We start from the raw sequence: 144,179 nt of genomic DNA, 5'->3' as shown, positions 1-144,179 counted from the left end.
GAGTAGAGTTTGAGAATTTCAAAAAGTTATGGTGAAATTTGATACTTGAGGAACAGAGCTTATGCTTCATTGCAAAGCTGAAGACAAAAACAGAGGTTAGAGTTTTTATTTGTTTGTTTTGTTTATGTTAAGGTTTACATGTCTTTATATTTGACTAACTTTTTGATCTATCGTTTTTAACTATGTCTTTATGTTAAGGTTTCTCTTTTGCAGAAGCAACAACATCTCCATGCTTCTCAAGTTCTTGTGCTAGTCTCAACTCTCAAAGCTCATTTCATTGTGTTTTTACTACTTGGTGTTTACATGTTAAATTAATTTTAGGTTGATGTTGTGTTGTAATTATTTTGACTTAATCCTTTAATTTCTGTAATTTATTTCTGTTGGAAATGTTACAATTTTTATTTTTATTGTTGTGAAGTGTTAAATTGAATCTATACTTACCAAAATTTTGTATGTAACTAAGCATCAGGAGAAGAATAAACAAGCTATTGAATTTAAAAGTAAAGAAAAAATAAATTTAAATTGCTTCTTCTTTAATACAAATTCTTTATTTTGTTTTTTTCTCAAAAAAAAAAAAATCATTTTATGTTCAAGCCCATTAAAAAATGACACAATGGCCCAAAAGAAAGTGACGATAAAGTTTTCTTAAAGATGTTTTCTCTCCCCACCCCCGTGAATCTTTTATCTCCCCTGAGTTTTCAATTTTGCTCTTGAAAAAACTTCGGTTCATAGAAACCGAAGTTTTTTTTGCCTTGAAAACAAATTTCGGTTTCTAAAAACCGAAATTTACTCTGAATTTGCACTAGAAAAAATTCGGTTTTTGTGAACCGAATTTTTTTACAAGGGCAAAATTGTAATATTGGGGGGTATAAAAGATTCATGGGAGGGGGGAAGAGAAAACATCTTTCTTAAAATAATGCATTAGCAAAAAAAAAGAAAAGAAATAGTGCAAAAAAAAGTTATTGGGCCTGAAAATGGACAGTCCAGTAACCCGAGTAACCCATTCAAAATAACCCGTGACCCATGTAAATCCGACCCGCCCAAACCGCACTTCAGTTTTGGGTCAATATGGGCCAAATAAATCAAACCATGGATTGGGTCGGCTTAAGGTTTTGGGCCCATACCGACCCAAACCGGCCCGTTGTCCACCCCTACCCACAAGAATACCATTTTTTTATCATAATACTAGTATATTATTTTTAAATGTAAATAAAATACTAATATTATTATTATTGTTATATAATTTAAGGGTAAAGAAAATGGTTCAGATTGAACAAGTTTTGTATGAGTCCTAACTAGAAGGACTAAGTACTAGTTCCAATCCAACGTACCACAAGTAAAACCAACTGAGGACAATTCTTGAATCACCTTTACAAAGACATATACAATTTTTTCCATTTCAATGAAATAAAAACCCTTGTCTCAATCAAATATACATTTCAACGTACAAATCTTAAAATGCTTAATTAGTAAAATGGTCCCTTAAAGATATTTTTGGTTTCAGATTGGTCCCTTAAAGAAAAAAGGTCCAAATAGGTCCCTTAAAGAAAAAAAAGTCCGAATAGGTCCCTTAAAGACATCTTCGTTAATTAGTTTGGTCCCTAAAAAGAGGTCTAAATAGGACCATTTTACTAATTAAGCCATCTTAAAATGTGAATCGGATGAATCGGTTTCTAATAATTTATGAAGGAAATTGGAATATTTTTAGAATTCAATTAGATAGAAAATAGATAAATATAAATTTTTTTGTTGTCGAAGATCATTTTTGTTAGAACCCTCTCTTTATTTCATTTTAAAGAATTCATTAGTCGTGCAGTAACACGGAAAAATAATAGCAGTAATAAATACTAAAAACACAAATTCTTTCTTAAAGGACACAAAAAAGCTACAACTCTTTATTGGTTTGAAATCAAATAATTTTTTTTTTCCGTATGCAAGAGAAATGGCAATGCAAGCTCAAAGGACAAGAAATGGCAAGAGAAAATTCCAAGGTGAGTTCATCTTTTTTTTTTAGTACGTTGTTATGTTTAAAGTATGTTGTTGTGTTTTTATTGTTGATCTATTGTTGATTAAAAAAAGGGAACTGGTGATAAAAAACATTACATTGCATGAGTTCAATGATGTGGCAAGTGCCAGATTGGAAAGGTTGACAAGTCAACAGAATGACAAAAAATTGGTGAAAAGACAAAAAAATACATAGGGATCAAAATCAAAGTTAAAATTGCAATTTTTTTTCTTCTTCCTCCAAACATGAAGAACACAACAACTTTGTTCTTCCATTGCAGCAAGCACATATGTAATAGTCTAGGGTCCCATCTACTAGCTCAATTGGTAGTGAGAATGAGTTGAACATGTACTTGAACCCTAGGGTACATGGTTCGATTCATACGGAAGATAAAAACTCCACTATTGAGGGGGTGGAGAAGATCGTGAGATGACAGTGTCGGGACCGCCTAAGATGGGGCCTTACAAGCATTTGTTCAGCAAATTTTTCATCTTCTTCTCATCTTAGCAGCAACAACACGAAAATGGGAGGAAGCAAATGCTCTCAAGTCATCACATCAAGCCAAATGAACTTACCAATTTGTGGGTGTCGTGAAATCATGCGTATGTATGTAGCAGGAACGGGTAATAACCTATGTCGAAAATTCTGGAGATGCAAGCATAAGGAGTTAAGTTAAAATCATCTTATTAAATCACAATTTTTGAAATTTTTTTATAACTTTAGTATAACCTAAATTGTGTTGTGTGCTGTGTTCAAAGTGACAAAGAGAGACGTGTAACGAGGACATGTTGTGTGTTGTCGTTGAAAGAAGTTGTAGAGAGAGAGGATGTGTTGTGTGATGTTGTCGAATAAAGTTTGTGATCCTATATGATGGTTTCTAGGTTTCTCGCGCTCCGTTTCTATGTTTTGTGAAGTTGCTAGGGTTTTGTTTAGTTCACAATGATGAAAGATGGAAGGTTGATGAAATTTGTCCCCCTGTTTGATTTTGGTCCTTACTACTTTTGTTTTTTTTTTTTTGTTTTTTTTTTTTATATTTTAAAACAGTCACTTAAATGTTGTTGCCCAAGTGGTAAGAATCTTAAACCCTTTAAAAAAATAATTAGGAGTTCGATTTCTCACTCTTGCAATAAAAATAATTTGGTTGGATCAATGTATAACTTCTTAATTACTCAAATCAGAGAGTAAAAGCTGTGGTGCAAATAGCAATCTCTTTTAAATTGTGCTTGAAAACTAAGCCCAAGAGGTGCGAGCCCGTAAACTCTGAAACCACGATTCTTGACGTGGAAGTGTTTGCTGCTAACTGTTCTCATTTCATCACAGTTATTACGAAGTTGCAGTTCAGTTTCTCCTCTTCAAATCTCAAATTCAAAATTCCATCAAATTTCAAACAAGCAATGGAAGAATGCATTAAAATCCGAAGATACGAAGAATTTCTCACAGATAAGGATTTCGAGTCTCTTATTGAAGCTAAAAACGTTCCCGCTGTAAACAAACAACACTCTTCGCTTATTCTATTAATTAATTTTAATTATCATTATTTGCATTGCTAATTACTAATTATTAATATTTGGATTTCTTAATCTGAAAAGGTTTTGTGCGGATGCATCAAGAATTGGAGAGCTTTCTCTCTATGGAACCCGCGGAACGATGGTCTTAACTACTTGCAGGAACGGGTTGGATCGTGTGTGGTGGAGGCTATGGTATCTTCATCTGCACCTGTCTTTTATGGTGATCTTGGAAGTCATCAGAGGGTAATTAGTAATTACAACACTATTTGCTTTTTCCTACATGGATTATGGATATTTTGGATAAACAACTTAATTAAGTGCGTTTGTATAAGTGTTTATGTATAAGTTATTTTATGTATAAGTTATTTTTATAACAAAAGACAAAATAAAGTCAATGTTAGGTCCAAGTTTTCAAAAAAAAAAAAAGTCAATGTTAGGAGTCAATTTTTTTTCATAAGCTATAAGCTATACTGGAGAGCTTATGGAAATACGCCTAAATGAGCCTATGTACATGTCATAAGCTGTTTTCGTAGGAGCGATCAATATAATACCCTTTTGGTTTTGGATAAATCACGAGAATTAAGAAAATTGATTGTGATATTAAATTTGTTGACAATTAATGTTGTTTTTACAAGTTTATCCTTCATGAGAGAGAATTACAGATTGAAGAAAAATATGTAACATAATTAGGGGTATGATGGTAAAGAAATAATGAATAAAATTGAAAATTTGAAAGCGCTCTTGTAAAAAGGGGAAAGTAAAAAACTCGAGGGTTTTATATTTAGGGACAAAGGTAGTACTATATTAAATGAGATATGAGATTATGCGGTGGTGTTAAGTTAATCTTTTCGTTTTTCATTTCCTTGCATTGCAGGTTCCTTTGCCATTTTCTACCTTCATTGACTTGTGTAAGAAACGGATGCATATGCAAACTGAGCAACAACAACATCTAGATGGTGATCATTGTGTTGCCTCGCAAACGGATCACACACAACATGATTTTTCGTCCTTGGAAGATGTTCCTGATCAAATTTATTTAGCGCAGGTTCAAACTCCAATATGAAATAACCAATGCCAATTGATTTATATTGTTTTTGGCAATATTCCCAATTTCATTTTTTTGATTGTTATTTTGTTAATGTTGTTGAAGTTAACTCTATGCTGGCCCTACTCCATATGTGCTGCTAATTTGATAGTTTGGTGGTGTTATAGTTTTGAAACGATGTTAGTTGTTAACATGTTGAAATGGATTTTTGTTATTGTACTTTAGGTTTCAATCATGAACAATGACCGTCAGGAGAAGGTTCAGTTGGGAACCTTAATGGAAGACATCCAGACGGTTAGTCTATTTGTTCATGCTATTTTGTTTTGTAGTCTATAATAGTTCTTCACAGTATGTTGTTCTTCATAGTAGAGACTTTTATTTAATAAAATTTCTAATTTAATCATAGTGCTCTCTGCAGCCTCCAATTTTGGGAGCAAAAGAACTATCTTCTATAAATTTGTGGATGAACAATGCACAATCTAGATCAAGTACTCACTATGATCCACACCAAAATCTTTTGTGCATAGTTTCTGGCCGCAAACAAGGTAACGTATATGTCTTCCTCTTCTTGTCAGCAGTATGCTATCAGTTATGTAAATGCTTCTTGTCAGCAGTGTGCTATCAGTTATGTACGAAATTTCAGTAATTGAGTTGGTGAATTGATACTTTAATATATTTAATGTCTAAAGTAATGTGCTAGCAAATAGTATATGGTGGAGTTTTGGAACTCTATTGGCTTTATCCTGTTCATTTATTTTTTATGATTTTTGTAAAACTCTTTCCAGGTTTTCAGCTACTTTACACCCCTATTTTCCTTTTCTTTTTCTTTCTCAATCCTCGATCCCATTCTGTCCTTTAACTAAACCAAATTTTTTACAGTTGTTTTGTGGCCTCCTTCTGCTAGTCCCTCACTCTACCCGATGCCTATCTATGGGGAGGCTTCCAATCACAGGTATACTAAAAAAACAAAATTTTAGACAAAATGATGGGATGCACTAACTCAATGATTGTTAGGAGCCCTGTATATGCATTGTTGTAGGAAACATGGTGTATTACTAGCATGAGAACAATGCAGCTCTTACATGTCCAGCCCTCAACTCATGGCTCACCAGCATATATTTTTATATTCTAATGGCCACTTTTGTCTTTTTCCAATAAAATTCATTTGGCAGTTCGGTTGCTTTAGAAAACCCTGATTACTCAATTTATCCAAGGGCAGAATGCTCAATGGAGTTTGGACAAAAGGTTGTTCTCGAGGCAGGCGATGCACTTTTCATTCCTGAAGGCTGGTAAGGTCTAAAATTCATCACCGTCTGTGATAAGCCTTTCTCATTTTCTGGGTAGATTATTTTTTTCCATATTTGGTAGACATGGACAGGCTGGTAGGCACGGACAACTTGGGTGTCATACAAAAATAGCTTTACTTGTCTGATTATTGTCTGTTTATTCTGTGCGGCACACACACACACACACACACACACACATATATATATATATATATATATATATATATATATATATATATATATATATATATATATATATATATATATATATATATATATATTATGCGAATGATAAAGATATATGAGAATATGAGACTGAATAATAGCCATTAGATTAAAATGAATGGTTGAGATTAAAACACTTTTTAATGTGTCTTTTCCACTCAATCACAAACCCTTCAACTTCTCTCTTCATTGTTCATTCCTTCGAAGAATCTTTCTCTCTCACGCCTTACCCCCGCAGCCGCCGATGGATACAGCAATACACCAATGAATTCACCATCTTAGTTCTGGCCAACCTCCACTGACCCATAAACTTCCGACCGCCGTCTCAGTTCCGACCGCTGTCTTGCACACAAGTAAATCTTACGACATTGTTGCTGCAACCATTCAATTACATCAGTTAATATAAATCAATCACAAGGTTATTATAACATAAGACAATGTCAAGGTCTCGTTGCTGCCAAATCAAAAGAAGAACAATATTAAATTCAATTTGTATTAGCTATATATAAGCAATTCAACCATTTGAAAGTATCCCTTCACAAATTTCTTGTTGGTAACTAAAGAACAAAAGGGACGAGACACAGATCCACCATCATCATGTCCACCGTTAACGTAATCCTTCACAAACCATTTAATAAATTCCTCTTCTAAAGTTGTTTCAATTTATCAATTCATAGTTTTCTCAACTGGCTGCTGAAAGTTTCACATCGGAAGAAGGCAATCATGCTCAACAATCACATCTTCTAAGGTGGTGTGAATTAGATCTAATTTTTTACAATCCCTCAACAATCAGAAACGGCAACCAGGCTCTCAAGCCGACAACCGACGATGATGGAAGAAGGCGACTGGCCGGAACTACTAGTGGTGGAAGGAAAGGGAAGAACCGGTCGGGAATGGTAAGAGAGAAGTAAGATACGGAAGAAGGAAATGTTTGGTTGAATGTGACATCACTCACAATAATTACTTTAATCTCAACCATCCATTTTAATCTAATGGCTATTATTTCATTCTCATATTCTCATATATCTTTAGCATTCTCATAATATACATCCCCATATATATATATATATATATATATATATATAAGGAACTTTCATTGTTCACACCAAGTTTTGTTTTCTTCCATTGCTGACACACAAAATGTCATAAACAAACAACAGAAATGCATCTGAGAAAGAATTCATACATATTTGTTTGATGCTTTTGATGAAGGTGATCAATATATGCATTGGTTCATGCCCGTCAAATTGGAAACATAGGCGTGCTTTGACTCTGCATTTGTTAACCACCTTAGCCATTTTCTTAAAAGTACAAGCTTACAAGCCTAAGGGTTCACTTTCGACAATTGCCAACGACTCTCACTTTGTTAGAGTATATAGTGTTAGAGCCAAGGTTGTTAGAACCGGACCGGTCATCGAACCGGCGAGCTCACCAGTTCAAGGTTCAATTGGTCGGACCGGGTTCAATCGGGGTCGAACCGTTTTTAATTAAATATATAAATAAAAATATATGAATAATTGCTCAATATTTCATAATTTCACACATTAAAAAGATAAAATATCACAAGTCAAAATAAAATAAAATTTATAATTCAAACCAAATGAAAAACAGATGAAAAACAAAAATCTTTCCTATTCCTACGACATCGTTGTTTTGTTTCAGATTTTTTTTTTTTAAAAAAGTTAAAACGACGTCATCTTGCCATGTTTTTTTTTTAAAAAAAAAAAAAACTGCAAAACCGCTTGAACCGCCCGGCTGGTTCGCCGGTTCGACCCCGATTCACGCATTTTTTTGCCGGTCGGTTTCCTATCCGATTTTTGCTCAAAACCGAACCGTTTTCATGACCGGTTCACGGTCCGACCGATCCGGTCCGGTTTTGATAACCTTGGTTAGCGCTAAGAAGCTTCTAGTTAGTTATTGTAATAAGTAGTTAGCTTTCTGTTTAGCCTAACTGAGTTAGTTACATCTGTAACAAACTCTAGATTCTTTCTACACTAGTCTGAGTCAGTTACATCTGTAACAAACTCTAGATTCTATCTACACTAGTTTGAGTTAGTTACATCTGTAACAAACTCTAGATTCTATCTACACTAGTATATAAAGTTAGAATCACATCATTGTAAAAACACATTTTCAATCAATGAATATTTTCTCTACATTCTCTGAATTCACCAGTTTCTATCATGGTATCTAAGAGCTTCTCTAACTGATCCATGGATTCCAATCTCTTCAACAATGGAGGGAGCTTTACGTCTGCGCAAAACAAGATCACAAACCTAATTTCTGTTAAGCTTGAAGACAAAAACTTCAAGCAATGGCGACAACAAGTTTCCGGAGTGATTCGCGCCTTCGATTTGCAGAAATACATCACCGATCCTTCAATTCCAGAGAAATTTCTTACTGATGAGGATCGCACTGCTGGAATCGTGAATCCTCTCCATCAAGATTGGGAAAAACACGATGCGTCGGTATGTACCTGGCTTTTATCCACCATTTCTGAATCACTTCTTGCGAAACTCGTTGATTACACGCACTCTTGGCAAGTTTAGGACGAGATTCAGCGTCATTTTCACACTCTTCTCATCACCAAAGCCAGACAACTCAGATCTGAATTGCGAACCCTAAGCAAAGGTGATCGCACGATTGAGGAATTCATCCAATGCGTTCGCGTAATCAACGAATCGCTGATTTCAATTGATGATCCTATTCCGCAGCGCAATCTCATCGAAATCGTTCTTGATGCTCTTCCAGAAGATTACGATCCTGTTGTAGCTGCAATCAACAGTAAGTCCTTCGTTATATCCATTGATGAACTTGAATCGTTCTTACTGGCTCATGAGACGCGTCTTGTAAAGAACAAGAAAGCAAATCTTTAAGATGCAGCAACAATGAATCTCACTCAAACTGCATCACCACAACCTTCATCTCAAAATTCCTCCACAGAAAACAGTACACAACACTCTGCTTCCTATCCTAACTTTCCATCTGGATCTAGTCATGTCAATGCACAGGAAAATCAAGGAAGTTTTGAGTATAATCGTGGTGGTGGAAGGTCTGGTAGGGGTGGAGGACGCTCTGGACGTGGTGGACGTGGAGGCAAGAGTGGTGTTACTTGTCAAATCTGTCACAAACCAAATCATGACGCTTCAATTTGCCACTATCGTCATTCTGGAGCTATGAATGGTTATCAATACAGAGCACCACAACCTCAATTTTATCCTCCTCTCTTCAATCCCTATGGCTATGGTGGAAACCCTAGATCTCAGCGTCCTCCTCAAGCTCTCCTTACTGGTGGAAACTCAACCTTTAACAACCAATGGTGGTATCCAGACTCAGGAGCATCTCATCATGTCACATCAGATCCTTCCAATCTTTCAGATGTTGTGTCTCTTCATGGATCTGATCAAGTCCTCATGGGCAACGGGCAAGGTTTGGCTATTAACTCTATAGGTTCAATGTGTTTTACTTCTAAAACCAACCCTAATACCTCCCTTAACCTTACCAATCTCCTTTTAGTTCTCCATAACTAAGAATCTAATGAGTGTATCAAAATTTGCTCAAGATAATAATGTGTACTTTGAATTTCACCCTACTTTTTGTGTTGTCAAATCTCAGGCTTCTTCTGAAGTCCTTATGCATGGCACTCTTGGAGCTGATGGACTCTACAAGTTTGACTCACCTTTAGACATTTCTGCTTTCAATAAATCACTTTTGTTCTGATTGTTGTTTAGGGAAAAGCCACAGAATTCATGCTCCAGCATCTAACACTACTTATAGTTCACCCCTTGAACTTGTTGTCTGTGACTTGCGGGGCCCAACCCCTGTCAAATCCTCTAGTGGTTTCACTTACTTTCTTACTTGTGTTGATGCCTTTTCTAGATTTGTTTGGGTCTATCATTTGAAACTAAAATCTGACACTCTTAGCAGATTTATCCAGTTTAAATCTATGGTTGAATTACAATTTAATTGCAAGATTAAACAAGTTCAAACCAATGGTGGTGGTGAATTCAGACCCCTTACCCAACACCATGCTAATCTTGGCATCATCCACAGATTAACCTGCCCTCACACTCACCATCAAAATAGTTTAGTTGAGAGAAAACATAGGCATCTTGTTGAGACTGGCCTTACACTGTTATCCAAAGCCATACCTATGAAATATTGGGACATGCCTTCATCACAGCTGCCTTTCTTATCAATAGACTCCCCATCCCTGTGCTTCAAAATAAATCACCATATTATGTCTTACTCAACAAACAACCTGATTACAAAGCCCTTAAAATATTTGGCTGTGCATGCTTTCCGTTTCTTAGACCTTATCACACAACTAAATTAGCCTTCAGGTCTCAAGAATGTGTTTTTCTAGGATATTCCTCCACATACAAAGGTTATAAGTGTCTTAGTTCTGATGGTCGCATTTATGTGTCCAAAGATGTCTTGTTTAATGAGCAGAGATTCCCTTATCCACATCTCTTTTCTTCTACCAAACCTATTACTACAACTGCCTCATCTACACCTTCTACCTCATCATCACAAGTACCAATTCCTATACCTATCCAGACCCATATACCTGCTCCAGCCCACACACCTACCCCAACCCAAGTTCTGAATCCTACACCTCTCACAACCATCCCTGCAACATCTACTATACCTGATTCTTCACCATCTACACCACCATCAGAACATCAATCTTATAATGATGTTTCACTGCAAACATCACCATTCACACCCTTATCTTCTTATAACTCTAACAACAGTCCCCCCATTTAAAGGTCCAATGCTTCTCAACACATTTTTTCACCCACTTCAGTGTCACCATCCATATCTCCTCCTCCTCCTCCTCCTCCTTTACCTACCAAACAGAAATTAAACAGTCATTCTATGCTAACAAAATCCAAAACCAAGGCCAACCCCACCCATCTGCTAACACATATTGAACCTACTACTGTTAAACAGGCATTCCAGTCCACCCATTGGATTTCAGCCATGAAAGAAGAGTATGAAGCACTCTTGAGAAACAACACTTGGCAACTAGTTCCCTCTCCTTCTCACAAACAACCTATCGGGTGCAAATGGGTGTTTAGAGTCAAGGAAAATCCAGATGGTACTATACAAAAATACAAGGCACGGCTAGTTGCCAAAGGTTTTCATCAAAGAGCAGGGACAGATTTTACTGAAACTTTCTCTCCAGTGGTTAAGCCTGTAACTGTCAGAACTGTTTAGACTATAGCAGTAACAAACAAGTGGCCTATTCAACAAATAAATGTTAATAATGCTTTTCTAAATGGAGTTTTGGGAGAGGAAGTATATATGCGTCAGCCACCAGGCTTTGAAGTTCAAGAGAAAGGTTTAGTATGCAAACTCAACAAGGCCCTGTATGGTTTAAAACAGGCACCAAGGGCCTGGTTTGACAGACTTAAAGCTGCACTGGTTGCTTATGGATTTAAGGCAAGCAAATGTGACCCCAGTTTGTTCATCATGACCTCTGCTACTTTGCAAATGTTGGTTCTGGTGTATGTTGATGATATAATCATCACTGGCAACTCCCTCTCTCATATACAGCAGCTTATCTCTAAACTTAATGCAGAATTTGCTCTCAAGCAGTTGGGCTCTCTTGACTATTTTCTAGGCATTGAGGTGTTTCACTTACCACATGGTGGTCTTCTTCTCTCTCAAGCCAAATACATTAGAGATTTGTTAGCACGAGCAAATATGGAAACTGCAAATGGGATGACAACTCCTATGGCATCAAGTTTAAAACTGTCTAAGGTTGGTTCAGCACCAGTTGAAGATCCTACATTATTCAGATCCATAGTTGGAGCACTACAGTATGCTACATTAACTAGGCCTGAAATTTCATACTCTGTCAACAAAGTATGTCAATTTCTTGCTAACCCGCTTGAAGACCATTGGAAAGCTGTAAAGAGGATACTTAGATATCTTAGTGGCACTACTAATCATGGTCTTTTTTCCTACAAGCTGCTCCTACAAATCAACCCTTATCTCTGATTGGCTTTTGTGATGCTGACTGGGCTTCTGACCCAGATGATAGGAGATCTACTTCAGGAGCTTGCATATATGTTGGACCTAATCTTGTTTCATGGTGGTCAAACAAACAAACTTTGGTGGTACATTCCAGTGCAGAAGCAGAATATAGAAGCCTTGCTAATCTGTACGCTGAAATACTGTGGCTTCAATCTCTCTTGACTGAATTGAGTTGCAGATTCTATACTCCCAAGATCCTATGTGACAACTTGAGCACTGTCTCTCTAGCTCACAACCCTACTCTGCATCACAGAACTAAGCACATGGAGCTTGATATATTCTTTGTTCGAGAAAAAGTTCTCAACAAAAGTCTGGTTGTGTCTCATGTGCCAGCCCAGGATTGGGCAGACATTCTTACTAAGCCATTGTCTGCTGCAAAGTTCAGTCCCCTTCGTGCCAAACTTAGAGTGTTCGACAAGGAAAGCTTGGCAAAGACACCATCAGATTCAGCAAGGGAATGTTAGAATATATAGTGTTAGAGCTGAGAAGCTTCTAGTTAGTTATTGTAATAAGTAGTTAGCTTTCTGTTTAGCCTAACTGAGTTAGTTACATCTGTAACAAACTCTAGATTCTATCTACACTAGTTTGAGTTAGTTACATCTGTAACAAACTCTAGATTCTATCTACACTAGTATATAAAGTTAGAATCACATCATTGTAAAAACACATTTTCAATCAATGAATATTTTCTCTACATTCTCTGAATTCATCAGTTTCTATCACACTTGTTCAATTTCACTTCTATATCTTTGCATTACGTCATCTTTTCCTTGACTCCAGGATCAAGATCCTTATCATTTATTAATTGGTTATTCATTTGAAAATGCATTGTTCAAGCACTTAGCTAAAAGTAATTGTGCCATGAGAGTAAAACCTTTTTTTCAATAGGCAAATGTTAGTTGTTAATTTGTTAGGGGATGGGGAATTTGCTAGCAGAAAATATCAAACCATGGACCTCCTTCTTAATACTCTTTCAGCATCCCAACTCATACCACTGGGCTATGCCTTTGAGGACCATGATAGTGTAAATTTTTCTTGAAGGATGAATTTTTATAACACATCCTAAATACAATATGATTGTTTTTTGTAACTTTTGTTGCTTGAACCTATATGTTTAGTGCATTAGGCTTATTGTATGTTTGGGTTGGGTCTAACTCGACCTTACTAGCCGGTTTCTAAGGTAAGATGCCTCCCACTTATAAACACATTTTTAGGCAATATGATAGCGCACAGACTAAAGAGAAGGGTAAACCCGTCATTTGGAGGGTTTATCAAAGGAGAAACAAAAAATTAAAATAAATAAATAAATAATATAATATTAGTGTGTTAGTTTGAATTTTAAAAAGTTAGTTATTGGTTGTGGATTGTATTTAAGTTTGATGTTTGTTATTTTTTATTTTATGTTGGAAGTTATTAGGAAGTTATTTGGCCAGAAGAAGTTATCTTCTGAGAGAGCAAACTGCTCTGATACATTTGCAGATTGTATTTTCCTTTGTACATTAATGAAAATCGCAAGTTTACTTGCAAAAACCTTTTCTCTATAATTCTGGTTGTTATCAATTTGGTCCGACCTGCCGGATGCCATCGAAAAAGATGGAGGCCAAAGTGGCTGCACTTGAAGAGAAAATCACTACTTTGGAGGTTTCTTTACATGAAATGCAGAATCAAAATAAGGAGAACCAGGAGAAGATCATCTCTTTATTGAATTCGAATAAGGAGAAGAATGGGGAAGAATCATCGCACAATTATGAGTCAGTTGGTACCAAAAAGAAAAATCCTGAATTACACGATGAAGCCTGGGATGAATTTCGCCTATCTGTTAAAAAGGTTGAATTACCGATGTTTAATGGTGATGATCCCGCTGGTTGGATTGCAAGGGCGGAAGTTTATTTCAATGTGCAGAATACTAGACCAGAAATCAAAGTGAATTTAGCACAATTATGTATGGACGGTCCTACAATTCATTTTTTTAAAGGACTGTTGGAGGAGAATGAAACATTGACATGGGAAAATTTGAAAGATGCACTTCTTGAAAGATATGGTGGTGTTAGTGATGGGAATGTATTCGAACAACTTTCTGCGCTTCAACAGGAAGGAACGATCGAAGAATACATTGAAGATTTTGAGAGGTTAGTAGCACAACTGCCCAAACTACCCAATGATCAATATTTGGGTTATTTCGTTCATGGTTTGAAGGACAAAATCCGAGGAAAGGTTCGCAGCATGATCGCTATGGGGCCCATGTCAAGAGCGAAGTTAATGAACGTGGCAAGAGCAGTAGAACGTGAATTGGAGGAGGGACGAAGAGATTGGACATCGCGAAGGTCACATGGTTCACTGTCCAGACACGTTTTTGGTAACAAGGTTGTCACACAGAATGAAGGTAGACATGGTGATTGGGGTATGGCTCGTAATAACAAAGATAATCGCGATCTTCCTGGAGGAAACGTTGGAGGAAAATCCATAGGTGGTCCGCGTGGAATGTTTAGTGTTGGACAAAATAAAACACACACTACCAACACTGGAAATTGGCGTGACAGAAATGTGAGGAATATGTCTTCACAGGAAATTGCCGATCGTCGTCAAAAAGGACTCTGTTTCAAATGCGGAGGTCCGTATCATCCTCGCCATCAATGTCCGGATAAAAATCTGCGTGTTATGGTACTTGAGAATGATTCCGAAGATGAAAATGAAGTAAGAGTGTTGAATGATGAGGATGTGGAAACAGGGGCAGAAGAATTGCAATTGAATGTGCTGACTTTTGAACATGTGTTGACTTTTGATAAACAAACTGAATATTATCAAGATATGCTTCAGTGCATCAGGTTGCAAGGGACAGTGGGGACAATACCGGTGCTGATGTTGGTTGACAGTGGAGCAAACAAAAATTTCATGTCAAGGCATCTAGCTTTGGCTTTGGGTTTGCGAATTACCGAAACTCCTGCGAGGGATATCAGATTGGGTGACGGACATGTGGCTCCGACTTTAGGAGAGTGCCACGGTGTTATTATTTTTGTTCAAGGGGTTAAGTGGGAGATAGATGTTGTGCTTTTTGATTTGGGCGGTTATGATCTAGTACTGGGGATGGCATGGCTGACACAAATTGGATGCACGTACATCGATTGGACCTAGAAAAAAATGCGTTTCGACTACCAGGGTGAATGGATTGAGATCAGAGGGATTCGTACTAGGGAGTGCACTCCATTACAGAACTATGTTGATGAAAATCACTTTGATCAGTTGCATTGTGATGTTCAATAGGGTATGGTGACACCAAATCAACAGTCTGAAATGAAGTCAGTACTGGACAATTTTGATACTATTTTCAAAGAACCACAGGGATTGCCTCCTGGTTGACAGCAAGAGCATGCTATACACTTGCTGAACGGTCAGGGACCAGTTAATGTTCGACCATATCGTTATCCTCATCACCACAAAACAGAAATCGAAAAACAAGTGAAAGAAATGTTGCTGTCCGGTGTGATCAGACCTAGCCAGAGTGCGTTTTCAAGTCCGGTTATTCTTGTCAAGAAGAAGGATGACTCTTGGCGGATGTGTGTAGATTACCGTGCTTTGAATAAGGTAACTATTCCAGATAAATTCCCTATTCCAGTCATTGATGAGTTATTGGATGAGTTACATGGTGCGCAATATTTTTCCAAAATTGATCTAAAGTCTGGTTACCATCAAGTACGAATGCGAGAAGAAGATATTCATAAAACAGCTTTTCGTACTCACGAGGGACATTATGAATTTTTGGTGATGCCTTTTGGATTAACGAATGCTCCATCCACCTTTCAAGCATTAATGAATAAAGTCTTCAAACCAATGTTGCGGAGGTATGTTTTAGTATTTTTTGACGACATTTTGGTGTATAGTATGACTTGGCAAGACCATATTCTACATTTGAATTCAGTTTTAAGTGTGTTGGCTGAGCAACAGTTGGTGGCTAATAAAAAGAAATGTTCATTTGGCAAATTGTCGGTTGAGTATTTGGGTCACGTGATCTCTCATGAAGGGGTCTCAATGGATCCATCTAAAATCAGCAGTGTGTTAGAATGGCCTGTGCCAAAGAATGTCAAGGGTGTCCGCGGATTTTTGGGTTTGACTGGGTATTACAGAAAGTTCATTCGTGACTATGGTAAGATTGCAAGACCGTTGACCGATTTGACGTGAAGATTCTATATGGGAACCAGAGACAGCTTTAGAACAACGGACAGTGATCCGACATGGCATATCTATTTCTCAAGTTCTTATCCATTGGAAGAACAAGCCTATTGAGGAAGCTACCTGGGAAGATAAAGACTTCATCATTGGTCAATTTCCTTCCTTCAGCCTTGAGGACAAGGCTGTTTCTCTTGGCGGCGGCAATGATAGCGCACAGACTAAAGAGAAGGGTAAACCCGTCATTTGGAGGGTTTATCAAAGGAGAAACAAAAAATTAAAATAAATAAATAATATAATATTAGTGTGTTAGTTTGAATTTTAAAAAGTTAGTTATTGGTTGTGGATTGTATTTAAGTTTGATGTTTGTTATTTTTTATTTTATGTTGGAAGTTATTAGGATTTAGGAAGTTATTTGGCCAGAAGAAGTTATCTTCTGAGAGAGCAAACTGCTCTGATACATTTGCAGATTGTATTTTCCTTTGTACATTAATGAAAATCGCAAGTTTACTTGCAAAAGCCTTTTCTCTATAATTCTGGTTGTTATCACAATATTACATCCAATGTGGGATTCTCATCACACCTTCTTAGGCTCAGACCTGGGCATCTGCGTCTTACCTGAGTAGATCGATAATGTGTGACCCAATGAATCTTGGATAGGCACTTATACCATCTTATAATTTGGGTTAGATCTTACTCAACGCTACAAAATGTGTGAGATGCCTCTTACTTATAAACACTTTTTCCGGCCATATTACATCCAGCGTGGGACTCTCAACAACTTCATTTTTCATTGTATGCCACCCAACCGTGTTTTGTAGTAATGTCTATATTTGGTGTTTGAAATGCATTGGGCATATTTCCCTTAGTTTGTATATCCATTAGAAAATCTATGTTTCTTTTACACGGTATAAACTTCTCAGTTGTCTTGGTCTTGTTCTCTACATGTCATTACTTCATTAATGTTTTATGTTGTAGGTTCCATCAAGTAGATAGTAATGATTTGACTATTGCTATTAACTTTTGGTGGCGATCCAACACTATGTCTTGCATGTTGGAACATATGGATGCTTATTATTTACGCAGAATATTGAGAAGGTATTGGTGATGATGTAGTTCTCTGTTTAATTTTGTCATCGAGTATTATGTGATGAACCGACTTTTGAATGTTATTGTTTTTCTTTTCAATTATCATTTACCTGTTGATCCAATGGACGCATTTGAAGATTGATTGACAAAGAGATGGTATGTGCTTATTTTGTAGTTATCCTTTACTGAAGAAAAGATTATTGAAACCTACAATATTATTTTTTCATTTGTCTTTTTGATGGGGTTGGAGAATGGATGCAGCCGAAAACTGATATTTTACTCTTTTTTTTTTGGGTACAAACTGATATTTTACTTTTAGTCCTGCCCTTGTATTGTATCAGCTTACTTGTGAATGCATCTACACATATATGTGTGTGCGGCTGTTCGCCTGAATCTATGCCTATATATAATGGGGATACTAACTTTTGGTTACTTTTTTTCTTTTGATTTTATCCTTTATTTGAACTATTTTATTTATAATTTTATCATTTTTTATCCAATCAAATAATTGAGTTTTCTATACATCTATATAAAGGGAATACTAATTTTTTGGCGTAACCCTGTTTTATTCCAATTTTACTCTTCATTGAAACTATTTTATTTGCATTTGCCTTTCTTTATCCAATCGAAGAAAAAAAAGAAAATGAAAAATTGAAAAAAACGGATAGACGGTGCACGCTAGTATAAACAATTTCCCTTTTCAAAATTCTTCAGATGTATATCTTCTTTAAGTGGTATTCTTTTCCATTATTTTTTCGTGTGGAGTTTCACTTGGCAGTATAAATTATAAAGTTTACAGATTAATTGTTAGAATTTCGGTTTTCAGAAAATTTTCATTGCTAATGGTTGATGAAGTAGGAAGTGTAGAATTCGTAGTTCTGTGTGTCTAAATTATAGACCAAACCACCTGTATTTTGAGCATAAGTCTTTTGAGCATCTGTTTATTTATCTCTTAAATTTTGTTCCTGAGTGTGGAGAGCGAATTAGTTTTCTGTCTATATTCTTGTAGCCTATCAAAGATCGTCGAGTTAAATTGATTTCTTTTTTCCTTTCTTTTCATAAATTAGTGGTTTTTGTAATGGGTTTGTGACATATTTTTTCAATATAGGACAGGACCAGCAACTGCTCAAGTTGGGGACGGGAAGAAATAAAATGTGTGCAATCAAGCTACCTAATCATAAACAAACAAGTAAGTTAATTAGAAGATGGCTTTGATATAGTTATGTTCTATGATTTTCTCCATACAAGAAAACTAGAATTCCAGCTTATCGTTTTCCCAGTGACGGTCTAACCGATCTTGATAATCTGGTTACCAGATCATGCTGATGAAAATTGCAGTCAGATGTTGAAAGGAATAGATTTAAAGGAGAAAAGACTTAACGAGGGGAACACCTTGATTGAATTAGAATCTGATGCAGTCCAGGTGCTTCATGAACTTATGTCCTTGGTTCACAACAGTGTCAGCGCCAGCCAGGATCAGCAATCACCGTCGACTTCTATAAATGATTATGAGCTTATACACAATGGTAAATGTGAGAAAATAGTGAATGCTTACTTGAAAGATGATCCCGTTGCTAAAATTCTCTGGGACGTTGAACCACAAACTCTCCAAAATGTTTTTCTTGCTATGGCGGTGAGTTTGCATTACCTACTTTCTTTTAATGTCTGAAAAGTTCGGTCTACTTTACGCACTTTCGTACTTTGAATTGTAGTGTGGGTGTTTTAGTTATCAATTATGATTAGACAAAGTTAATTTTGACACAAGGCAGTTGTACTTGATTTTATCAATCGAATTCTTCCTTGCAAGTAGACAAATACATCTTGTTTTATTTTTCTCATTCTCTCAGGAATCATTTCACGTGATTCTCTTTCGGTGATAATATCATTCCTACTTCAAAGAGAACTACTTGGAAAAGCCTCCATAAAGTGAGTAGATCATATGTAGGATAGTCTAATTATTCGAGGCAGAGGGAGACCAATGAAAATTATTGGTTCAACCATCGAGAAGGATTTAGATTTAAATGGTTTGTCATTAGACATGATTTGTAATAGGACATTGCGAAATTATTTGATACATTAGAGTATGGCTGAATCCAACCAGTGGGAAAATGTGTTCGCTAGAAGGGAACTGCTTTTATTTCACGTGTCCTTTATTCTTCGGTGGAAGTGATTGGGATTTTTGTTTGTCGTATAAAGATGATGTTTGAGAGGGGGGGTCACTGTGGCACTTCTTTCAATTTTATATATCAATCTATGCTCTATAAATTTTCTGAATATCAATGAGACATAGGCTACTACTACTTCTTTAACTCAAAATAACATACTAATCTTCCTTGTATTTAATCATAAACCCTAGCTATTTGTTTTATATTTCAAGTTTCAAACATGTTGGACTATTTACTGTTTTCAGAACAACTTCCCAAGAACTTTAGAGGCTCTTGTTCTGCATGTACTATCACCAGTTGGGGCTGAAGTTCTTACTCGGAAATTTGATGAGATGGATGAACAAACTCTCGAGGAAGATCGGTACTTTCTAATATGTACTATCTTCATAAGTATTTCATGTGATTGGTTGTCAAGATGATAACATCCTATTATTTTTTCCGCCTTTTTAATCACAGGAATAGATTCTACGAGGTTTTCTACAGTGTGTTTGATGACCAATCTGCAGCAATGAATTCTATTCTAAAAGGGAAGGAGCTATTCACACAACAGGTAATTGAGTAGCTGTGTTCTAGCTTTATCTTTTGGAATTCATTGTTCCCAATTTACCCTTCCGTTATCTGTAATTAGAGTCACATGAAGGGAGTTAAGTTTTGACCCTTGAATCTCCAACCTATTAATCCAAAACCTTTCTGACTTTCACTCAAGTAATACAAGCACTCAAAGTTAGTCAGTCCAAAAGACAAGTATTCTAATGATGCAACATACTAAAGCAACAAGAATTTTTTGATGGAATGACAGATCCTTAGAAACAAAGTTTTCTAATATACACCGAAACAGTTTACCGATGTATGATAAGACAGTAAAAATCAATTCAGTATTATGCATATTTAAAACTAGTTCACTGAAATTAATACCATGTCAAAATGTGTTTGCTTAATTTCTAAAACAAGGTTTGAGCTAAACCATAGTAGTTAATCCCGGACCGCGGAGCGGCCAGCCCCAAAACTGGGATAGCGGCATCCCGGGGCCAGGATGCCGGCATGCCGCTATTTATTTATTTATTTATAAATTACATAAATAATACTATAAACATAAACATACAATTAATGTAAAATTAAACAAAAATCTCAAAATCCATAAAACATTCATAAATTAAAAATTCAAAACACAAATCTCAGGTCTACGACACCTTCTTCAACATAAAGTAACTAAAAATTACTCACAAAAGTCAAGCAAAATAAATAAGCAAAAGTCAAGTCTCCAACACCTAGGGTCCGTTTGGCCCAACTTTTTTTAGAGCTTATGCAATATAAACTAGGCTTTATGCTATTTTTTAAGTTCACACTAGTGAAAATTGTAATTTTATAAGCTATTTTATCATAAAATACCTTGACAAACTTAAAATAAGATATAAAAATTGCATAAGCTGTTTGCATAAGCTCTAAAAAAAGCTGTGCCAAACGAGCCCTTAGATTAATAAAGTAACTAAAAATTAAAACTCAAGTTCATCATCAAAGTTTGGATCGTGAGAGTGATAGAAGAGAGTACGATGGCGTGAGAGAAAGAATGAATTGCGGATAGGGTTTAGTTAGGAGTAAGTAACAATTTTAAAGGTAAAAAACCAATTCTACCCTTACTAAAATGAGTGAGATTTCAAAAATGCCCTTTAAAACCCATGAAAACAAAATCTCAGTCCTAACCCGGGATGGCAACCCGGGACCCACTCCGCTCCGGTCCACTGGGAACCTGCTGAGATCGCGCCGAGAAGCTTAGCTGCGCCGCTCCATCCCGTTCCGGCAGAGCTCCGCTCCGCGCCGCTCCACCAGGATTGACTACCATGAGCTAAACTGAGCTTTCTGGATTAGTAGCAATAAATATTCTTGAGAAGACCAGTTTCCAATTTGTGATGAAATGACAATTTGTACTAACAAAAGGGCAAATTTACTAAACTAACCTTAAAGTAGAGCAAGGAAGAGAGAAATGCACGCAAAATTTATATTGGTTTCACCCACAAGTTTTGAACTATGTCGAAATCCCGCACACAGTTGGATTTTCCACTATGTAACTAACAAGCTTATTGACAGACTTCCCAAGCTTCACCTTGAAGCATTCTTTGTTCTGGACAACCTATCCATGAAATACCTTACAATGTTCTTTATTCTAGATAGTAGCCTCTCTAGGCTACACAGTAACACCTCTCAGGCAACACTAACCAACCTAACAGCTTGGGGTAAAACTAAAATATTGTACAAAGACGGGATTCTCGTGTTTTACAGCTGACGCGCAACACTTGGAGGGGATACTGACGGATCTGGATCCTCTGCTACCCTTTTATGTGTCTATCTTTCTCTCTTTTTTTTTTCTTGTCATCATCACCTCTTCATTTTTAATTTTTTGTTTCTCCCTCCTTACACACACAAAATCACACAGCTGCAGTGCTGTGGCAGCAGGTTATCCAAGTCCGGTACACATTGCGTCAAGAGCTAATGGACAAGTCATATTTTTTAGAAACACCTCAAGAAGCAGTGTACAACAACATAGTGAAGAGATCAAAATAACATTAAAACAATATGATAGCATTTGACCAGTAGTTGATTGTTGGAGCCGCAGTGGAAATTTGGCTTATAATAATGATATGAAACATAACTCTCACTAAAGTTGAACAAGAAAATAATGTAGTCTGAACAATAAATTGTATGAAGTAACGAAGAAATATAAATGTCTAAAGAAGAAAGATTAATTTATTATAAGATAAAATTGATCACTTTGTTACACTCTGTATTTCTGCTGTTATTACTGACAAACCTAGACTTAGATTTATATAGTAAACTACATACTCTAAACTGAGTGAACCACATTACACACAAATATAAACCTTTGTTCTTTCTATTATTACTCTTCATTTTTACCGAAGTAATTTCAAGCTTTCCATATTTAGCTTTTACTAAATATTCTCACAATTCTCCACCTCGTTCATAATTTGAAATATTCAAAGTTTGGAAGAATATGGAATAATACTTAGCAAGTTCAAGCAATGTTGGAACTTGCTACCTGACACAACCTTGGTTAATATGTCTGCAGAATTCTAATTAGTGTGTACCTTCGTAAGAGAAATACGACCTTCCTCTACGATATTCCATACAAAATGATACCTTATGTCGATATGCTTGGTGCGAGCATGATGAACCTGATTCTTAGCCAAGTGAATCGCACTTTGACTTTCGCAACTCAGATCCACATATTCTTGCTTAATCCCCAAATCATCTAGAAGACCCCTCAGCCACAATGCTTCCTTCGTTCCTTTTGTTATGGCCATGTACTCAGCCTTCGTAGTAGATAATGTCACGACTCACCGTAGCTTGTAACATCGATCGCCAACTAATTGGAGCACCATTTATTTTAAATACATAACCAGTAGTTGATCGTCATCTATCTAGATCACCAGCATAATCAGAATCAACAAAGTTGTTTAACTGATATGTATCTCCACCAAAGCACAAACATGTGTCAGTGGTACCCTTTAAGTACGTTAAAACCCATTTCACTGCTTCCCAACATTCCTTTGCTCTTTGCTGGATTCGCCATGAATCTACCGACAACACTAATCGCTTGTGAAATATTTGGACGTATACACACCATGGCGTACATTAAACTGCCAACTACACTAGCGTAAGGAACACATACCATGTATGTATTATTTTTTGCTGTAGTGGCATATTGTTTACTAGAGAGCTTAAAATGTGGAGCCAATGGAGTCACCACTGACTTAGCATGTTTCATCCCAAACCTTTCAATAACATTCAATTTAGCCCTTTTGACTCAAGAACAATTTTCAGTTTGATCTTTCTCTTCTAATATCCATACCCGGTATTTTCTTGGCAACTCCCAAGTGTTTTGTCTCAAACTCCTTACCAAGTTGAGTATTTAACCTATCTATCTCCACTTTTCTCTTCGATGCAATAAGCATGTCATCCACATACAATAGAAGATAAATATAATCAGCTACATGAAGCTTACGAATGTATATACAACAATTATAATCACTTCTAGAGAAACCTTGCTTTAACATTAATGAGTAAAATTGCATGTACCATTGACGAGGAGATTTCTTCAATCCATAAAGTGATTTTGTCAAGCGACATACCTGACTCTTTTTACTCTCAATCTTGTATCCCTCAGATTGATACATATAGATTTCCTCATCCAAATCACAGTGTAAGAAGGTTGTCTTCACATCAAGATGTTTTAGCTCAAGATCACCTTGAGCAACAAGACTTAATAGCACCTGAATAGAAGTATGTTTTACCATGGGAGAAAATATCTCGTTGTAATCAACCCTTTCTTTCTGTGCAAATCCCTTGGCAACTAGTCTAGCCTTATACTCTCGGACTTGTTAGGATCCTCCTTTCTTTTGTACACCCACATACAACCAATAACAGTCTTTCCCACTAGCAACGAGACCGCCTCCCATGTCTTGTTCTTATGAAGAGATTACATCTCTTCCACCATAGCAACCAACCAACTCTTTCTATCTTTGTCTTTGATAGTTTTTTTTTTTTCCAATTAAAACTCCTATTACAAGGTCGGCGGATAATTATCTCAGGATAGTACTTTTTCCAAACTATAATAATAATAATAATAATAATAATAATAATAATAATGGAACAACAGGAATACCTTCTTTGTAAATGAATGAGAATACAAAAATGATTATTACAATCTCACCAACACAATCATGGTTAAACTCTTCTGATTTTTCTCTCAAAAGGATTTTACTCTGATGATTGTAGAAATGAAACAAAGGAAGATTTTATGCATGCAATAAATAGGTGGTTGTAATATAAGAAATTTTTCTTTTTCTCATTTTGCTAAAAGTTCTCCCGTACATTAATTTCATTTACTATTTGTTATTGATGAACTTTTTGCAAGTATACAAAAGTCGACAAGTAGTATTTTAAGATTATCGTTTCCTCAGGGATTGTATTAAACTCGGATCGCGGTAATTGTATTAAGAACACTATTTTTAAACATTTTGATTGGGGAAAGTTTCGGAAAGTCTTTCGATTCTTGTTTCAAAAAGGTTTTCAAGCGATTGAGAGTTTGTCGGATCAAAGTATTTCGCATGCAACGCGTGAACTTATGCACAATTGAATTAGTTAACTCACTCAATGATGAATCGATAGCAATTGGATTCAATCTCTTGCAATCCAATACTCTCAATCAATCACAAATCCCTAATCTCTTAGGTGATTTGTGATTCATTGAGGCTTTTAACACAAAATTCATAAGTCATAATCAATTAGTGTTTAATCTCTTGAACAACAATCAATTACTCAAACTTCTTAAATCCATAACCAAATCCTATTCTCATAGAAATTCAATTACTAACAACATTTATGTGATAAGCTACAAAACATAAAAGCCTTACAAGCAAAGAAGTTTGAATTGAGTTAATTACACCGATTACAAAGGTTCAAAGATCACTCGAACGCATGCTCCATACTCTTCACCTCGAACTCTCAACCAAGAAGCTTAATGTGCCATCATCTTCTTGCGCATCATCATGCTCCTGCGTCGTTCTTGCATGATCTTCATGATTCTCAGCTAAGAAAAGTGGAAAGAATTGCGAGATTGAGTGAAAATATCAATTTTAGATCCAAAAAGTCGAACCCCTGCACTGGAAACTCTGTTTCTATTTATAATTTTACAAACCTGCGCCATGCGCATGCCCTTGCGCCCTGGCGCAAAGAGGCAGTTACAGCTGCGCAGTGGCGCAGCTTCCAGTTCTGGGTTCATTTTCCAGATGTTCATCTTGCGCCATGCGCAGCTCCTCTGCGCCATGGCGCAGCTTACAGGGTTTAACAACTTCTTTAACAAGCTTAAATTGCGCCATGCACAGATCTTCTGCGCCATGGCACTGAACCCAATGAAGTTCTCCAACAAATGCATCCTTAAATGCGCCACGCGCAGCCCTGTGGCGCCATGGTGCAGCTTACAGAGAACTTGAGCTTCCAATTGTGCTCAATTGCGCCATGCGCAACACTCAACCTTCGATTCGGCTCCTTTTTCACTCATTATGATCAACTTCTTGACATTATTACCTAAAAATTGCCTTAAATATGCTCAGATAACATGTCATGATGAATCATGATGAGGATTCATCAGTTATAATGTTTACTCCTTTACTATTTGTTATAGTGGTTACTCCTTTTCCTCTTTAGAGGAGAGAATGAGTAAACACTATAACAAATAGTAAATGAAATTAAAGTACGGGAGAACTTTTTGTAAATTGGTGGAAAGAAAAAGAGAAAAATTCTCCTTATATTGTAGCCACCTATTTGTTGCATGCATTGACTATAAAATCTTCCTTTATTTCATTTCTATAATCATCAGAGTGTTAGTGAAAATGTAATAATCATTTTTGTAATCTCATTCATTTATAAAGAAGATATTCTTGTTGTTCTATTGGTATTATAGTGTGGGAAAAGTACGATCCTGGGATAATCAACCGTTGACCTTGTATTAGGAATTTGAATTGATATTTTTTCCAATAAGAGGTTCTTCATGCTTGCACTAAGAATATCGACGTAATGTATGTTGTAGAGGAAGGTCATACTTCTCTTACGAAGGTACACACCGATGATGTTGGCAAAAGTAAATTGAATTGCCTTAATGCAGTTAAAATAATAATTAATACTTTTTGTAACTCATAAGCTCGCTAGAGCTTTCTCTTTATAATTTTTTTTTTAAATTTTCTGATGAGTATCATTACAAGTAATAATAACTATTTATACTAATGAGTAATTGCATATTTTTAGCCTTGGTAATTAAAGTCCATCCAATATTCAAGGCTTCCCTTGAAACTAGTTTAAGATTTAATTTACATCTCTTCCTTGCTCCATTAGCTCAAACTGACGTTTTAATCATTGTAACCTCGTTCGTTTAACTGGGTCAGCACCTTCATATGTTTTAAGTAAAATTTCCCAAACCTCCTTAGCTGTTTTGGCACGGAAAATTTTCTCAAAAACAGATAGCTCCACAAATTGACATATAAAAAACAAAGCTTTTTCGTTGAGTTGACGATCTTTCTCAACCTGTTTTTCATCAGCTTTTCCTTCATAATTTATCCATACCCATTGGTTGCTAACCGAATAAGATAAAGGAAAAGCCGATGAGAAACAAATTGAGAAAGATCGTAAACTCAACGAAAAAGCTTTGTTTTTGATATGTCAATTTGTGTAGTTATCTGTTTTCGAGAAAATTTTCCATGCCAAAACAGCTAAGGAGGCTTGAGAAGTTTTACTTAAAACATAGGAAGGTGCTGACCTAGTTAAACGAACAAGGTTGCAAGGATTAAAACGTCAGTTTGAACTAATGGAGCAAGGAAGAGATGTGAATTAAATCTTAAACTAGTTTCGAGGGAAGCCTTGAATATTGGATGAATTTTAACTACCAATGATAAAAATATGCAATTACTCATTAGTATAAATAGTTGTTATTACTTGTAATGATACTCATCAGAAAAAAAAATTTATAAAGAGAAAGCTCCAACGAGCTTGTGACTTACAAAAAGTATTAATTGTTATTTTAACTTCATTAAGGCAAATCAATTTATTTTTGCCTACGATGAGAATTTTGCGGACATGTTAACCAAAGTTGTGTCATGTAGCAAGTTCTAAGTTCTAACATTGCTTGAACTTGTTATTATTCCATATTCGTCCAAAATTTGAATATTTCAAATTATGAACTAGGTTGAGAATTGTGGGAATATTTAGTAAAAGCTAAATATGGAAAGATTGAAAGTGAAATGCAACATTACTTCGGTAAAAATAAGGAGTAATAATAGGAAGAGTAGAAGCTTATATTTGTGCGTAATGTAGTTCACTTAATTTATAGCAGCATGCAACTTACTATATAAATCTTGTGTCAAAAAAAAAAAAAAACTTACTATATAAATCTAAGGATAGATTTGTCAGTAATAACAACAATAATACAGAGTGTAACAAAGTGATTAGTTTTATCCTTCAAAAAAACAAAGTGATTAGTTTTATCTTATAATAAATTAATATTGTTTTTTAGACATTTATATTTCTTCATACAATTTATTATTATTTTCTTGTTCAACTTTAGTGAGAGTTGTGTTTCATATCATTATTAGAAGTCAAATTTCCGCTGCAGCCCCAACAAGTTGGGCAAGGTCTTTTTATCAGAAGTAATGTGCAAGACTCATTTTATAGTGTTTAACAGCTTCAGACAGCTCCTCTTATTCATTAAAAGACAATTGTGGGTCATGCTAGTACTCTTTTGTTTTTCTTTTTGCCTGGTTTTGTATTCAAACTTTGTTTCAGCATTCTGATATTGTCTTCTGATTTGGTTTTTTGAATTTTCTGAACTCTAATTCTTGTCAGATTTGAAGTTCTCATTATGATTTCCATCTTTAAGACAATCAGTCTTCCGATGCTATGTTTTCTGATAATTAATGGTGAAAATTAGTATTTCGATGCATCCTTCACTTTAAGATTTCATCCACCGAGTTTCAGATGTATTTGCTCTGATATACTATATCTTCTGACTGTTGAAGATTTTCTGATGAAATATTTTCAATTTTCTCTGATGCTATGTTTTCTAATGATGTATTTGCTCTTTACTTAGTAAAATGAACTCCCTTTGTTTGTTTTAAATGCTAAAAACCCATAATAAAATGCTCAACCAAAAACAAGTAAGCTGAACCAAGGTTGAAATAGAGAGGATAGATTGTATTGAATTTGCTTGCAATGGAGCAAAGCTCCTCACAAGAAAATAGAGTCGACATGGAAGAAAATGTAAAACAACTGGACTGCTCTCCCTGTGGAGAAAACAACCTTTTTCAAGGCAAAGCCTTTCCGTTACTATCCAATTCTTTTCCTCTCCCCCCACAGACCCCTACCTTTCCACCATCTGGAAATGATGTCCATCCCATTCTCTTGTTACTGTTGTTATGCCTTCATTCTCTGCATATTCTTGTAGGCCCACTCTTTGTGGCCTATTGCTCTCCTCGTTCTGAGCTTATACGATAATCCCAACCTTGCTCCCCCTTAGTTTCCTTCTATGATAAACTTTGTTATAATGGGTCTATCATGAAATGCGATTTAAGAGATCAAATTTTCCATATGCTTTGGAATACTAGACCATACCATTTGTGATGTCTTTTTAATAATTTATTTTAGACCCGTTCTTTTGTATAAACATTATATTATATTAATGTATTATGTATTATTTGTTAGTTTATTATATGATAGAACTATTAGATCGTTGCAATCGGGGGATAGAATTATGGCATACTCCCTCCGGACTCGATTATAAGTAAAAACACAGACATTTATTAAGGATAGTAGTTAAGTGCATATGATTTTCTTGATTTCATGTAAAAATAATGAATACATATTTACTATCTTAACCCTAATTATAATGGTGATCTCCTCACAATATTAAGTAATTAATTGAAGAGTATTTTTGGAATAGTAACATTAAATATGGATAGATTAGTCGACTTTGAGTCCAATGAACAATTTTTTTTTTGTTGCATATAATTGAGTCCAGACTAATATCATGGAATGGATGAACTAGTGCTCTGAAAAACACTAGTTGGCCATATTCTCATCCCCTGGGAAGCTATTCTCATTTCATTTTCGACTACTGCCCCTTATTTATAGTCATGAAAAATAAATGGTCATCAGAATTCAGAAAGAGGTTGAAATCACTTTTGCCATCTGTGCTATAACTATTTGGAAATAATTGCATTATTTGAACCTTAATGTGTTTCATGTACTATTTACAATCCTCCAGTATTCTTGCTTCTTTAACTTATTTTCTAGCATTTGGCACATTTTCACATCCATCAATATATATTTTTTGGTAATAATCCATCAATATTATTTTATGCATGGCCTTAACATTGGTGGCATTCTATGTATTGTGTGTCTGTCATTTTCAATTAGGATTCAAATTCATTATGATTTTCTGACCAAACTGTTTTTTATTTCTCAGTATCAATTGATGTAGACAATTTTGACTGACTTGTTTCATTTTATTTTTTTTGCATTTATTTTCGATTTGCTAAATATATGATGGCATCTTTTCTTTTTTATTGTCTCTATCCTCATCATTGTTTCAGTGCATGAGTCTCTCTGGCATTGGTTGCCCTGCATGTGCATTGAGACTTTAGTTTCACTTTCATATGAAAGAGAATATGCAGTTGGGTTATTAGATTCTCGTAGTTTAGACAAAAAGATAGTCATTTAAATGTTAAGCATGTTAATTAAACTAATCAAAGCTAATTTTATTAGATGTTAAACTACTTGAGGAAATGTGCACACTTTTGAAGTGCAATGAAAATATTTATTCTCTATTAATTTCTTACATTTTCATGTATGTTTCAGGCATTTAAGAATGTATTGGACAAATTTGTGGGAGTGAATCTAGAAAGCTCAAAGTCAGGGGTCAGATGAGATGCTTATGGATGAATTGACCTACCAAGGTACCTATGAAGAATAAATTGATGCATATTTGAAACTAACGTTTTTCTTCGTTGGATCTGTACTTTTATTTGTCAGTTTACAGTTCAATAGATAATTATTGCACATTTGAACAGTGTTCAATGTTGTATAGATGGTATCAGTTGTACGTGCCCTAGTACCTATATGATTAATACACTGAATCAAATTGTACTGTGTTGATTCTTTAACCCCACCATTTAATATTCCTTAAATAAAGGAATTCCAAATCAGAAATAGCTAAACTAGTTCACAATACCAAAACAATGTTTCTGTGTTTAATTTTACGTTTAACATTGAGCGGTGAACGATTATATGCATGAAAGAATGCGTTCTTGAATTGAAACAAGGACCGCATCAGAGAATCGCTCAAGATTATATGCACGTCTTGTGCCTTGATTAGTTGGTGTTAATTTTACTTGTTAAAAAAAAAACCAGTCTCCACTCTCCCCCATTGCGTGCAAATCTGATGGTACTGTAGATACTTTTATCTTGTTATCATGTCATTAATATCTGCATCCTGCTGCTTGTTTTCTCATTGTATATATCGAAATGTTGTACTCGAAATTCTGGTTGACTTTTGTTGCATTTGTCTTGAATTTTAGATGTGAAAGAAATTTGGCCAGCTTGTGAAACAGAATATTGGTGCCTAAATTAAGACTCCCAAGATTCTACTAGTACTTTGTTTATCACAATCATGCCAGGAATTTAACTTAGGATACCTTATAAAGATTAATTTTCACAAGTGGGTAGCAAAGAATATCAAAGTAGTATAACTGTCCTATTCAAGGAGTGGACGGTGTTGTGAGGATTTGCAGCTGAAGGAAAAAGTGTAGCAATAGGTAGGAAAAGAAAGTTTAGGCAATTATTAGCATTGGAGATGAGATTCCCTGGTGGAAGATGACATACAAGTATGTTGACAGGGGGAGAGAGAGAGACAGAAAGAGAGAGATTGAGAGAGAGAGAGAGAGAGAGAGAGAGAGAGAGAGAGAATAGAAGAGGCTTTTAGTTTGTCTCCTTTTGCATCAGAGGGATATTTAAAAGAGGCAGTCTCTTTGAGTGGAGGCAAATGGGATGTATTGTACCTTAACACTGCTGCAATTTGTAAATATACTTTTCAAAAGCTTGGATATACCATAACACCCAAAACCTGACACTACCTCATTTGGTTAATCCCCATGCTCTTTTCCTTCTACCGAGTTGCGAGTTTAGTGACAAAAAACTTTTCTTCATTCCTTTTGTTAGCTTGTGCTGAGTTTGGAAGCACAGTTTTTAATGAAAACCTTGTTAATTTTCAACAGTTAAATATATTTCTTTGGCTTTTATAAGCCACTTTCTATTGACTTCGCATAGCATTCCATTTTGAGGTGATTTTCAATGGCTATAGAAATGGTTTACCAGTGCGCGTGCATATATATACACTTTGAATTTCGCTTCATGTTATGTGGTGAACAATGACTAAATTATTAGTTATATGTATCAATTGATTAGCAAATCTCCAATATATGAATGATTGAGCAAGATTAACTAAGGCGTAGACAACAAAAGTGCAAATAGCATATAAGATCTGGATTGGATGCAATCAACATGCAGTTAGCAAGATTGATCGAGATTAGATGGTTCAAATTTTAGATTGAAAATATATATATTTTAACAAATTTAAATTGTATTAAAATCTTAGCCGTCCACTCAAAATTAGACGACTACAATTTGTTGACTGCAACTTGGCTGCACAATAGTGACTGCACTGAATCAATTTTCCATATGACAGGGATTCTTTCAAAAATTATGAACTATTAGAGTATGTTCTTTCTTAAAAGTTGTCAAACTGTGCTATTTATGCAAAACGTTATGTACTACTGTAATATACATTGACTTCAACTAGTATAATGTTGATGTTGATTGCATTTTTGGGACGCAAACCAAATGCTAAAATTTGTGAGGAAGGACCAGGGCGTGGGGTGTGGCAGTGGCACAAAATTTGATAAAGGATTTACATAAAAGAAGGCTCAGAATTATAATTCACACTTTCAAAGCTACATTAAACATTTTTTTCCCTAACCGTTGACATGTTTTTATTTTTATTTTTCAATTTATTTATTTAACATTATCTTTTTTATTTCTTCTCTTCTTTACTCTTTTACCTTTTAATTATGTGTATCGGACCACAATTACACTCTGCACAAATATACATACTTAAGCTTATTTTACCTTTGCACTCACGCTTATAAGAATGTGGGTTTTGGAGCGTACCCTTTGCTTATCTTTAGAAAAGGTTTCATTTCTTTAACACTATCTATTTTTTCCTTAATAATCCTTCAAAAGAAAAAGTGATGAGGAAAAGAATTTCTTGGAATTAGGCAATAAATGCGGCCAACTCCAGCATTCCCAAAGTTTACTCAATAGTAGGTGGTTTAGAAGTTTTTGACCATATTTAATTTTTACTTTTTTTTTTCTCCTTAAAAGTAGTAAAGAAGTAAAAAATTGCGTTTGGTATAGAAATGAACACAAAAGAAGAACTATGTATTAATTGAAAAAATCTTCAATTAGTCCCACATTGGTTGGAACACACTTGGTGTGCGTCCCAAGGGGTACCCAGTTTTGTAAATGGGGTATACCGCACATCATGTTGAATATCACACACACGCGCGCGCTGATGATTCGCTACAAAAGTGATCACATTTTGCTTAGCTGGCCTATTTTGGCTCACACGAAATCCTCGACTTTCTGTTCCTCCTTTGCTCTATAAATGTGCGTCAGCTTAGAAAACGGTATATTATTGAATTAGTTGTTTTATCCTGGGGACTTCACGGTTGATAGTCTACCTTGCACAAATTTGGGTAGTGCCATGAAACGTCTTAAAGAGAGCGTATCGAACCGCGACTCGGCCAATAATTTCTTCTTGCCTATTTTCAAAAATCGATTTTCACTAAACTGAGAGATAAAATAAATAGAATGAATTAATTAAATAAAAGTTTTAGTTTTTAAATTACCCTCGAAAAATTTATGATATTTATTCAACAATCAATAAAAATAACCATATAAATAGATATAAATTTGCATGTGTGGTACTCAAATTAATTTTTATAGTTTGTAGATAACACATGTAAATTTACTTTTATATATATATATATATATATATATATATATATATATATATATATATATATATATATATATATATATATATATATATATATATTTGACAGAAATAATATAAAATAGTTGAAAGACTTAATTATAATTTATTATTAGTATACTAAGTTTTCTTTTTATTCAAAAAGTTTTTTTTTTAATAGTTCATGATCTATAAATTTATTAAATTAAACCTTTTAGAAATTGTCTAGGCATTTAAATTAGGAAGGAAAAACCAAATTTTGGTAGTATGGGATAGCACGAGATAAAAAGCTGTGAAGACAAAGATAGGACATAGATAGTCATGATAAACAGAAGGCCATGTCATCATAATTTGCATGTGACATTTTCTCTGTTTGCACGGTGGTGACAACACCATCCAATCCATCCTCACTCTTCTCAACTTCATCTCTTCATTACATATGGAATCTAGTCTCTGCTTCATATATACTTCTTCAGTTTTAATTTTAAAACGTGTATCGTTTATTTTTCGACACATATATAATTATATTGTACAAAAAAACATTTTTATTAAACTAAATATCCTATAAATTATTGGTTTATTTTCTTAGGGTAATATATATGGTGGTGGAATTAGAAAAAAAAAGTCGATGAGCAAATGGTTTAACTATATATTTAGTTCCTTACATTTATTTTAGATTTTAATTTGGTCTCTTACGTTTAAAAAATATCAATTTGGTCTCTTAATTATGTTTTTATTAGGTTTCAATTTAGTCATTTCCGTCAGTTTTGTCACATGTGGCAGTCAGTTTGCATATGTGGACAAACACGTGGTTTACCTGTATATAATCAACAAATTATATCTTAATCTAAATATATTACTTTTCATTTTTTTTAACGACAAATATGATTAACCAGGTCTCTGGACAAGACAAACAAGACCGGTAAAAAAGAACACCAACCCGGCCTAAAAAGTTGTCATTAGACACTAACTTCCGATCTCGAAGCAAAAGTGATCGGCCAATGAGAATCCAAATAACAGCTCCGTGAGGCAAAAAGCTGATGGACAATGGTAGAATCAGAACGTAGTGAGACAAGTCTTAGCTCGATGGATATGTTCTTGCATTGATTACATTACATCTAATAAACACCAAACATTCATCTATATATTTTCAAAAACTATTCATCTATATCATATAATTAAAGTGGTGATTGGCGCTGAACTTGTAATATAATTAAAGTGATGATTGACGCTGAACTTGATACGGAGGACCACAGTTTGATCCCTCGGGAGGCTGAAATTACTTGATGCTAGAACTCACCCCCGAACCAGATTAAACTGGTGGTGAAAGCCAAAAAAAAAAAATAATAATAAAGTGGATGTCACAATGATTTGACGGAATACATGGTTGCTATTAAATGACAATGTCAAATAATTTTACATTGATTGTGTATATTCTATTTTCTAATATATTTAATTGTTTTCTTAAGAAACGTACACAGCCATTGGAATGAAAAACTCTTGGAAGAACTAGTAACAAAAGTAATAACGAATAAAGTAAACAATAAACACACAAGAAATTTGATAACGAAGTTCCCCAACTGGTGGATATATGTCTCTGACTATAGAAGTCACTACAATTCGTTTATATTATATGAATGAATGAATTAAAGTTTTAGTGTTACAAAATATATATATATAATAATAATTCGGTTCAGATAACAAAATAATACCCCTGAACCATAACGCCCCCAATCCTGGCCTCCCCAGCCTCTTACTAATGCATATATAAGCCATACTCAACAAAAACCTAGCTATGCTCATTCCCAAGGACAATTCACAAACAATTTATATTGCAATTTGATTTATTTATTTTTTTACACAACTAGTTCAAAATGCTTAAAAATTCAAAAGTTTGAACCCATAAACTAGATCATCTGGAGAGAGTAATGGACCGATCAGAAAGCAAAAATAGTAAACAACGACAACATATAAGGAAGGAACAGTAATATAGTACGTGTGAAAACTAAAGATTCATTCATGAAACTGAAATCAAACATATAGTTTAAATTGAAAAGAACAAAATAAACAAATTTAAAATATGAGTACACTTGATAACAATGGGAAGAGAAATAAGGCAAAAGTATCCAAAAACGATAGGATGAGATGTCGCGAGTCTCTTCTAATGTCCTGGGTTCCATCTTGACTTAAAGCATGCAGCAACTTTAAAACTCAAGTTTGCTCCTCATTTAAATCCGGGGGATTAGTGTCAATGATACCCTTGGTTGTGTCTAACAATTCCCCCATGACTCGGGAACAGTTGCTGTTGTCCCAAGAAAACCAAAACCTTGTTGTTGTGACTGCCTGAACATCGTCATGTTTTCATGAGGTTGGTGGCCGTGATACTCTAAACCTCCAGTGAATGTTAGCATATCCTTCATGTCGATGGTAACGTCAACAGCACCACCATTTCCTCCGCCGTTAGTAAGGCCAAGAAAGTCCCTAGTAAGATCTTCATTCTTAAGATTCCGGTCTCTCATGTTGTTAATGTAGTGATCAACCGAGTCAATCTGAGTCACCGATCCAAACTCGCTCATGCTGAGCTGACGTGGCAGATGAACCGGTTGGCCGCCTGTGATGGCGGTGGCTCCGACAGTGGCTGCTTGCTGGAGAAGTGCCGTTGCTGAGAGGTGTGGTGACATGGCAGAAGTGGAGGAAGGTTGTTGTGTGCTGACGTGGAAGGGTGATGATGTCATCATGATATTGGTCTTATAATTAGGGTTGTTAGGGTGATCATGAAGAAATGAGGGAAGAGGAGAAGAAGAGAGGTTGATGTTGTGAAAGTTTTGATGTGATTCATGCTTGATCATGTTATGGTGTGGTAGGGATGATGTGTGAGTATTAGGGTTAGGGTTTTGTTGAGGTGGGTCCCATGTGATTTGGCTTTGTTGATTTGGGAAGAGAAAGAGAGATTGGGATAGTGGGTTTGTGGTGGATAATTGGATATTTGCTGACATTCTTGCACTTTCTTCAGCCAATGCATCACAAAATGCTCTGTGGGTTATGAAGCTGTCCTTCCTGCACATTTCAAACAAATGAAACAAATTAATCTCAAGAGAAACCTCTTAGAATGTGACTTAACCCTAACTCAATCCTATAAAATCGACCTATATATGCAACCCTTTTTAGAATCCGACATAAGAAGAAAAAAAAAGAAGAAATTACAATTTGAGGATCATCCGAAGTCGAGATTACCCTAACATGTACATGTAATCATACAATTTTAGCCGTTTGTTCTTTATTGAATTTTTTTAATGAATTTTTTTGGACCATTTCTTGATTTGTGTGTTATCCTTGTGCAGGAGCCATATTAATCTTCTCAGTATTGTTCTAATTTTAGCGTATGTCCTCGAAGAGACGTTTGTTCTTTATTGAATTTGTGAATCATACATGTACATGCACGACCCGAATTCTTTGAGTACATATTGTAGAATGCATACCATATAATTAAAATCAAAGGAATAAATTTAATACTAATAAATATGTGAAAAATTATTGATTAAAATCAGATGATTGAGATTCCTCTACGGTCACTATTTGACTATAATCCATTTTAGCATGTTACATAATCTGAATGTGAGTTTTACTATTAAAAAAATATATGGAAAGGAGACTTATGATTGTGAAATACTTGTAGAATGTGCAAAAAGGCAATGGAAATCATGCATGGGATGGGATAGAGGGGACTAATGTCTACACGGATTAATGTGTCAATGGGTTTGGACCAAAAGCAACATGAATTATGTTAATAGGGACAGGGTCAAATGTTAAGTAGGAGAGAGAGATAGAGGATATGATGCAATTGATGTGGATAGCCTTTTGCTTTATGCATGCAAAAAGTTATAATTAAATTACATTATGTAGAAAGATTATTAGTAGCATTATTGTTGTTAATTATGGTAGAAGTCTTGGGAAACTAGAACTCATGCAAGACACAAAGATAATTAGCTATTGAGATTGAATATCCACTAATGAAACTATAGAAGAAAGCAACTTAGCATATCAGATTTCTTGCAGATTTATCAGATTTCACAATGATGAAAAAAGTTCACAGAAAAATACTATATGTAGTTTTCAATAAAATTGAAAATTGAGAAAAAAAGTAAGAAATCATCACAAATTTTATAACTATAATATTGATTATACTTCTTTTCACTTTTTCAGTAGACAAATATAGATATCCATCATTTTCTTAGAGACTGCACCCACTCAATATATGAACATATATATGTGTAGAGAAAAAAAGTACATTTAAGTCTAGAAAACAATTGAGCACACACTGACACATTTGAAAATGGTAAATTTTTTTTATTTTTTTTATTACATAATGTTGTAAAAATAGTATACATCATGCTGTTCATGCTGACATGCATGTGCATGCATCATGATGTTAAAAAAATTGCTATTGAGTCACAGATAATAGAGTACTGTAATAGATAAAAACAAAATGTGTGTGTGGATTGTGTTTTTTGTTGTTGCTAATTGCAACACATTCATTTGGCCTTTTTTAGGATTCAGAAAACAGCTAAAGTTAAATCTAGTCTCTTTAGTAATTGGACACTTATAATATATTAGCTGTATCCATTTTCATGCAGCCTATCATGAGACAAATTTCAAGGCAAAAAATCTAGCATACCATTCTTATGTAAGAACATATAATAAAAAAAATTAAGACCCTTTTAGGTGTATATATAAAATGCGGCCATATATGCCTGAATAATCAGATGTGAATAATTCGTACTTATAACATAATTCTTTTTAAGATGATTTGTTTTTTTTGTTTATAGTAAAGCTGAAGATCAAACCTATGATTTCTAACGAACTATCTAAATTTCTTACCATCAGACTAAATTTATTTGGTCTAAAAATTAACATAAATACGTCAATAGTAAAGGCCAAGAAGGGGTAAATAGGTTAATTTAGTAAAACGTTGATATGAAATTAACAAAAAATATGTGTACTATAAAAACTACCCGATCGGTAAATAGGAGACTTGATATATAGTGTACGTTTGGAAAACAATGAATTTGACAGAATTACAGTAGCAATATAATTTTCCGAAACTCTAAAGTGTAGCTTCTATCAAAACCACAGGAATTCACTACAATTTCCCTATACTAATCCAATCATGAAAATATATAAGAGTAGTAGTATAGTACTATACCTGGAAAAAAGGGTACCACAATCACATTTATATTCTCTAGTACCACAGGTTTTAGAATGAGCTTTCCAATCAGAGTGAACAGCATAAATCTTTGAGCACTTATCACATTTCCATTTCTTCTCACCATGTTTTCTAGAAAAATGTTTCTTAATTCCTGTAAGATCTCCAAGAGCCCTTGAAGGGTTATGATGAACACATGAAGGTTCTGGACAAACATAAGCTCTCTTTTTAATAACATCTTTGTTGTTCCTTTGTTTCAACTTCCATGGTAGGTTATGTCCTCTCCTATGTAGTTGAAGGTTTTGATCTCTCTGAAAACCCTTGCTGCAGATCTCACACACAAATCTATTTGTTGCTAATAATGTCCTTGGTGATAAAGCTATCACTTCAGCATCAGGATCTGAATTAACAAAATCAATCACAAAATTAATTAACATGGCAATCATATAGTAATTAATAATCCAATATTATCAGAATTCAGCCGCGAGGTAAGTAAAGTCTGATAAATAATTACTAAACAATTGAACTAAGGTGCATATATCCTATATATTAAATTGCGGTCTGCAACTGCAATTATAGTTACAATTTAAAGAATTTTGAAGTCTCTGCAACAGAATCAAAACCACAACTTTGTTTGTGCAATATAAAGGTTCGCAACGTAACAAGAATTACCTGGATTACCAGGGAGGTTTCTTTTTTTCTTGGTCTTTTGAGGTTGTTGTGAAGAATTTATGGTTGAAACTACGTGGTTTAATCTAGGAAGAGTATTAGAAGAGAGAGTGGTTTCTTGAGAGAAAGAAGTGGAATTGGACATAAGTGCAGGGAACATATTTAGCTTTGAAGAAAAACCAAGACTACAAGTTGAAGAGGAGAGGGAAAAAGAGAAGAGAGAAAAGCAAAGATACGAGATTCTAATGTCTTTGTTTGTTTGTGTGATTCAAATTATGGCTATGTGTGTATTTATCACTCCTGAGAGAGCTACTTTTTGAGAGACATGAAATGAAAAATCTTGGCCATTGGACTTGGATATACACATAACTAAGAATAATAATTACATTTATTTCCTCAAAGAAAAATAAAGAATAATTGAATTTACACAGAACCTTGCTATATGGTGAATAGGTGGTAGTGACATGTGTAGATAGAGAAAGACATCATTCACTAAGGTAAAGACAAATATAATGAAATTTAAATGGATTAATCTCATAATTTTTTTGGGTTACATATAGGCATGGCAACGGAACCCGTACCCGCGGGTACCCGCTCGAACCCACCACGAGTTTGACGGGGAAAAATCGATTTGACTGGGTTTGGGTTCGGGTTTGGGTTTTCCCCGATTTCAAAACATGGGGATGGGGCGGGTAACGGGGATATTGGTACCCACCCCGAACCCGTCCCCGAACCCGCCCGTTTATATAAAATTACTATATTACCCCTATTTATTTATATTGTAACCCGTCCCAATTCCCACTTCACGTCTTTGCCACTTCCCACTTCCACCTAATTCTCTTTCTCAATTCCAATAATTTCACTTCCCAACAAGCAGTAATGATTCATTCTCTTTCAATTCCATTCCAAACTTTTCAAGTTCTACACATCTTATATTGCTATGTTTCATTTTCTTATATATATTACCCCTTCAAGGCTTCGATTCCTTCATCTCCTTCAACGGAAAGTTCAGAACGAATTACAATCTTCAAGGCTTCAACTCCTCATCAGTATTCTTCTTATAGTAAGTTTTACTCTTCAATTTTTATTGTTTTTGCTTTAAAACCATAAATCCCTAAAGAAAAAATTGAACTTTAATCTTTCCATTCATCGTATGAACTCTAAAATTAACCATTGTAACATAGATTGATATATTTGATTTTGTTTAATTTAGATTAAGTTCAATTTATTGAAACAAAAAGCCTCAATTTTTGTGGTTGTTAGTTGATTTTCTATCTTTGTGCGTGAAACAAAATAGCCCCAATTTTTGTTGTTGTTAGTTTCTTTTTTTTTATAAGCTTTGTTGTTGTTGTTAGATGATCTTGGCCCTATATTTTATCAAGGCACGGTCATGATTTCACGCAACTGATATTTTTTAGTTTGTTTAAAGCAGAGCACCTAGCCATTCTTGTTTTTCTTGCGTATCTTCTTTCCTAATATATAGCAATTCCCTTGATTTATATATGTATGTGAAAACAAAAACACAATTTTTGTTGTAATTAATTTTTGTTGATTTATATATATAACAATGGTTCTTAGTTATTTGTTTTTTTAGCAATTTCAGTGAACAATGATGTAGAACATTTTTGGTTATGTGGTTGTTTTGATGGTATTTTGGAATATTGGTTTGTACCGGTACTATTTTATGGTTTTGATAATTTTGGTTTGATATTTTGGAATATCATTTCATTTATATGTTTAATGCATTGAAATTTTGGTTTGTACTTTATTATTTGAAATTTTTTGTATTGTATGTATGTCAGCATTCGGGAAAATTTTGGGTTCGGGTAAGGTTCAGCAGGACAGGGCAAGGTTCGGGGATACCCGAACCCATTTGGGTATACCCGAACCCATTTGGGACGGGGTTTGGGTTCAATTTTTCATCCCCGTCGGGTAATGGGTGGGGAACGAGTATTTATCAATGATTCGGGTATGGGGAACGAGGAAGGTAAAAACCGTACCCGCGAGTACCCATTGCCATGCCTAAATTATAACTAAGCAAATGCTAACCGGTGTATTAAATGTACTAATTAAGAGTATAAATTTATAAAAAAAAAATTTAAAAATTGTATAGTCCAACATTTTAAAAGTCTATATTTTAATTTTATTTCAATGTATATATTTTCTTTTATTTCTGTTTTTAGTTTTTTAATTTTTTTAACTCGTACATGTGCACTAGTTAATAAAGACTCTTATAAGTTATAACTATCAAATTTTTACTCCCGTTTTATAATAATTTTTTTTTGAACAAAAAATATTTAAAAATAAATGCCCACCGTGGGGCTCGAACCCACGACCACAAGGTTAAGAGCCTTGTGCTCTACCAACCGTTTTATAATAATTAATTTCTATTGAAAACTTTATGGGACATACATGATAGACTTGTGAAAATTAAATTTCTATTAACATGTTTTATATATGGGAAGTTGAAAATTAAATTTCTATTAACATGTTTTGCATGCAAATTGCACTTGTGAACGCGGATGCAGTAACAATTACTACAATTGCAATCATTGTGATTACTCACTATAGTAGAGGCTCAGTTTGTTTCATGCATATTTATTAAAAGATATTTGAAAAACACACTTGACGTAAATGTTAGGTAAAATGGTGTTCTCTATTATTCACACAAGGCAATGTGCCTTATATAGACAAGTTACAAGGGAGTTTCGCAACTAGCTTAAGCTCCAAGCAATCTCTTGGCTTAAGCCTCGTGCGCGCGCACGCCTATAGGCTTGGCAAGGCCAGACCTGTTTTGTTTACATCTAACAAACCCTCCCTTAAACTATACTTCTATTACAAGACACCTTTTACATACTACAAGTAAGAATTACAGAATACTAAAAAATAGTAGTAGCATCACATATGCTCAGTTTGTCTCTCAATTTGCAAAAGCTCTCAAGATTTAATGCCTTGGTCATGATATCTGCAACTTGATCTTGAGTGTTGCAGTGCTCCAATTCAACAGTCTTTTCCTTGGTGAGATCTCTCAGAAAATGGTATTTAATATCTATATGCTTGCACCTACCATGTAACACTGGATTCTTTGACAATTTGATAGAGGAATTGTCACATAGTATCACAGTTTCTCCCACCTGTGTCTGACCAAGTTGATCAAGTATCCTTCTAAGCCAAACTGCTTGACATGCACTAGATGCTGCAGCTACAAACTCAGCTTCAGTGGTGGAAAGAGTCACTATAGCTTGCTTCTTTGAGGACCAGGAGATTGGTCCATTGCCATACATGAACACATATCCAGATGTGGATTTTCTGTCATCTAGATCCCCTGCATAATCAGAATCTGTCCAGCCTTGCAATTTCAATTCACCTTGATTTCTCTGGTACAATATGCCTAAATTGATTGTACCCTTTAGATACCTCAAAATTCTTTTCACAGCAGCCAAATGTAGTTCAGTAGGTCTATCCATATACATTGCTACTAAACATACAAAGAAGGCAAGATCAGGCCTTGTAGCCAAGAGATACATCAGACAACCTATCATTTGCCTGTATTCAGTAGCATCAACCAGCTTTCCTCCTTCATTCTTTGTCAATTTGCAGCCAGTGACAATTGGACTACACACCTTGTTACAATCTTCCATACCAAACCTTGACAGTATATCTTGAGCATACTTTTGTTGATATATGAATATGCCTTTGCCTGCTTGTTTGATTTCAACACCTAAGAAGTATCTCATCTTCCCTAAATTTGTCATGGCAAATTTGCTTTTCATTGATCTTTTGAAACTTTCAAACATATTTTCATCATTACCTGTGTATATCAGATCATCAACATATAGGCTTACTATCAGAATTTTCCCTTCTTTTTCATGCTTTATGAAGAGAGTGTGTTCATATGGACACTTGGTGAATGATTCCTGCACAAAGTATGATTCAATCTTGCTATACCAAGCTCTGGGAGCCTGCTTCAACCCATATAGAGCTTTTCCGAGCTTGTATACTTTATTTTTATCATTTGTCTGATAGCCACATGGTTGTTCAACATATACATCTTCAGTCAATTCACTATGTAAGAAGGCACTCTTTACATCAAGCTGATACAGATTCCATCCCTTGCTAGCAAATAAGGCCAATATACATCTTATTGTATCCCATCTGGAAACAGGTGCAAACACTTCTCTGTAATCAACACCATGCTGCTGACTGTAACCTTTAGCTACTAGTCTAGCTTTATACTTCTCAACCTTTCCATTCTCATTGTATTTGGTTTTGAAGATCCATTTAACTCCAATTCTTTTGTTTCCTTCTGGTAACTCAGTTAATTCCCAGGTTCCATTCTTTTCTATGGCTTCAATTTCTTGATCCATTGCTTTTCTCCATACCTTATGTTTTGCAGCCTCTTCATATGTGTCTGGTCATTGTTGTAGAACACAGCTAGATTGTGCAATTCATTGTTTTCAATTTGCTCTTGTCCTATTACATAGTCTCTCATCCAACTAGGTGGTCTTCTTGGTTTAAGAGAGATGATGGGATTACCATGTAGATCTTCATCAGAGCTTTCAGTATCACTAACATGTTCATCACCAAGAGTCTATTGGCTGCTTTCTCCAACTTCAATTGATTCATCATTAGTCACTTGATCATTTTCATCATTGTTGCTTAATGCTTCAATTTCAATATCATCTAGATCACTTATCCGAGCCTTTGTAGCTTTATTTTGTTTCAATTCCCACCCTTTTGACTCATCAAAGATTACATCTCTGCTTACTATTATCCTTTTGTTGACAGGATCATAAAGCTTATATGCTTTTGATTCTTCACTTACACCAAGGTGAATACACTTGATGCTTTTTGAATCTAGTTTCTTCCTCTGAGTGTCAGAGACATGTGCATAGGCTACACATCCAAAGATTTTGAAGTAGTGAACTGCTGGTTTCACTTTACTCCAAGCCTCTTCTGGTGTTACTTCTTTCACTGACATAGTTGGGCTTCTATTCAACACATATGTAGCCCAAATGACTGCTTCTGGCCAGAATTTCTTAGGTACATTTTTCTCTGTTAACATACTTCTAACCATATTCATAATTGTCATGTTCTTTCTCTCAGAAACTCCATTCTGCTGTGGAGTATAGGCTGCAGTAAGTTTCCTTTTGATTCCATGTTGGCTGCAAAAATCATTAAATTCATTTGAAGTGAATTCACCTCCTCTATCAGTTCTTAGGCATTCAATTTGACAATTTGACTCTTTTTCTACAATTGCTTTGAATTTTTTGAAAGTAGATAGAGCACTAGATTTTTCTATGAGAGGATAGGTCCATGTTTTTCTGCTAAAATCATTAGTGAAGGTTTGATAGGGCCACAAATGTCTGAATGAAACAATTGGAGTCTTTCGGTAGCTCTCCAGTTTGAGGTTTTAGGGATAGAATCTCTGTGTTGCTTGCCTATGATGCAACTTTCACAAGTTTCTACAGTTTCTTGTAAAGCAGGCAATCCCTTAACCATGGATTTCTTTGCCAGAATGTTCAAACCTTTAAGATTCAAGTGGCCATATCTGCAGTGCCACAGTTGTGTTTAATCTGAACCTGTAGTTTTGAAACACATTGGAGTGATTACTGAAGCATGTATCATATACATTCTATTGGCTGACATCTCTGTAGACATGAGCAAACCCCTGCTTTCATGATACACCTTGCAATTGTTCTTTGAAAAGACAATTGTCAAATTCTTCTGTTGTAATTGACCAATACTCAGCAAGTTATTCTTCAAGTCAGGAAGATAATACACACTGGTTATAACCTGTACTATTCCTTCAATCTGCAATCTCAAATTGCCTTTTCCCATGACTTGCATTCTTGAATTGTCACATAATTTCACAGTTTCTCTGAATTCTGAATCAAATTCAAATAACCATTCTTTCTTTCCAACCATATGGTTGCTGCAACCAGAATCAAGGAACCAGATCTCATCTTTCAATTCACTTTTGACTGGTTCTTTAAGCTTTTCTTGCGCCATAAGCAAGACTTCTCCATGTTCATCAAGCTCTGCATAGTTTGCTTCTTCCCATGTTGGACATTCACTCTGATAGTGTCCAAGCTTGTGGCATCTATAACACTCAACAAGATCTCTATTTTGTTGTCTACCTCTGCCTCTTCCACCTCTTGAACTGTTTCTTCCTCTCCCTCTTCCCCCACCTCTGCCATATGAAACTTTCAAGGCCTGTTCTTCATCTTTTACTTGTGTTGGTTTCATTCTTTTCTCATGAACTAATAAACTACTTTGCAATTCATCAATTGTAAGAGTAGTTACATCATTAGACTCTTCTATGGAACACACAACGTAATTGAATTTCTCACTCATGGACCTCAAAACTTTTTCTACAACTATAGTCTGAGTCATAGTTTCACCTGATGCAGTCATCTTGTTCGCAATTGCTAAAGTTCTTGAGAAGAAATCACTTACAGTTTCATTATCTTTCATCTGCAAGATCTCAAATTCCTTTCGCAGAGCTTGAAGCTGAGCTCTCTTAACCTTGGTGGAACCTTGATATTTCTTGCGCATTGATTCCCAAATATCACGAGCTGTGTTGCGATCAAGAATTATTTCCAAGATTGATCTTTCAATCGATTGAAACAGAAAGTTCTTGGCCTTCAGATCTTTGAGTTTGCTTTCTTCTGCAAGCTTTCTTTTCTCTGGAGTTGCGTTTGCAGGAGCAACGATGATGCCATCTTCAATTAGGGACCAATATTCTTTCGATCGAAGCAAATTTTCCATAAGCATTGCCCAGTGATCATAATGTCCATCGAATTTTGGAATTGATGGATGTATGTAATTGGAGGAATCAACCATTAGAGAAGTAATTGAGGTGAAAGAATGAAAGAGATGAATCAAGGAGGAAGATGAAGTTTGGGAAGAACAGATTGTAACAGTTTGTAACTGAATCTTGTTGCAAAACTGCGTTTTGCAATTATCAGGACCCTTGAGGGCTCACTGATACCAATTGTTAGGTAAAATGGTGTTCTCTATTATTCACACAAGACAATGTGCCTTATATAGACAAGTTACAAGGGAGTTTCACAACTAGCTTAAGCTCCAAGCAATCTCTTGGCTTAAGCCTCGTGCGCGCGCACGCCTATAGGCTTGGCAAGGCCAGGCCTGTTTTGTTTACATCTAACAGTAAATTGAGATTCAGTGTTCATAAATATTACAAAAATATTTGAACGGTTATGGCCGAAATTGTTTGATGTGTTCCTTAATATGGTTATGATATAGTTGTACACGTGAGTAAAAATCATAGTGCAATTGTGGTGCAATGCAATTATGGTGGCTACGATATCAACAATATTGTGGCCGCAATTGTGGTTGTGAAGCGCAATTTAAAACTATAGTTTTTATTAACAAATTAATTAGTAACATTTGATTGTGTGCAACTAGAAATACAAGAACCAAGTATATTTTTTAGTAACATGGTATAATGATGAAAATGGTAGACTAAAGAAAGAAATTGAAGCAAATTATAAACAAAAATAGACATTGAGAAAGAATAATAGAGGTGGACGGTGGAAGTGACAGAGAAAAGACTATGGAGTATAGTACCCTACAACATTTGACACAAAATTTCCCTTTCACTTCTCTGTTTTTTAAATAAAAATAGAGTAACCCCTATTTGAGCCAGAGTTTGTCTTTATAAGCATGAATTAATATTGGTGCGACTCTGCGAGGTATATCGACTAACATGATTTGCCTTCTTTGTAATTGCTTTTGGAATCTTTTTGTAACAAAACTATTTGAAATAGTGTAAGAACAGATCCAAAAACTTATTATAACTTTTTTTGCTATCATGTTATAGATACAAAATTCTCATCACCGTTTGACGGTGATTGTTGATCACCTTTTGAGAATGTATGCAGCACAAAAATGAGTTATTCCCGATCTCAATCAATTTTTTTTTATACATAGTAGTCAGATATCAAACTTTTGCCCCCCTCCAAATCTATCCCTGATAGAGGGATGCTTTCTCCCACAGACGTAGGTCATTGTTGGTCCGAACTAAGTAAACAAATCGTTGTGTGCATTTTCTCCTCCTTTATCTTGATCTTTGTTCGTGATTATTATTGCATTTTTACTTGGTTATAGTTGCTGCTAATTTTGCTCCGCGTACACATAAAAGTATTGATGTTTTTCAATTGAGTCCACAACAATCAGTGTTCAATGATGTTATTTGGTGCCTTGGGAATAGAGTTAATGGAGATAGCAATGGAGGATATCAGCCTGAAGAGGTAGTGGTAAGAAGTTATTTTCTCACATTTTACTTAAAAACATAAATCATGGCCTTGCTTCTTTTGGATAATAAATACACAATAATTCATAATTTAGTCAAAAAAAATAAATTCTCTCGATCATGTTCTCTCGATCATGTTATGTATACTTTCCTCCAGCTTATTATTTGGTTCGTGGAATATAATATCTCATAATTGTTTTTCATTATATACTTGTAGATTTTCTGCCACTCTATCGGTCTATATTTCAGCGTTATTATTCTCCTCTACATACAACCTAGTTTGTAGTGAAAATTCTCAATCTTATATAAAAAACAAAAATAAAAAACAAAGAGAAAGAAAAGTTCTCAACCAAACCCCACTAGGAGAATTTGCAAAGTTTTCTTCTTTTTCGTCTTTTATTACTTTTTATTCCAAACCCAAAACTAAAGCTACGGATAGATGATATAGCACAAATATAATTGTCCATTTTAGCCATGCCAATTTTAAAACTCAGCAATGGTTGTTGTTTACACTTGCATTGACTTAAAGGTCAAAATGGTATTTATGGGTATCAAATAGGCATGCATTCGTTTACTTTAGGGGTCATGCGTGGGCTATACTATACTGTTGTAACAGCCATGCAAACCATTCCATAAACCTTAGGCGTGTCTCAAATAGGACCCATCACAAATTTGACATTTGGATACGCTTCATATGCTAAAAAAATAAAGATTTAGACATGACAATTTCAGTTGTACTGTGTTTGATTTTAAATTGTTGTTTATATTCATAAAATAAAGATTTAGTACACAAGAGACAAATAAAACAAAAAGACATGAAAAACCAAGTCCAATCATCAACCACGTGGATCCTGCCAATGAGCGATGATGTCACTCAAGGTTAAACCCTCCATTCCGCTCTATCGATACCTGCAAAATAAAATTGTTATTGAACACTATGATCTACATCTACATTAATTGAAAGTTAGGTAACTTAATAATAATAATAATAATAATAATAATAATAATAATAATAATAATAATAATAATAAGAGTCAGGATCCGTTGACACCAACTAGTTTGACACCAAATGTTACACCTCTCAATAACGTTTTAACCGATATAAATTTTATAAAATCCACCGTTGGATTGAAAGTTTACATCATATAGATCATTTGTGTAAAATTTCAAATAAATCCAAAATCATTTGATATGTTATTGAGATACATCAAAATTAACGGTTTTTGTATTTTTTTAAATAACGTTGCTCATAATAGTGTGGCTTAAATGCACTTTTGATCCCCCTATTTTCAAAAAAATGAAGTTTTGGTCCCCCTATTTTAAAAACCAACTTTTTAGTCCCCCAATTTAATTTTTTTTGAGTTTTGATCTCCCATTCTATTTTAAGGCTAATTTTGTTAATGTGGCATTGTCACTAATGCATATCATCATCCAACTTTATATAAAACCAATCTAGAATTCAACTTCAAACTTAAAACAATTTCTGGGTTTTCATTCAAACCCATCCAAAGTCATAAATAGTTTAAAGAGTATGAGTAATTTCTATTGAAACATAAAATCATCTCTAATTTCTTTTCGTTTTTAAAAATCCAGAAATTGTTGAGTTTGAACGGAAACCATAGGATTGATGAAATCCGTAAGGAAGGATTCTCTCTGACGGTGAATAAAATTCTAGTAATTGAAGGTTTGATAATTAAGGTTTCAAATTTCATATTTTATAAGATTTAACAATTATTATTTCAGTTGAATATATAATTCTAATAATTAAAATATTTTATAAATAAAGTTTTATTGAATTTAAAAATATATAATAATGACATGGATATTAAATTTGTCCACATAAATGTTGCCACCGTTAACTAACATTGAGGATTCATAGAGAGAAAACATAAAGTGGCTAGGGTTTTCATTAGGAATAATCAAAAGTAATAGAGTACAAAATAATAGAATGGTATAAATACTAGAGTATAAAAGACTAAACTACCCTTAATATAATATATTATTTATATATTATGTAACATCCCCCTCAAACTCATGATGCATTAATAGGAAGCATCGAGAGTTTGTCAATCAAGAAATGAAAACGTTTAATAGAATGAGTTTTCGTGAACAAGTCAGCAATCTGCAAGGAGGAAGAAACAAATGGTAAAGTGATAGTGCCATGTTGAAGATGATGACGAGTGAGATGACAATCAATCTCAATGTGTTTGGTGCGTTCATGAAAGACCGAGTTATGAGCAATTTGAATGACACTTTTGTTATCACAATACATAGGAGTAGCTTTAGACAGAGAAACCCCCATATCAGAAAGAAGCCAACGTAACCACACTATCTCCGAAGTGGTAGTGGCCATAGCACGGTACTCAGCTTCTGTTGAAGAACGAGATATAATGTCTTGCTTCTTGCTCTTCCAAGATATAAGAGAATCTCCTAGAAAAATACAAAAACCTGTAGTAGACTTGCGATCAGTGGGATCACCAGCCCAATCTGCATCAGAGTAAGCATGTAACTCCAAAGAAGAAGATGAAGGAAAAAGAAGACTCTGAAATTGAGTTCCTCGAAGATAACGAAGAATGCGAAGAACAGCTGCCCAATGCACTGTAGTAGGAGAAACAACAAACTGACTAACAATGTGCACTGCATAAGCAATATCTGGTCTGGTAATAGTAAGATACACCAAGCTGCCAACCAAAGTACGATACAAAGTGGGATCCGATAAAAGAACGCCATCAGAGGGAGCATATTTCACATTGAGCTCAAGAGGGCTATCTGCTGATCTAGTATCAGAAATACGAGCTTGTTCAAGAATGTTGGCAATATATTTAGATTGTGAAAGAAGATAACCTCTAGGGGAGTATGCAACCTCAATCCCCAAAAAATATCGAAGAGTGCCTAAATCCTTCATCTCAAATTGTTTAGCTAACTGTAATTTCAACTCATCAATCCCATTAACATCATCACCTGTAATAATCATATCATCAACATATAGGGATAATAGAATACGACCATGAGAATTGGTTCTAAGAAATAAAGCAGAATCATGATCACTAGGGCGGAACCCAAGAGATGTAATTACGGTAGAAAACTTCTCAAACCAAGCTCGTGGAGCTTGTTTCAGACCATATAAAGCTTTCTTCAACTTACACACTTCTCCCTTATTATGAGAAATACCTGGTGGAGGTACCATATAAACTTCCTCCTGAAGATCACCATTTAGAAATGCATTTTTAACATCCATTTGAAAAATATTCCATTGACGAACAGAAGCAACAGCAATAAGAGTACGAATAGTAGTCATCTTGGCCACAGGAGCAAATGTTTCTTCATAATCCATGCCATACTGTTGAGAGAAACCCTTAGCAACAAGACGAGCTTTGTATCGCTCTACTGACCCATCAGATTTGGTTTTGATCATGTATACCCAACGAGACCCAATAGCACGTTTTCCTGGTGGAAGAGGTACTAAATCCCAAGTATTTGTCTTATGCAAAGCAGCAAGTTCCTCTGCCATAGCCTGCTGCCAAAGAGGATCAAGAATAGCTTCTTTATAGGAAGATGGCTCAGACAAATTATGAATAGAGGTTAGAAAAGAGGCAAAAGAAGGAGAATAAGTGGAATAAACAAAATCAGGCAATTGAGTAGACTTACGATCACGACAGGGATAACGAGGAGAAGGGGCTGTGGATGGCGTAGGATCAACAGTCGCAAGAGGTTGTTGGATAGCCGTGGGGACAGAGGGAGCATTTGTATCTGGAGTGGCAATAGTGTCAGTCCTGCAATTCTCAATAGTACAATCACTAGAAATATCATCATCAAAGGCAAAAGGATCAATATGAGCAAGCTCAGACCTGGTAGGAGTATGCGAATCAGAAGAAAGAGAGTAAAATGGTATGTGCTCAAGAAACACAACATGACGAGAAACATACAATTTTTTATTAATAGGATTATAACAACGATAACCCTTTTGACCATCCCCATAACCAAGAAAAACACATATTGCTGAGCGAGGACACAATTTACTACGTTCAACTTGTGGAAGAAGAACAAAACAAGTAGAACCAAATACTTTTAAATAAGAATAATCAGGAGCATGACCATACAAAACCTCAAATGGAGACAAACCTGAAGTGATAGATGATGGAATTCTATTAATGACATGAACAGCTGTACGAATTGCTTCACCCCAAAATTCACTTGGAACTGTTGCAGACAACAAAAGAGAACGGGCAGTTTCAACAATATGACGATGCTTTCTTTCGGCAACGCCATTTTGTTGAGGAGTATCGGTACATGAAGTCTGGTGAATAGTACCATCATAAGCAAGCAACTCAGAGAATTTATTAGAAGTATACTCACCACCTTGATCGCAACGAAAACACTTTATCACAGCATTATGTTGAGTTTTAACCATAGCACGAAACATACGATAGATATCATAAAATTCTGAACGATTTTTCATAAGGTAAACCCAACAATAACGACTATAATCATCAATAAAACATACATAATATCTAGATCCACCTTTGGTAAAAACCGATGATGGACCCCATACATCAGAATGAACTAAATCAAAAGGTGCATTAGAAACAGAAGTACTTTTATTAAAGGGCAAAGCAGAAAATTTTGCAAGTTTGCAACCACAACAATCAGAAATATCTCTAGTTTGCAACTTTCCTAAAGCTCCGGTAGAAGCCAAGTACTTTAATCTAGAGGCAGAAACATGTCCAAGGCGAGAATGCCATAAATAAAAGCTACTAGAAGACGAATTTAAACGAAAAGATGATAAGTCAACAGTCGAGGGAGACATTGAGGCTGCAGTATCTGGAACTCTCAACTCATCCAAAATATAAAGTCCCCCCTGTCTACGGCCTGTCCCAATCTTCCTCCCGGATTGTTGATCCTGCACATAACAAGAAGTGGAAGAAAATACAACTGAATAACCAGAATCACATAATTGACTAACAGAAACAAGACTCAAAGTGAGGTTAGGAATATAATATACATTAGATAAAGACAAGTTAGTTGTGGAGACAGACCCAATGCCTGCTAGTGGCATAGGAGTGCCATCAGCAGTCAAGACCGACATAGATGATTTAGGATTTAAGGACACAAATGACTTATGATCATAGGACATATGATGTGATGCACCGGAATCAAAAATCCATATGGAAGAAGATATACCTGACAAGCTAGAGGGATTCAAACCTTTGATAGAGGAGGCAGACATAGCATGTGGCTGAGTTGCGAGAAACTTTTGAAACTGCTCAGCAAGATCAAATACATGTGAATTAGTCTCATATGGGTATGCAGAACCAATACCAGAACCAACGGACGGAGGAGCAACAATAGAAGAAGTAGCAGCAGCAACATTAGATGAGGGAGGCTTAAAATTTTTTCTTCCTGCTTTCATCAATTGCGGACAATTTAATTTCCAATGCCCTTTTTGCTTGCAAAAAGCACATTCATCAATACCAACACCAACCCTCCCTTGAGGTTTTCCTTTGTTAAAAGGAGCAGCAAAGACGGATGGAGGAGATGTATGAGTTTCTTTATCCAAATGCGAAAGAGAGTGAGACTTGAGTCTAATTTCTTCTGCCAACAGTTCATTAACAACCGAGTCAACATTAGGAAGAGGAGTACGATGTAGAATACTCCCACGCAAGGCCTCAAATTCGTCACGAAGAGCCATCAAAAATTGAACTAATCGTTGCTCTTCTCTATGGTCAAGGTATGCTTTGACACCTTTTAATTCAGCGGGTTCCATGAGAGCCAATTGGTCCCTCAAATTTGTCATAGTCGAATAAAATTCTTGAATGCTCATATTATTTTGCTTAAGAGCTCTAATGTCACTTTCCAACTGATAACGTTTAGCAAAATTAGACTGCTTATACAACCGTTCCAAATGGTCCCAAACCTCTTTAGCAGTATCGTATTTTACTAATTGCATACCTATTGACTGAGAAACAGAATTATTGATCCAAGTAATGATCTTCGAATTACTAGCCTCCCATGTATCTAACTCTTTTGCATACTTTGCTTCATCTTTTTTATCAGTGGGCTTAACAGAGGTTTCATCAACATAACTCCACACCCTTTTTCCTTTCAAAAAATTTCTCATTACATAACTCCAATAAGGATAATTTGGTCCTTTCAATTGGACACTAATAGATTGAAGAGAATCATCTTTATCACTAGCCATTGCAATAAACTATCAAAGAACCAAAGGGAATCAACAATAAAAAAACTATTGCCAAAGAGAAGTGCACTCACAAAGATTTTCAAGTCTTCCACGTAACAAATTGCACACTAACAGAGAGAACAAAGTGTTCCAAAATACACTCTTAATACTAAATCAAAAACAAAGTGCCAACACTTAATTGTAAACAAACTAACATAGAGAACAAATCAAACCCACCAAACCCACCGAACGCGTAACAAACAACTTTCAATTGAGAAACATCAATCCAAAAAAAGAAGAAATCCAGGGAGAGAACAAATCAAACCTTATTGCAGAGATTGATTATCAAACTTGTAAGTTCTAATAGAATCAACCAAGCTCTTTGATACTATGTTAACTAACATTGAGGATTCATAGAGAGAAAACATAATTAAAGTGGCTAGGGTTTTCATTAGGAATAATCAAAAGTAATAGAGTACAAAATAATAGAATGGTATAAATACTAGAGTATAAAAGACTAAACTACCCTTAATATAATATATTATTTATATATTATGTAACAGTCACATCATTAGTTACAAGGCCACATCAACAAAATTAACCCCAAAATAGGATGGGGGATCAAAACTAAAAAAAAATGAAAATAGGAGGACTAAAAAACTAATTTTTAAAATTGGGGGATCAAAACTTTATTTTTTTGAAAATAGAGGGACCAAAAGTGCATTTAAGCCTAATAGTGTATATATATACTAATGCCTTAGCATTTTCTTATACCATATACTAATATATGGCTATGCATGTCAATAGCCATGGTATGCTTATGCATGTTATGTGAAAATTTACTTTATGACTAGTGCACGCTTCCAAATAATATGACATTTTTAGACGATGATGAGAGCATATGTATATGGAACTTAATTTCCCCAATGGATTAAGTTATAGATACTATATTTTGTTTTTGTTTGTAAGTGATTTATGTATACATATGACGTTATGATAACAATCTCATAATAGTGTTTCAGTGTGAGTGATTCTTGGTTTAATATTATTTATGCATGCAATAAGAAAGAGATTGATATTGATAATAATGAGTAGGAAACAAAGAAATAGTTGATCGATCTCTCCATGCGGGCCAGCCAGACATCATTCACGGGTTCGTTCTTCTATTGCTAGATTCTCATCATCATCATCATCATTTCGTATATGAAAACTTCTACCCCCCTTTATGTACGTACACCCACACTCACATCATGGTTTCCATTATCCATTTAATTTAAGAAAATTTATAACATCATTTTGAACAACATTGATGTCGTTGTGTGTCTATAATTTTCTCAAATGGTCCATCAGCATCCTAGCGACTGCAATCTCTTGAAGCGGAGCGTCGTTAGAGATGCTAGTGATTCTACGTGTGTGTTATATGGAGTAGAGCTTGAATCAACTGATCACTTATTTGGCTCTTGTAACCAAATCTCATCAGTTTGGTATGATATTAATCTTTGGTGGTTGGGTGTGGAAGTGGTGCCTCTCGCAGAGTTTAATTTTAGGGTTTTTTGAGGCTTTCTGAGCATGAACATGGATAGAAAAAATATATTAAAATGGTTGTTAATTTGACATCAATTTGCTTCCACATTTTTGGTAAATGAAAACCACCACTAATATCATTCAAAGTTGATTTTACTGAATTAATTAAGATTAATTTAAAATAATCAACTCTGGTGCTTCATCATAACTTTAACACTACAACAATTTATGATTTTGTTTGATCTATAAATCATCAACTAATTTTGGACACATGTTAGTGATTCAAAAAAAAAAGAAAATGTTTCATCTATAATTTTGGACACTCTATTTTGATTCTCTAATAATAAATTAAGATGTTTTATCTTTTAATAAATTTTCCCAACAATTTATAATTTTGGGCACTCTATTTTGATTCTCTAATAATAAATTAGGATGTTCATGCAGTACAATTTAGAACAATTTTTCGATAAAAGTTCAATCGATTTAAAGATAAAATTATATATTTTTTTTTTTAATGATTAATTTCAAAATCTGATATGATAAATTTTAATGTGATTTGGTTTGGATAACTTTGTAGATATATCTAAATTAATACTAACTAAAATTTTGATTATTAAAATTACAGGATAGATATGTAAACATATATATAAATCATGTAATTGTTAATTTTTATTAATATCAAATTTTAAATTTTAAACAATATATAATAGAACATATTAGTAGTATATTACAGGATGTACTGTATTATTTTTGTAGAAGCGTCCATCCCGTTCAGCACGCTATTTTCTCCATGGAATTCAACAAATGCTGAAAAATAAAACACAACAAACAATATCAATATCAACACCAAAAGTAAATAAATTATAAATTCGTATCTAAACAAAAAAAAAATTATAACTTCGTAACAAAATAAATAAATTAATACTTTGTTAACTATTCGATAAAATGATAAATAATTTATTAGTGTTTATTGATATATGTTGAGCAAAATATATTTTAATATTAAAATCCTTTTTTAAAAAAAATATAGAAAACATTGTTGCTGATTAATGTAGGTAATTAAGAATACATAAGCAATTATTTTAATGCAATTTTTACAAGAAAATTGTGGTCTTGTAAAAGTTTATTTTTAAAATTCAATAGAAATATTATTTTCATATAGGATATAGGATGATGTATTTGTTTCCCCTTAGTAAAGAAAGTATATAAATAATATTTTATTGTAGTGTATCTTATAAAGAAAGATATTGATCAACTTACTTCTTGCAATTAATATTTTTGTTTATGGTAAAATTTATGTCAACACAGCAGAGTTGGGGAAGTGAGGCAGCCAAGTCTTCTCTTATGTTAGGAAAGTGACTAGCCGCTTCTTTAAGGCATTCACAGGCAGCACGTCGGTCAGCTACGGTGGGTGTTGAAGATTTCAGATTGTTTACACCACTACAACAAGTAGTTGAAGGTTCTATATCAGCACCAATGAGGAATATCCCACAGGGAAATAGTGATGTCTTGGCTTCTTCGCAATCAAAAGCATTCCCCTGCTCTACAATGAGGAGCAATAGAACTAGAAATGTTGGAATCGCAATCAGTTTCTTCATATTGTAGTTGCTAAACTTGTGTTTTAATGTATGATATGAAGATTGATTTGGGATGGGAGGGGGTGTCTATATATAGTTGGAGATGTGCGGGTAGTGTCAAATAAAACAAATAGTATCATTTCTAAACAATCAACTTTGATGCTTCATAGTAACTTTCACACTACATAAATTGATAATTTTGTTTTATCAAAATAAATCATCAACTTTGATGCTTTAACGTAACCATCAATTTTGTTTTATCTGTAAACCATCAACCTTGAAGCTATCACTAGTTAAATAAACGTTTGTCACATTTCACATTCTTTTTTGAGTAAGTATTGAGAATAAATTACTAAAGATTATCTGTTAATATTTTGTATTCTTTTTCATAAACATATTTAGGAAAAACTTCACACACATACAAAGTATGACACACCATAATTCAAGACATATGAGACACTTGACACAAATGAAGTTGGGCGTCATAAGTCTTAACTATTCAAGCCATAAGAGATGAAAAAAGTATGAACAAATAAATCTAATTCCCTATTTTTTTTCTCGTTTGACATTAGCAAGGGGCTCTAATTGTTGGTGGCTATATCATAGCTTGACCATTTGAGGGATCAATTTCTAGGATCTTTTTCATATCAGGAATTTCCTCTTCAAAATGTTCAAGTTTTTCATGAGCCTGTGTTCTTGTTACCAAAGCTTTAACAAACACAAGATTCAGTTCCAATGCTTTTGTGGTGCATTCTTTAATTGTATTTTCATATTTTGCCAGTTTCAAATAGCACACATCACGATTTGAATGACATATATATTGACCGTATTTCCAAGTGTGAATGCATGTTAATTTGGTGCAACTAAAACATGTTGCTTCCGTAAATTAGTATGCTTTCCAGTTTGCATAAATCAATTTGATTCAGTGTTTGCGTAAATGACAACCACCATTGATACTATTCAAAGTCGGTTTTATTGAATTAATTAAGATTAATTTAAAATGATCAACTATGATGCTTCATCGTAACTTTCACACTACAAAAATTTATAATTTTGTTTCATCTATAAACCATCAACTTTAATTTAATGCTTCAACGCAACCATCGATTTTGTTTCAGCAACTGTGTTAACACTATTGTTTGGTATGCTAGTATGTGCTGTCACTAGTTGAATAAACGATTTTCCACGATTGACATCCTTTTTTGGGTAAGTATTGAGAAGAAATTACTAAGATTAGACATAAATTAATATTACTTTTATTCATAAACAGATTTAGGGAAAACGTGATATACAAACACATAGTCTAGCACACCATAATTCAAGACAGATGAGATACTTGCTACAAATGAAGTTGGGCGTCATAATAATTTTAGCTAGAAGAGATGAAAAAAAAGTATGAACAAATCAAAGTCAATATTAATTACTTCTAAATGCAAATATTAGTGTTAAATAGTTAAATATTTTTATATGATAGATATCAAGCGTTAAACTCAAAACATATTGAGATAAAAACTTGACAAAAACACAAAGTCTAACACACCATAGTTCAAGACAAATGAGACACCTGACAAATAAATAAAGTTGGGCCTCATCACCATTCAAATTAGATGAAGATGAGATGAAAGAAGTATGAATAAATCATCCTAATTCCTTACTTGCGTAAATCAATATGCTTCCTTATTTTCGTACATGACAACCACCACCGACACCATTCAAAGTTAAATAAGAATAATTATTAGTAAATGCAAATATATATATATATATATATATATATATATATATATATATATATATATATATATTAGTTGTTAAATAATTAAATAATTTTATATGATAAAAATCAAGTGTTAGTCCCGTATGCTTAGCTCAGTTGACATGACATTGCATTATATATTGCACCTCTAGATCGAAATTTCTATCCCAAATGTATTGGACAAGAAGATCATGCGAGTAAATCAGAAATTTTGAAATCGTTGTTGAAAAGATAAGCTAAACGATTAAGTGGTCAATTTTTAAGCTAAAATTAATCAATTAACTAGACAAATGCTTAATCGTGTTATATGGATATCAATAAACTAGTTTTCAACTAAGCACAATTAAAGAAAACTAGTTTGGAACTTTAGTCGAATAATTGGTGTTCAAAATGTTGTAGGTTTCAATTTAAAAATTGCACTCAAGCGTTTTCACAAACACTTGGCGTGCGTGTTTTACCCAACAATTCCAACACAATTATTAACGAGATAAAGCAATAAAGAAAAGTAAATGAACACGCGAGGTTTGGTTAGGGAGTTCCGATTTCTCGTCCTCGCTATTGTTTGGTATGTCTCCCTCAATTTCCAAGAAGAATTGAGAGGTTTATTTTCAAAAACTAATTTGAATGCTTTTATTTAAATTAAGGCTAGAGAATACGCAACAAAAATGAGCAAATCTCCAAATAATAAAAATCTACTCAGACATCTATACCTATGTATAAAGAGAATATAAAAGTTTTGGTGTCGACTTTTCATAATACCAACAATACCCTTGATTTTTTTAGTAGCAACGAAAATTTTTTATTAACAAACTCGCCGTAACACCATAACATAAGACATTTTTCATACCATAATCATACTCAAATTTTTGGCAATTTCTCAAGTTTCTTAATGAAGGCGTATACTGTTGCCTTCGAAACTTTTCATTTGCCACAGTAAGTATATATAGCCTCCATGGTTGATGAACTTGGCATAAAATCAACTTGGTTCAATAATATGTAACAAATATTGTCAATCTATTGTCAAACCGTTAATTACTGTTTCCCACACTTCACCGCAGTAAACATAGCAAGAAGCAATTCCCTGGGAAATGCACAGGTTCACATTTTTATATATGTTTTCGTCTCTAATTTTCTTTAGATTATAGTAAGAAACACCTAGTGAATTTTTCAACCAACAAACCACACAAGCTATATTATACATAAAACTGAAATCATGAACTTCTCCTAACCTGGGTGTCAAGAAATGTGCATGCCGCCTCCACGGAAACTTCAAGAGCCCTGAATTCAAAAGGTAAATAATCAGGGGAAGTGTTGCTGTATAAATTTTCAAAATTCCTACTGCCTCTCCTTTGGTTCAAGTCAGAATGGTCTGATTGTCATACCTCGCCCACCTCGCTTCCGCCAGTTGTTGTCAACCGTCGTTGGAGATCAATCAGATATTGTAATACATATTTATCAAGGGAATTCAACAGAAGAACTTCATCTGATGTAATAATACACCGTATTTGCTCTAGATTTACAACAATAGCCTTCTCCCTACCAAGGATTGTTGATGGGTAGACAAACACAGGATCAAGTAGGCGCGAAGATATCACGGGCAGGAAGATCACAACGACACATCATAGTAAACTTGTCCACCTCAATGACCTAAGAATTTCCAGATGTGTCAACACAAATCCATGATTTAAGACCATGGCCTAATTAAACAGAAATAGAGATATTAAATAGTGACCTTAAGTCATGAAAAATTCATTACCAATTTGGACTAGCCAAAGCATAGTCTAATAATATAAGGATTTTAGTATATTCAATAAACCGTTGATGATAGAATACTATGAAACTGAAAGTTACTTTACACAAGTGACATTAACTTATAATAGGAAATAAAAAAATTCCTTGAAGCAATAACATGAATTGCAAGAACAAGGATAAATCAATCAGATTTTTTTTTTTGGTACATTAAATCAATCAGATTTATACAATGCATTTCTACCTCTAATGAGCCATTGCCTTCTTTTTGGCCCAATCAACCTAACCTGATAATGATTTATATTGAAATTTCAGATATGCAAGAAAGAAAGGATTTCATAGACAATTACATTATGAAAAAACTCAAAAGAATTAATCGCATGCCATTGCGAACTGTGCAATTGTGGAAGACATACACAGAGAGGGAGAGGCTTTCAGAGACTTACAAATAGTAGATTTCGAATATGCGATTGCAGCAGTTCGGTAGCAGAACACGGACGGACGCGTGTGTGGGGGATTTGGCGCAAGTTAGAGGGATTCACTGCAAGAGAGAGGATGCAACGAGAGGGTTTTTTCCCGTGAGGTTTCAGTGAAAGTTGCAGAAGGAAGGGATTTACACATAAAGAAGGTTTATGGGTTTCTTATGTGTGTGAGGGCTTCTGGTTTGCAGCATTTGAGGCTGGAAAGGGTTTATGGGTTTTGATAGATAGGGTTATGGATTCCAAATTTGGTTTATGGGTTTGATATATAGGGTTATGGATTCCAAATTCGATTCATATTTGAGTTAAAAAAGTTTATGGGTTTCGTATAGTTTGTGAGTGGAGATGTTTCAACCTTGCTGGTAGTTTCAATTGATTTTGCACTTGATTTCTTGTTTTCCAGGAAAAGTTATTGTGAACGCGTAGGTTTAGCGTATAGTAGTTTTAACTTCTTTTTATTATTAAACCTAAGAAAGCACTTTCAGAAGAAATAGAAGTGTTGTCTAATATTATACATCAGTTAGCGTTAAGCACTTTTATCTGGAAGCACTATCTAAGGTAAAACATATATTTTCTTCAGATTATATATATTTTTACTAGATATAAGATAAAGCTTATACTTAATGGAGCTCTAAAAGGTTAGGACTTTAGACAACGCGTTTATCTAAAGCGTTGTCTAAAGACTCTGTTTTTTTTTTTTAACAACGCTTTTGAAAACAAGCGTTGTTAAAGAGGCGTTGTTATTTATCTACTTTGGTGTAGTGTAAGCATTTTCAGTAGTCCAAAAACTCTGAAGAAGCATATTATGTGCTCATGTTATAGTTTTTCAATTACTCATTATGTAGAGTCGGTATATTTTAATTTCATGAGTAATGGAAGTATGTCCTAAAATTATTCTTAACTTCTTATACAATCATGGATTTACACTACTTAAGAATTTTATCACAGCTGTTTCAGTGACTATCACTTAAGATGTTAGACAATTTTAGGACCGCAATCCAAGTGCAAGTGACTCAAATGCCGAAAGAAGAAAAATGGTATTGACTCTGCCTGCAAGCAATGCGCCAAGAAATGATGGTTGCAGAAGAGGTAGAAGAAAAGATCCTAATATGCCACCCAAAAGAAAAGAGGTAGATTTACCAAAGTGGGGAAATCAGGGCAGACGATGCTCATATTCTCGTAAACCAAGAAGAAATATACAAAATCTGTTACAAATAATTGCGGAGGACTGAAATCACAATACTAATTATTTAGTTTGTGGAGATGGAGGAGAAGGAGAATTTATCGGTTGTACTTGCTACTCAGCTTATCATACTTGTGTCGATAAGCAGGTAATTGAATTTATTTTTTTAGTTTGTTTTGCAACACAGATTGATGTATTTTTGAAGTTGCACATAAATAAATACATAGTAATAAATGAATTATTTGTTTACTTTCTATAGTATATACTACAAGGGATACCACCACGAAATTGTTATGTCCTTATTACATATGCAAATATTTTAAAGACATTAATCAATATTTAGTCACATGCTGTCAATGCCACAATGAGTGTATGTTTCCTTTATCGGTTAAAATATTTCAAATTGCCAATATGTGTTGAACCTTTAGCTTCTTGTAGCATTCGCAACGTGTGACTAAATATTGATTAATGTCTCCACAATATTTGCATATGCAATAAGGACATAACAATTTCGTGGAGGTATCCCCTGCAATATATACTATAAAAAGGAAACAAAAAATGCATAGGTTACCATGTATTTATCTATGTGCAACTTCAAAAATACATCAATTTATTATGCAAAACAAACTAAAAAAAATAAATTTAATTACCAGTTTATCGACACTAAGAAATATGATAAGTCGAGGGGCAGTTAGCACCACGATAAATTCTCTTTCTTCTCCATCTCCACAAACTAAACAATTAGTATCGTGATTTTGGTCCTCCATAATTATTTGTAGCAGATTTTGTATATTTCTTCTTGGTCTGTGAGAATATTGGCATTGTCTGCCATGATTTCCCCATTTTGGTAAATCTACCTCTCTTCTTTGGGGCGACATATTAGCACCTCTACCTCTTCCGGAACCATAATTTACTGGCGCATTGTTTGCAGGTAGAACCGATACTATTTTTTTCTTTCGGCATTTGAATCACTTGTACTTGGATTGCGGTTCCTAAAATTGTTTGACATCTTGAGTGGTAGTCATTGAAATAGCTACGATAAAATTTTTAAGTGGTATAAATCCATGATTCTATACGAAGTTAAAAACAAGTATAGTATATAATTTCATTACTCATGAAATTAGAATTTAATAACACTACATAAGAAGTAATTGAAAAACTATTACATGAGCACATAATATGCGCTTTTTCATAGTTTTTGGACTACTGAAAATGCTTACTTTAGCAATTCAAAAATCTAACAAAATTGGAACTTGTTTAGCCAAACAATAAGAAGGTCGTGTTCCTTCATGCATTTCAGTAAATATGAAGAATACAAAGTATTGGTACCAAGTCTTGGTACTAGTGAATTTTTATTATTTAATTGACTGAACTAGTGAAATAAAAAATGATCAAATGAGAAAGAAATGGTCCAAAAAAAAGAAAATATAAGAAAAACATAGGACCAAATACAAATATAAGACATCCACTTTAATGATTTATAAATCAGAAAATTTCAAAATCAAATAGGTCACAAAGGCTAGATCAATATTGAAACAAATCGTAAAATTTGTAAATTAATCGGCAAAACAACTAATTAAAAAAAAAACAACTAATGCAACTTCCAAATGCATAAATAATGGTGTTATTAAGGCCATTCAGTTCAACATAAATACACTAGCCTACCATTAGCTTTTTCAATAGCCCCAGGGTTTACAATTTCAACCCAATTTCAACTTCTAGCTAATAGCTCATCACAGCTAGAAACACGAACCTAGTCGGAGAAGACTACTCGAGTCTAAACGTGTTGTCTGGTGGCTTGCTCTTCTGGTACGTATTTTTCCATTCTTGTTAGTAGATATGATATCAATTTTTTCATTAAACTATTCACCGCATATTTTCAAAAAGATTTTCCAACTGTATGCAGTATTTCATAGATTTAAAGATCATTCACTTTTTCAGTGGTCACTGCCCAAACTTCAACGGAGTCCAAAAAATCTACAAATGAGAAACATAAAGCGAAGATCTGGTTCCGAAATTGACGGTATGTTTGTTCCTTTCTCAGAAATTTATGCCATGATTGAGATTTTATTATGCAGTTGATAATGACCACTTCCCCCGTTGGGGAAAAGTATTTGGATCTCTTCAATTAAAATGTGAATCGTGTAGGTGGGAACCTCATTTATGTATTTGGAAGCTTCATTATTTGTTTTGCTTGATTAATGCATGTATTTAAGATCAGCTCTAGTATCGATCATGCCCTCATTAACCTACTTGGTTTTGAAATTGAGACTTAGACTTCATTAAAGTGGATCGTTTCTGTGTGTATTTGGTACTTAATTGCTTGAATTTTATTTCTTTTGGATAATTTCTTCCCCCATCAATCAATTTTTTTTCATCAATTCATAGACTTTTTACTCTTCACAATAAATTAGTCACTTGAAGAAAGAACAGATGTTTATTTGTAACAACTAGTTTTTGTGAAGAATCTTATAGATGAAAGTTTTTAACAAATATAAACTAATTTTTTTACCAGACATTTCAAGGTAAACATTAACTAAATCAACTTAAAATAATTTGTACCACTGATTTTGATCAGACAATTGAAATCAATAACTGTATCACACAATTACTATAGAGAATCCAATTCCAGTTTCAAAATGGTAATGAATGTTTGTGCAAATGTTTCTTATACAAATATAATTTTTCACGCTAGCTATATAATTAATGTTTTGTCACAAATATTTCGACACATAAAATTGATATTGTATGATCCAAACTTTCAGGGACAGCACCAAAGAAGATTGCCTATAATCTTAGGGACCGCAGCCAAAGAACATATGAAGATCTAAGTGATTTTGAAATTGACTTGCATGTGAATTTTGACAATGAAAGAGCAAATGATAATAAATTGGTAGACTCAACAAATTTGCAGAACTCAAAAGCAGATTCATCTATTGACAACAGAATTGTTGTATTAGCTTTAGAAGCAAGGAAGACGGCTAACAACACAACTTCGGTAGCTCAAAGAGAAATGAAGACTGAAATGGTGGAACCTAATACAGATCTGACCAAGACTGAAATGGTGGAACCTGGTACAAATCTGACTGCAGTAGGATCAGAAACAAGTAACATATCTGGTGGAAACTCAACAACAGGTGAGGAAAATGTTGCATGGGAGAGTGGTGCTCAAAGTGAGATTCAAATAGGTCATGAATCACCAAAGAGAGTCTCAATACTTCCGGACTTGAACTTTGAGCCGCGTCAGGAAGACATGTAAAAGAAATGGAAGGGATCTTTAATATAAATGGTGAATGTGTGTCTGGAAGGGATTCTTGGTACTATGAAGAGTTGTGGCTAAACTATTTCTGTGTTTTTCTCTTTTCGTGGAGATTTGAAGTGTTTTACTTATGTTGTTGTTTAAAAAATAAACTTCTTAGGTTGTTAAATTATACTTTGTTTGAGACTCGTGCTTATTTGGCTGAATCTAATAATTATGAATTATTTATATTATTTATCAGTGGCATTTTATTTAAGTATGAATGCAGTTTTGGCTTTGTAAATTTGGCTTCTTCTCATATAGGCTGCTTGTGTTCATACCTTTGTTTGGCATCATCAACTTTAGAATTTTATTACATTGAACTGTGTGTTTGTTTCATGCAATTTCAGAATTTTTTCATGAAAAAGAGCAAAGAACATTTACATGACAAATATATCTCATCATAGGAGTTGTTATTTCTTTCCTAAAGGAAGATGGAAATCATACAAATCCTCCATTCAAGTAATGACAGTGGACAATAGCAAGCAAACCAAACAATAACAGCCAACACAGGGGTTGAATCTAACGGTTAGACTCCCACGACGTAGCAAACCAAAATTTGAATCTCGTTGCAATAAATGTTCACATTTAGTGCCCGATAGCGCCTAAAAAAATAACGCGCCAAAAACTTCAATTGAACACTAAAGAGAAATTACTAAGTTTAATAGGTGAATGCTGCAACAAAGAGCATCAATATGGTTTGATCGGTGCAGCGAAGGCACAATCTGCTGCCTTAACAGTATTTGTGCAACACAAACCTAGAAAATACAACAACAAGAACCAAGCTATATCCCACTAAGCGGGGTGATACAGATCTTTCGTGATAGCCTAATTAGATACTTGACAATAAATCAGACCCATTCATGTTACAATAATGAAATCGACCAATTTTCAGCACACAAACAAATTAAATTTTAAGTTTATATTCAAACAAATTACAGCATCATTAAAATCAAAGTAATAGAAAATTGAAACCAAAATCTATGTACCTTTGTTAAAATTGAAGTCCACTAGCTTGCATTGATGCTTCCTCAAACGGTCCCTTTTAATTAAAATTTTAAAGTAGTAAAATATTCCCTATAAAAGAAAACGAGAGAAAATATAAGTGGAGATGAAATTCAAGATTAACGATGATGAGAATACATAGCGTTGGATGATGTTTACCATCAGGTCTGTGGCTGGTCTATCACGGGCAGCAGAAAATGGCCGTCATGGCAGATCCGGTGGCGAAAAGTGGAACACAGAAACTTTGTAGCGGTGAAACTTTGATTAAATGATTATATATACAAATGTGGACTTTTTTAAGACCAAAGTTATTGTCCATGCGCAACTGCGGAGAGTAATCCCTCATTTTCTTCATTCTTTCTAATTCCAAATACTTGATCTCGAGAAACTACACGACTTGGAATTGTATCATGTGTCAGCATAAGGTATGCTACACAAAAGATCAATATCAAGAAGAGAAACTTTCCGGTGCTACAGCTAATACAATCACGCTTCCGGTTACTGGTGAGGAAACTCCGAGTAATAACCTGAAAAATAAAGAAGTAGCAAACAATCATTTGTTTATTCCCTTTTAATTTTCAGTAAACGACATAAAACATATTTAATACACGGAGGATAATATTCCAAAGAAGTCACTCCTCAAACTAATACAACACATCACCATTCGGTAAAACTTAAAAGATCTAGAATATGCGCGCGAAAAAAGATTATAGGTAGGGTTCAGTTATAATTTTTTTGTTGTTGTTGTTGTTGTATACACCTCAATGACCTAAGAATTTCCAGATGTGTCAACACAAATCCATGATTTAAGACCATGGCCTAATTAAACAGAAATAGAGATATTAAATAGTGACCTTAAGTCATGAAAAATTCATTACCAATTTGGACTAGCCAAAGCATAGTCTAATAATATAAGGATTTTAGTATATTCAATAAACCGTTGAGGATGGAATACTATGAAACTGAAAGTTACTTTACACAAGTGACATTAACTTATAATAGGAAATAAAAAAAATTCCTTGAAGCAATAACATGAATTGCAAGAACAAGGATAAATCAATCAGATTTTTTTTTTTGGTACATTAAATCAATCAGATTTATACAATGCATTTCTACCTCTAATGAGCCATTGCCTTCTTTTTGGCCCAATCAACCTAACCTGATAATGATTTATATTGAAATTTCAGATATGCAAGAAAGAAAGGATTTCATAGACAATTACATTATGAAAAAACTCAAAAGAATTAATCGCATGCCATTGCGAACTGTGCAATTGTGGAAGACATACACAGAGAGGGAGAGGCTTTCAGAGACTTACAAATAGTAGATTTCGAATATGCGATTGCAGCAGTTCGGTAGCAGAACACGGACGGACGCGTGTGTGGGGGATTTGGCGCAAGTTAGAGGGATTCACTGCAAGAGAGAGGATGCAACGAGAGGGTTTTTTCCCGTGAGGTTTCAGTGAAAGTTGCAGAAGGAAGGGATTTACACATAAAGAAGGTTTATGGGTTTCTTATGTGTGTGAGGGCTTCTGGTTTGCAGCATTTGAGGCTGGAAAGGGTTTATGGGTTTTGATAGATAGGGTTATGGATTCCAAATTTGGTTTATGGGTTTGATATATAGGGTTATGGATTCCAAATTCGATTCATATTTGAGTTAAAAAAGTTTATGGGTTTCGTATAGTTTGTGAGTGGAGATGTTTCAACCTTGCTGGTAGTTTCAATTGATTTTGCACTTGATTTCTTGTTTTCCAGGAAAAGTTATTGTGAACGCGTAGGTTTAGCGTATAGTAGTTTTAACTTCTTTTTATTATTAAACCTAAGAAAGCACTTTCAGAAGAAATAGAAGTGTTGTCTAATATTATACATCAGTTAGCGTTAAGCACTTTTATCTGGAAGCACTATCTAAGGTAAAACATATATTTTCTTCAGATTATATATATTTTTACTAGATATAAGATAAAGCTTATACTTAATGGAGCTCTAAAAGGTTAGGACTTTAGACAACGCGTTTATCTAAAGCGTTGTCTAAAGACTCTGTTTTTTTTTTTTAACAACGCTTTTGAAAACAAGCGTTGTTAAAGAGGCGTTGTTATTTATCTACTTTGGTGTAGTGTAAGCATTTTCAGTAGTCCAAAAACTCTGAAGAAGCATATTATGTGCTCATGTTATAGTTTTTCAATTACTCATTATGTAGAGTCGGTATATTTTAATTTCATGAGTAATGGAAGTATGTCCTAAAATTATTCTTAACTTCTTATACAATCATGGATTTACACTACTTAAGAATTTTATCACAGCTGTTTCAGTGACTATCACTTAAGATGTTAGACAATTTTAGGACCGCAATCCAAGTGCAAGTGACTCAAATGCCGAAAGAAGAAAAATGGTATTGACTCTGCCTGCAAGCAATGCGCCAAGAAATGATGGTTGCAGAAGAGGTAGAAGAAAAGATCCTAATATGCCACCCAAAAGAAAAGAGGTAGATTTACCAAAGTGGGGAAATCAGGGCAGACGATGCTCATATTCTCGTAAACCAAGAAGAAATATACAAAATCTGTTACAAATAATTGCGGAGGACTGAAATCACAATACTAATTATTTAGTTTGTGGAGATGGAGGAGAAGGAGAATTTATCGGTTGTACTTGCTACTCAGCTTATCATACTTGTGTCGATAAGCAGGTAATTGAATTTATTTTTTTAGTTTGTTTTGCAACACAGATTGATGTATTTTTGAAGTTGCACATAAATAAATACATAGTAATAAATGAATTATTTGTTTACTTTCTATAGTATATACTACAAGGGATACCACCACGAAATTGTTATGTCCTTATTACATATGCAAATATTTTAAAGACATTAATCAATATTTAGTCACATGCTGTCAATGCCACAATGAGTGTATGTTTCCTTTATCGGTTAAAATATTTCAAATTGCCAATATGTGTTGAACCTTTAGCTTCTTGTAGCATTCGCAACGTGTGACTAAATATTGATTAATGTCTCCACAATATTTGCATATGCAATAAGGACATAACAATTTCGTGGAGGTATCCCCTGCAATATATACTATAAAAAGGAAACAAAAAATGCATAGGTTACCATGTATTTATCTATGTGCAACTTCAAAAATACATCAATTTATTATGCAAAACAAACTAAAAAAAATAAATTTAATTACCAGTTTATCGACACTAAGAAATATGATAAGTCGAGGGGCAGTTAGCACCACGATAAATTCTCTTTCTCCTCCATCTCCACAAACTAAACAATTAGTATCGTGATTTTGGTCCTCCATAATTATTTGTAGCAGATTTTGTATATTTCTTCTTGGTCTGTGAGAATATTGGCATTGTCTGCCATGATTTCCCCATTTTGGTAAATCTACCTCTCTTCTTTGGGGCGACATATTAGCACCTCTACCTCTTCCGGAACCATAATTTACTGGCGCATTGTTTGCAGGTAGAACCGATACTATTTTTTTCTTTCGGCATTTGAATCACTTGTACTTGGATTGCGGTTCCTAAAATTGTTTGACATCTTGAGTGGTAGTCATTGAAATAGCTACGATAAAATTTTTAAGTGGTATAAATCCATGATTCTATACGAAGTTAAAAACAAGTATAGTATATAATTTCATTACTCATGAAATTAGAATTTAATAACACTACATAAGAAGTAATTGAAAAACTATTACATGAGCACATAATATGCGCTTTTTCATAGTTTTTGGACTACTGAAAATGCTTACTTTAGCAATTCAAAAATCTAACAAAATTGGAACTTGTTTAGCCAAACAATAAGAAGGTCGTGTTCCTTCATGCATTTCAGTAAATATGAAGAATACAAAGTATTGGTACCAAGTCTTGGTACTAGTGAATTTTTATTATTTAATTGACTGAACTAGTGAAATAAAAAATGATCAAATGAGAAAGAAATGGTCCAAAAAAAAGAAAATATAAGAAAAACATAGGACCAAATACAAATATAAGACATCCACTTTAATGATTTATAAATCAGAAAATTTCAAAATCAAATAGGTCACAAAGGCTAGATCAATATTGAAACAAATCGTAAAATTTGTAAATTAATCGGCAAAACAACTAATTAAAAAAAAAACAACTAATGCAACTTCCAAATGCATAAATAATGGTGTTATTAAGGCCATTCAGTTCAACATAAATACACTAGCCTACCATTAGCTTTTTCAATAGCCCCAGGGTTTACAATTTCAACCCAATTTCAACTTCTAGCTAATAGCTCATCACAGCTAGAAACACGAACCTAGTCGGAGAAGACTACTCGAGTCTAAACGTGTTGTCTGGTGGCTTGCTCTTCTGGTACGTATTTTTCCATTCTTGTTAGTAGATATGATATCAATTTTTTCATTAAACTATTCACCGCATATTTTCAAAAAGATTTTCCAACTGTATGCAGTATTTCATAGATTTAAAGATCATTCACTTTTTCAGTGGTCACTGCCCAAACTTCAACGGAGTCCAAAAAATCTACAAATGAGAAACATAAAGCGAAGATCTGGTTCCGAAATTGACGGTATGTTTGTTCCTTTCTCAGAAATTTATGCCATGATTGAGATTTTATTATGCAGTTGATAATGACCACTTCCCCCGTTGGGGAAAAGTATTTGGATCTCTTCAATTAAAATGTGAATCGTGTAGGTGGGAACCTCATTTATGTATTTGGAAGCTTCATTATTTGTTTTGCTTGATTAATGCATGTATTTAAGATCAGCTCTAGTATCGATCATGCCCTCATTAACCTACTTGGTTTTGAAATTGAGACTTAGACTTCATTAAAGTGGATCGTTTCTGTGTGTATTTGGTACTTAATTGCTTGAATTTTATTTCTTTTGGATAATTTCTTCCCCCATCAATCAATTTTTTTTCATCAATTCATAGACTTTTTACTCTTCACAATAAATTAGTCACTTGAAGAAAGAACAGATGTTTATTTGTAACAACTAGTTTTTGTGAAGAATCTTATAGATGAAAGTTTTTAACAAATATAAACTAATTTTTTTACCAGACATTTCAAGGTAAACATTAACTAAATCAACTTAAAATAATTTGTACCACTGATTTTGATCAGACAATTGAAATCAATAACTGTATCACACAATTACTATAGAGAATCCAATTCCAGTTTCAAAATGGTAATGAATGTTTGTGCAAATGTTTCTTATACAAATATAATTTTTCACGCTAGCTATATAATGTTTTGTCACAAATATTTCGACACATAAAATTGATATTGTATGATCCAAACTTTCAGGGACAGCACCAAAGAAGATTGCCTATAATCTTAGGGACCGCAGCCAAAGAACATATGAAGATCTAAGTGATTTTGAAATTGACTTGCATGTGAATTTTGACAATGAAAGAGCAAATGATAATAAATTGGTAGACTCAACAAATTTGCAGAACTCAAAAGCAGATTCATCTATTGACAACAGAATTGTTGTATTAGCTTTAGAAGCAAGGAAGACGGCTAACAACACAACTTCGGTAGCTCAAAGAGAAATGAAGACTGAAATGGTGGAACCTAATACAGATCTGACCAAGACTGAAATGGTGGAACCTGGTACAAATCTGACTGCAGTAGGATCAGAAACAAGTAACATATCTGGTGGAAACTCAACAACAGGTGAGGAAAATGTTGCATGGGAGAGTGGTGCTCAAAGTGAGATTCAAATAGGTCATGAATCACCAAAGAGAGTCTCAATACTTCCGGACTTGAACTTTGAGCCGCGTCAGGAAGACATGTAAAAGAAATGGAAGGGATCTTTAATATAAATGGTGAATGTGTGTCTGGAAGGGATTCTTGGTACTATGAAGAGTTGTGGCTAAACTATTTCTGTGTTTTTCTCTTTTCGTGGAGATTTGAAGTGTTTTACTTATGTTGTTGTTTAAAAAATAAACTTCTTAGGTTGTTAAATTATACTTTGTTTGAGACTCATGCTTATTTGGCTGAATCTAATAAATATGAATTATTTATATTATTTATCGGTGGCATTTCATGTTACAATAATGAAATCGACCAATTTTCAGCACACAAACAAATTAAATTTTAAGTTTATATTCAAACAAATTACAGCATCATTAAAATCAAAGTAATAGAAAATTGAAACCAAAATCTATGTACCTTTGTTAAAATTGAAGTCCACTAGCTTGCATTGATGCTTCCTCAAACGGTCCCTTTTAATTAAAATTTTAAAGTAGTAAAATATTCCCTATAAAAGAAAACGAGAGAAAATATAAGTGGAGATGAAATTCAAGATTAACGATGATGAGAATACATAGCGTTGGATGATGTTTACCATCAGGTCTGTGGCTGGTCTATCACGGGCAGCAGAAAATGGCCGTCATGGCAGATCCGGTGGCGAAAAGTGGAACACAGAAACTTTGTAGCGGTGAAACTTTGATTAAATGATTATATATACAAATGTGGACTTTTTTAAGACCAAAGTTATTGTCCATGCGCAACTGCGGAGAGTAATCCCTCATTTTCTTCATTCTTTCTAATTCCAAATACTTGATCTCGAGAAACTACACGACTTGGAATTGTATCATGTGTCAGCATAAGGTATGCTACACCAAAGATCAATATCAAGAAGAGAAACTTTCCGGTGCTACAGCTAATACAATCACGCTTCCGGTTACTGGTGAGGAAGCTCCGAGTAATAACCTGAAAAATAAAGAAGTAGCAAACAATCATTTGTTTATTTCCTTTTAATTTTCAGTAAACGACATAAAACATATTTAATACACGAAGGATAATATTCCAAAGAAGTCACTCCTCAAACTAATACAACACATCACCATTCGGTAAAACTTAAAAGATCTAGAATATGCGCGCGAAAAAAGATTATAGGTAGGGTTCAGTTATAATTTTTTTGTTGTTGTATAAATAGGATATGTGCACGTGCATCTACGTATACTAATTTCTCGAGCTGGATAGGACCATCAGAGTGAAAAGTCTTAACATGGAGAGTTTTAAAGCCGGTGCATTTCAAAGACTCGGATTTGAATCGGAGACTAGTAATTAAGCTGAAAGAGACCCGTATCATCTCATCATAACAAAATGAGTTTTAAAGCTAGTGTAATCACAAAACTCGGATGGTTTGAACCCGACACTACTAATTAAGCTGAAAGAGACTTGTATCATCTCATCTCATCTAGTGAGAACGCTCTTGAGTTAATTATTTATGCACATGCACACATTGGAACAATTTTAAACTAGAATTTGACATTAAAACAAGTATATCTCAGAATATTCCAGAACATATGAAGCAACTAAATTAGCAAAAAGAAATACTCACAGTAAGGAATTCTGAACATTAATTGAATTAAAACAAGGAATATATAAATCTGATAATGAAATTGAATAGTGAAGATTGAAACTGACCTTGAAGAAAGAACGGTGAGGAAACTTAGCGTTATCGTGGTCAAAATATTTTCTGGAGTAGGGTGGATAATTGGACATGCTGGATCCAAATTCAACTTAGAAGCAGGAAAGATGGTGTGCGTTTGTAGCATAATCGAATTCGAATGTAACGTGACAACAAGAACCACCGTCTCACTGAGAAGTGCCTTCAGATTAACGAATCTAGGTCCATTTTTTATTTTATCGCTGTTACTATGAATGAGTATCTCAAGCGGCAGGACATGGCATTATAACTACACTAGGGATTTCGATCCTCTGTCTCATGACTAGGTGGTGATTTGGAGGTTCTTTTCATCTGGGCTTGAATTGTGATGACCCAACCCAATTTTATTTATGTGTCAAATAATGTCTCATCTATCTTGAATTATGGTGTGTCACACTTTGTATTTGTCTCAAGTTTTTCCTCCAATTGTTCATGAATAAAAAGTACAAAGTGTTGAAGAGATGTCTAATCTTCACAGATTTTTTTTTTAATATATATTTTTTTTAGAAGTTAATTTAGTCGTCCAAATTGACACCAGAAATAATTGAACATAAGACCTTAAGAAGGAGCACACTCTCAGGTATCAAGTCAATATCACCAGATCAACCCAAGTGGGTTTCTCGATATATACTTTACCCATAAAAGGATGTTAATAATCATGGCAAAGCATTTCTTCAACCGGTGACAACATATACATAATAGTATCACAAATAGTTGTGTCACCAGAAACATGGTTTAAACGATAGAATAAAATTCTCATTTTTTATTTGAATTCGGGGAAGTTATCAAAGACTGTCAACGTTTGCACAACACATTTTTTCAAAAACTCAAAGGTCGAGTTTATTAGGAGACAAGCCAACGTGATCGCTCATGTTTTAGCACGGGCAGCCCAATCCCTAGCTAGTTTCCATGTTTTCATTGATACACCTATTTGTAGTCATAACATTATTATTAATGAAATGTTTTAAGCGCATTTACGTAAAAAAAATTATAAAAATATGTCCATGAATAAAAGTACAAAGTATTAACAAATATCTAATCTTCACATATTATTTCTCAATACTTACCCAAAAGGATGTCAATTGTGTCAAATCGTTTCTGTCACAACGCATAATAGTATCCCAAGCAATAGTGCCAAGAAACATGATTTCAACGATAAAACAAAATGAACAATTTTTGTAGTGTGGAAGTGATTTTGAAGCATCAAGGTTAGTTATAGATGTACATAAAAACTACCGTCTATAGTATTATCTTTTATCTCCAACTATATATAGAAGATCCCCCTTATGCAATCTTGATATCATACATTAAAACACAATTAAGTTTAGCAACTACAAGATGAAGAACTCGACTATGATTTCAGTATTGCTAGTTCTATTGCTCTTCATTGTGGAGGAAGGGGATGCCCTTAATTGCGAATAAGCTAAAACATCATTATTTCCTTGTTGGTGCTATTACCTAACCTTCAACTACTTGCTGCAGTGGTGTAAAAAATCTAAAATTTTCAGTACCCACTTTAAATGACTGACATGCTGCATATGAATGCATTAAAGAAGCGGCTAGTCCGTTTCTCTAACATTAGAGAAGACTTAGTTGCCTCACTTACACAACTATGCAGTTTTGACATATAAGTTTTACCATAAGCAAAAACATTGATTGCATGAAATAAGTTCTCAATATTTTTTACACAAAAAAAAAAAAGTTCTCAATATTGAAATGAAATGGACACTTCACACTTGATTATTATTGAAATGAGATCCCCCCTCCTTTATTCTATCGTAATGTTCTCCTTTGAAAATAGATAGATTTGTAGAAAATTTACTCGAAATAGTGCTTTCATTTCCATAGATAGCATGATCATCCAGTGCTCTATGATACACTTTGTTGGACAAAACGATTTTCTTAGGTCGAAGAAATGTAAAATGAAGAAAGGGTATGCAATGCATTGAAGAGGGAAAAGTGAGATTATAGTGGAAATAAGATGTATATTATTTCCTTCATGGATCAAGCTTATATAGCTTGTAATCCAAAATTTAAATTTTATAAGCTTATCCTTCGGTGGTTTATAAGTGAGAGGACTCATAAACCTAACACCTTAAGGTTTGGGATTAAAGTGTGTTGTCCAACTCACTTGTGAAGTTGTTCAGGCCCGATGTGATGATCCCCTGGACCCCCTCATGACCCAACACATTCTACATCCCCTTCATTTGTGAACTTTGTTACTTGCACAAAACCATTTGTCTCCCTCCCTCATCTCTCTTTTTTAATTGTAGCGCAAGCATTTCAACGTTGTCATCTCCCTTCATTTAATCTTTGTTTCAGGTGTGACAGTGTCATCTTGACATCCTTTGTATTATCTCATCTTTCATTTATCGTCTAACCAAGAATTTTTTCTCCGAAATCAAACTAGAGTTATCCCGATTCCCGAACAATTCTTCCTAAGGGAATCTCATTAACCCACTTGAACCAAATCACTTGGTTCCTATCGTCTTATCGCTGTTTTGCTTATTTATGTTTCAGGTCTGTGTCTTTGTTTGGTTGACCTGCTTCATGCTCATCTCTGTCATGAACACCTTGATTCTCACATCTCTGTCATGGGAGGTTATGATCATATGGGAGGCTATGATCAAATGGAAGCAGTAGAAACAAGCTAGCAAAATGGAATCAGATTTAATGAGACCTATTAATTTCTTTTCCCTATTGATCTTCACAAATGCATACAAAGACCATACAATTAAGCCACTTAGAAGGCTTGGATTACAAGACTTCTTTAAAGGCAGTATATGCTTTGAGACCCTTAATCTCATCCACAATAGCATTGTTTTAGATAATTAAAATGACATTGAGTTTGTTGGTTCAAGCTCCACCAACCCAACTCAACTGTGCATGTAACAGTGCTAGTAGTAAGTAACTTCCAAATGTTGGACGTCATTGCTATTTTTCATATTCCTACATAACCAAATATAATATACTAAAAATGTGCAAACATGACAAAATAAACAATAGCAAAGCAATGCCTTTGCCCTTTACTGAAAGAACAGAAATGAATCAGAGGTCAAAATTTCTCATCTAGATTCTATATTTCTTAATCAACTATACAATGTCATATAACAAGCAACAAAGTTTGAGTAGTCTCAGTAATACAATATAAATCACATTTTCCAATCTATTTGTTTTAGTGCTAAGAGATTCTTCTTCAATTCCATTGTAATATATCTGTGGCATTAGACATGGCATGATAGCACCCTCATCCTAGCACTAAAAAATCTTCTTCATTCATGCAATTAACAGAAACAGCAATCCAACTCCAACTTCCAACATGAAATCCTAAGTTAACTGAAATATTTGACTGAGCTGCATAAATTATCAAAGTCCAAACTCATCAGAACAAACCATAACACTTACAATTCTGATTTGAAAAAACTGAACAAAGATTTTAATAAATATGCACTAGCACTCCTTGATCAAATGTAAAAAGGGTAATAAAAATATAAATACTACTTCGATCTCAAATATAAGCAGAATTTGGTCAAAAAAAGTTGATTTATTTGATCAAAATTTGGGAATAAATACATCAGTTTTATCAAACTAATTTTTGCTTATATTTGAGACCAGAGGGTATATTATTTGGAAGAGGTAGAGACCTGTCGGAGTCTTGCAGAGATATGTTCAGGGTGTTCATTCAGTTATGCTCGTCCAAGATACGCTACTTGTTGTCCATCATATATCTTCTGAATAATCAATCTACATTCATTAAGATAAAAAAATTGCATCAGGAAATGACATGTCCGGATTGATATGATGCACTACATATTCATTTATAGCTACCAGGAGGTAAAAAATTGAACCTTGAGTCCTTGACATAAATAATGACAGTTTTTGCTATCAAAGAATCTTGTCTCAGCACCAGCAGCAACCCACCTAACCTAATCAAACATGAAAAGTGAGAATATTTGGATTTATAGAAGTGCTTCAAAAGAACATATTATAGAATTAGAAACACCATGAAGTAAATTATTTTCCTTCTGCGTGTAATTTTACTGTCATGCTTGCAAATTAGGATAATTCCACCATATGTTACTTCCTTCGGAGTAAACCATTGACTTTGGAAGACTTGAAGCTAGTGAACTGAATGACAAGAGTTAATCCTGAATTCTTGATTCAGTGGTTCACTTGAATCATCTGCATTCTCAGCATTATATTCAGGAGTTGGAATGTCAAATCTACCCTCAAATTTTAAACTAAACATTAGTTCTTCCTAGAACCCTTCATCACCAAGTAATCTTTCTATCCTCTCTTGTGATTCTAGTGCCTCGTCTACTTCCTCCTTATCCATCTCCCCCCTTTCAAAAACCTGCATTTCCAACTCCGACCCTTCGAATTCACAATCACCTAATTCTAAAGGCTCAACTTTAACACTGCTTGATTGTCCAGTACCTAGTCTAGTTCCTTGTTCAACAAGCTTTCTCTTCTTGGTCATGTTCATGGCTTCTTCAAGCTCCTTTTTCTCCACTTTTTGTTGTAGTAGTTGGTGGATAAAGACAGGATTTTTTATAGCTCTGGCTAAGAATGCCATCATTTGTTTCTGATTGATTTCTATCCCTTGTAACCTTTGCTCCATCTCTAGAAGGTACAGTGTGGTATTATATTGCTTCTGTCTAAGACTCATAAGCTCCATCATCAATACATGTTTCTCTTGCCTTAAACGATCAATTTCTGCATCTAGTCCAAAACAGCCAACTTCAATGTCGATACAATGACCCTGTCCTTGTTGGGAGTTATGATTAGGAATAGGCTGAGAAGGTCCCTTCTTTCTCCTTATGTTCCTTAATAGATGTCTTTGCCCTCTTAGGAATCCTTCATTTGCAAATTCCCATCTATTTAGATCTATTTTTCTAAAACCCTGCAAAAATATTTTACACCACAAGTCCACAATCAGGATGAAATAACATAAGAAACGTACAACCTATCATGGGTGGCTTAAGGCATTGTTTGCGAGTTGGGTTTTGGAGGGCTAAGTCTATATTTTGATATATGTTAATATTTTAAAAGAATTGAAAGAAGAACATGATAAATGATCACATAATATACTTTAATCACTTTAAAGTAATCCGTTCATTTTTTGTCACAAATCCAGCATACACTTAAGACAAGTTGCTTTGGCAAGCAATCGTCTTTGTAAATTGTAGAAACGCCTATGTTTTTCAACGGAAAACTCATCAAGGACATGTCTTTTTAAGAACTTAAGAACTCTTCAAGAGCGTGCTCTAATAGTGTACTAAGTGAGAATGAATTTGAACCGCAAGTATTTGTCATAACACTTATTGTAGTTTCCGGTTGTTTGAACAACAACTCGGTTCAAAGGTAAAAGATACAAAAGCATCAGAAACAAAGAACACATGATATTTGATCATAGAGCTCGGCCAAGCGACCTAAGCACTTATCGGAAAACTATGAGTCATACAAAACAAAACTTGCAAGTTTGATTGATTGAAAAATTAGAAGAAAGAAACCGAAACAAAAACAAGTAGAAGAAATTAAAATAAAATTAAAAAAAGTATTTTAGACAGTAATACACTTACGTAAGTGTTTAGTTGTCGGACAAAGCTTGAGAAATTATTGTGTTTGAAGTATTTGGGAATGAGAGCATTAGAGAAAGCATGTGGATCCCAAACAACAAAACTGGTGCCACCTTTGCTCCACGAAACTATATGGTTGGTACTTTGGTCGTTAACTACATCAAATGTTTTGGTGAGGAATGGTTGGGGTCTAATTTCATGAAGTCCTTCAATTGGTTGAAGTGGTGGAAATGGTGATGATAATGGTTCTAAGTATTCTTCTTTCACCGAGTACATGTAATTCATTGTCAATTTTTACTTAAGGGTAAACTTGAGACTAGTACTAGTATGTGAATTTGGTTCGTTCTTTAATATAGTCATAGATCATAGATGAAAACAGTACTAGTAGTATTAATTAGTGAGTGTACTGAAAGATCAATAATTGAATAGAAGGTTCTAGATGTCTTAGGATGAAAATGATTTAGCACCTTCCTTGTGAAGCAATTGGATGAGATGGAGAGAGAGTAGTTGGTCCCTTCCCTTGGTTCCGAAATTTCTAGATAGCATCAAGCATATTTTCTTTCCCAATAAAAATAACATGTCGGGTCTATAAGTTTTAGCTCAACTAGCAAAATGTCGAAATTTTTAGGTCGGACGTCGTCACCCGAGTTCGAATCCAGGATCTCACAATTATATGTAAGTTTAATTAATTTCAGTTGATTACCACTCCATCTAAGACAAAAAAAAAAATGAAAGCTCGAAAATGGTTAAAGAAAAGTGGGATCAAAATCAAGTAATCATAATATTTAGGGTCAAAATTACAATTATTAAGAATAAAAAAAACTAAACTACTGCGCACTATCAGCAGCTTTGGCGCAATCGGGAAACTATCATAACGGAAATGAAAAAGAAACGCGGCACTTGAGTGTGTGCAGTTTCACTACAATGAAAACCATTCCTCACTTTTCAATTTCTCATCTCAAATTCTCTCTCAATTACCAGAAATGATTAGAAACATTTCATCACAAAACCTATTCTTCGCGTTAGGGTTTCTTCTTTCAACAACAACAATCCCTTTCGCTCACAGCGAATCACCCACATGCTTAACCGTTTACAAAAACGGCGGCGCTCCGGCGGTGTTCAAATCCCCAAAATGCCCTCGCTGGAACCTCTTCGATTATAATTCTCATCCTCAATCAACCACGCGTTGCCAATCCGCAAAACTCCAAGGTCGAAGAAAATCACAAGAGGATCGCACTCTCTGTGTTCTCGATGTTCGCATTCCATTTCCAGGTAAACTGTTCGAAATTCTTTATTCTGTTTCGTGTTCTAGAACCTCTTCGATTATAGTTTTATCTGTTTATGGTGCTGGATTAGGTTCGATGGGGATCAAGGATGTTGTGGTTGGAATTGTGGCGGTTTTCGATGGTCATAACGGTGCAGAAGCTAGTGAGATGGCGTCGAAACTTTTGATGGAGTATTTTGTTCTGCATACTTATTTTCTTCTTGATGCTACGTATTCTTTTATATTCGAAGCTTCGACAGGAACATTGCTTTATAGGAGTGATCATGATCATGTAAATATACTGCATAGATGGAAAGAGATTTTAGGTTGGGAATGGCATGACCTGCATTCTGAAAGGTGCTTTTGCAATTGAAGTATTGTTGATTAAACGTATTTGGTTTTACCTAGAGCTGTGAATGTTAAAGTGACATGTTAGTGCTTTCTTTTTATGAATTAATAATGAGCGTGTCAGTTAGAAATGCCTAATTTTGGTACGTGAGGATATTTGTGTGGATAACTTTTGAATATCTATTTTGCTATTTAGTTCGTATTTGGAGTTATTTTATCGGTTTAAAACTGTACTAAGTGTTTCAAAGAACCAAGTAATTGGTTCAAGTGGTTAATGAGTTTCCCCTAGGACGAATTGATCGGGAGAATCCAGATTCGATTCCTAGTGGAAACAATTCTTGGCCAGACTTTACTTACCTCACGACCGAACTCTGGATTACCGGGGTCCCCTTCCCCTGGGAACTAGAGTGTTAATACTAAAAGCAAAAAAAAAAAGTGTTTCAAAGAGCATTTATGTTTACATTCACTTTGTTTCTCACATTTGTATGTCTATATCTCAACTAAAAATGAAATACTTTTCCAGGTTGCAGAATACATTTTCTGCTAATTTTGATGATTCTTTTCACTTGGAAATTTTGAAGGAAGCATTGTTGAGAGCAATCAATGATATTGATGCGAAGTTTTCTGAGGTAAGTTTGACTTTTTGTTCACTTTTACAATTTTTTTTTATTTGATACATTTTTGTGTGTGTTCTTGTATTAACATCTTTCAATTGAACTATGAAGGAAGCCTCTAGAAATAACCTTCATTCAGGATCTACAGCAACAATTGTATTGGTTGCAGATGATAAAATTTTGGTTGCCAATATTGGAGACTCTAAGGCTTTCATTTGCTCTGAAAATTTTCAGTCTCCTAAGGAGGCTAAAGGTGAGAAAGATTATGAAATATAACCAAACTTTCATTGTTAAAGATATAAGTTTATCATGGCATTATTAGGATATGTATATTATGTAAGGTTATTATAAGGATATGTATATTACCAAACTTTTGTCTGAATATATAAATATTATATTATGTAGGGTTATTATAAGGTGGCCAGCATACTCTTTATTTAAAGGAAACATAACTATAAGGTTGTTAATTTTAATATTTTGTTTGTAGCCTCTTTATTAAAGCTGTATAGGCAGACAGAGCGTGATGGTTCTGTTTCTGTGTGGAATCGTGAAAAGTACAGATTAGCATCTTCCAATGGGTTCACTCATTTTGCAGTGAAGGAATTGACTAGCGATCATCATCCAGACAGAGAGGATGAAAAAACTCGGGTGGAAGCTGCTGGTGGTCAAGTTCTAAATTGGGGTGGTGTACCTCGCGTAAATGGTCAGTTAGCTATTACACGGGCTATTGGTGATGTGTTCTTTAAAAGGTAGGTTCGATGGAAATTATTTTCCTAAACTCCAAGCTTATATCAACTTATCAAGTGTACCTGCAGCCTTCTGTCACGTGCAAGGCACTTCATTTTGACATGTAAATTTAAACCAACTCCCACACTTGTCTTAAAATTAAATTGCAAAAAGGTAGGGAAGGAAATGTCAGGCTTCAAAATCGAAGCACTAACGCGTGTGGGGCTAACAATTTAAAATATCAGGCTGACTGGTTTTTCTTTACACTATGTGTTGAAATTGTAACACATTTCTTATAATGAACTTTCAACAGTTATGGAGTTATATCTGTACCAGAAGTGACTGATTGGCAACCTCTAACTGCAAATGATAGTTACTTGGTGGCTGCATCTGATGGAGTCTTTGAGAAGTTGAGTGTGCAAGATGTCTGTGATTTGTTGTGGGAAGTACACCGTTTTAGTGACATGAGATCAGAGTGCACCTCTTCATCTTCCTATTCATTAGCGGATTTTATTATTAATACTGCCTTAAAAAAGGGCAGTATGGACAATATGGCAGCAGTTGTTGTTCCTCTGGAATCTGCTAAATCTTCTGCGAACTCACTTAGAAGAAGCTATACTGAAAATGAGGACGCAGGCTTCCCATTATTTGGGCTGCAGGAATCAGCTTACAGAAGCTCAGGTATGTTTCATGGGTTTAAACAATGAACTTCATATCTAGAGTTCCAGACTCTGCGTAAAGATTTCCTCCCTATGATGGTTGTTAATATTAGCATATCAGTTTATACATAATGAATTGAATGTATATGGTAATATCAACAAGGTTAGGTCCATTTTTTTGGTCATTTAACAGGAAATTAATGCAGATACGACGACCCTGATCTCTGAGTGACATGCAATAGCAAGGAGATATATTATATATAATAGGCATGCTATATGTGCTCATTCTACTTATAGACAGTTTTACAAAGTTTATCTTTTCTAGATGATACATTTGCCATGCATTTGTGTGTAACAATTCCTTATCTGATGTTTAATTTCGATGAAAAAAAAAAACAAATTTTCAAAGGTATATATGCTCTGCCAGAAACTTAAATGATTACCAAAGTTATTTAATTTGGTTGTTCCCTTTTTAGGCTCATGTTTTTCCTATTGATTCCTACCAACTAACTTATTATCTGGAACTTACTCAGCTAATGATATCACCTCTGATCTATTGCACCTGGAGCACCCTCATTTGCTAGATACCAAGTTTAAGCGAATATTGGTATGGCTGTAAGCCATTAGATTTATTATTACTGTTTTCTTCCTTATTTTGTTTATCTCATAAATTTAATATTCCGATGAAGTTAAGGAATGCATTGATAATGAGCAGACTAATTGTATTCTGTCAATTTTAGCATAAAACTTGTATTATGACAGCATTTTGTTTGGTGGTGGGGTGCATGTATTGTGGGCAAAAAAGTTGTATTATTATTTGAGACTAGACAACTAAGTTTTTCTATGCACATAATTTGATTACTAATTTCTCAGTTTTTCACATTCCATGTGATGAGATGTATTTTTTGGCTGATTTATTAGCATTTTTGGTTGAAATAAGTTACATCTATTATCATAAAGCAGTTGTTTTCTTTTGAAGTTTCCTTGCACTGAGATACAGGTGTTAATTTTCAAATTTTGGGAATTTGGTATCTTTATGTGTGTCCGCAAAAATAAATTTTCATCCTTCACTATACACTCTTTTGATATCATAAAGTAATTCATTGGACTTTGAAACAGGCATCCCTCTGGTCAAAATTAACGAATAAATCCTTTTTGGTTTCCTTTTATGATAGGTTGAAGTGAAACATGGTGATTTTGGATGTTTTTATTTATCTGAAAATCTTGATGATTCAGTGGATTCTAAGTGGCCTCCCAAAAAAGATGACCGGGAAGACTATTTGTATGAACTACCCCAGCCTCTACCAGATGCCCTTCACCAACAAGCTGGTAAGCAAAGATGCGATGCTATCTCATTATGTAATCTTTATGGAGTTTTTAGGTTTTTCTTGATTTACTGTGCTTATCTTACATTTGTTTTTGGTTGAATTTAAGTTATCTCTTGACAATCATATATACTTTGGTTGATTCCTTTTTTAGCAGTAGATGGCCCTGTAATTTTGTACAATGACCAAAACTTTTGCTTTCACCTGAGTTCAACTATCAATCAAGCCAAAGACCAATGCATAAACCCTGAAGGCTTTGCCAGTTTTATTGGTCTTCTTGAATCAATTCCTTTAATTGATGCTGGTTCAGATAATGAGTCTTCTGATTATTCGATGCCTGATTCAAGGTAAATTTATCTGCTTTGAATTCCTATGCAGTGATACATCTATAAGCTGATATATGGTTGCTAGTAAAAGACATGGGTAGTATTTTGAGCAAAAGTTGTCTTTTTAAGTCCATACAGCTCTGATATCTCCTTTAGTGTGCTGTATATGAATGGCCTGTACAGTTACTGCCATTAGGTGTTGTTGTATGTGCGGTTTTTTCCCCCTGCATATTTGTTGCTTATAAGTGTATACCTTTAGCCCAACAAGTGAGCCAATATGCATTTTGGTGTGTAGGTATGTCTTAAGGAGGAGTTTTGGTCGTGGATCATATGGAGAAGTATGGTTGGCTTTCCATTGGAATTGTAATCAAGGTAATATTACTGCAGAAATGGGCATGGGCAGCTCAAGTAATCCTGAGTGTCAGGATGGTCCTTCTAACTACACCATGTACATTTTGAAACGTATAATGGTAATACATTTGAGTGAAGCAGGACTGTTTTTAATGGTTTTATTTATGAGGATCTCTTTAGGTGTCATAATGCATTGTGTTTTGTCAGAAAGTAGTATAAACCTATTTTTTACATCAACATAATTAACATGCAATAACAGAAACATTCTTTAATTAGAGACTTAATATGTTTTTCATCTATATAAACATTTCTAGAAAATATTGTATCCGTTGTTCTTTCCTGCTTTCCCATTTTTCCATCCCTCAGCTTGTTTCTTATTCGTACTGGAACTGGTCTTATGTCCCATCCATTGAACTTCTGTCCTTTGATCCTTTCAAATTTCTATCTTAAATTGACCCATTCAAAGAAAGGGGGTGTTTGTTAAGAATCATAAGCCAAGAAATGAATAAAATGTGAAGGATGATGAGTGGGAAAATTTGCAGTGTCTCTCTTCCAAAATTGAAATCTGAATTAACTAACCGAACTGAATACACGGGAGTGGGGGGAGATAAACAGTAACAAATTGTTGAACACTGTTGCAACTGTTAGATTCTGATAATAACAGAATCTCACTAGTAGAATCTTCTATAGTAACACCTAAGTAAGCTGCAATCTTGTCTAATGAGGTCCAAGGCCCGAGTCCACAGCATACAGAACAACACAAAGCTATCTACAGAAAGCATAAAGCTAGAACATAGCAGAGAGTATAAGCTACACTTATCCTTAATATGCTCTTTATCTTTTCTACTTAGACTTCCTAGAGGAAGTTTTGTGTTCAGTAAGAACTGTATCTTTAAGTATACATATGTAAGCAGGTCATACAAATAACTCTTAATTGTACTGAACAGGTAGAGAAAGGGTCTGCTGTGTACTTAAGTGGGCTGAGGGAAAAATATTTTGGAGAAATTTTCTTAAATGGTTCCGAGTATTCCTTTCAAAACAAATTTCGACTGGAAGGAGCCATATATGAAGAAGGTTTGAACCATATTGCAAGATATGTGGAATCTTTTGAGTCTCGGTCCAATGAAATATGGCTTGTATTCAGCTATGAGGGAGTGTCATTGTCAAAGCTTTTATATACTGGAGAAGATGCAAATAGTACTGCCGAGAAAGAAAGACTTGAGCAAGTGAAACAGGTTCGGATACTGCGCCCGTCAAAGTGGTGGCGTTGGTTGAAAACGACGGAAGAAGGGCAAGAGGAAATGCGCAAGCTTATCTGGCAACTGGTATGTCTTCAATGTATGTATGTAAGGGGTAATTTTTTTTATCCGTGTAGTTCACTAATATATAACATGTACTTTGAAACCTACAACAACACACAACTTTTCTCCCCTAGAAAGGATTCATCAAAATTAAGATGCATGTTTTTATCAATACTGTAATTATTTTTATTTGTATTATGTTAGAATAGAAAATATTATAATATTATTTGTTGAGAAAATATCTCGATTTGGTTTGTTTATTCTTAGCCCTATAATAAAGGGATTTAGTTTAGATTTAAATTTATTCACTTGGTTATAAATACCAAGGTAAGGTAGTATCATACTATTTGATAATGTAAATAATGTAAATATTGTAATTAGGGTTATTGACATCATTATCAATAATATTTTATTGTTCCTTATTATTTTCTCCCATTCTTTCACGTAAATTCCCCAAATTTCAACATGGTATCAGAGCCATGGTATCCACCTTGAAACATAATTCCGCTGCAATTTTCCCCGAGATTTAACTCTCGATTATTCTTCGTTTTACTTACCTTTTTGTTCATATATGCTTTACTTAACCTTTTTTTCATATAAACCCTAGCCGTCATTGAAATTTCTTTTTATTTTGTTACCCGTTGTGATTCTTTAATCCGCGGGTCCCCGTTACCTTTAATCCCGTTACCCGTTTGTGATTCTTTAATCTGCGGGTCCCAGTTACCTTTAATCCTGTTACCCGTTTGTGATTCTTTAATCCGCGGGTCCCCGTTACCTTTAATCCCGTTACCCGTTTGTGATTCTTTAATCCGCGGGTTCCGTTACCTTTAACCACAGTTACCCGTTTGTGATTCTTTAATCCGCGGGTCCCCGTTACCTTTAATCCCGATACCCGTTTGTGATTCTTTTATCCGTGGGCCCCCGTTTGTGATATTTCAATCCACGGGTATTTTTACTTAATTTTATATGGATTCATCTCTTCAGCCGCTCCTCTACTGCTTCTTTGGTTGCTGCTCTTCGTTGGCTTGCTATCAATGGATTTAATTTATTTTCAGGTTTAATTTTGTAACAAGCTTAAAGCTTAGTAAGCTTTAGCTTGAGGGGGAGTGTTAGAATAGAAAATATTATAATATTATTTGTTGAGAAAATATCTCGATTTGGTTTGTTTATTCTTAGCCCTATAATAAAGGGATTTAGTTTAGATTTAAATTTATTCACTTGGTTATAAATACCAAGGTAAGGTAGTATCATACTATTTGATAATGTAAATATTGTAATTAGGGTTATTGACATCATTATCAATAATATTTTATTGTTCCTTATTATTTTCTCCCATTCTTTCACGTAAATTCCCCAAATTTCAACATATTATTTAATAACATGGTTTTAAACAAGTGACCATTGTTCCCACCCAAGGAATGTGAAATAGTAAATTTCTTTCAAAGGGAACATACATAGATACTGAAAAATAAAAGGATAATTGTTAACTATAAACCTTTTATGAGTCCTTGTGTAATAATAGCTTTAGCTTCTAAGAGACGTGGTCTTTTGACATGGTTTCAGAGCCTCCATCCAAATAGTTAATGTTTAATCCTTGCTACCCTATTCTTCAAAATTGACGTAATTTTAAGTATAAGGTAAGATGGGCCTTAGGGTTCCATGCTTTCCAGGTAATCAGTTAACATTGGAAAGCTGAAGAGTATACTGGGTTGCTTGTCAGCCGTCTAATGTATAAGGAATTTGTTCTACCGGATCACAGTCGGAGTCCTAGAATTAGGAAAAATCTATATAGCATCAAATTGGTTATGTATTGTTGCATAAAAATGTTTGAAATATTTTCATTGTTTACATCTTATCTAAGTTAGGGTGTTACCTTTTGGTATTTCAGGCCCAAAGGTTCTTTGTTAAGGCACATGTTAGATACAAAGCCTTTTATATGCCTTTGCTAGTTAAGCTTTTAGAAGAGTTGGTCCTTGAAAATACATTTGCAATATTAGAGCAAGAACAATGCCCAGCATTTTAGCACATTACATCAAGCTTTTACATATTAACTGCTTTATATGCACCTTTTCTGTCTGTGATTTTGTATATCATAAACTTTTACGTCTTTTCTTTTCATGCCATCAGTTTATGGTTAACATTAGAAACAGGTTAGCATGCCATGCAACCAGGTATCTATATAAAAATATGAATCTTAAATTTGTCCCAATTTTCTTTCTAATTTTTCAGTCAACACTGATTTTGTGGATAACATTCATTACTCAAGTATATTAAATTATTAAGAGAGTTTTGGGAGTTTGATATTTGAATATATTCCACTTTTTTCTTATTTGTAAAAAATTGTATTCATATTGTTTAGAGGTGTTCACATCCAAACCGATTCAAAACAAAACTATAAAACAATTCCAAAAACAGACGTGAAACTGAACAAAATTGATTTTGCCCATATTCAGTGAATGCTTTTTGGAACTCTTTTTGAAATCTGATCAGGTCCGATCAAATATCAGTTGCTGGTTTTTTTTAATAATACTTATTAGTTTAATGTAATATAATGTAGTATTTTGTATTGTTTATTTTCAGTAATTAATAATTACATGTTGATGTTATTTAGCTTGTACTATGTTTTCTGGTGCAATATAGATATATCAATACATGTATGTAAAAATTGAATCGACTGATCTATTCCAAACCACACTTAATCAGATTGGATTTTCTAAGGAAACAATCCAAACCAAATGCTAGTTGAATCTTTGGATCGGATAAATTTTTACCTCAAAACCGGTTTGCGAACACCCCTAATATGATAACCGTTGGTGGGAAATCTTCTATTTCTCAGAATATACTCATGAAATTTCACAGGGGTCATTGTAGAATTTGTACTATTATATTTTTACTAATCCTCTCTTTTTATTTGCTCAGTTATTGGCACTCAAGTCTTGTCACGACCGCAATATCACACACAGAGACATTAAACCCGGTAAGAAATTGGGGTAGTTTGTGGCGCCTAAGGGATTTATGTGTGTAGATTTCTAGATGAACACAATATTTGAATTTTCTTTTTATTATAATGTAATGTTCAATTGAAAGAACTTGTTTCGTTGTAAAATGCAATTGACTTGAGCTATTTTATTTTTCAAGAGAATATGGTGATATGCTTTGAAGATCCAGAGTCAGGGAGATGCTTGAAAGATACTCCAACAAAAGTTAATAATTTTTCCACCAAAATGTACAGTGAAGTATCTTAGTTGTATTTTAGTATCCTTCTTTTATTTTAACCAATTATTTGCATGTCTATATCTGTGTGTGCGCAAATTTTACTGTTTTTCCTGATGAGTTCGATGTCCTTTTTCTGTTTCTTGTAGGCGCATTATTGACTTTGGAAGTGGAATCGATGAATTCACAATAAAGCACTTATATGCTTCTACTGGGCCTTCTAGGTATCTGAAGACCCTTATTGCTCAGTCTAAATACTATTATTTACTTATTTAATTTATTTATATGTGCTTGTGATAAACACATTCTTTATGTTATTTTAGAGCTGAACAAACTTACGAGTACACACCTCCTGAAGCTTTGCTAAATGCTACGTGGTATCAAGGGCCAACAAGCTCAACTTTGAAGTATGTCATGTTTTGCTGACTTAAGCATCTTGTATTTCATTTATTTTTAAAGATTTTGCTTGATTATTTGGTGGATTTAGATTTTAGACAGTATTACCCGCAAATTTTAAGCAATCTTTCTGCTATTACAGGTATGACATGTGGAGTGTTGGTGTTGTGATGTTAGAAATGGTCTTGGGGACACCAAATATTTTCCAGATAAATGCTTTAACACGTGCTCTTTTGGACCGGCATCTTGAGGGCTGGAATGAGGGTGTGAAGGAGCTGGCACACAGGTAATTGTGCCTTTTACAAGGCTGTAAACATAACCTTCTTTAATACCAGAAACTTTTTATGACCCTCTCTGACAATTTTTTCTCTTCAAACCAGAAAGACAGACAAGATTAGTTCATGTGTTGTGGCAAATTCAAAATGAATGCACTTTTTTCTTTGTTTCTTGAGATGCTTTCTAAGGAAAATTGTTTGCTGGTTGTTTTTAGTTGTAACCTCAAAACTGAATTTGCAGCTCAATGTTGGTTCGTTGTGAAGAATTGCATATTGGAATCTCTAGAATCTGTATATTATAACTATTACCTATTTTAACATGGCTGGCAGACTTAGATCTTTCATGGAATTGTGCATCTTAATCCCTGGGGTTTCTGGCAACTCAAAAAAGTATCACAAAGTGAATCAAGTAAGTTGACCTTCTTAACTGGCAGTATAGTCTCTGGTTCATGACCATAGTTGACCTTATTAACTGGCAGTATAGTCTCTGGTTCATGACCGTAGTCAAAAACTAATTATTTGTTTAAACTTTTTCTTGTCTTAATGCATAACATTGATTGGCATCTTTTACTTTTATGATGGCAAATGTTTTGCTGTGATGTTATAAATGAATTGGTTTTATTGATTCCTCTAGGCTGAACTTGTCCCCGATTTTCACCGAGAATTCAATTTATTCAGATACCCATTTAGAAAAATATTTTTTCATTCTAGTCAAAAACAACATGGACCAAAACCTTGGATTTCATTTCTTTGAGGATGATGGACTTGAAGTTGACTGTCATTTTCTAGATTAGTCCATTCCAATGGTTCATACGCTGTGGGGTCACTAACCTTGACAAAGGAAACAAATTGTTGCTTCTCACAAAGCCAACTTTGGAACGCTAGCCAAGTCATCTCATTGGTTCACAGACAAGCTTTAGTTGTTGGAAACACTCTGCCTTCCAACTTTCTTACTAGAACATATTGCCTAATGAAGTTTTCATCTCTGTCATTATAGGTTGGTGTTTCGCCTGCATCCTGGAAATGCTCTGAAGAATTCTTTTCTAGACAAATTAAGGCTAGAGATCCTCTTAAAATAGGGTTAGCTGGCTAACTTTTTATGCTTTTATCGTGCTATGAAATATATCTACTTCTCTCCTATGAAGCAATTGTTTTCTTTTCCTAACATTTTTGTTAGTCTTGCAGTTTTTCAAACATCTGGGCTTTACGGTTGGTGCGCCGTCTGCTACTATGGGACCCAGTAAGTTTCCTGATTACCGTTTATTGTAATTTTTATGGTCCTAAACTATCTAAACTATTTTCCATCCTTGTCTTAGCATTAAAGTTTGATTGCTCTGTGTGGATCTGAATTAAACACTATGATCTTAGTAATAATAGGAGCTTATGTTTAGTTCGTTACACAGGCTGCTCATTTATTTTACTTCTGTGTGTAAACTTCAACTTCAACAGAACCTTTATTTTGGTTCTGACTAATGAGCTGATTCTCAATTTATCACATTCGTTCTATTCCCCGAAAGAAAAGAAAACACTCCATATTCATTCTTGTCAATCTGCTGGTCAACAACTGCTTTAGTCGGGTAGTGCTGTATCTAATAAATGTTTCTTTATGTTTTCTAGGAGGATCGGCCAAGTGTTGACGAGGCACTTCGGCATCCCTATTTCCAACCTCCACCAAGGTGATAATTTTACAGGAGGAAGCAACCGGTGTCTTGAACTGAGATATTCATACCAGAGGATTCAAAATTTTCTAATTGGTGAAGATGGTACAGTAAATGATTTCAAGCTTATATCGTAATGGATAACTATGGTTATACACCCAGCTCTTTTATCACTGAATGGGTCCCACTGAACAGATGCATATTTTTGTGCGAAATGCACAATAAACTACACTGCAAAAAGAAGAAAAGGACTGTCAAAATCTAGAGACCTAATAGGACCAGATGAGCATTGCATGCTTTGTATTATATATTGATTTCGACATGAAATATAGAAAAGCTGTGTATTGTAGCAAAGAACGGGAGCAAAATCAACAAATGACAGGCTTTGCAAACCTTTTTGAATTTATGTTTTGTTCTCCCTTTCAAAAATTATAAAAGAAAAAAATTCACTGAATTTTAGTAAGCATGGCTGATTTTACCTGTATATGATAAATGATAAACTGGAACAAAAAATACATTTTTTTCTTGCTTATTTTTTGTTCGCTTGAGATAAATAATAAGAGATCGCTATCCTTAGTTTTAATGACTTGTGGGGTTAATTATATGATTCATCTCATTTGATTTCTTTTTGTTCTGTCATATTACAGCCTATTCAGAAATTATTGTCTGTAACTCGCTTGAAAGCTGATCCCATCCAATCCAATGTTTATTAAAATCTGGAAAACATAATAGGTATGACGGTCATAAAAAATAAACTAATTATAAATTATTTGTATTAGGTCATGCTGCATAAATAATCAACGAGTTAAATAATTAAAGTTCTAATTTTGGCTCTTCAAAAGTGAAGTATATACTTCAAAATCAATAACTAGTTATTTTTTCTTTTTGAGTTCAGATGATTTAAGCTTTTTTTATAGTTCAGATGATTCAAATTTAGACTTGTCAACGGTTCTCACTGTAATGCCTTCAGCTACCATCAATTGGTTGACATTAAAAAAGTTAGTTTGGTATGCATGAAAGAATGTTGTTTTGTGGAATACTTCTGAGATGCAAGATTGAGAATAAACTCAAGGGGATGTATATAAAACTTCAAAGGATAAAATACAAAATACATGTATCGGTGTTGAGGATAAGCCAGATATATCTGGTTTTCTCATCACATCACCTTATAGCAAGAATATAAATTACAAAATTTGGCATCCCCCTTTTTAGAAAGGAAAATGATATCATGGCATACAACAGAGTATACATCGGCTCTAATCATTCAGTTCATAGCTATACTTTGCATTTACAAATTTAATTTTCATGACGGCTGATGAGTGTACAAATGTTGTCGTCTTCATTTTTCATATAGCATGCAAACTCAACTCACGGTTCATGGCTATTAACACGAGTGTGAAGTTCCAACATTTCTTGGTGGTTTGGGTCCACCGAGAGTGCAGCACGACAGTCTCTTAGCGCACTTAGGACATCCCCTTTGTGTTCATGGAACGCTGCGCGTAGATGTAAGAGGTGCAAATCAGCTTTAAATGCAATTGCTCTAGATAGCTCAGCAATGGCTTCTTGTTCTCTATGGTTGTCCATCAAAACTGCAATCAAATTCACCATATAAATATTGTCAAGTACTAGCCACAAAATAAAATTACAAATGAGTACATAAAAATATCAACCTGCGGCTCGATATCTATAAGGATACACGCGAAGTGGATCTAGTCTAGTAACCATCTCCAGATCTGCCTTTGTAAGATCACGATCACCGTACTCAGACCTCTTCTCATACGCCGACGCGTTGTTTTTTGCTTTCTCAATAAGTTTGGTCATTTCCTTGTAAGCCGCAGTCTTGTCATTTTTTAGAAAATGAACACGCGCTAAACCCTGATGGGCTCGAGTGTGATGGATTTTAAGGGCTTTGATATAGCAATCAGCTGCTTGGTCCAGTTTCCCATGATCAACAAAAACACTTCCAAGATTGTTCAAGGCCTGGTAGATTAAATGCAACAAAATAATACCAAAACTCTTAAGTTAATACATAATTGTGTCACCTAGAGTCTAAACACATTAGAACTCCTAAGGTCACATCATCAGAACTTTTACAAAGTTACCAAGTTACCAATAACTTCTAATTAATTTCCAAAATAGGTAAAATCGGTTTCATTTTACAAATGTAAGTTTGCACTTAACCTGTGTGGTCAATATTTCCAGAAGGTGGTACAATAGAAAAAACCGTACCTGACCTTTGCGCAGATTATCAGAAGGACACTTCAAGGCATCTTCGAGAAGTGAAATAACAGTTGAAGAACATATTGAACCTAGACCAGAGTCGGCCAATGCATATGCCTTTAGGAAAAAGGCCTCAAAAGACCTTTTAATACAAATAGACTCTTCAGCTTTTTGGAGCCCTTCCTCATAATGACCAGTATCATACAAGATCCACCCCTCATATACAAGTCGTTCGTGCTCACTTGATGCATGTTGCCAAGCTAACTGTAAACTCCTCATAGCTGCCTCAGGACAATTTAGCCTAAATCATATAAATGTTAGATTCTTTTCAGTATTAAAATACATAAGGATCATAAGCAGATGAATATGTATTTCCAGATCACTTCTATAAGAGGTAAAAGCTTGGACCTCAAACGAAAAATTTATGTTGTGGATCTTTCCTCCGTGTGGTTGTTTTGATTGACATTTGACAGAGATATAGTAACTTTCAAGTGAACAAAGAATTCTACATGTACATAATAACAACAATAACAACTAAGCCTTATCCCACTAAGTAGTTTTCCTACATGGATCAAGCGATTGACGCCATAATGTTCTGTCATATATCATCTCTTTGTCCAACTCATTAATCTCTAGTTTTTTCTTAATAGTTTTTCTAGGTCTTCCCCTGCCTCTTGCGATTTGATGACCATTCATTTGATACTCTCTCCTTACTAAAAAATCCATAGGTCATCTCTCCACATGCCCAAACCACCGAAGCCGAGTTTCCACCATCTTTTCTACGATAGATGCTACTTCTACTCTCTCTCAAGTGTTGTCAACTGTTGTCATTCCTAATCCTACGTAGTCTAGTCTTACCACACATCCAACACAACATTCTTATATCTGCTATGCTTATCTTATTCTCGTGTTGATTTTTTACTGCCCAACACAGTGGCGGAACCAGAAGCAAAACAAAAGAAGGCATGTTTCAAACACATGACCTTCACCTCATGAATACTATACAAGCTTAAACTTCTAACCGCTGAGCTAACGCTTTACGTTGGTTTCTTTTTGTTTTCATTCATATATATAGTATTATAAATATGTAATTTCATGAAAACCAAGGGTATTATCGTAATTTCCTATATTTTGGTGGAGAGCCGTGGCCCACCTCAGCCCTCCCCCAGTTCCGCCACTGGCCCAACACTATGTCCCATACAATATCGCCAGTCTTACAGCTGTATGATAAAATTCTCCCTTCAATTTGAGCGGTACATGTACAAGATAACAAGAAGATAGAAAAATAGCTATTTTTTTTTTACCAATCCTTTTAGTTATGAACTTGTGATACTTACTCTATGATTGAATATGTGTATGCATGAAAAACCAATTACAACATATTCCCTAAGGTTCAATAGTGGATGGAGTTAAGTATAATTCAAGAATTTTGACAAGTATTAACAGTTACTGCACATTCATATCATACCTGAGGAGAAGCAGTGACTGCCTGAAGTATAGAACACCTTTTGCCGCGTCAGGCTCAAGCATCTGATAAATAACAGATAAAGACTCAATATCATCAACAGCAGACCAACAGTCATATAATTGTGCCCAACAATCTGCCGTTGTCAAATGTTCAACATGCTCAAGCACAAGAGTGCGGAGCTGAGATGCAGCTACGCGTCCCTCAAACATTCTATAGTGTGGACATAGAGTAAGAATTGCTTGAACATCACGAAGGGCTGCTTTGTAGTCCTCGAGAGCCAGGTAGATAAAAAATCGTAGTTCCAAGCATTCTAACGAAAGCTTGAAGCCAAGAATCCGATTAATTTCAGCCAGTGCACCTTGAGAATTCTCTGTCCTCATTAAAGATGCTGCCCTGTACATGTAGGGATATACAAGAGTAGGGTCAAGTTCAGTTGCTTTCTCAAGGTCTTTCCACCTCAAATCACCATCACAATATAGTGATCTTTCTTGGTACATCCACCCGAGTCGAGTGACAGGAGAAATGACTGAACTGATCTTCTCATAAGATAAATTCTCATCGCCTTTTATAGAGTCGATTCGAGCTAAACCAGCAACAGAATAAATATGACCTGCTTTTACAGCTCTCTCAAAAAGACAACGAGCTTCATCGTATTCTTTCCGCAAGAGTCTTACGCATCCCAATCGGTGAAACGCCAACAGTCTCTGCTTGTTGTCTTCAGCGAAATCAGCTAACCTTTCCAGAAAACGAGCTGTTGTGTCTGAACTAGAATTAAGGTTCATAGAAACTTCGCTTAAGAAACAGAAAAGCGCAAATAAACCTGGCCCAACCATAACTTCCAATTGTTGCTTATTGGCATGAAGAAATAAATCCACCACCCGATTATCACTTAAGCAATGAGGAAGATCACGTAAAAGCTTTTGCAAACAAGAAGCTGCAAGGACAGCTGTATTTTCATCAAGAGCATATTCCATGAGTTCGACAGCATCTTCTTTGGAAGTAACTAAGGATGCAAGTCTTCTATCACAAGCGTCTTTTAATCTATCACAACAATACTTGTTGGCGAAAACTAATATCTCCAACAAAAGCTTCGGAGAGATTTGTTCAATTAAACTACCGGTCATACTGAAATAACTTATTGCCCTCATACCCGAAGGAGAGATATTGTTTTCAGACAAATCTATAGCCTCCGAAAACGATTCCCAAAATTCACCATTTAGCATTGCACGAAACGGCGTAGAGAGTTCAGAAAACTTTTGTCTATCACATACAATCTTCTCATCTCCAATTGTAAAAACAACATATTGTGAAGTATTGTTCCCATTCATCAAAACTCTCTCCTGGGAACTTACCTTTACATCAGAAGGAATATGAGATTCCACATCGATAGGACCATATTCGTTTTGACGTTTACCTGTCAACAAATCAGCAATTAACTCTTCCCCTTGCTTCTCATACTTCAACCATGCCCCAAATACAATCTTCTCATGAACGGTACTTGCCCTCCGCCATGCTTCTCGGAGACTTCTTTGCATCAGTTTAACATCTCCAAGGCCTTTAAAGACCTGATATTGAAACATAAACAGATTTGACTGTTCCTGCGAAGAACAAGACTCGAGTTCTTCATGGATTTGAGCTAAAATTTCCACATAATCAACAGGTTTAAAGAATGGTAACACAGGCGGCTGTTGGACCTTGATCAGAGATTCTCTATAGTAATAAACATCAAATCAAACGACTTAATTCAGTAAATTAGCTAAAAATTAAACTTTAAAATTAAAATTGAATCGGAAAAAATTCAAAAAAACTTACATTGATGCAGAAGAGGACTGTGATGATAATTTGGGAAGCTTCCCTCTTTCAACTTGAAGCCATGATTGTGGATTAAGAGAACTTGAGTGCTCGTCTTTCGACGATTCTGCAGCGAAAAAAGTCCTCATAGGGCATAATACACGAAAAAAATCCCAGATCTCCACTACAGCAACACCCTATTCTTCAAAATCAAATCTTTACAAATTGGGGGGCAAAGGAAAATATAGAAGCAGCTTCTACCTACTGTTCACATTCCACTACTACCCCCAAACTCAAAAATACCCTAACCCCAGAAAGAAAAAACAAAACTTTTTGTCATATTGATTGTTTTTATTACTAAATAAAAACTGTTTTTATTACTAAATAAAAACAATCAATATCAAAATTACTGTCTTTTTTATACCCTGAAGTAAAAAAAATGAAAAATAAGATTAATGGGTTGTTGTTGACTTGTTGTTGTCCCAATTGACAAAATCTGAGTCAAGATTTCTATTGTTCAGATATAGAAAAGCATTTAATGCTTGTATTCTAGTATCTTTTGTTTACCATCAAATACGGAATATCCAGAAAAGTGTCAAATGGGTATTAAAGTTTTGACCATGAAATGAAAAATTGAAGAAAATTAATTTTGACTACTCATAAATTGTAGTAGCACTTAGCTGGTTCATCAGATCAGCAGAGAGAGAGAGAGAGAGTTTGAGTTGTGAGTTGTGAGTTGAATCTGCAGAAACAAATGAAGGGTTTGAAGATGAAAGATGGATCTAACTCAAAATTTTGAACTTTAACAAAATTCTACTTTCTTCTGTTTGGTGAAAGGGAAAGTAAATTTCTTTCTGTTGGTGTGTTGGACACCATAGAAGTTGCAGCCACTATTTGTTGGAAGTGGACCTCACAGGAACATAAAAAATAATAAAATTTGATCAAAACAGAAGTTGGGTTGATTAATTGAAAATCCGAAAGTAAAAAAAAAAAATAAAAAAAATCGTGAGCTTAGCTCGATTGATAAGAAATTGCATTATATATATGTAGGATGTCGGGATTCGAATCCTGATCATTGCACTTATTTACCTTAAAGGTGAAATTTCTAGTTATTATGTTATTTAAAAAAATAAAATGCCGTAAAAAGAAAAAATAAAATAAAATTTCAATCATCATAAGTTCATAACTGAAGAAAAAAAAACAATGGTAGTGAATGTAGGAAGAGATTTTGCCACTTAAATAATTTGTCGAACAAGTTTTAAGTACTGTTTGGCCACCTTTTTTTTAGGTGTAGAACTTATTTTAATCATAAAGCTATAAATAATAGAAGTTTTAGATACTGTTTGACTCACCTTTTTTATATTATAAATGATAATTTTTAAACTTCAGTTAAAATATCTATGTATTTCTTTATGAAATTCTGTGTATGTACATGTGTATATATATAGAGAGAGAATGGAGGAGGGGGTGGAGAAGGAGATTTTCTACCATAGCTTGATTCTAAGTATTATATATCTCTCTTCTTTATTTCTTCTTTGTTTTAGTTACCATGACTATTTGCAGCAAACTTCCTCTTTGCGTTGAGATTAAGTTAGTTGACTTTGATCTTGAAGTAAATATGCGAGTTAGCTAGTAATATATGAAATAAGTTTCAATATGTTTATGATTATTCTCATGTTTAATGCTTTTTTGGTTCTAAACCATGAAAATGATATTTTGATTTAGAAAGTGCTTGAGAAAGACTTTTTACTTAACTCAAATAAATCCATTTGTAAACTTTGATTGCTAGACATAAGGTTAATTATACAATCGACCACATTGATGCATAAGTGATTAGTAATGATGAAGGTTATCAAAACCGGACCGGACCGATCGGTCAGACCGTGAACCAGTCATGAAAACGGTTCAGTTTTGAGCAAAAAATGGATAGGAAACCGACCGGCAAAAAAACACGTGAACCGAGGTCGAACCAGGACGAACTGGCCGGGGCGGTTCAAGCGATTTTGCAGATATTTTTTTTTTAAAAAAAAAAAAACAGGGCAAGACGACGTTGTTTTAACTTTTTTTTTTTTTTAAAAAAATCTGAAACAAAACAACGACGTCGTAGGAATAGGAAAGGTTTTTGTTTTTCATCTGTTTTTCATTTGGTTTGAATTATAAATTTTATTTTATTTTGACTTGTGATATTTTATCTTTTTAATGTATGAAATTATGAAATATTGAACAATTATTCATATATTTTTATTTATATATTAATTAAAATATATATTTAATTAAAAACGGTTCGACCCGGTCCGACCAATTAAACCTTAAACCGGTGAGCTCGCCGGTTCGATGACCGGTCCGGTTCTAACAACCTTGGTAATGATATTTAATCCCAAAACAAAATTTTAACTTATATTTTCAACATCTTCGCTTGTTATATGTAAACAATAACAATTTCTACAATCTATCTTAAAAACAACTAGAACAATATGACATATATACTATTGTCAGGTCTATGTGGATGTGATAATTGAAAATACATTTGATGCTGCTACACGGTTCTATTATGTCCATCTTTTTGTCTTCCTCCTCAAAATAATCTCTTCCATAATAGACTCGCTTGTCCATGACTACTCAACACATGTAATGTGAAATAAGGAAGAAGTAACAACTGAACCCAAACGCCTACATAACTCACTCAATAACCACCTAATAAAGAGCCTATTTCAATGCTCGAGAAAATGTAAGGTGGCAACTATGAGGTATACTCGTCATAATGAAGATAGGAGCTTTGTGAAGTCTCTTTAATAGCTTTGCGTCCAAAATCAGCCCCTTCTTTGCGCCGAAATATAAGGCCCTTTATATATGATTTTGAAATACTTACTATTACTCCCAACCTCACTTGAATCAAGAGTAACACGAACCAAACCATCATGATGATTTTAGGTCCGACTCATGACATGAATACTTATACCAATTGCTCAACCACCTTCAATGACTCCTCCAACACCATAAACAAATGTCAATCACTCTCAATGGCTCCCCGTATTATGTTTTTTCATTCGTGAGCATATAAGTGTAGGTTTTAAAACGAGACACCATGCAAGAAACATCCTCACTCTCTTCCCTTCCATTTATGCAACAATGGAAACCCGAAAATGACATTGCAAGTCTTTTATCTAAGTAGAAAACATTGACCAAAACAAAACTGTGTCTTTTCTCTACGTATGACATATGTGTTTTGATAGGCCAAAAATTAAAATATATTAAAAAAACTACTTGGTTAGATCATTCATTTCATATGAAAGCTACAGGAAGTAATTAAATTCACATAACTAAAGAATTTCATCAAAGAATAATTTGTCCAAAATAACTTGGTTTTAATTCTTAAATAAATTACTCCTACTTTTTAATTAGATTTTACTTAATTTTCGGTCAAGTTTAAATTTACAAATCTCCCTTCCTTTAAAAACTAGAGGACCACAAGATTAACCCTAAAAATAAATGCACACGAAATCAATTAGACATCCATATCGGTTGTTAGAGGAACATCTCATTTTGATTTTCTTCAGAGCATCTCCTATGGTGATACCACTTTGAATATCATACATTACTAATAAGTGGTCCATAAAATGTCATGTATACTTATGCAATTCATACAATTTTGCTACAATGGTGATATCATTTGGGTATCATACATTATTAGCAAATGATCACTTTATATTTATTTTTTTAACTGAAATTAATGATAATAAATTGATCTCTTCAATTTTGATACTTTATATGTCACATCATTGAATTACAATGATAAAAAATTAAGGGTGTGTTTGATTTGTTAAAGGGTAAGTACTGAACAGAACAGTACAAGACAGAACAGCACAACACATGACAGAACAGTACAAAACAAACTTTTGGGATATTGAACATTTTTTTGTCTTATACGATATTTTGTTAATAAAATGGTATTTTGGCATTTTAGACAACTTGTACTGCGGACAAAAAGTTGTGCTGTGGTTTAGTGAGGTACAAAAAATTCTGTTTTTGTCCTGTCCATTGCTTCCCAGTTTGTCCAGTTCCTGAAACAGTTTTACAATCAAACAGAGTACAACTACAGTTGTCCTGTCCAGTCCCTTATTTTTTAGCGAATCAAACGGACCCTAAGGAGAAGGTTAACTTGTGCCCTTAAGGCACATGTTAAGGAAGCAAAAATAGAAATTATTAAATGCTAATTTGTGCATTTTGACTTTTGAAACGTGTGTTTGATTTGTTAAAGGGTAAGTACTAGACAGACCAGTACAAGACAGAACAACACAACATATGACAGAACAACACAGAACAAACTTTTGAGATATTGAACATTTTTTTGTCTTATACGATATTTTGTTAATAAAATGGTATTTTGGCATTTTAGACAACTTGTACTGCGGACAAAGAGTTGTGCTGTGATTTAGTGAGGGACAAAAAATTCTGTTTTTGTCCTGTCTATTGCCTCCCAGTTTGTCCAGTTCCTGAAACAGTTTTACAATCAAACACAGTACAACTACAGTTGTCCTGTCCAGTCCCTTATTTTTTAGTATATCTTAATATGTGCCCTAAAGACACATGTTAACAAGACCCAAAAATTAATATACGAGTTATTAACATATTATTAACATATGATACTCTACATGATACTCGGAGATGCTCTTATAATTTAAAAAGAAACATGAGTGGGCCACGGAACCCACTTTGGCATATTCTTACTTATTCTAGCGGGTGCTGGTGCTGGCCTCAATAATACTACTCGTACTAAAGAAATAAAAACCAAATTTTTATATATAAAAAATTTAATTTATGAGTTTAATTGCTGTGCACCGTTAGTGTAAAGATTCTTTACAGATGCATTTAATAATGTCTTGCCACATCATTTTTATGAACATGACACATCATATATTTTTAAATACCATACATGATGTGTTGATATATTATTGGACGAATGTGTAAAATAATTTTACACTGACGGTGCATATAAATTAAATTCTATTTAAAAATACATGATGTATCACATTCATTAAATGATGTGACAACGCATCATTAGATATATGTGTAAAAGAGGAGTGCTAGCAATACACTCTTTCACAAACACACTCTAACACACTCTCTTTTATTGGTTGAAATTCACATGGTCCCATAAAAAAAATGTGGACTCATATAACTTTTATGAGACCCATATAAATTTTAACCAATATAAGAGAGTGTGTTTGTTAAAGAGTGTGTTGGTAACACTCCTTATGTGTAAAATAATTTTACACCGACGGTGCACAAAATTCGTCATTTAGTCAAAGTCTTTTAATCGCCGTTGGAGGAATCTAGAAATTTCCAACCGTTCGCGTAAGTAAGGTATGTATCGCGAAGACGCGAAGTTTCTTTTAACTTCTTTTAATTAATTAACAAAAAATAGTAATAATTATAGTTAATCAATAATTAATTAATGGGTCTTGCTAACGAGTGCCCCCGGGGCACTCTTTAAGCATTCCATTAAAAGAAATTTTTATTCAAAAAATTAAACATTTCAATTTTCAATGCGTTGACTTTACGCATTTCCATAAAAATTCTATAAAAAACTTACTATTTAAGGGCTTAAAGAGTGCCCCGAGGGCACTATTTAGCATTTGGCTTAATTAATTAATCCCACGACATAAACCACATGGCGGTTAATTATTTATTATAAACTCCCGCAAAAACAATTTCGTTTAATCTTGCCACACGCAAACAAAACAACAGATCCAAAATCCCTAAAACCATTTTCTCACACTTTCCTTCCATTTTCCCTCACTTTCTCAGTCAAGAAACTTCACCGGAAAAACAAACAACTCAAAGATGAGGAATTATCAACTATACGGAAAAACCGATTTGGAGAGCGGCGGCGCAAGGCCTCTTTATCCGATGATGCTCGAAAGCCCCGAACTCCGGTGGTCTTTCATCCGGAAAGTCTACGTCATCATCGCCATCCAGTTACTCGCCACCATCGCTGTCGGCGCCGTCGTTGTCACCGTTCGTCCCATTTCCGTCTTCTTCGCTACTACCGGCGCTGGATTGGCTCTTTACATCGTTCTCATCTTTGTCCCTTTTATCAGTGCGTTTTCTTTTATCCCTAATTGATTTGGATTCTAGAACTTTCTTTGTGTTGAGTTTTTTTCTCTAACTAACTATTGTTGATTTTTGTATGTGAATGAATTGCAGCGTTGTGCCCTCTTTACTCTTATTATCAGAAGCATCCTGTTAATTACATTCTCCTAGCGATTTTCACTCTTTCTCTTTCCTTTGTTATTGGATTGAGTTGTGCTTTCACTAGCGGTAAGATTCTATTAACTTCATTTCTGTTTTTGTTCTCTTGCTATTCATTCCTTTGTTTGTTATTGTTGTTCAGATTGAGATGATTGTGTTTTCCATATTGTTTTCAATTTGGGATTGATTGGTCAATCTGTAATAATTTAAGGTTATTTTGTTTAATTGCTTGAACTTGGAACTTGATTTTGGACTGCTTAGGGTTTTACACTTTTACTAGTTACTCTAATTAGGAATCGGAATTATTCTAACTAGAACTAGAATTAGAAATTTAGGGACATGTTGTAGGTTGTGAGTATTCAAAGACCAATGCTTGTGTTAATGGGTTGAAGTGATCAACTTTCAAAACAACATTATTTTCCATGGTTACTTTTTTAATTTTGGTGGTTAGTTCATTCCTTTCATTTAGATTGGTGATAGGAGATTTCGTTCTTTTGGTGATACGGCAGTGTTTGTATAGCTACAAATTGTGTTATTTAGTGAAATAAAAACCGATTTGTAATTTGGGGTTAGGAATTTGCTGCCTTGCTATTTTGGCTTGTGGTTTGCTCTTGTTGCATTTTATTTATCATTGAGCATTGACTACTTTTATGTGGAGTGCATTTTTTCTAATCAAAATTGGGATTGTATACAGAGAAAGTAATTCTGGAAGCTGTTATATTGACTGCTGTGGTGGTGATCGCGTTGACTCTTTACACATTTTGGGCTGCAAGTAGAGGCTATGATTTCAACTTCCTTGGCCCCTTCTTGTTCGGTGCTATCCTAGTTCTTATGGTCTTTGGGCTGATCCAGGTATTATGATCTTCAAACTTCAAGGGTATTATTTCACCATTTAATAGTTTTGATTGAATTCTCATAATGTGTTTCTGTCTGCAGGTTTTCTTTCCATTGGGCAAGCTATCTACAATGATCTATGGTTGCTTGGCAGCAATTATATTCTGTGGCTACATCCTATATGATACAGATAACCTGATCAAGAGATACTCCTACGACGAGTTCATTTGGGCTTCTGTCTCGTTGTATTTGGACATCATCAACCTTTTCCTGTCTCTGCTCACTATTTTCAGAGCTGCTGATAGTTGAAATCCTTGTATTCCTTGGTACATACTAGTTTTCTGTGGGGTGGTGGGTGGTTTTTGAAAACAATTTCTTATCTGGTAATAAATATTTCTGTGGCTTCCTGGTTACCCCTGTTTCTAGACGTTTGTACTGGATTATTACTGTTAATGCTGTTAATACATACTGTAGTTGACTAAAGAATTTATTTTGAATTGTAAATACTTGAACATTGTTCCCTTGATTCACGTGTTCTTTAGTATGTTGTGATTTTTAGTTGATATCTGAGAATACCTTGACTGGTAGATGCTTGAAATGATTGGTTTTGGTTCAGCACTCTCCTAGAGTGTTCAAATTCGAAGCTACTGTTAAGAATGCTTGGGCTTGATCCTTTCTTTTGAAATCGGAGGGACAAACTAATATCCCCATTTTGTTTTTGACTAGATGGAGTATAATATTTTTTCATGGGTCATACTAAACAGGGAATCCGGGGCACTAGTTAAGCATACTAAAAAAAGAAAGAAATAACAAAATTAATGATGAGAGATAATAACTTTTTACATTTTTAAGGTATTGAATTCATAATTTCCAAGATAAAATTTCCTGATATCCTTAACCAGTGCCCAGTGCCCCGGGGCACTGTTTAATATTTTCCTTTTTTCATTAATATTTCCTCTTTTATTGTAGTTACTCTAAGTGAGAATTAGTATTTAGATCATTTTCAATGATAATACCACTTTGTGTATCATACATTAATAACAAGTGATCCCTATAATGCCATTTAATATTTATACAACTTATACATATTTTACTCTAATGGTGATACCAAAGGGTAATGTTTTAACATATATGAAAGCTATTAAATTGAATTTATACACCAAAAATAAAAATAAAAATAACATTAAATTGATGATACAGTACCTTATTTAAGGTATCAGTATCATCAATTTTGATACTCTCTGTGCCACGTCATGGAACTCCAATGATAAAAAGTTAAGGTACCGTATTATTAGTCTATGAAACTCTCTTAGATATTTTTATTGGAGACTCTCTTAGTAGTAGTGATATTACCCTTTTTTTTCATTAATTATTTTTCATGTAAATTACTCTTATGTGAGCTCATTTAAATTACTCTAATAGGGATTTGTATTTCTTAAAGCTAAGAATGGTGGTTGTCTATTTTTTAAGCATTAGTGCCTAATAGGTAATTTTGTTGGAACAAAACACAACTAAGTACTTATACTATTTTTTTGACCCATTTTATAATAATACACACTTATTAGTAAAATGTATAATTGGTAGGATCTATTTAGGGTTAATATTACGGTGGATTAGTAACAAGTGGTCCAATGTGGACTAATGCTTAAAATCAGAGTAAACAATCACTTTTGTCCCATAAAATGTTACTCGTTGTCATAGTAGTCCCTGAATCAAGAAAAATATTTTAAAAGTCCTTGAATCGAAGTTTCGTTAGTCAAAATGGTCCCCGAAGTTAACTCAAAAGTTTATACCTTTTGTTTTTAACGGTGTGTACTAATAGTTGACCAGTTAGACTATGACATAGGAATTCTCATTAAGTTTACATAACCAAGGACTAAAATGAAAGTGAAAGAAAACACATAATAAAATTAAAACGAATTCATACCCAACCACAATTAAAAACCCATAAACACATCCACAAACCCAAACATTCATCCAAAAAGCAAGTAAAGGGGCAATTTTCTTCATCAACCTGAAGCTGGAATCAACATGCATGCTTGACAAAGATGAAGATGGGGGTGAGCTTATCCTCTTCATGGATCATATAGAGATGAGCTTGTCCTTGGATATGAGAGATGACATTGGAATGAGTGATTTTTTCTTCTACAAAGTAAAGCACAAGTAATGGAAGGAGTGATATGAGTGATGAGGTTTTCTCCCCAAATCTCAACCCAGAAAATCCTAAATGCACAAAGAAGTCATATGAGATTTTTAAGGTTTGGAAAATATGATTACTTGTTGGTGAAGTGCTTTTGTTAGTTGTAGGTTATTGTGTTATTCTGGTGTTGTTCATTTGTTAGGACCTATTTTGGTGTATTTTTTATCCATTGCTAATGGAGGTATTTTGCATCACATTCATGAGAATTTGTTGCCTAAGAAAAGGGAAGGGCGAGATTGGATTTGTTAGTTAGGAGCTTTAGGGTTTCGTTTTGTAGAATTAATGTTTAATGGTATATATCTCATTCTTGGGCTAATGTTACGGTGGACCACCTTCACAAGTGGTCCATCGTGGACAATTGATCTACCGAATATGAATTTTATAAAATTCATCATTGGATTGAAAGTTTATATCGTATAGATCATTCATAAATTTTTTAAATTTTTTGAAAATCATTTGATGTGTTATTGAGACCCATCAAGATTCACGTTATTTAATAAACCGTTAATCTTAATGTGTCTCAATAACATATCAAATGGTTTTCAATTTTTCTATGGATGATCTATATGATCTAAACTTTCAATCCAACGGCAGATTTTGTAAAATTCGTATTCGTTATAATGTTATTCGTGACTGGTCCACCATGAACTACTTGATGAAGTGATCCATATTAAAATTTACTCTCATTCTTGTTAATATAAGTTCAGATTTTAGCTTAAATTTTGTTGATGTACTCCCTCCGTCCCATATTATAAATAAATAAAAAGTTTTCACACTTATTAAGAAAAGTTGAATATGATACTTGACTTTTTGTGTTTTTCTTGAAAGAAGTTTCATAAAAAGATGTAAAAGGAATTTTTATTGGTTATTGATTATGAGAAAAAGAAGAAAGAGTAAATTAAATATAATTTGCATTAAATTTCATGAGAATAAGTAAAAGTAAATCTTGAAAATGATAAAAGTGATTTGCTTTTGTTTATAATTTGGGACAAGAAAAAGTGATTTTTTTTGCTTATAATATGAGACGGAGGGAGTATGTATCTTCACCAGGGAAGGTTTTTCTTCTTTTTAAGCTTAGAAGATTTTTGTTTTATTAGATTGGAGATAGTTGCATTTTTCTCAAATTTGGATGAAGGTTTGAAGCTAAGATGAGTTTGTTCTAATTGAGCTTCACTTTCGTTTTGATCCTTGCTTATGTGGACTTTGATTTATTAATCAAAATTGCCATGTCATGGTCAATTAGTCAACCATTGGTACATATCATAAAAAACAAACGGTTTTTTGATTTGAGATAACGTTAGGGACTATTTTGGCTAACGGAACAATGAATCAGGGACTTTAAAATATTTGTTGCTGATTGAGGGACTGTTTGTTTGCGAGTGACACTTTCAAGGACGAAAGTGATTGTTTACTCCTTAAAATCATTAGAAATTCTAATGATTGTCGATAATATTTTTTAAAAATAAAATTACTACTCTTCTTGTTTTTGTGATTAAAAAAATCATATTATTAATCTCAATTTAGTATTAGTCACATATTTATTATATGTTGTTTTAATCGAATTGGTGTCCATTAAGTTATTATTTTAATAATCAAATTGAAAATAAACATTAAATTATAGTTTCAAACAGTACATATCAAAATCATATGATATGATGATGAGTTTATCTTCAAATAGGAGTTTGTTGCTATCCCCACTTATATGATGAGTTGCTTCATGCTTCCCAATTTGTGAGCAAATTGAGAAAAAGCAATTTGCAAGTTTTGGTGGGGTAGCAAGGATGGGCATGAGAAAATTCACTTTTGGAAGGCTAGAAAGGAGCTTCTCCAGCCCAATGTCGATGGAGGTTTAGGATTTAGAGATATGCACTTGTTCAACATGACAATGTTAGCTAAGCAAATTTGAACCTTGGTTCCTTCTCAGTCAATGTCTCAAGGTTAAATATTACCCTCAATATGACATTATTCACTCTTCTCTTGGCATTAACCCCAGCTATATATGCTTGGCAAAGCATTCACAAAGTTAGTTGGATTATTAAAAAGGGAGTTGTTGGAAGATTGGCTCTGGCCATCACATCATCATATGGGAGGATAACTGGATTGTCCAGCAGAATGGTTACAAGGCCCTCTCCCCTCACAATGAGTATCCTACAGTCAGTCATCAAGGTCAATGGCATAATAATAAACAACCCTGATAAATGTTGGAACACTAGGCTCATATTGATCAGGTGTTCCTTCCTTTTGAAGGGGAATTAATCAAGCAGCTTCCTTTAATCAAAGAATCTATGGAGGATCAAAACTAACAAAGATAAACTCTTATTTGCTAGCAACAAACTAAAACAACAACAAAAATGAAAAAATAGTGCTTCGTGTTCGCAAAGTGACTACTTGTATCAACAACTTCCACCTTCGGTTGAGTATTGTTGGACTTCGAATCAACGCGAGGTTATCACTATTGGGTTTAACAACTTCTAGTTTCAATTTATTGGGAGGTTTTCATTCATCATCCATAAATACAAATAAATGATTAAACATATAAACATCATCACATAATACTCGTTAAAATACAAAACCTGTGATTTATTGTAAGTGACTCTTCTTTGGAATGTGTTTTCCGAACTCAACCAGAGTATATTGTATGGAATTACCAGCTACGAATGCACAAAAGAATCGGTTCAAAACACACATTGTCTTATGTTTGAGTGTAAATGAGTATAGAAATACCTTTGTCAATGCTCCAATGTTGATTTTAGATCCACAATCCAACAAAAAACACAAACTTTTTGTAAGAATTTTAGGTTGAGTATAGACGAAGAAGAAATGAAGTACAAAATGAGTAATGGCTGGTGTGTATAAAAGACGGGTTCGAAAAACAGATTCTGAAACATAGGGAGCTGATTCTACATTCCAAACTAAATATTGATTTGGAAAATAGATTACAAACCTATATTTTAGGGGAAAAAAGGAAATATGGAGGGTGTAAAGAGAATTTTATTTGCTTCAAGTAAGTCTGCTTAATTTAGATTGGATATTTCCGTTACATGTGGTCTTTTTATTTTATTAAAACAATACTACACTGCACAAATTCTAGTTAAACTGGCTGAAATGTTAAAATTGTCTCCGCTTTATATGTGAGTTTTCAATAACTTATCATTTCGTCTATTAAAAATAACAATGAATGTGTTTTGTCTTTAACTCTGGATTTTAAAAAGTGAGGATTCCAATAAAGTTTACCCGCAAGGTAGTAAATTTTAGTAAAATTTTGAACTCAAGTTCTTTCGAATAATTTATTTTTAAGTGGAGTTAATTAACTATTTCAATAAATCATCTTTAAAAGTGGTTAAGGTAGCTAATTTGGTTTGTGTATAATGTATATAGTGACAAAGTGTTCATATCAGTGAGTCAAGACTCGAAAATTTTAACACTAATTATAAATAACTTATTGAATGACATGGAAAAGGGAAGGCCTAATAAGATTCACTAGTCAAAGAAATTTTCAGTAATGGAAACAATGGCGGTAAGTAGTTATGATGGTAGTTCTGTCAAGAAAATTGAAGAATAATTTGTGGCAGGAGTTGGAACAATTGGTTGAATTCTGTTAGAAATAATATAAAACCATTGATGCAGCTCTATCATAAGAGCTTAAACTTTTGGGATAATCGGTTATTTAACATAGTATCAAAGCCTCTATAACTAAGTGGTCTAGAGTTCGATTCTCACTCTCCTCACTTTCTAATTAAAAAGTGAAATTTAAGCATATGGTAGGTGGGCCTATGCATTATCCACGCTTCAAGACATAGTGGATTCTTGCGTGAGAGGGCGTGTTAGAAATAATATAAAACAATTGATGTAGCTCTATCCTAAGAGAAACTTTTGGGATAATCGGTTATTTGACAATTACTTCAATTTTGTTAGACTATAGAATTAAAAGTTTTATGAGATTTCAATTCCAAACTTTTTGAGAGGATTAGGATCATAGGCCATAGTCACCCTCTTTGCAATTCGTTTCGGTACGAGGTATTAGTTCTGGTACACAATATGTTACCTTCAAAAAATTCGGTACATAGAAGTATGCATAGTCGGTACACTAATCGACACACTATTAATAAACAATAAATAAATTTGAGTTGAAATTTTTCTTATTTTTGTGAGGAATTAAACTTTACTTATTTTTCTTGTGAGGAACAATTTTATCCGAGTTCTAAGTTTTCAAACTCTAGTTCGAGATAGATGAGCACACATTGTGTTTCTGGCACAAAAGAAGTGTGGAAATTTAGACATCAAATAGTAGTACCTTCATTACTCATTCTAATGTTACAAATCCATTAGTTTAATTTATAAGAGATGCAAAAACAAACCTAACTAAATACATATTTAGTTTAATTTTGGACAAGTTTATCAGTCGACAGAGGCTAGATTCCATTTCTGTTTTTTCTCTGCGAAACAATGGAGAGAAGCCTTGAAACCCCTTGAGTCCATAAATCATATTCTCTTTGATTTCTACATTCAAACTCAACTAAACCTCTTGATTCTGTCTTCAATCCAAAATACCTTCTTTTTTCACCGTCCTCCAATAGATGCCTTCCTGGCCATGCCGGTAAATTCGCGCACACATCAAACACAACATCTGAAAACAAAAATGTTATGTTAAGAAAATTAGTTAATATTTCTATGAATTTGCAAGGAAAATTAAGTCAAGTTATATATTTCTATAGCTCACTCTTTTTCTTTTTTGTTATTGTTCCTGCAACATGTCTACTTTTCATTTTCAGCATCACCTGAAATTGTTGCATGCATTAGATAATTAGACCAACTAACTAAATATTTTCAATTTTGACGAAATTTTTTAACGAAAATTACCTGGCCGGTTCGATGTATATAAACAGAAACAATTTTCCAATGAAGATCACCTATAAAAAACACCAAATAGAGTTTAGTTTTTTCGCGAATGAAAACAAATATCAATATCTCAAAACTCAATTTATCGAAGTTACCTTTGCGAGTGCGTTTGAGTAATTCAGTTCCTCTAGCAAGAAGCTCTTGGCTACAAGCACTTAGAAAATTATCTGCATTGATAACTTCTCCACCACTATCACTAGTGCTAGAACTACTGTTATTATTGGCTTTACCACCACATATTCCAATTCCTTTGCTTTTCTCTAGTGGTGTCACTGCATTAATATTCCACATCTCTTTCAATGCTCTTGCTTTCAATGTTGCTGCTCCTCTTAGAGCTGCATATATAAAAGAAGGACCACATTGGCATTATAATAAGGACACATAAAAAAACATACAAAGCAGGACTATTCATTCCCCTGACAACCCATGTGTAACTTGGATTTTGCTTCTTAGTTTGATTCTTTACTGTTGTAATTGAAGTTCTTAACAATCTCTTTCATTATGGAGAGATTGTTCATATTGAACCAACTTTTAGTCCATTTCTTGAGTGATAGCGTAGTGGTGACTGTCTAGCTTTTTAAGTACTCGTTCGAATATGTATCGAAGAGTGTATGGCCTAATGCCTTCCACTATCCTAAATAGATGATAATACGTAAAATTACATCAGAAGTCCTTTAACTTAATTTAAAGTTTCAACGGGGTTCTTTATCTTTCTTTCATGTCAATGGTCTATAATATAGACCAGATTCGTTGATTATCCAATGAATTAGACTCTTGTTGGCAACGAGTCCACAAGCTTAAATAAAAACTCAAAAAGACCACGTTAATTTTAATGAATTAGATATTTTAACAATTATTAAGATGTACTAATAATTTATATGATATTCAGATGAATTGAAGATGTAAACTAAATTCTACCTGTTGCAGCTGCAGCAGTTAGAGTTGTAATATCATCGTGCGACCGAACATTAACAGCAGAACTAACAACAGAAGCAAGGTGTTCTCTCTCAGCTCCCATTGCTTCAGCAGCTTCAACACACTGAGCAGCAATTAGTGTTGCTGCAGAAGCTACAGCCATATCAGTCTTAGCCATCTTCTCATCCTTGTTTGGTGCAGATGATGCTGCTGTTGCTGCAGTGATGGCTGCAACTGCGGAAGCAACCGCCGCTACAGAAATAGCAGCATGAACTTGAGCATTATGGCTTCTGTTTTCTTCTTTCTTTTTTTCTCTTCTTTCTTTCAACCATCTTCCTACTGTTTTAGGTCCTGAACAAGGTGTTGCATTGCCAATTCCAGTGCTCATGGCTCTTGTACCATTAAATAAAGGGTGTATGGAATTGTTTGCTCGAAAAAACTGCAATTCATTTATGAAAGCATAGCATTACTCTTGGATTCTCCAACTTTTCTTAACAATATAAAACTGTTCCATCAGAAATACAGAAAAATGCTGACAATACAGTCTCAGATGGTGTTCATTTTTAATTGGTTTTGACGAATGAAAAGACGATTTCGTCCTTGAAATTGTAATCAACCGCTAAATTAGCCCGTAATTTTTACAATTAACAATTTCGTCCATAAAATTGTAGCACATCAATAAGAAAGGTTCCTCCGTTAAGTGCTTTCGATGTTAGCATAACATGACATGTTAAATGAAGATGTGACAGTTCACGCGAACTCCATATATCCGTCAAGTCTCTAAGGACAAAATTGACTATAATATTATGTTGGGTAAAATGTTCCGAGTTTCATTCCAATTTTTCATGACTAGAGATGTGACAGTGATGTGACATCTCCGGCAAATGTTATATCTTCATTTAACTACTACTCGCTCCGGTGATTTTCTTTTTATTTTTTTAAGTTCATTAAATGTTTGATGTATCGAGTCGATATTATAGACCAAATACATCAAACTATCCTAGAGATCTTTTAATTGACATGGAGTACAATTTTATGGACAAAGTTGTCTATTCATTTCACTCCACTAGTTTTGTTGATGTTTCAATTCATCTTTCTTGTGTCATATATATGTGTTGTATGATTATTATTTTTTCCTAGTTAAGGCCAAATTGGGCTTTCTCTAGCTACCAAGAAAATATTCCAAAATGAGAAAGTTGTTAGCGTGAATGTGAAGATATTAAGTACAGTGGACAGTCAAATTTTTTGTCCTGATGTCTAACAATCAGAAAGCAGGCAGGTCTTAGTTGACAGGAAACCAAACCACAATCTTCAACATTTTTTATCAGCAGCAATGTCTAGTCTTATTCAAAAGTTATGTTCAAAGTTCAAAATATTCAATTTTAAAAGAAAAAAAAGTCATAACTCTCTCTCTCTCTCTCTCTATAACACTAGACTCTAGTCTAGCTCCTTTATTTTGTCAGGTAATGGGAGGAAGATAAAAAAATAAAAATAAAGGTAATCCTAACTCTCATAGGAAAACCTTTGTGCTTTATTAAGCACTATACAATCAGTGTTGTGCAATTTACTTTTGAAGTCATGATATGAACAATGTGTATATTTTCATGGTGAAAAAAACTACAGTACATTTTTCAATTGTGATTTAATAGTATTTTAAGTGTATATTTGAAATTCTAATAAGTTTGACAAAATTAAGGTGACATCCTAATTTTATTGAACTATAAAAAAATACACCCACGGCCCGGTTTAAGTGTCAAGTAACTCAAGCAAGAACTTTAAATCTTAAAATTCTGAGCTAGACCTCAAAAAAAATTAGTTCAAGTAAATACATAATACGACAATATATTGATAAATGTTTAGCTAATACATTTGGTCAAGATGAAAAGGCCTCATTTTCTAAGACCTAAGTTCAAATCTTATACTAAACAAAATTAATTTAATTCTCAAGTTTAGTATTAATTTTAAAGGTCTGGTTATAAAATTTGTTTTAGGCCTGTAAACTTGTTGGGCCGGCTCTGAAAACACATATACCCAAATATCGTTCGTTACTTTTGGAAATGTAGATATGTTTTTCATATTAAACCAAGAAATTAGTAGTAGTTTATGATGAAACAAAAATATGTGATCCAAAATTGTGGTTACAAAGAAAGATACACAGTGTAATGCACTATAGATACAAAAATACTACTATTTTGCAGTTCTAAGAAACCAACCAAACACTGTTAACTGCAAAACTTGTTCTTAAGGGTCCCACTCCAACTCAAAACAAAAGGGAAAAGAACAGAGAGATACCTTAACAACATCATCAAACTCATCAGAAGGAGAAATTGGTGGACTATCAGTTCCTGTTAAAGAACCACCACCATTCAATGGTTCACTGCTATGAGACAATCTACCTGATGTTAATGGAGATACTTCCTGTTACATAAAACAAACTTTAAAACCAACAAACAAAATTACTATAAAAAAAAAAAAATGACAATGAGCTCAAGCTTTTCTTCACAACTCAAATTTTCCTATGACCCTTTGGTCTTTTACTACATAAACTTCAAAAGGGGTGTGAAAAAAACTAGTTTTTCTTTTTTAGTGTATGTTGGATATCACGGTGAGTCCGTCAGAATTACCGTAACTCAAGGTGATTTTGCATAAGCTACTGAGAGTAGTTTCTGGAAAATCACGGTAGGTTACCGTGATTCTGATATTTCAAATGTGATACGAAACAAAGGGTTGGTTTAGTTACCTCTCTTGTGGACTGTGACATGATACGTTCAAGGACAAGTTGTGAAGTAGCAGAGGAAACAAAAGAGAATTGATTTGCACACATGGTTGAGAATTCTTGAGAGAGAGTAGTAATAGTTTCTTCAGGAATAGAGTTAGTAGAAGAAGTCTTATTATTGGAAGGTAAGTAAGAAGAAGAAGAAGAAGGAGGAGGAGGTAGTGGTGGTTGAGGTGACAAGGCTTTAGAGACCTCAAATGCAGAGGCACTCCATGACCTTGAAAGAAACTCCATTGGTATTCTTGGACTCTCTGGCAAACGAGTACTACTTCCATTGTTTGTTGTTGGAAGATGAAACTCATTATTTCTGTGACAATTTATTGTTAACTTAGGTTCCATTTTGTTACTATTAATTAGAGTTGTATAGCATGTAAAGCATGAAAGGGTTTTATTTATGTATATATACAATGCAATGAGTTTGTTGTTTAGAAAATGTTGTGAATTATGAATGAGGACAATGCTTTGGTCAGCAAATGAAAATGCAATAAGGAATGGTCAAACAGCATGTGATGAAGTACTTTGTCCGGAACTTGATAAAGAAAGAAGAAATAAAGAAAAAAGTACTGTTATGTGGTTTATGGCTATATATTAGGGAGAGACTATAGGGTATAGGGAGAATTTTGTGACAACCATTTTAATACAACTTTATTCAATTCAAATCAAATCAAATCATACAGTAAAGAAATTTATTTAAATCAGTGCTGGATATTTTAATGTGCTATAGTATTATTAGTGACTCATTCAATTCAACAATCATCACCAAACAGGATTAGTGCTTTAATGCTTTAATTGGATCTCATAGATATAATGTTTAATATAACATGCTATCTATTGAGAATTTTAAAAGAGTAGTAAGAAATTTGAGAACTAAATGAGTACAGACACTTGAATTCTTGATTTGTCTCCCCTTATTTTATTAACATGTAATTAAGAAAACTTTTGTTCCTAAACTAAGTTTGATTAAAATTTTCATATCAAAGTTAAAAGGGGACAAGGTTGGATTCATGCCGCATGTACGGATTTTCTTGCATAGTTAATTACGTACTACTAATAAGCAAAGAAAGAAAAGAGAATCTTGTACTATTAATATTGAACCCATGTCTCAAATGGAAGGCATAAATATTGGCATCAAAAGTTAAACCATTTATGATTACCATGCACCTCCATTTCATAAGATCGTCATAACTTGAAAAGCATACAGATCTTGATAGCCGACTGTTGAAATTACATGCAATTTTACATCTCAACTGTTACTTACATATCAGACGCTTCAAATTACTCATTAGTAAAATTAATCGTAATCGATCTTGATCGTCGTGGCTACGAATAATATTAGATTTTTATATTTGACAACTCAATCCTACAAATTCGACTTATAATACGAGAGGTACCACTCTTTATAAACTCTAGTAAGGTCTTATCTTTAATCAAGGTGTGTGGCCCGAAATGATATGCTCTAATACCATATTAGATTTGCTTATAAAAAAAATAATACCATATTAGATTTTTATATTGGGTCTAACTCAACACTACAAAACCGACTTGTAAGGTGAGGGGTGTTGTGGCAAGTGAGTGAGTTAAGTCTCGTATTGCTTAGAAAAGTGGAGGTTGGACACTTTATAAGTGAGAAAACTTATAAACCTATCGCCTTAAGGTTTTGGGTAAAAGTGTGGTGTCCAAATCACTTGTATTGTTGTTCTTAAGTCCAATGTGGATGATCCGGCTGCTTCCTTGTGACCCAACAGTGGTATCAGAGTCGATAGTTCGACGAAGGGTTCGACTGATTCCTTGTATGGATGAAAGAAAAGCTTCCGCTTAAGAGGGTAGCAGAAAAAATTGAATGACTCACACTTGATGAGAGATTGTACCTAACACCTTAATGTCTGGCTGCCCCCTTGTGACCCAACAAGGGGTTCCGCTTTTTATAAACTTTGATCAGACCTTATCTTTAATCAATGTGGAACTTGATTTTTCCAATAAACAGTAACTACATGGCGCAAGATTTGTTCTACGGAACAAATATGAGAGCGAAATGATTAGTGAGTATCAGATAAAAGAAAATTGCTAAATACCAACCAAGATTTGTTCTACAGAAGGGTTTAGTCTCCGACAACATCATAAACCATAATACATATTTCAACTAGGAGAAATATTCATATTTAATGTCAAACAGTATTTTGAACATGACTATCACCGTGAAAAGAATATTGAAAAAAATAGATTGTGAAATCAATATATTTACTATTTATTTGAATTGATGTGTAAACATTGCATAATCTACATCATCAAAATCAATTTGTTATTATTAGCAGCTAGTTTAATTGGACCATGCAATAAGATACTTAGCTAGCATTAAACTATTAGTGAAAAAAATACAAATACAAAAGTCCAATTCAATCAAAGAAGCTACTACTATAGAACTCCATAAAAGAACCTAGCTAGGTAGCTAGCTAGCTTGTGTCATTCACTCACTCACCCCTGCCCATCACAGCCATAAATTTCATTCCATATATGGGAGATTGAAGTTGATTTCCTTTTCAAAGAAACTATTTCAATTTTCTGAAGGTTAGGTAAATAGGTTCAGTTTCACCACTATTATTAAACAAATTACTAGTAAAAGACATTGTTACAATAAATGAAGAGTTTCCTATATTTGAAAACATGATGACATCAACAAAATAAACATTTTGTGCAATCGAGGATTTCAAGGAAGTTCCTGTTTGGAAGAGGAATCAGTGTCCTCTCTGACACTATGATAGACAAATGTGAGAGAGGTTAATAGGCATTGAGAGTGAGTTGTGAGTAATGTGGTTCCTTCTTGTCGTTAGAGTTATCAACATCTAAGACCAAACCAAAGTTTTAGAATTACCAACACAATTCTTCTCCACTGTTGTACATGTTGGACACACATAATTACATGCATAAAAGCTGAATTAAATTTAAGAGGACCTATGAATTGTTTCAAGCGAAAAGGGTCTTGGTACTATTAAGCATGTGGTTATGAGTTTGATTTCTAGCTTATGCATACATAGAAAATTCAATTGGGATGAGAGAATCCACCTAGTGTGCCCTGCAAGTTTCCATAAGCTTTTGTGGTTGAGTATAAGTCTCTCAAATTTTAATATAGTATCAGAGCCTATCCTAGATCTATTTGATGTTTCTTGTGGAGACCTCCCATATTTGGGTCACCCGTTGTTGTTGATCCCACGTTTCAGCTTGTTCAGTTCTGGACGTGTGAGGAGGTGTGTTAGAAGTCCCACATTGGCTAGAGATATGGTAAAGATGACATTTATAAGTGTAGTGCAAACCTCGACTTTCAAGCTAGCTTTTGTGGTTGAGTATAGCCCTCTCAAATTCTAATATAATCATCGTTAGCGGCGGTGAAAATTTCGTACGAATATCATATGAAAAATAAATAAATTAAAGATGAACTTTCTCAAATGCGCATGCATGGAAAACATACGTCATCAACTTAATTTTTCACCCATAAGCATTGGATTTCTACATACACAATCTCTATCAACCCCATTCCATTCCACTCTCATTGGTTTTTTCTCAATAAAGAAGAAAAAAACAGCCTTTGCTTAAGGGCATGGTTTTGTTTGTATTTTGTTCTGTCTTTCTTTCATTGCTGACAAAAAAAGTTGTAAACTTTATTCCTTTTGCCTCGTTTTCTCAATGACCTTAACAATTTTATGATTATTTGGATTTCAATTTCACTTCAAATGTTCGTTCTTGTTAATTTTTAGTAAGGAAGAATCTTGCTACTTGAATTTATTTTGATCAATAAAGTTAATTTTGATTACCCTTTTGGACCACTAAAGTAAAAAATGAGAAAGTGAGACATACTACTGTGGAGTGCCCAATTAGTTGTACAAAGTACAAAAGTATATTAGGCTTCATTTTTCTCTTATTTTCTCTTTCTTCTCTTATGCAGCAATACTATTCTGTATAATGTTGCTCTAATTCATATTAGCAGGTAGCATAATTAGGTGACTGCATTTTATACGGTGACCACTAATTTTATTGATATCGCTTTTGCCAATATTGAAAGTGACAAGTAATTCTAAAAGTATAAAATTGATAATGACTTATTCGAGAGTTGTGAACTAGAATGGTTTAACTTCTAGTGATGATTCTAATATGATATTATGCGTTTGTTCTTGCGGTACATGACCGCAGACGTGCTGTGAGACTTAACTATTCGTTTGGTTTCCACTTCGAATGTGTTAATCTCACATCCCAATTAGTTTCACCGACTGCGGACGTGCTGTGAGACCTAACTATTCATTTGGTTCCACTTCGAATGTTTTAATCTCACATCCCAATTAGTTTCACTGTGATGTTAAGAAGTTTATTTTGCAGCTTCAGCCCATGTTTATGATAATCCTACTGCAAGAACAAACACACGCTAAAGCTCTCGGTATTAGGGCTTTAACTTCGTAAAATCAGAGTCATTCATATGAACACGGGTTTTGTAATTTCGATACACAACCAAACAAGTGCTTAGCTTTAAACTTATCATTCAACTCATTTTTACGTAGATATATATTAATCCATTCCAAATAAATTTTTATCACCGCATAATCTAACACATTTAACAAACTATAGATATATTATCTTACTATTAAGTACTAGTTTAGCTTCAAATCCCTTGGGTTAAGCCAAAGCTTTGTTTGTGTGAATGAAAGCAAAAGGCAGAGGCGTGAACCTTCCTTGCAGACTTTACCAAATGTGAATGCAGAAAAAAAGATGAAAGAACAAAGGCATTAAATTCAATGAGAAAGCATTCTTTTTCACTTAAATGATAAGGCCATCTTTTTCAGCTGTTTCAAGTTTCTTTTTATTTTTTATTCATGTATAGAGACTCAAGGAACAAAGTTGGAGGTGGCTTGCACATGTAAAACCACCAGAATCAATCTTAATCAAATAATGTAAAGACATTGAGGGATGATGGGAGACCAAAAGGTAAAAAGAAAAGTTTTGCAGTGTTGATTTAAACGACTCCATAAATTCAATACTATCATTCTATATTAATTCTCCTTGCGAAGATATGGTTAATCATCAAAGAAAGAAAAAAGGTACAGAAATACATAATCAGTAAATTACTAAATTTAGCTTTCCAAAGTCTATTATTGCTTTGTTCTTATGATTATAAAAAAGAAAAGAAAAAAGAGTCTATTGCTTTGGAAAAAGGGTGTAGATTGAAACAGGACTAATAGGGAATTAGCATTGTTTGGAATTAAAGTGGGAACAATGAGACGCAAGAAACCTGTCGCACCGTGAATCCAAACGATTTTTCAATCATTTTTTTGGGTAAACTTTCAGTCATCTATTTGATTGCAAACCATTACCACCATAATACTGTTTCGTTGTTTCGCGCGAGAACTCAGCAAAAGTCATCCCATCCTTTAATCGCGATGAAAGTGGGGGAACTATTTTCTGAATTTCTAGGCTTAGTTTGTTATCATCCTGCCCAGACTGTTGTTCGTCATCATCAAACTCTTCCACCAAAACACACTGACCATCAACCCCATCGAATGCCGATTTTCCAAGAGGATAATCTGAGATAGAGAAAGTTTTAGTCCAAGCAGGCTGCAGAAATACAACAAAAGTTTCTCTGCTCAAATTTTCAAACTTCAAAGGTCTATGAACAGAATGTAGGATCGATCGCAGCTTCCCTTTAGAGATTATATCAGCCGATTCCCCAACTTGAACGATAAAACTTTCAGGAGGAGCCCTCACCATAAGTACCCTTTTCTTATTAGGATCATATATCTGCAAATTTGTATTCCCAGTTGGTGATGGATATTCAACACAAGTAGATGAATCTTGTATCGCACTCATCTCTGAATAAGACGGAAAAAGAAAAAACGGATCCGTTAGAACAGTAAATATACCATAATCATAATGCCACTGCTGCCACAAATTGGAATGAACTGCATCACAAGCAATAGAATTCAAACACGATCCTTCTAATGGCTTTGCATTCGTAACCCCTCGTTTGTTATTCGTCTTGCTCTTATCAAGTTCTTGAAGCAGAATAGCATCTAAATAAGAATGATAATGAATAAGACGCCCCTTCGCAGCATTCGATTCCAATAAACTTTGTTCCAATTCATTGCCACCAATTGCCTTATCACAGATTCTAGCAACACAAAGTCCAACTTCCATCATGCAAAAACCTAATTCTTGAAAAGCATTTCCTAGATTCTCAAATCCATTACCATAAAATTCATGTTCATCTTTCTCTTCAGAATTTGTTTTTGCATATTTCAATTGCATTGCAAAAGAAGATACACTCCTATGTGGATTTTTCAAAGGAACATCACTACCTAAATTATGCTCCTAGAAAATCACGCACAATAAGCATCCCTACAAAACTGAATCAACTATAATATAAAACCCTAAATTATAAACCCTAGCTTCATGATAATTGAATAGATACTAATAGATTAGTAATAATTAATTACCTTGAGGATGCGATTACGAGTTTGGCGATCGAGAAGTGAGAGTTTTCGAGCGAGGGGGAGAAGATAGGATCGGAGGTTGGATATATTGGGGATTCCGGTGACGGCGAGGAGGCCAGGACCATTGGATCCGAGTGCTTTCATTATGGAATCTGATTTCTTTGAAGATGATGATAATTCTGAATAGTGAAGTTCGAATAAATCTATTACATCGCATTCTTCCATTTTTGGAGTTCGAAGTTGCAGAGGTGAGAAAGAAGAAAACATTACTCCACGAACACGACGACCATTATTATGGGCCTGGGCTCCATTGTAAATTTGTTTTTGGAGTTGGGCTGCTAACGTCTAATTTGGGAGATTTACTTTTGTCACCCTATCGATTACTCGCGCATCTTACGTCTTTTCATTTTACTCTGCCGCTATTTAAGTAGTGGACGTTATAAGAATGAGTAATTTTACCAGTTCCGTACGTTATGTAAGTAGCGAAATCGTTGGTGGTCGAATGCTCCTGCATCAGTCAAAGACCTGCCAAGTGACCAATTTTAATTAGCCATTGGTACGACCAAAATTGCTATAAATAGGCACCTTCAAAAACTGAGGTCTCACACCTCTCCCAGTTAGGTTTTTCTGCTTCTTTTTGTTTTACTTAGTTTGTTTAGTTTATCTCATTTCATGTGTAAATATCTGTATGGTCCTTTGTCGGCCAATCGACAAGGGACTTGTTGTGTTCAAATTTGATCACACAAATGAGACTCTCCTAAACACAAATGAGACTGTCCCATAACTATGAAATGGTCGGTTGTAGAAGGAGCAAGATGTTGAGTCACCTTCATTATCTATTACAGGGACAAAAGAGCAAGAAGATTTAGTCTAATGTGTTAATAAAATGTTTATATTTGGACTTCACTTTGCATTTATTGATTTTGTGCACTTCATTTTCTGTCATATGACGTACTCTACTCAAGTAGCGAAACACCCTACGCTTTCAGTCTGCTACTTAAGTAGAGGAACCGTCGATAGTCAACTCTTTCCTATTGGTCAAAGGTCTGACACGTGGCCAATTTTAATGTCACGTGTGCGGCCAAATGACTTATAAATTGACCCCATGAGTGATGAAAAATTACTCATCTCCACTCCCACTCATCCTCTTTTTTTTTTTTAGTGTTTAGTTTTTTTTTTCGTGTCTAAGTGGCCGCATAATCCTCCGTCAACTAATCATACCGCATCAATCAGTGTTGTTCAGTCACCATAGTTAGGTGCGGTATGTTAATCAACGAGGGACTTATTGTGTCATAATATTTGGGTACTATATGATTAGTCGAAAATGATGACCTTGCTAAACTTTTTGGCTTAGACCACGTTGGTCTCTGCATTTCTCTAATGGTGCGCAAGTGGTCGATAACAGTTGGAGGTTGTATATTTTTATCCTTTTTGTTAGCACAAATTTGAATGTAATTTCAATGTAATTTTTGTGTCTAAGTGTAATACTTAGTTTTCTCTAGGGGAAATTCCATTTAGATTGAAGTTGAAACAATTGATGAAATCTATAATTCGATGTAATTTTCTGTATTATTTTGTTCTTAGTTATGAGCTTTATTTTCTGACACATACTGGCTGCTACTTAAGTATAGGACGACACAAGACCATAAATGAAAAAAACATATTGTTACAATAATCAACTATTCAATAAAAACAATGACAAATTACATCGATAACGAAGATCGTAAATTTAAAACATAAATTTAACACAAACAAACTAAAATAAACTAAACTAAGGATACGATAAATTAACTGCTTTGACTACGTCCTCTTCGGGTTGAACTATGCAAGCCGCAATTTCGTCGAATGTTATGTTAATCAGCGAGGGACTTTTTGAAGCATGTTAAAAATCATTATGATTAATCAGAATAGATCTCCCCCAATTTTACCTTTTCCCCAAAATGAGGCGAGGAGGTGGTGGTTATGGCGGGGAGTTGGCCAAAAGTGGTTTATAACCCCCAAGAAGAATTATCAATATGATTAATCGAATTTTTTTTTTTTGTATTTATTTCAAATGTAATTTTCTTCAATTTATTTATGTTATAATATTTATTATCAAATGTAATGAATTGTAATGTAATAATATTTATGTTATTACATTACTTATGTAGCGGATGGTAAAACATAATAGGGTATCTGGTGGTGCGTGTGATCTAAATTGGCAAAACAACTAACAAATTTTACACAACTGCTATCTAAGTGATGGATGCATTCCGCTACCTAAGTAGCGGACATGGATATTTTTGTTATTTTATAGGGCGCGCCTAGAAACTAATAGAGTGGCAAAAGTAAATCTCCTAATTTGGTGGTTACTATTTGCACTATCTTTTTCTTAACTATACCCCTTATCTTTTTATTTGGTCCTAAATGCTCATTGAAAAAAAAAAGTGTGTGTCCGTGTTTTAAATACAAAGAAGGAAATCATTTTTTTTTGTGTTAATCCTCCCGTTTCTAGGAGAAGGGGGTCATATCAATCCAAAATTTTGTTACAAGTAAGTAAGTCTGATCAAGAATTGTTCCACTGAAAAATTGAACTCGGGTTCTATTATTGTTGTTGTTATTTGCATTTCGTAAAAAGTAAGGCTCAGATCCAACATGAAATCATCATCAACTTTCCCAATTAAAAACCCTAAAACACAATTCAATTTCTTTCAATTATGATGAAATCACCGTCCACAAACAAAACATGTTTTAATGGATGTGATTTGAGAGATTCAAAAGAAAAAAAAAAAGGAATAGAAACAAGTATTTTATTTTAAAAGTTTGTGAATTTTTTTGCTGAGATTTGAGGATGATGAATGTCTTGGGTTAGGTCAAGGTGAACAACAATAGAGTTTTTAATGTAACTCAAATTTTGCAATATAAAACTTTGTTTGATTAAAAATTCATGTCAAATTTTGAAAATCGTGATTAGTAAATTAATAATGTCTTTTTTTTTTTTTTGAAGAGGCTAATAATATGGCATTTTGATTAAGTCAAAATAAATGGTGTATCAATCCATGATGTATTCTGCCATGTTCGCCGTGAAAGGTAGAGAAAATCGAGCCAAGAAGGAAAGAAAACGAGCAAGAATGCTGTCTATTTGAAAAGTTTCTATGATTTCTGAAAATTTCTTTAATGGTAACAGAGGATGGGGCTTTGGGAGCTGATCCTCCTCTAACAAGGTTGTTGATTGACAGTTTCCTATCTTTCGTGGAAATCCTCGTAATGCCATGGAATTCTAAAAATAGATCTTTTTTTTTTTTTTTTTTTCTTTCTTTCACTTCATGTCTGTAAACAAAAAATACAACAAACATATCAATTTTTTGTCTAAATAAATTAAGATTCAAACTTGTTTCAAAAATTTGAAACAAACCTCAGATTGCCACCTGCGACTATAAAAGAACCGTTGATACTTGTTCATGGTTTTAATCAACTAAATCACAGTCGTTGCAATGAGAACTCTATCATATGCCGAACATACAACATCATCAAATGATGCAAATAAGATGTTCCCTGGCTGTGGAAAATATGCAGATCAAGATTAGTCTTAAAATTTAAACGAACACGCACGTATGGACGTAAACTCGTAAGGCAAAACAAATAAAATCTAATAAATGCAACAAAATGAAAGGATAGAGAAAATAGGTTGTGGAATCAATTTTGAAGAAGATATAAAAAATAAAAATCTGTACAATGATATGGACATAGGAACCTTGCCATTAAACACAGATCTTTTCGTTCAAATCCAACCACTCAAAGCAAAAACAACACAAATAACCATAAAATAAAGTGTAGCAGAGCAAACTAAAAGGGATTTAATCATTGAAGCTACTATAGAAACAAACTGATATACATATATAGTTTCAGAAGACTCACCATGGGCTAAGCTTATGGTGTGGAGGACGGAAACAACTCAGATGCGGCGGCAGAAGCCGGAGGCGCGACGAGACAAGGGTTCCTTCTTACAGATTTACGATTTGCGTATTTATCATATCCAAACAACAACCGAAAACCGAATCTTTTCAGGATCTACATGGATATTAAATTGGCTTACCTAAAGCATCAACTGGACCAACTCAACAATCGGGATGCTAAACCAAACAAACAAAGCAAATACAATTTACTTTTACCGTCTAATTCCTAATTGAAGCTAGCCACCTTGTTGCAATCCCTATGAATACAACTCATTCACATGAAAATTATTACTCGACGATAGACTGATACACTTGCCAGACTGCAGTCACACACCAATTACCACCAAGACCTCTAATAGGACCTTCAGCCAAGACAGCACTCTTATTAGCACCATCCATATTTAGCACCACCCAATGATCAATATTCAAGTGTGTACTCATAGCTTTATTAAAAAATGAAGCATTTTAGATTTGGTGCAAAAAATTCCTTAAGACAACGTTTAGGTCTAATCATGCTCTAGACAATATTGAGCAATAAATATATATATCTCTTTAAATTCAAACATTGATTCATCACAATATGCAAAAGTAACCCTTCCATTATTCCAGACTTCATTGACTGATACTTCTAAATAACTTGTAATTAAGTCGTCGAACTTTTAAATAACTTGTAACCAAATCCCTAAACTCATATCTAATTACAAATTTTTCCAATAGTTAAAAGACCTAACTAAAAATATTTTTGTTTGATGATCTAATTACAAATCGTTAACAAGTTTATGAAATCAATTACAAACTTTTAAAGTTCAAGGACCTCCAAAGCAATTAAACCTGTATCTCAAGTTTTATAAAGATGCATACATATTTTTCAATAAATTGATTATTTTTCACAAACAGATTTTGATCATTAATATAAATATATTACCAATGTCATCCAACCTTTTACAAACTGTTTGTGCATATGCCATGAAGTGTGGACAACTCAGAAAATGCTAATGGTGCCAACAACAATGAGATTAGAAGCTAAGCTATTCCTCAAACTACAAAGTCATATATAGTAAGTACTACATTAGTTTACACTATTGTCACGTTAATGATATAAAAGTGCACAAGAAAACCTTAAACCACAGTTTCTTTAAAGCTCCTAGTCAACCAAATTGCTGTTTCCCTTGGAGAAACCTTCTCGGGCCCAAATGGCTTCAACAAAACCTCAAGCTCTTCAAACCTCTGTTGTTGTAGGAGCCGAGCACTGAACTCGAGCAACCCTTCCAATGCCTCCGCTCGTTGCTGGTAAGATGATGTGTCAAACTTACGCTGATGAGAATTAGCGGAGGAATGACTTGAAACAGCAGTTGCCACGTGTTGGGAGGATTCATTGCCATATGAAACTAGAGCACCATTGGAAGGGACACTGGATTTGTCCATAACCTGGATTGTACACTTGTCCTTTGTTATTGAGTAGTCAGCAGCTGCAGCAGCAGCACTCCTTGGGGAACTAGAAGAGCACTGAGCTGATGTTGATGATGTTCCACGCACAGGGAAGAGAGGATGATCCTCACCTGGGGCCAAAGAAAACTCGGCCATCTTGTCAATTCGTGGCGCATTAACAGAAATGTTAGGAGAGTCTACACTTCGAAGAAGACCAACGTTGGCTCTGTAAGGGGTAGTCATGGCCTTGGATCTTGTAGGAAGGGGAAGGGAAGCTCTGCGAGACGGTGGTGTAAATTTACCAGCTGGAGTAGAAGATGCTGGAAACTGAAATGATGCATGGAAAATCAATAAATCGATAGAAGCAAAGGAAGACACCACAAATTAAGCTAGAAATTAATATGAAATCACCATGTTTAAAAAGTTGACATTTACACACATGCATTCATGCTGAGCCTAAATGTATCATATATGATTTATTTATTTTTTGACAATGACATTATTCACTTGCTTATGTGTAAATCCAAACGAAAATTTCCCTATCTTTAAAAAGTACATCAAGATAAATGGAGCTATAAGGTAGTGTAGAGCTTGAACTTACTGAATCGCGCTTGGAACTAGTATGTGCTATCTTTGATGGTGTTGTCTGTCTCCGAGGGATGGAAGACTCATTAGCTGCTCTCAGTCTTTGCATCCGATCAACAATTGATAGCTTGGTGTCTTTTGATTTGTTAGTATTGTGTTCGTCACGAACACATCCAATGGATAGTTCATAATGTTTTGAACAAGTAGAGAATCCTTGTGCTCTTTGAGTAGAACAAAGAGAACCTACTTCAGTTCCAGAAATACTAGGATTCAATGCCCTATCATTACTGAATGACAATCGTTTAACTCTGCCAGAGAGAGTGGAAACAGATTCTGGTTCTACAAATCGACTTCTCCTAGCATGGTTTGAGTCTGTCCATCGGAATGGAAAAGTATTTCTTCTAGGATTATTTAGCTTCAAATGAACTTTAAGTATATAAGGTTGAAGATGGGGATGATTTAGTAGCTCCGCAGCCTGCCAAAGTATACTTTGTTTAATAAATATAATTTCATGAATTAATCCACATCTAGATAAATGCAAAGAAATACTTGAGATAAAACATACACTTGGCCTAAGCTCTGGATTTTTCCGAAGCATACTCTTCACCATGCCTCGACTGAAAGCAGCAAAAATAAATAAAACAATGAGTTATTCAAACCATGTCAATGCACGAAGGTTGAAAATGTGAGTAAATAACACATCTAAATCTGGATACAAAAGCGCTTAAAATTTCTACTTCACAACAATGTAGAAACCGAATAAGCCATATGTTAGGCAAAATCTAATGGTAGGCTTGACAAAACATGAATGCATTGAAAAGTTATCGCTAATTTGATCAGTATCGGCATGACCTGATTAAACGTGCATAGTCATCGGTCAAGTATTGTAGGTATAGGCACCGAGATAACAGTTACATAAAACCGGGCCCAGACATATAAAGAGTAACATGAAATTCATAGGAACTAGAAGACTCACAAAGTGCCAGAATACATTGTTGGTAACGGAGCCACTAGAGACTTGTTTATTTTGTTAATTAGTGCTTGCATATCCTGCACAAATAAAAGAAAGCTAGAAATGTCACTTATTTCATGTTGGCAAAAACTTAATATTTTGTGTGTCAAATGAATTATTGTATCCATATCGAAAGGTTTTACAAATAATGTTTCATTAAAAAAATTGAACAATTGCCTCCCTAAATAGTAGTAACTTACAAGAGCTTTAAAAGCTGGTTTGTGAGCCGCCATTTCATATAGACAGCATCCTGACAAATATTATGTTATAACCAACGTCAATTACAATTTACAGCATACTGTGAAACAAGGGAAAGGAAAAGGTTATGAAGCCTAGAAGACCTTGCAAATGTAAAGACCTAGGTTACTTACCCAATGACCAGATATCTGACTTAGAGCCGTAGGGTATATCAGCAAGAAGCTCTGGGCACATATGACTCGGAGTCCCCACAATCTAAGAGCAGGACAAGAAACAAGTAAGATATTAAGTAAAAATTATCCAAAGAATAGCGAAGCCATAATACTTACCGAAGAAGTAAGATCATCACTTGTCAGCATTTTAGCAAGACCAAAGTCACCTAGACGTATATCTTGATCTTTTGTCAAGAATATATTTGAACACTGAAACCAATGTGGATAAAGTATCAATATAAAGTGAGGGTGGAATATATCTTCATTAACTTAATTTACAGAAGTCATTCATTCACCTTGACATCACGATGAAGAATATGATTTCCGTGCAAGTAGTCAAGTGCCATCAAGAGTTGAACTAGCCATTTGCAAAGCCGCTGTATAGAAGTTGATATTGATCGGTTAACTAAGCATAAAAATTAGCTTTCAATTCAAATTGGAATGAAAAATATTCACTACAGGTTAAGAAGTAAAAGGGGTTTCTGCAAGAGTGACCAACCTCTTCTGGAAAATGAATACAATTAGCCTTTTTAATTGCTTCAGCCCTTTACAACAAATATATTAAACGACTACATAATCAGCATTTTAAAAGATAACAGTTACCACAAAATATTGCGAGTTCCTCAAATACTCGAATTCAATGAGAATCAAGACTTACATATCTCCTCCTTCGCAATAGCCAATGACGATACATACAAAACAACCCTGAAAGTAACGATTCCAACTCTCAAATTCCAAAATTACAAATTAATCGAGAATTAGAAACCCATATGATGTTTTACAAAAGGAGTTCGATCGACAAACACAACATTTCTCAAGAAATAAGTGAATAACAAATCATTTAATTTAACAGTACAGAATAAGTCATTTATGCCAACATAAACCAAAATTTAAACTCAAGCAGACAAGAAAAAGCTAACCTTTTCTACCCAGGAATCTTTATACTCCACAATGAATGGATTACGAACTTTAGATATAAGTTCCATCTGCAAAACAAAGAGTGAGTGAACAATAAAGTATCTTAAAACATAATAAATTTAAGTTTTATGTTCTACATTTTAAAATATTTACCAATAAATACAAATAGAAATTATAAAAAAAAATACCATAAAGTTTCAATGTTACATTATGACTAAAAATAAAAACCTAGGCTTTAACATCATTAAATTAAACTATGCAGCTGCTAAGAAGGAAAAAGAAAGAGAGGAGTGTGACCTCCTGGTGAGCAGATCTACGGATTCTGTCGGTTTGGCGGGCAAGGCGGATCTTCTTCAGCACATACCTAAACACATTAATAAGAAAAATCACACACATTACACAAATGAACTCACTATAATCACACACACTTAAACTGTTTAATAAACTTCAAAGAACAACATTACCTTTTGTTTTCATGTTTGTGTCTTACAAGTAGAGCAGAAGCAAAAGAACCCTTGCCAATCTGTTCTAGAACTTCATATTGCTCCATTTTTTTTATTCTAACTAATAAAACCAAAATCACCACTTCACTTGTTTAACTCATTCTCGTACTAGTTCACTTCTTTAAGTCATTGTTCCTGGAAACATAAGTGTAGTAGTTCAGCTCAGTCTTGAATCTAGCAACTTAGTTAAATAGTACTGTACTATATATTAATTAATTCAATAATGAAAACCATACAATAATAGTAATAACAAAGAGAGGAGACAAGAAGCAAGTGAAGTGCAGTAGAGTGAGAAAGATATGAAGTACTAAAAGGAAAGAAAGGGTGAAGTGAATTTGATGATATCATATGAAGTACGAGTGGGAAGTAAAGGAATCAGAAGTAAATGAGGTGCAGCGTTGGGTACCCCTACCATATCCGTGCTCTCTCTCTCTCTCTCTCACTCTCTCTCTCTCACACTCTCTCTCTCTCACTTTCTTTTTATATTTTATATTTCTCTTTCTTCAGTCCTTTTCCAGGGCAGGCAGACTTATACTTTAGGACTTTGACCCTCCGGCTATTCCTATTTCCTGTTTCCTATATCTGTGATATGCGTCACTATTCGTGTTTCAAACGTTTTCAGGTTATCAAAATGGCTCCAAAACAAAAATCAATATTGCTACTCCACAAAACAAAGTTTACCCTCTTGCTTCTTGTTGAGAATCATAGGGATGGAGATAGGCCTGAGCATCCGTCGGTTTCGGTCGGGTTTGGGTTGAAAATCACTAAATCGATAAAAATCGCAACCATTTAATTTGGATCAAATTTCGACCGTCTATATCTTCGGTTTGTTAGGGTTCGGGTCATACGGGTGGCGGGTTGAACGGGTCGGTTATTACGGGTTATATCGAAACTTTGTTTACATCTAAAACTCATTCATTCTTCAAAAATTCCTAATTTTCGAATAGTTTAATACCTCGTACACAATGCAACAAAAGATAGACGAAGTAAATTAAAAAACAAAGAGGGTTAGATGCAGTTACTTTCTTTCAATATGTAGATCTAAAGACAATAAAATATTCGGTAGAAGAGACGAAGAAATTAAAATAGATCTAGAATATATATATTAGAATATTTTTCTCACCTTCTTCATCATCATATTATTAATTATAAGCTTTGTAAAATATAACATTTTTATCTTATATCAAAGATGGGTAAAAAAATAACAAAGAAAAGAGTATATGAGATTGAGAGGGAGAAAAGGAAAAAAATTAATTTGCATCTAATGGTTGTTCGGTCGGTTTCGGTTATGAAGAGATAGAATTTTAGAGACCCGCACCCGCCCGTATGCAACCGTTCATGCCCGGTTTTTCGCAATTTGTTGACCCGAGGCCCGACCCGCGCCCGACTGAATGCTTTAATATGTTGTCGGTTATATCAGTTTCGAGTCGGGTCTCGGGTTCATGCTCACCCCTAGATGGAGATCATACTCATAAGCAAGATACAGAGTATAAGAGTATTCATGGGGGAGATACACATAAAAATTCATATTGAATGAATATAAATTGATAAAAGAATGATCAAAATGTACAATGGAGTAACTTATTTATAAGACTATTTGGAGTCTCCATAACTAACTTTCTAACCTCTTAACCAACTTGGTAACCTATCAACTAACTCTAGTTGATTAATTAACTATCTATATTCTTAACACTTATCACAGTTGACATGCTAATATTAGGAAAATGGGGACTTTTTGTGTGTCTTTCAAAATGATCGAAATATTTTGTTGGTAATTTAAGTTACTAACTCCGTTCGCACACGTTTTTCTTTAATCTCATTCCTAACGTTTGCACCCATTCCACCTCAAGTGAAAGTGCTTGACATAACACACTTTGAATCTGTTCACTACTTAAAATGTGATTCCCCTTTAAACCAGTTCATATTTTAGAAGCGAATCATTGTCTTATATAACACCAGTCTCACCACCTTCCTTCTGATTATTTAACCAATTTAAAAAAAAAAACAAATTTTTCAAAAAACCTCGAAAACTCAAAAACTTCATCAAATCAAACGTTTTCTTCGCATTTATGGTAGAAATCCCCTCACAAGTGAAGACCAAAGGCAACAAACAAGAAGTTATTGCACATTTGGAAAATGGAGAATTTTTTGTGTCTTGCAAAATGATCAAAATACTATGTTCGCACGTCATTTCTCATCCCTAACATTTACACCCATCACACTTAGGGGTGTCAAAATGGATGAATTTGGATGCTAATGGATGAATCAAAATAATCCATTAATCGATTAGAATCCACTAAAAGTTTTCTTTAAAATATCTCATCCATTCATTAAACAAATTTGTTGAGACAAAATCCTATTTTGATGTTTTAAAGATAACAAACATCCATAATTTAATTTTAATTTGATTATGATCATTTTGTGATCTAACAAGTGCTCTTGAGTGATTTAATTTAAGAACAGGTGTAATGGATTAAATTAACCTTGTTTCACTCATAAGAAAAGAATAAAACATGTTTTAGACAAATCTGCCTAAAGAATGGTTTCAAATTGGTCTCCAAGGCTCACGTGTTCAAAGGCATAATCACTTATTTAAGTCAACTTGGTACAAGGCAAGAATGGACTTTTTATTGGACTTATTTAAAGGATCACAACACTGCAAATAAGTCATTAAAGAAATTAATCTAGATCAATGAGAACTAAAGAAAGAGTATATATATCTTGCAAGGAAGCTTCAATATGATCCAAGTACAAAAGTTATGACATGGGTTGTTATATTCTCCCATAAAAGATTCTTACTTTACTATTCATTTGTACTTACAAGAACAAATGATAGTTGTTAGTCTATGCTTCTCTTGAGTGATTACAGTTGTTATACAACTTGCAACAGCTTATTAAGAACGTTGGTTTTATCCACACCAGTGGAAAAAATGGTCTCCAACATTCTGGAGAATAGTCTCCCAGAATTTACTATGCAAATTACAAGCTTATCCCAAACTGATCTAATATTTTTTTCCACACATGGGCAAAGGCTTTGCAAGGGATATATGTCAGAAACAACCCATTACAGTTGGCACAAATGATTCTCTCTGCCATCTTGTACTATATCACAGTCACAGACCGTTGAAAGAATGATCTCTTGAAGCATCTAAGGACAGATTCACATGGACTGTTTTGTTTCTCTCACAACTGATATTTCTACACTCACAACGTATATGTGTGATGTCCAAGTAACAAATGAACATCTCCATCTATAAATAGCACGTTCATCCAATTTGAAGAGAAAGAACTTGAATCACACAAAAAGCAATCATATTTATTCAATCTCTAGCAATCAAGCTCTTCTTTTTCACTCATACTCCAAGCTCTCTAGAAAACTAGGATTTATATTCTTTAGAGTATTTTGAGTGTATTTCTTCACAACCAGTTTAGGTTTAAAGCTTAGATTCATAGAACCCTTGCTAAATCTTTGTAAAGATCTACTCAAGTCAATTTATTAGAATTGTTAGAGGGTACCTTGATAAGGTAGATCAACTTGTGATAGCTGGATATATTTTATGGTCTTGATTTAAGATCATAAAAGTTTTTTTTTTTTATCTCGGTTTAGATCAAAGGAAATATTGTAATCTTGGTCTAGATTATAGTGGCCAATCTCATGCAAGTGGGGACTAGAGTAGCCCATACTATTAAGGGGTGAACCAAGATAAGATTCTCGTGTGATTCTCTTTTTCCTTAATCTTTTATTTGTGCAAACACTTTACACATAAATCACTTATTTACATTTGTGTTTTGAGGAGAACTTTCTCTTAACAGTCTAACAGTATGCTATTGTAGTTTGTTATTTCATCTAACTTGATTTGTAGTTAAAATTTTAAAAGGTCACAATTCAAACCCCCTTTCTTGTGACAAATATTGTTACTTCAAAATTATCCATCCAATCCTCCATTATGATATCTTAAATGGACGGATATCTATCTGATCCATCTATTAAAATATATGACTTTTTAAAATAAATTGGAGCATATTTATTAATTAATTAAAAAAAACAGATTTTATAATTATCTTAAAAACAAAATTTTATTTCATTTTATGAATTGAATTTGTGTATAACTAGCCTAAACCAATTTTTTAACTAGACCCAAAGAATTTTTCTACTAAGCCCAAACAAGTTTTTTTCTACAACTTCCTAATGTCTAATAAAACATTTACACGATTTCCACCAAGTTCCAGTACTCCTTTGATCGAAGGAGATTTTCTATCAACATCGCTCAATGATCATAATAATAGCCATCAAACCTGGGAATTGCTGGTTGCATAAATTGTTTATCTTCTGACATGAATAACACTTTTTTTCAACCTTGTAGAGAAATCTTGAATCAGAACTACGGTTTTTCTTCAAGATCAGGCCCTCAACGAGGCTCTGATGCCACTTTGTGAGGTATTGAAAAATAGAGTTTTGATTGCAACTCTGTCAAATGTTTTCATTGATCGGAGGAACCTTGTATATACAACAAAGTTACAAACTACAAAAATAAGCTACTAAGGTGATTACAAAAAGGGCCAAGTCCCTCAAAACATTACAAGCCCAAACTCTACATAAGACCCAAACATGATCCAACAAAAATAAAGATTATTATTACTACTCACCTAAAAATTAAAAAAATAATATTATTGTTTGTTTTGAAAAGGGCACTATTTCATTACTATTATTGTTGGATGAGATTAATCTATATATTTGTATTGGTATTTTGTGGTCCATATATAAACATGACACTTTAATTAAGGAGGAGAAAGCGATTGGTTTCAATTTGTGTTGCCAAGGAATACTTATATAGTACATTCCCTAATCCTCCATTGTCAAAACTCAAAATAATTAAATGGCTAGTTGGAGTTGGACCATGGCGTTGTCACATCTTCGACTAGATATCATGTGATAGTGTGATACTTCCACACACAAAAGATATCATGTGATACAGGCCTTATAATAAGGGAAAATATATAGCAATATGATTAGTTGGGGGCCAGTAATTACATGGTTAGAGATTTGCCGAGAATATAGTAGTTGATGGTTGGTATGTTCAGAAAATCCGAATGAGACGTTTCTTATCTATGGTTGGACGGACCACTATGCAACTCATTTTGCATTCAACTCATTTCCGGTCCTTTTGAGTTTTGATCAGTTTTTTTTATAGGGTTAACATGTACGAAATTTCTATTGCCGTTAGTGATGACTAATATCCGTCGGAATCTGTGGGGCACACAAGGTGAGCTCTCAATTCCTAACCGAATTTTCTCCATACACATGAGTTAAAAATCGAACTTCTGACCACGTACTTAAGGGGACCAAAACCCTTACCACTTAGATCAATTGTGAGTTTTGATCCATTCTATTAGTCACGAGTTAATTTTTTTTACTTATTATTGTTTATAATGCGACAAATGAGAATAAACTACAAACCATATATATAAAGAATTGAGTTTGGATTGTGAAGGAGCTAAACTCTTGCAACTAGGAATAAACCCACTTAGGTGAGTGTGTGGGCAATGGTATGCACTTGGTTCTGAAAAATAAATACATAAATTATTACTAAGTATTTAATATCGGATCCGTGTCATAGATTGAGTCTCCACTAAAAGAGACTTACGTTATCTCATCTAAATATTCTTATGATTTATTTTTATAATTTTAATAGAAAATATATGCCCATTTGCATTGGTCTTTGCTCACAACATGACCAACCAAAGTTTGAATTTGAGATATTCACATTTAGTATTTAATAGTTCTTTAAATATGATTAACTTTAATAGCGAAAACCTATTAGAAAAAAGTTGAGTTTACTTCCCCCGAACCAGATTAAACTGGTGGTGAAAAAAAAAAATTGAGTTTACTTTAGATGCATGTGGGTGGTGTAAAAAAATTACACTATCAACAAATAACAATTAATCATATGTGTGACTTTAGAAGTAGTTATGATTAAAATAAAATATTTTAAATTATTTGATAATTATAATTGATTGATAATGTAAAAAAATTACAAATTTCTAATTTAATATTAGTTATTAAATATTTTTAATAAATAATGTAACATGACATTATAATTCAAATCCAACTCTTCTCCCTTCTAAATCACAAAGTCACCTTTCCACTAAAAATATTTAAGTGAATGTGGCTTTAGACTTTAGAATGAAAGGCCAGAAGAATTAGAAAAGAAATTGAAAAATGTATGTAGGGACAGTTTATTATAGCTATCAAACAAACACAATACATTCCATGTTCCAATCACATAAAAGAAACGCAACAAAGAGAATAAGGAGATATGGATGTAACTAATTATATTAATCAACAAATCATCGTGCATGAAAGCAACCACATGACACGAGATAGATAGTTACAATAGTGTCTAGAAAACAAAACTCTTCGATGCCAAAAATAATACCCCCTGGAGAAGAAGTAACCAGACCACTGTACCTAGCAACCAAGACATCCCTCACATGGTCCTACAACACACCTCAAAAACACTAAGTTTACAACCCCCAAGTACCTAACCAGTAACCCTAACTCCTTTTTGGCAGCACACCACATACAATTAATAACCTTCCAAATAATATTAATCGGCATTTTCGAAAAACAAAGACAAAAAATACTCAAAGTATTAAACCTAGCCTTGAGAGACTTTGGATTTGGAAGTGACTCTCACATACTAACCTTTTGGGACTTCGCCATTACAGGAAGACCAAGATATTCAAAAGGAACACATCTGACCTTGTAGTTGAGGAAACGCTCGACCATTTAGAGAAAAAAGTCCTCGACATTAAACCCATACATACAACTCTTTAAGTTAACTCTCAACTCAAAGGCAAGCTCAAAAGTCTAAACAACGAAGGATGGTCTTAAAGGACCAAAGATATTCTCCACAGAAGGTTCTCCAATGATTAGGGTGTCGTCAATATATTGTAAGTGTGAGATCACCAAAGCCTCGCTCCCCCACCCCCATAGAAAAACCTCTAAATTGATTGATCATCCCACTCAACCCGATCAACCTACTCAAACCCTCAACAACTGCAAGGAACAAAATGGGGCAAGACAATCCCCCCTGTTTAAGACCCTTTTGAATTACAAAAATAAATGATTTCTAAAATTGAAAGCAAAGTTTTTATTGAGTTTTCTTGTAGTTTCATGAGTTTTGATCATTCAATATCACTAAATTGTATGTCACATCATATCTTTTCTAACCTTGTGACCAAATTCTGGGTTATTGAAACACCTTATAATTTTTAATATCTTTTCTAACCTTATTGACCAAATTCTCTCACATACTACCTTGTGACCAAATTTTGTTCTGACCGAATTTGAATATGTAATGATTTCGATTGATGTATTCTGCCGATCTGAATGGATAAATATCGTTTTTATTTCGTAAAAAAAAATGATGGACTAATTAAGCAAATCCACCTCTTAAAATTCGTATCCTCTTTCTATGTAGCTCTGTATCAAGAACATTAGCACTAATCAATTTTTTTTTTTTGTTGACAAAATTAGCACTAATCAATTAAACACTTCATTCCTCATCTTTATATTGACCTGTCTTCATCCACATTAGGTGTAGCCACACCCCGACAACAAACTTTATCTAACTACGGTTATGCATTGGCTTTTCTTTCCTCTGAATTATTAACCCATTAGGCTTAATTAGTTGGTGTGTTGATCACCTTTGATTGTCTGGTTGGACCAATATTCTCAAAATCCCATAGCCATGTGTGTGTACATTTGTCAATGGTGGCAATATCTATAATAATAAACGAGATCATTTTAATATGTGCCCTAAATATAGAAATTTATCATTTAATAATATAAAATATTTAATGTTTAGAAAGTTGAATATACAATTATCAAGAAAATATTTCTATATTTTACTTCTTTTTTTTTCTTTTATATTTACATTCTTAACAAGTGATCTTAAGAAACAGTGTGGCTGCCTGTGGAGCGATATTTCGGGACTACACAAGTGATTTTTTGGGCGGTTTCTCTTGTCGGCTTCATGTCTCTTCGGTTTTGCATACCGAAATCTTGGCTATTATTATAGCTATTGAACAAGCTCATCAAAGGGGCTGGTTACATGTTTGGATCGAGAGTGATTCACAGATCGCCATTCAAGCCTCTAAAGATCACAGTATAGTGCCTTGGGACATCCGTAACAGGTGGTTGAATTGCTTCTCGTTGAATATGCGGATCCTTTTCTCTCACACTTTTCGGGAAGGGAACTCGTGTGCGGACAAGTTGGCTAGCCATGACCTCTCCATTGTAGACTTTCACTAGTGGGCATCTTTGCCTCGCTTTGCTTATGATGACTTCATCATGGATCGATTTGGTTGTACTCGGTTACGAATTTCTTAGGTTTTTTCCTCTTGTTTTTTGCTTTGTTGTTTTGTTTGTTCTAGCTGGGTTTGGTCTTGCACCCCAAGCTTGTACGCTTTTTTTCCTTTATATATATATATATATATATATATATATATATATATATATATATATATATATATATATATATATATATATATATATGAGCACTTGGCGTAGGATGAGGATCTACGAGAGGTGCCAACCTAGTTGAGATTTCTTCTAGATCCTTTGACGTCATTATGCTCTTAGTTCACCAAAAAAGAACGCAGTTAACATTTTCCTAACAAATAAAAGTCATGTCTAACATAAAATATTGATTCAAGTGGTGCTTGATGCACAAGTCATGAATAACATTATAACAAATTCAAATTTTATAATATCAACCGTTGAATTAAAAGTTTATAATGTAAGTGAAATAATGAGTGTGCTCATGGGGTCCTAACTATTGCAATTTTTTTTAATTAAAGAATCTTTAATGAACAATTTTGTCTTTTGAAGAATAAAAAATATAAAATAAATTAATTTTACTAATTTTTTTTATCTTCACAGGCCTCAATTTTTAGTTTGTCCCTGGATAAATATCCAAAACTTATTAAGGAATAATGTAGATCTCATGCATTTAAGACATATTTAGTGACATAATATAATATAAGTTTAATTAGTAAAATAGTCCCTTAAAGACATTTTTGGTTTTAGATTGGTCCCTTGAAGAAAAAAGGGTCTAAATAGGTCCCTTAAAGAAAAAATGTCCGAATAGGTCCCTTAAAGACATCTCCGTTAATCAGTTTGGTCCTATTCGGACCATTTTTTAGGGACTAAACTAATTAACGGAGATGTCTTTAAGGGACCTATTCGGACATTTTTTTCTTTAAGGACCTATTTGGACCTTTTTTTTCTTTAAGGGACCAATCTTAAACCAAAAATATCTTTAAGGAACCATTTTACTAATTAAGCCTATAATATAATATTATATGTATATTGTTCTAGATTGGCCAATGTCCAATAAAATGGCACAATCAGGTCCAAGATCATTTATGCAGTACATCAAAGGTCCCGTGTTCCTTCCTCCCCTCTTTACTGGATCGTTTGATTGATCTCAACGATTCTCGGCATTCTTCGTTGTTTATCACGGTGATGGTTACAACCGATCCCTCTATATAAGCGCGAAGGCTGTTAGAAGTCCCACATTGGCTAGAGATATGGCAAAGATAGCCTTTATAAGTGTAGTGCAAACCTCAACTCTCAAGCTAGCTTTTGTGGTTGAGTATAGGCCTCTCAAATTCTAATATGGTATCAGAGCCTATCCTAGATCCATTTGTTGTTTGTTGTGGAGACCTCCCATATGTGGGCCACCCGTTGTTGTTGATCCCACGTTCCAGCTTGTTCAGTTCTGGACGTGAGGGGGTGTGTTAGAAGTCCCACATTGGCTAGAGATATGGCAAAGATAGCCTTTATAAGTGTAGTGCAAACCTCAACTCTCAAGCTAGCTTTTGTGGTTGAGTATAGGCCTCTTAAATTCTAATAAAGGCTTTCACACCAAAGTACACGATTCAATCACTTTAGCTCCAACTTGATCTCATAACGACTTTAATGTCAAAGTGCTAACTTGTTTTACAAAATACCACCATTATGAACCACCACTCCATAAACCTATCACCATAATGTGAAAATCTTCCTGACTGAATTATATAGTAGGAGATATCCCAACCACAACAGCTAGATATATCATTCATTCATTCATTCATTCATAATATCTCTGTATACCAGGTAAGTATATAGATTACTATGTTCTTGTATCCATCCAAATTTGTGTTCCTAAATTATCCTAGCTAGTACTCTTTAAGAATACAATTTATTGGATATTCACTATTTATGTTGATTCCTTAAAATAATGTTACACAGGAAGTCAATCAATAATGTAGATGAAGTCAATTTAAAAAAAATAAATAAATAATGTAGATGAAGTCAACTTAAGTCATACGTATGTAGACCCCTGGTATATATACTTTTCAACGCCTCATTAATTTTGTTTCCACTTACTATGGACAAATAATTCATTTGAGGAACAGAAAATTTGGATGATAGAAATTTTTTGTGACCGCAAAAAAGAAAGACTAGTTTTTTAAACAACAGTATATCTCTTCATAATAATAATAATAATAAGAGTTTAATTGTTGTGCACCGTCGGTGTAATTTTTTTTTACACATACATCCAATGACGCGTTGCCACATCATTTAATGAATGTGACACATCATGTGTTTTTAATGACCATACATGATGTGTCTGTATATTATTGGACGCATGTGCAAAATATCTTTACACCGACGGTGCATATAAATTAAATTCTAATAATAATAATAATAATAATAATAATAATAATAATAATAATAATAATAATAATAATAAAGACTAGCTAGTTTTTTAAGCAAAGGTATATCTCTTCATAATAATAATAAAAAATTGATTCAGGTGATAAAAGACGTCTTTTGGGACTTATCTAACGGTGATGAGTTTTTGTGATATATTTAATATCAACATTTCACATGAATTTCGGACGGAACTAGTTAAAAAAAGTAACAACACACAAAATTATGGATCCGTCCCAAAGCCGTCCCAATATTTCACACAGATTTGGGACGGAAATCATGAAAAAATTATAAAATAATCAATAATATCCATTTCGTCTGAAATCCGTCTCAACCTTTTAGACAAATTTGAAATTTGTCCATAATCTGTCTGAAAGTGCAATTTTGCTTTAGACAAAATCCATTCCGTCCCAAAAATCCGTCCCAAATGACCAATTTTCTAGTAGTCGACTTTGTCAGTTTGATAAAAATTTAGGCCTCCAACAAAAAATATATTATTTACTAAATAAAAAGACGTCGTATACTCGTCGCATACAAAATATCCTCATATACATACAAAAAAATCTCATACAAATTTTTTTTCTTTAGGTCTCACTTAGTTTTAAAAATTATTGGGTCGGCCCTGTAAAAATTTTGTACTTATTATAACATTGTAATCCGGTTTTTTTAATTAATGTCATTAATTTTAAAAAACTATTCTTAAAATTTCGTTAATTTTTAAAAATTATTTCCCGAATTACTATTATAAATAAATTTGATTTTTTTGATACATTAAAAACACAATGTATCTAGTCTATATTATGTACAAAATATATCAGTTTTCAATATTTAAAAAATTAAATTTATTTATAATAATGACCACCAGAATGAGTACATTGGTAGCATTGGATCGCGTAAAACATTGAGAAATGTTATTTTGACATTACTTTTTTTATGTCCTACACGGTTTGGTCATTAGTATAGTGTTTTTTATTACCTACCCCCCTCCCTCCCGATGCACCGAGTTACTCCATCTGATCTTAAACAAAATTTTATTTTTTAAGTTTACTAATCAATAATTAATGTATTTTTTTTCTCAAGTAGTTTAGTGATTAAAAATTCCACTATTAAGATAGATAAGTGGGATGATCAGGATTCAAACCTCTCTCTTGTCGTGTCAACCATGGTCTTGGGACATTAATGTATATATTTTACACTTTGCTTATATATAATGTCAAATATACGATCAATTCCTCTCGATCGAGGTATTTGAACGGTTCTCTAAAAATTTGTTAGAGGCACAAGGAAATTACCCGACAATATGCTATATCGACGACTAAGCATACAAGCAATAAAGGATTATATCCACCAACAAGAAAAGTTTAGGGCAAGATTTTTAATTGTTCTATAAACTAATAAACAAAAACATAGCTTTGATGCCTATAACTAAATCCAGTGACGAAGCCAGAATTTTTGAATAGTGAAGGCATTATATACATAACTTTGCAGCATTAAATATTATATGTATATATATAAAATTTTTTAGAGCATAAATATACATAACAAATGTTCTCTCCAGCCTAATATCTTTTGAAAATATTGAATGATTTTTTCATTTTCAATATCTCTATGCAAGTAACTAACTAATCATTTAAACATTGATCTCTCATACAATTTTTTCTGCCAAGTAGCCTAGTGGCTAGAAATTTCACCCTTAAGGTGGATAAGTGAGATGACCGGGATTCTGGTTAAAAAAAGAAGTGAGATGACCGGGATTCGAACTCCGACCCCCTGCATATATAATGCAATGTCATGTCAACTGAGTTAAGCTCACGGGACGATTATAAATCAAATGAGCACCACAACAAGAAGGGAAAATAAACACCGCAACAAGATGAGAAATCAAACAAATGTCATATGAAGACAAGAAATCAAACAACGTCGCACTGAAACGATAAAATCACAAGATTTTTTTTTAATCTATTTGAAAGCCACTTATTTAGATTAAATAAAATAGAAGAAAATGCAAAAGGGTGATTTCAGATAAAAAAAGACACAACATCACCGGTTTTTGATGAAAAAATATGAAAAAACTTAAAAAGAAGGATGAACCTATCTCTTTCAAATTAGGGTCGGCTTTTTTCTCTAATAGTTATTTTTAATAAATCATTTTTTTGCTTTTTTAAAAAAAAAATATTAATTTTAAATTCTCTTTGATAATTCCGCACACAAATAAAAATATTCAAACAACATGCCGTGTTTGGTTTTAATTGTGCATATGATTTTGTGGATTCTAAATTTGTATTGCACCAGCAAAAACCTTGTGTTTGATGTACATGCTACTCCGTCCCATAATATAAACAAAAAAAAAATTTCACACTTATTAAGAAAAGTAAAATATAATAATTTTAAGGTTGACTTTTTGTGTGTTTGTTGAAATAAGTTTTATGGGAAGATGTAAAAACAGTTTTTATTGGTTATTGATTATGAGGAAAAGAAGAGAGAGAGTAAATTAAGTAAAAGTTTATCTTGAAAATGATAAAAATTAGTTTTTTTTGCTTATAATTTGGGACATGAAAAATTGATTTTTTTAATTTAGTTTTTTTCATGAGCAATCTTATAGTTTTTTTGCTTATAATAAAAATTAGTTTTTTTTGCTTATAATTTGCCGTTGTTTTTGCTTAAAAATCCATGGACATTTCGGTGACTTTAATTTTATCATATTATTATTTGTAGGCATTTTGCCGTTGTATGCTATTAACACGGATGCTGTGAGTTTGTTCGCAGATTCATCCTTTTTATTTTTAGCGATGTTGAATTTGTATTTGGATCTGATGTACTCTGTCGATTATTGGAATGAATGAATATCATTATCTTTTTTAGTAAAAAAAAAAAAATGAGACGGAGGGAGTATATAATTACGTACCAGATGGTCCCGTTTTGTATGCACCATATGGTATGCTATGAATAATTTAACATGTTAATATCGGCTGGTCGGTGCACGAGAGATCACTCCCATTCACGTAGCTCAGTGGCCCCCATTACCCACATTTTGTGGTGCCTGTTGTGTTCCATCTTCTTCCATAAGGTTATGTTGAGCCTATCGTTAGACATCCACAGTAGAGGGTATTAAACTTAAGACATTAAGATGAACACATTTTAAGATTTTAAACTAACACAATTAGATAGATTAACTCAAGTGATCCTTCTTCTCAAGTGAGTTGCATCCGAAATGATGTGGAGCGACAATATACT

The 144,179-nt window shown here is 34.0% G+C and overlaps 10 protein-coding genes, 2 long non-coding RNA genes and 1 other non-coding gene across 25 annotated transcripts in view; 4 read left to right on the top strand and 9 right to left on the bottom strand.

The window, feature by feature from the left end:
- The window catches only part of LOC123901747, an 812-nt gene extending 433 nt beyond the window's left edge, over positions 1 to 379 (top strand). The window contains exons 2-3 of the long non-coding RNA XR_006807184.1: positions 7 to 95; positions 214 to 379. This is a non-coding gene — a long non-coding RNA (uncharacterized LOC123901747). The remainder of the gene's footprint in view (positions 1 to 6; positions 96 to 213) is intronic.
- Positions 380 to 3,287: 2,908 nt separating this feature from the next.
- On the top strand, positions 3,288 to 31,404 carry LOC123918369. 2 transcript variants are annotated; one of them, XM_045970404.1, is made up of 15 exons: positions 3,288 to 3,489; positions 3,595 to 3,756; positions 4,388 to 4,558; positions 4,784 to 4,852; positions 4,977 to 5,103; positions 5,438 to 5,510; positions 5,731 to 5,847; positions 17,257 to 17,376; positions 17,505 to 17,523; positions 18,481 to 18,556; positions 18,684 to 19,000; positions 19,778 to 19,893; positions 19,989 to 20,082; positions 29,952 to 30,049; positions 30,671 to 31,404. In XM_045970404.1, exons 1-14 carry the CDS (start codon positions 3,400 to 3,402, stop codon positions 30,018 to 30,020), a joined length of 1,620 nt encoding a protein of 539 aa, XP_045826360.1. In that variant the 5' UTR covers positions 3,288 to 3,399; the 3' UTR covers positions 30,021 to 30,049; positions 30,671 to 31,404. The 2 variants fall into 2 exon arrangements, with proteins under 2 accessions (XP_045826360.1, XP_045826352.1); XM_045970396.1 differs by lacking the exon at positions 30,671 to 31,404 and having other exon boundaries at positions 3,289 to 3,489; positions 29,952 to 30,295.
- A 3,776-nt stretch (positions 31,405 to 35,180) lies between these two features.
- Positions 35,181 to 39,407, bottom strand: LOC123883784 (protein indeterminate-domain 12-like). The gene is made up of 3 exons (XM_045932687.1): positions 39,059 to 39,407; positions 38,387 to 38,786; positions 35,181 to 36,240 (listed from the first exon to the last, which is right to left on the bottom strand). Exons 1-3 carry the CDS (start codon positions 39,213 to 39,215, stop codon positions 35,454 to 35,456), a joined length of 1,344 nt encoding a protein of 447 aa, XP_045788643.1. The 5' UTR covers positions 39,216 to 39,407; the 3' UTR covers positions 35,181 to 35,453.
- LOC123903344 lies at positions 36,481 to 36,581 on the bottom strand. Its single transcript, XR_006807925.1, has one exon. It is a non-coding gene; the product is annotated as a U6 spliceosomal RNA (small nuclear RNA).
- A 12,409-nt stretch (positions 39,408 to 51,816) lies between the features above and the next one.
- Positions 51,817 to 53,098, bottom strand: LOC123922761. The gene is made up of 2 exons (XM_045975454.1): positions 52,515 to 53,098; positions 51,817 to 52,233 (listed from the first exon to the last, which is right to left on the bottom strand). Exons 1-2 carry the CDS (start codon positions 53,095 to 53,097, stop codon positions 52,196 to 52,198), a joined length of 621 nt encoding a protein of 206 aa, XP_045831410.1. The 5' UTR covers position 53,098; the 3' UTR covers positions 51,817 to 52,195.
- Positions 53,099 to 55,682: 2,584 nt separating this feature from the next.
- Positions 55,683 to 73,992, bottom strand: LOC123922749. Of its 6 annotated transcripts, XR_006814240.1 has the most exons (9): positions 73,508 to 73,897; positions 72,420 to 72,787; positions 72,245 to 72,332; positions 66,239 to 66,606; positions 66,064 to 66,151; positions 59,748 to 60,012; positions 59,595 to 59,643; positions 56,296 to 56,599; positions 55,683 to 55,842 (listed from the first exon to the last, which is right to left on the bottom strand). It is a non-coding gene; the product is annotated as an uncharacterized LOC123922749 (long non-coding RNA). The 6 variants fall into 6 exon arrangements; XR_006814241.1 differs by lacking the exon at positions 56,296 to 56,599 and having other exon boundaries at positions 55,753 to 55,842; XR_006814239.1 differs by lacking the exons at positions 55,683 to 55,842; positions 56,296 to 56,599 and adding an exon at positions 60,359 to 60,401 and having other exon boundaries at positions 59,319 to 59,643.
- A 2,531-nt stretch (positions 73,993 to 76,523) lies between these two features.
- On the bottom strand, positions 76,524 to 79,492 carry LOC123907029 (heat stress transcription factor A-6b-like). Its single transcript, XM_045957098.1, has 4 exons — positions 79,112 to 79,492; positions 77,378 to 78,432; positions 77,174 to 77,273; positions 76,524 to 76,878 (listed from the first exon to the last, which is right to left on the bottom strand). Exons 1-2 carry the CDS (start codon positions 79,391 to 79,393, stop codon positions 77,788 to 77,790), a joined length of 927 nt encoding a protein of 308 aa, XP_045813054.1. The 5' UTR covers positions 79,394 to 79,492; the 3' UTR covers positions 76,524 to 76,878; positions 77,174 to 77,273; positions 77,378 to 77,787.
- Positions 79,493 to 79,916: 424 nt separating this feature from the next.
- On the top strand, positions 79,917 to 92,018 carry LOC123906994 (probable inactive protein kinase At3g63330). Of its 7 annotated transcripts, none has more exons than XM_045957066.1 (20): positions 79,917 to 80,380; positions 80,465 to 80,729; positions 81,244 to 81,349; positions 81,446 to 81,587; positions 81,930 to 82,083; positions 82,374 to 82,741; positions 83,253 to 83,326; positions 83,895 to 84,048; positions 84,199 to 84,391; positions 84,666 to 84,840; positions 85,669 to 86,046; positions 88,942 to 88,999; positions 89,161 to 89,248; positions 89,385 to 89,459; positions 89,559 to 89,642; positions 89,774 to 89,917; positions 90,237 to 90,315; positions 90,904 to 90,986; positions 91,092 to 91,146; positions 91,524 to 92,018. In XM_045957066.1, exons 1-20 carry the CDS (start codon positions 80,092 to 80,094, stop codon positions 91,584 to 91,586), a joined length of 3,027 nt encoding a protein of 1,008 aa, XP_045813022.1. In that variant the 5' UTR covers positions 79,917 to 80,091; the 3' UTR covers positions 91,587 to 92,018. The 7 variants fall into 7 exon arrangements, 5 of the variants coding, with proteins under 5 accessions (XP_045813022.1, XP_045813015.1, XP_045813005.1 ...); XM_045957059.1 differs by having other exon boundaries at positions 79,933 to 80,380; positions 81,822 to 82,083; positions 84,202 to 84,391; XM_045957049.1 differs by having other exon boundaries at positions 79,959 to 80,380; positions 81,822 to 82,083.
- A 601-nt stretch (positions 92,019 to 92,619) lies between these two features.
- LOC123902674 (ETO1-like protein 1) lies at positions 92,620 to 98,056 on the bottom strand. Its single transcript, XM_045952459.1, has 5 exons — positions 97,065 to 98,056; positions 95,253 to 96,962; positions 93,794 to 94,085; positions 93,235 to 93,544; positions 92,620 to 93,153 (listed from the first exon to the last, which is right to left on the bottom strand). The coding sequence occupies exons 1-5, from the start codon at positions 97,190 to 97,192 to the stop codon at positions 92,933 to 92,935; spliced, it is 2,661 nt and encodes an 886-aa protein (XP_045808415.1). The 5' UTR covers positions 97,193 to 98,056; the 3' UTR covers positions 92,620 to 92,932.
- Positions 98,057 to 102,739: 4,683 nt separating this feature from the next.
- Positions 102,740 to 104,694, top strand: LOC123902832 (protein LIFEGUARD 4-like). Its single transcript, XM_045952635.1, has 4 exons — positions 102,740 to 103,143; positions 103,251 to 103,364; positions 103,990 to 104,147; positions 104,232 to 104,694. Exons 1-4 carry the CDS (start codon positions 102,888 to 102,890, stop codon positions 104,436 to 104,438), a joined length of 735 nt encoding a protein of 244 aa, XP_045808591.1. The 5' UTR covers positions 102,740 to 102,887; the 3' UTR covers positions 104,439 to 104,694.
- A 5,925-nt stretch (positions 104,695 to 110,619) lies between these two features.
- LOC123923073 (VAN3-binding protein-like) lies at positions 110,620 to 115,469 on the bottom strand. Its single transcript, XM_045975716.1, has 7 exons — positions 114,884 to 115,469; positions 114,436 to 114,561; positions 112,147 to 112,582; positions 111,324 to 111,563; positions 111,190 to 111,239; positions 111,050 to 111,107; positions 110,620 to 110,956 (listed from the first exon to the last, which is right to left on the bottom strand). Exons 1-7 carry the CDS (start codon positions 115,256 to 115,258, stop codon positions 110,742 to 110,744), a joined length of 1,500 nt encoding a protein of 499 aa, XP_045831672.1. The 5' UTR covers positions 115,259 to 115,469; the 3' UTR covers positions 110,620 to 110,741.
- A 4,544-nt stretch (positions 115,470 to 120,013) lies between these two features.
- On the bottom strand, positions 120,014 to 121,669 carry LOC123922532. Its single transcript, XM_045975245.1, has 2 exons — positions 121,393 to 121,669; positions 120,014 to 121,267 (listed from the first exon to the last, which is right to left on the bottom strand). Exons 1-2 carry the CDS (start codon positions 121,654 to 121,656, stop codon positions 120,248 to 120,250), a joined length of 1,284 nt encoding a protein of 427 aa, XP_045831201.1. The 5' UTR covers positions 121,657 to 121,669; the 3' UTR covers positions 120,014 to 120,247.
- A 4,538-nt stretch (positions 121,670 to 126,207) lies between these two features.
- LOC123902578 (serine/threonine-protein kinase Nek4-like) lies at positions 126,208 to 130,682 on the bottom strand. Its single transcript, XM_045952345.1, has 14 exons — positions 130,417 to 130,682; positions 130,142 to 130,315; positions 129,975 to 130,041; positions 129,680 to 129,745; positions 129,418 to 129,464; positions 129,259 to 129,304; positions 129,056 to 129,136; positions 128,877 to 128,969; positions 128,721 to 128,802; positions 128,550 to 128,599; positions 128,314 to 128,387; positions 127,903 to 127,954; positions 127,354 to 127,812; positions 126,208 to 127,079 (listed from the first exon to the last, which is right to left on the bottom strand). Exons 2-14 carry the CDS (start codon positions 130,225 to 130,227, stop codon positions 126,444 to 126,446), a joined length of 1,839 nt encoding a protein of 612 aa, XP_045808301.1. The 5' UTR covers positions 130,228 to 130,315; positions 130,417 to 130,682; the 3' UTR covers positions 126,208 to 126,443.
- Between the last annotated feature and the right edge of the window lie 13,497 nt (positions 130,683 to 144,179).

The sequence above is a fragment of the Trifolium pratense genome, linkage group LG1 (genome assembly GCF_020283565.1).
Source record: "Trifolium pratense cultivar HEN17-A07 linkage group LG1, ARS_RC_1.1, whole genome shotgun sequence".
NCBI classification, from domain to species: Eukaryota; Viridiplantae; Streptophyta; class Magnoliopsida; order Fabales; family Fabaceae; genus Trifolium; species Trifolium pratense.
This window is presented reverse-complemented; position numbering and strand designations above follow the sequence as displayed.

Bases quoted from the DNA above. Each gene is read 5' to 3' on its own strand.
- LOC123918369 (XM_045970404.1), top strand. From the start codon at position 3,400: ATGGAAGAATGCATTAAAATCCGAAGATACGAAGAATTTCTCACAGAT. The intron at 5,848-17,256 runs GTAAGGTCTAAA...TTTATGTTGTAG, and splicing joins CTTTTCATTCCTGAAGGCTG to GTTCCATCAAGTAGATAGTA. The intron at 19,001-19,777 runs GTGAGTTTGCAT...TACTGTTTTCAG, and splicing joins ATGTTTTTCTTGCTATGGCG to AACAACTTCCCAAGAACTTT.
- LOC123883784 (XM_045932687.1), bottom strand. From the start codon at position 39,215: ATGTTCCCTGCACTTATGTCCAATTCCACTTCTTTCTCTCAAGAAACC. The intron at 38,787-39,058 runs GTAATTCTTGTT...TTGTTAATTCAG, and splicing joins AAACCTCCCTGGTAATCCAG to ATCCTGATGCTGAAGTGATA. The intron at 36,241-38,386 runs GTATAGTACTAT...TGAAATGTGCAG, and splicing joins TGTGGTACCCTTTTTTCCAG to GAAGGACAGCTTCATAACCC.
- LOC123922761 (XM_045975454.1), bottom strand. From the start codon at position 53,097: ATGGAACCCGCTGAATTAAAAGGTGTCAAAGCATACCTTGACCATAGA. The intron at 52,234-52,514 runs GTATATCTTCTT...TGTTATGTGCAG, and splicing joins GAATCCCTCTAGCTTGTCAG to GATCAACAATCCGGGAGGAA.
- LOC123907029 (XM_045957098.1), bottom strand. From the start codon at position 79,393: ATGAATTACATGTACTCGGTGAAAGAAGAATACTTAGAACCATTATCA. The intron at 78,433-79,111 runs GTAAGTGTATTA...ATATTTTTGCAG, and splicing joins TCCGACAACTAAACACTTAC to GGTTTTAGAAAAATAGATCT.
- LOC123906994 (XM_045957049.1), top strand. From the start codon at position 80,092: ATGATTAGAAACATTTCATCACAAAACCTATTCTTCGCGTTAGGGTTT. The intron at 89,249-89,384 runs GTACAGTGAAGT...TGTTTCTTGTAG, and splicing joins AATAATTTTTCCACCAAAAT to GCGCATTATTGACTTTGGAA. The intron at 91,147-91,523 runs GTAAGTTTCCTG...TATGTTTTCTAG, and splicing joins GTCTGCTACTATGGGACCCA to GAGGATCGGCCAAGTGTTGA.
- LOC123902674 (XM_045952459.1), bottom strand. From the start codon at position 97,192: ATGAGGACTTTTTTCGCTGCAGAATCGTCGAAAGACGAGCACTCAAGT. The intron at 96,963-97,064 runs GTAAGTTTTTTT...TTATTACTATAG, and splicing joins CAGTCCTCTTCTGCATCAAT to AGAATCTCTGATCAAGGTCC. The intron at 94,086-95,252 runs GTATGATATGAA...TATATGATTTAG, and splicing joins CAGTCACTGCTTCTCCTCAG to GCTAAATTGTCCTGAGGCAG.
- LOC123902832 (XM_045952635.1), top strand. From the start codon at position 102,888: ATGAGGAATTATCAACTATACGGAAAAACCGATTTGGAGAGCGGCGGC. The intron at 103,144-103,250 runs GTGCGTTTTCTT...AATGAATTGCAG, and splicing joins CATCTTTGTCCCTTTTATCA to CGTTGTGCCCTCTTTACTCT. The intron at 104,148-104,231 runs GTATTATGATCT...TTCTGTCTGCAG, and splicing joins TGGTCTTTGGGCTGATCCAG to GTTTTCTTTCCATTGGGCAA.
- LOC123923073 (XM_045975716.1), bottom strand. From the start codon at position 115,258: ATGGAACCTAAGTTAACAATAAATTGTCACAGAAATAATGAGTTTCAT. The intron at 111,108-111,189 runs GTAATTTTCGTT...CAACAATTTCAG, and splicing joins ATATACATCGAACCGGCCAG to GTGATGCTGAAAATGAAAAG. The intron at 110,957-111,049 runs GTGAGCTATAGA...TTTTGTTTTCAG, and splicing joins AATAACAAAAAAGAAAAAGA to ATGTTGTGTTTGATGTGTGC.
- LOC123922532 (XM_045975245.1), bottom strand. From the start codon at position 121,656: ATGTTTTCTTCTTTCTCACCTCTGCAACTTCGAACTCCAAAAATGGAA. The intron at 121,268-121,392 runs GTAATTAATTAT...GTGATTTTCTAG, and splicing joins CTCGTAATCGCATCCTCAAG to GAGCATAATTTAGGTAGTGA.
- LOC123902578 (XM_045952345.1), bottom strand. From the start codon at position 130,227: ATGGAGCAATATGAAGTTCTAGAACAGATTGGCAAGGGTTCTTTTGCT. The intron at 129,137-129,258 runs GTTGGTCACTCT...ACTTCTATACAG, and splicing joins GTATTCATTTTCCAGAAGAG to CGGCTTTGCAAATGGCTAGT. The intron at 127,080-127,353 runs GTAAGTTCAAGC...GCATCATTTCAG, and splicing joins CTAGTTCCAAGCGCGATTCA to TTTCCAGCATCTTCTACTCC.